Source organism: Xenopus laevis, chromosome 9_10L, assembly GCF_017654675.1.
Source record: "Xenopus laevis strain J_2021 chromosome 9_10L, Xenopus_laevis_v10.1, whole genome shotgun sequence".
Taxonomy (NCBI): Eukaryota; Metazoa; Chordata; class Amphibia; order Anura; family Pipidae; genus Xenopus; species Xenopus laevis.
In genome coordinates this window covers 65,762,300-65,906,478 of record NC_054387.1, presented here as the reverse complement: position 1 = coordinate 65,906,478, position 144,179 = coordinate 65,762,300, and the positions used below count along the sequence as shown (strand labels likewise).

The 144,179-nt window shown below is 38.9% G+C and overlaps 2 protein-coding genes across 3 annotated transcripts in view; both read right to left on the bottom strand.

Moving 5' to 3' along the window:
* Positions 1-27,839, bottom strand: part of LOC108701317 (rho GTPase-activating protein 15-like) — a 309,425-nt gene extending 281,586 nt beyond the window's left edge. Inside the window, exons 1-2 of the mRNA XM_018235752.2 lie at positions 27,182-27,839; positions 25,699-25,851 (exon numbers count right to left, since the gene is read on the bottom strand). Coding sequence (XP_018091241.2) covers positions 25,699-25,851; positions 27,182-27,394 — 366 coding nt within the window. The 5' untranslated portion in view covers positions 27,395-27,839. The remainder of the gene's footprint in view (positions 1-25,698; positions 25,852-27,181) is intronic.
* A 6,825-nt stretch (positions 27,840-34,664) lies between these two features.
* Positions 34,665-117,578, bottom strand: kynu.L (kynureninase L homeolog). Of its 2 annotated transcripts, none has more exons than XM_018235750.2 (14): positions 117,522-117,578; positions 93,466-93,685; positions 92,133-92,253; positions 88,177-88,259; positions 81,331-81,392; positions 76,928-76,999; positions 74,216-74,290; positions 65,035-65,181; positions 50,808-50,906; positions 49,457-49,530; positions 47,261-47,313; positions 42,672-42,757; positions 37,299-37,529; positions 34,665-35,019 (listed from the first exon to the last, which is right to left on the bottom strand). In XM_018235750.2, the coding sequence occupies exons 2-14, from the start codon at positions 93,635-93,637 to the stop codon at positions 34,879-34,881; spliced, it is 1,416 nt and encodes a 471-aa protein (XP_018091239.1). In that variant the 5' UTR covers positions 93,638-93,685; positions 117,522-117,578; the 3' UTR covers positions 34,665-34,878. The 2 variants fall into 2 exon arrangements, with proteins under 2 accessions (XP_018091239.1, XP_018091240.1); XM_018235751.2 differs by lacking the exon at positions 117,522-117,578 and adding an exon at positions 97,157-97,242.
* Between the last annotated feature and the right edge of the window lie 26,601 nt (positions 117,579-144,179).

Sequence of the window (144,179 nt, the reverse complement as noted above, 5' to 3'; positions counted from 1 at the left end):
TAACCTTCTTCACCAAGCAGTACAGTAAGTAGTGATAAACGAATCTGTTTCACTGAAAAATGTACAAAACACCGAACAATGGGACTTTTTTTCATTTTGCCACATCTTTTTCAGCACACAATACATCGGAGTATATGGAGTTTTTTCATGGAGAAAACTGGAGAAAATCACCCATGTGCCTCCCCTTATGCTTCAGGTGCCCATTTTTGTGCTGCTAGAAATATTTTTGCCTCCAGTATCTAATGACGTATGGAATGAAGGATCTTCAAACTGAACTATAACACTAAACACAATCACATTAAGAGACTTGGGTGCCAGTGGTTCTTTACCAGAAACAGTATATTTATCTAACACAAAGTTACTGCCTTTGTACACTAAATATTCAAGGAAATAATGTCACATTAGACACATGTTCATAATTTGTATTTGATCCATGTACCAAATCCTCAAACAGTATCCTAAAGGACTACATTAATATTTTCTACCCAACTGAGTCACTACTTGAGTCGCTGTCACCAAGGAACTTCCCTACTCTATGCCTTGTCTGTGTAGCACAATGCTACTCTTATGTGGCCCTGTCTGCCTAACACTCCTAGAGAATTCTATATCAGAAGCTACCTGCCACTATCTTTACCTCATTCATGGGGTCCCTTATCCCTGACTTCACTAAGGCTATCGCTACCTTAAGGCTTACTGCAGAGGAAAGATGGTGAAATATTTGTTTGTGGAGGCTAAGAATAGAACTCTTTCCATTGCAGAACTATGGTGTATTTATATGAATGAATACTGTATGGAGAAGCTAAGCATCCTTAAATATTCATAATTCTTTGACTATGATTGTATGCCAAAAGCATGGCAAATTGTACCATTTGTTTTGCACTTTTAGTAAGTAAGGGCTAATGGCTAATTGCTCCAGGTGGGGAAATGTTATAGCTTTTAATGTTTTGGGAAGCTGGGGGAGATATGAAAATATTTGCAGAAAGTACAAAAGATGCAGTGTGCTTAGGAAACCAGCAACTTTTCCGCTTTCTGAAAAGTGACTGCTGATGTCCTTCTATTAAACATAATTTGACCAAAATGTTCTATTTTATTGAATTTTTCCATAAAACCTTTTTTAAAATTGTCATATTATCAATGCTGAAAATAACCCAGCCCAATAAATATTTCCTGTTATTCAAATTGCAGCAGTACCAGCTTCTCATAAAATTAACCCAAAAAATATTATGGATTTCAAAATCTTGAAAGAATTTTGTTATTTCTTAATGGGCTTTGCAAAAGCACATGGAATTGATAAGTGTCTTTTAAAGGAAACAAGGTTTGTTTGCTGCACACTTTCATCTCGATGCAGACCTGAAAGGCAATTTAACAGATGGCAACAATAAACACAATCTCAGGATACCAGCGTAGAGAATACCTTTTTGAATAGGTTTTATAGGATTACAGAAGCCAAACACCTTTTCAAACAGCTTGTGTCTGGTAAGCAGTGCGCTTTTCAGTACTCCCTTAAGGAAAATATATTTTTTTTCCCGAAGAGTGAGCGTAAGATGCATTTCTACCTCCAACCTTCCTCAGCTGATTGGTACAAAAACAAATCGAGTCATTGCTGCAAACATGCAAGTCTCTAAGACATGCGACTCCAGAGACACCCATGCTTAGCCTAAGGTGTGTGATTACAAACCAAGGGACTTTCTTTGTATTATCATATTTTCCTTTTTGTGTTGAGCATATTGAGACTATTATGGGGGTTTTATAATCAAAAATGCAAGGGTTTGATACAAGTCTAGTCATCTATAGTAACCAATCAGAAGAAAGCATGTATGTGTTATTGCAACTGGGCTAATTTTGTTTACATATGGGGGGGTTAGAATGATTTACAGATGTTTAATTTTCTCATCTCCCTATGTTTAGGAAAAAACAGACCTGTCTGTTGAGATATAAAAAATAACTGCCCTGTGGGGTCCCACAAAGAAGCAGTTAGAGGAAGGCCTCCAGAGGCCAACTCTTATGAATATTCATAATACACAAGGACTTCTGCTTCATTTTGGAGGTCAAGGACCTGCACCCACAGTCGCTCACAAGAGTTAAGGTTGCAAATTGTTTAATACATGGAGACCTGACTCTTGTACTTTGATCAGTTAAAGACTAAGCTTGGTAGACAACGTTTTGGGTAGCCGAGGATGAGTAGAGTATAACATTGCTTTATTAGCAGAATCTCATGCAGCCATTACACAACAGTAACTTTTACTTTTAAGCTGTCAGGAAGTATGCACAGTATAAGTCTTGGCACAGTGACATCTACAGGCCATTTGTATAAACAAATGTAATAAACAACAACAATGCATCTTAAAGCAATAATATACATTATTTACATCACATAGTCCTGGGTCCATGCAGATTCTCTCAGTACGCCTTATAGGTTCACTTTCTTCAGGCCTATTGCAGTTGACATCAGGAGTAGAAAAATGTGCTTCATCAAATGGAGCTTCTCAAAATTCATATCTAACAGGAGCAAGACGACTTGCATGCCATATGCGTCCATCAGACAGTTCATATGTGTATGGTCCTGGATGGTGTCTCACTTCAAGTGGTGTAGTAAATTTAGATCGTCCTTGTTTCAGTATTCCTGGTTTCTTAATTCTGACTAAAGATCCAGGCTGAAACTGTACTTCTCTGGCACTATAAGCATTGCATTTGGCTTGTAGGCGTTTCACAATTTCAGCAGTAGATGATTTTGTAGGCACAGTATTTTGTGGAATTTTGATGTCTGCAACATGTAACTTAGTGCACATCTGTCTGCCATGTAATAATTCAGCTGGAGATGATTGGGTTGTTGCGTGGTACGTTGCTCTGCAGTTATGTAGGAACTCTGTTGTAAATACTTTCCAAGATTTCCCAGTTAGATTTGCTGTCTGTAGTGTTTCTTTCAAACTTCTGTTAAATCGCTCGATTTCTCCATTTGCTTGTAGGTAATACACTGAAGATTTCCTGTGCACAATATTCCTCTCACTCAGAAAGGATTCAAACTCATATGAGACAAACTGTGGTCTGTTGTAACTCCTTTGGATTACCTTCTCTGCTGAAGACTGTAGACAGAAATGTTATTACTGTAGCTGATGTTATATGAGAAACAAATGCAATTTCATGCCATTTACTGTAATAATCTATCAAGGTTATAGGAAATCTGCAGTCCATAGGAGCATTTGTTAAAGGCCCGACAATATCAATAGCAAGTTTTTCCCATGCTGAATCAGGAAATGGTACTGGTTTTACATCTGGTCTCAACTTAACTTTGTATACAAAGTTCTTTGCACAGCCCAGTGTTGCTTTGTGGTGAAATTTTAGACACTGGCTGTGTGGCAGGCACTGGTGCTGTAGTAACGAGACCATCAACTAATTGTAGGTTTAATGCAGCAAAGAGATCCCTTCCAAGTATAGCAGTACACTTATTCACAATGTAAAAGTCACATTTTGCAGTATTTGATTCAAATTGTACAGTCAATGGCAAGCAACCAAGCACAGGGATTGGATCCTTTAAGGAACTGACCAGTTTCAGGGCAGGTACAACAAGCAGATCTTTTGCAAAGTATTTCAAGAAAATATCCTTTGGTAGTATAGAAACAGCTGAACCTGTATCAAGCATCAGGTTAATGGAGTGTCCCTTGTCATCAGAAGCAGTATTGACACTGACAGTGCATATAAACTTGTCTGGAATAAATGTACCAGCTTTATCCACACTTAATACTGTAACATTTGTAGTAGTGACTTCATGAACATCTTTAACTAAGGCAGATCTTAGCAAAATGTCCTACTTTTGCGCAGTTGCGGCACCGTTTAGCTTTTGCAGGACATGTAACATGATTTGCAGTGTGTTGTGTTGAACCACAGCAAATAGCCTTTGCAAGGGTTAAATCCTGCTCTAGGAGCAGTCTCTTTCTAATGCGAGGTGAGTTTGTTTTTTCCACTGGTTGGTCTCTTAGCATTTCATCTATTGGATTCCCAAACTCACAGGTAACAACCAGCTCTCTCAAAGCTGCTACAGGATGTTCTGTGGATTCGCCATTACGTTGTCCACGTTGGCGGAATTTATATCTTTCAGCAACCACATTTACTCTTGGCACAAAAAAGTTCTTTATAGCAGTAAGTGCAGTTTCATAAGTCTCAGTGAATAAGTAAAGCACACTTTCTAGCAACAGAAATCTCCCTTTGGTCAGCAGCAATAATGTAATTTTCAAACATACGGATCCAAGCAGTAAAAGGTAGGCTCACCAGGGTTTGGCAGAAAAGGTGCAGGCTGCTGCAGAGGTAGAAGTGACATCTCGTCGTCAATCTGTTATGTTTTGGGTAGACGAGGATGAGTAGAGTATAAAAGTGCTTTATTAGCAGAGACTCATGCAGCCATTTCACAACAGTAACTTTCACTTGTAAACTATCAGGAAGTATGCACAGTATAAGTCTGGGCACAGTGACATCTACAGGCCATTTGTATAAACACCACAAGAGACCCACAGAGTTTAAAATTATACTAGGCCCTTCTTACTATAATCTCGCCACCCTTTGTAAAGGCCTTGCATAAGTGGCAACAATTATTACCTGCTCTGAATGATCAATAGGGGAATGAGACTAAAGCGTCACTTTATAAGGTTATCTCACTTAATTAATTCACCAGCTATACATCACACCCCTAAGACTGGAAAAAATACATGAAAATCCAGATGCCCAATTCCCTAGGTGTCAGAGCTTGGATGCTACTTTTCTACACTTCGCTTGGCACTGTCCCCTGTTAAACAATTTTGGTCTAAGGTATTAAAATACATGCATAAAACTATCTTTGGCCAGGGTAGTCCTTTATTAGGCTAGAAAAGCAGTAGTTCTTAACGGGGTGGGAGCAGCTGTACTGACATTGAAACAATGGCTAATATTTGTCAATACAGCTCTTACTTTTATATGAAGCACAGCTGTCCTGCGAAATTTGATAAAATATGGACTCATTTGCTGGACATCAACTTGGTTGACCTGGGTGTTGGTCTATAATACAAATCTGGGCTCTTATCCTATCCTTATCTAGAGGACATTATGGAAGTCTAGTGCACAGAGTATAAGGAAGTAGCACAGGTTGGGGCATGATTGTTATGATCAAACACTGGATGCTGAGGTAATGTTATTGACACCTTTACCCCCCTTTTTAGTTCTTCTTTCCTTCTCCCTTCTGTATGTTAAATAAATAAATAAATCTTTTAAAAAAAAACTTTTTTAATTGATATGTTTTCTAAAGTTTTTATGAAAAACCTTCACAGAAGAATCACACGTTCACCTTCATCTGCCCAACCAAAACACAACCATTTATTTTAATCTTGGAAATCTTCTAGTTTATACAATATTTTCTCATCATAGCTAGTTAGTTAGTTAAATTGGTTTGAAAAAAGACAAAGTCCATCAAGTTCAACCCCTCCAAATGAAAACCCAGCATCCATACATCCACCCCTCCCTACTTTAATTAAATTCTATATACCCATATCTATACTAACTATAGAGCTTAGTATCACAATAGCCTTTGATATTATGTCTGTCCAAAAAATCATCCAAGCCATTCTTAAAGGCATTAACAGAATCAGCCATCACAACATCACCCGGCAGTGCATTCCACAACCTCACTGTCCTGACTGTGAAGAACCCCCTACGTTGCTTCAAATGAAAGTTCTTTTCTTCTAGTCTAAAGGGGTGGCCTCTGGTACGGTGATCCACTTTATGGGTAAAAAGGTCCCCTGCTATTTGACTATAATGTCCTCTAATGTACTTGTAAAGTGTAATCATGTCCCCTCGCAAGTGCCTTTTTTCCAGAGAAAACAACCCCAACCTTGACAATCTACCCTCAGAATTTAAGTCTTCAATCCCTCTAACCAATTTAGTTGCACGTCTCTGCGCTCTCTCCAGCTCATTTATATCCCTCTTAAGGACTGGAGTCCAAAACTGCACTGCATACTCCAGATGAGGCCTCACCAGGGACCTATAAAGAGGCATAATTATGTTTTCATCCCTTGAGTTAATGCCCTTTTTTATGCAAGACAGAACTTTATTTGCTTTAGTAGCCACAGAAAGACACTGCCCAGAATTAGACAACGTGTTATCTACAAAGACCCCTAGATCCTTCTCATTTAAGGAAACTCCCATCGTAGCTAACCTGCTGTAGATATCTGTTTATCCTTCAGAAATAGGGATCTGTACCCAGTGTTTTGATGTACTCTGATTGCTCACAGTAAATGGCAAGTCAGCATAGTCCCAGAGGCAATATGGTTTCTATAGTGACACTGAGGTTCACTGAATATTTTTGCTTTATGACTGTATTGTTTGACAACTGGTTAATAGCTGACACTGGGGAGTTGTTATAAGTTGGATCAGCCTTTCTGATGTACTGATATAAATACACATTTCAGGCAATGAGAATTGACTAATACTGACCACTGGCTATTATGACATTGTCCTGGTAATTAGGGATATCCAGTGTTTACAATTGCATTTACACCTTTTCTGGGCTTGTCTATGGGGAATTAGAGAGTGAAATTCTTTAATAATATAATAATTTATTTGGGAAATTATTACTGAATATGTTCCACTATGTATGAATAGTTTGTTTCCCATATGCATAAATGCCTGCCTGATAACCCCTGACATGTAGGCACACATTTACTAAGGGTTGAAGTGAATTTTTGAATTTTAAAAACTTGGAATTTTGAAGAAATCTTTGGATACTTCGACCATCGAATAGGCCAAATTCGACTTTGATTCAAAGTGAAAACCTTTGACTTTAAAAATCGAAGTACTGTCTCTTTAAAAAAGTTCGACTTCGACATTTCACCATCTTAAATCTGCCGAATTGCTGTTTAGCCTATCTTGATTGTTTGGGCAAGTTTTGAGAAATCAAAGGATTTTTGGTAAAAAAAATCGTACGATTAAATCGTTCGAATCGTTCTATTCGAAAGGATTTCATTGTACGATCATAGAATTTTAAATTGTACTTCGACTTTGAATGTCGAACTACCCTATTCGATGGTCGAATTTCGAAGTTTTTTGCACTTCGAAATTCGACCCTTAGTAAATGTGCCCCATAGTGTGTCACAATGTGGCTACAGCTAGACATTCTTGTAACCACAAACACAAATGTCTCCATGTGACCATAACGCGGCAGTTTCGCAAATTTATTCGCCAATGGCGAATCGCTAGAAGTCGTTGCAAATTTGCGCCTGGTGAATAAATTCGCCCATCATTAGAAATAAATGATGTTTCATGTTGTGTTGAACTATATAAGCAATGCAAGGCTAGGGGACTAGTGTATCATCAAGGCCTCCTTTCTTGAGTTTTGGTCATGCAACATGCAACTATAACTTTATGGCAGGTGTAGAATTCAATTTGGAAAGAGCTCATGGTGATCTGCTGCTACTCAGCATCAACCCTACCAATGCCACAGTCTAATACTATACCAGAGTAGTAGGTGCAAAATGAATTTAGAAACCAATAAGCAGGTTGCATTTAATTTCATATGCATTTATCTAACTAAAAATGTTATAAATTTTTTTTAACAAAACAAAGTCAACAATTTATTTTAAAAATGTTAAACTAATACAAATAATTGTTAAACTTTCTGATCTCATTTACATGGAAATTACATGTATATGTTTCAACTTGCCCAAATCCAAGGCAGAATAGAAAAAGAAATACAAGAGCTTATAGTAGATTTTATTATTATTTTCAGTGATATTTTCCTTTATTCCATAGTACATCCCTGCCCCCTTGTGCCATGAGAAAGGAATTGCTTCTAATCATTAGCTTCATTTGTACTCCACTAAATGAAACACACATGCAGTCACGTTGAACTATGCTGTGAGTTCAAGGTCAATGCCTAACTCTTTTAAGTTCATCTTGTCTTGATCCATGCAGAGAAATGACAAGGTAACATGATTTGGGGTCAGCTGCCTTGCAAAAACTGTTACACAGGGAGAGGAAATGGAGATCAATCGTAGCTGACAGTGTCTTCAGGATAATCAGAGCTCACTACATGCCGCTGTCAGCTCACTTGAATCAAATGCAATGGAAGCCTCTGTCATATCTTTTTAACAAAGACCATATTCTCAGTTTTGGCAAAGTAAATACAGATTTTATTTGGACTTAAGTTAATTTTGTTGTCAAGCGTCTTTGCAAAGTCCTACAAATTGTCATTGACATTGTCTACTATGGAAACTTGTAACATCTACAGATCATTCATCGTGTATTATTGGTGTATAATTTGTAAAATACAAATTTCTTTGTAATAATAATAAAAAAATATTAGACAGATTCATGCAATTTGCATTTCTTTATACAATTGTGTTAGCAAGTAAGAGAACCAATATGTTCTAAATGGTTATCGGTAAATTGTTATTGGAGGTATGGCGGCTAAATATTGCAGAGTAGAGATGTCGCGAACTGTTCGCCGGCGAACTTGTTCGCGCGAACATCGGGTGTTCGCGCTCGCCGGAAGTTCGCGAACGTCGCGCGACGTTCGCCATTTTGGGTTCGCCATTGTTGGCGCTTTTTTTTGCCCTCTCACCCCAGACCAGCAGGTACATGGCAGCCAATCAGGAAGCTCTCCCCTGGACCACTCCCCTTCCCTATAAAAACCGAAGCCCTGCAGCGTTTTTTCACTCTGCCTGTGTGTGCTGAAGAGATAGTGTAGGGAGAGAGCTGCTGCCTGTTAGTGATTTCAGGGACAGTTGAAAGTTTGCTGGCTAGTAATCGTTTTGATACTGCTCTGTTATTGTAGGGACAGAAGTCTGCAGGGGTTTGAGGGACATTTAAGCTTAGGTAGCTTTGCTGGCTAGTAATCTACCTTCTACTGCAGTGCTCTGTATGTAGCTGCAGTGGGCAGCTGTCCTGCTTCAGATCTCATCTGCTGACTGCTGCAATAACAGTAGTCCTTGTAAGGACTGCTTTTATTTATTTTTTTGTTGTTTTACTACTACTACTACTACTACTACTACTACTACTACTACTACTACTATAAGAGCCCAGTGCTATTAGTCTAGCAGTGTTGGGGAGTGGGACTGGTGTCCCTGAAATCACTAACAGCTCTCCCCCTACACTATCTCTTCCAAGCACACACAGGCAGATTTTTCAGATACATTTTTGCCCTTGATCCCCCTCTGGCATGCCACTGTCCAGGTCGTTGCACCCTTTAAACAACTTTAAAATCATTTTTCTGGCCAGAAATGTCTTTTCTAGATGTTAAAGTTCGCCTTCCCATTGAAGTCTATGGGGTTCGCGAACCGTTCGCGAACCGCTCGCATTTTTGCGCAAGTTCGCGAATATGTTCGCGAACTTTTTTTCCGACGTTCGCTACATCCCTATTGCAGAGTATTTTTTTTTACTTATTGATTGATGTTTGGGGTGATTTTTAGGAATTTGTATTTTTCTAAATTAAATAATGCCATTAATATGCAACCAGGAATGATAAAGTGCTTAGTGTTTCATATAGCTGCATAGATTGTCATGATGTTCAGTTTGGAATCGGCAAATGATTCAAATTACCTTTTCTGTTGTACATTGCTGCATAACTAAGTTGTGCTATATAATATATGTATATATATATATATATTTATAACTTAATAAAATTGCACTTACATAGTATCAAAGGTTTGTGAAGTTCATTAGACCGTCCCTTGGTGACAATTGCATAGGTCTCCCAATACACAGGTTATAAGGCATGGGCTATGTGTTGTTCATGTAGATTCTCCAGAACATCTACACTGAAGTATATTTTAGGAATACTAAATACAGTAACTGTATGTATTGTCAATGCTGGAATATTAATGCATTTAATGCTGATGCATTTTGTTCTAAATTTGTGCAATTAATGCATGTAGAAACCAGATTTATGTACTTTAGTGTGAGTGTTGTGCATAGCTGCATATATGATGAACACATAAAAATAATCTACTGCTTGGAAGGGCAGGTACAAAAAACCTGTATATAAGAGCCCTAATACTAGTGTCTTGTTTCACATTTGTAATCGGGGCTGCACACCACGCTGCTGAATACTACAAAGTTAGCAGGGAAGAATTAATCAAATTGTCAACCGCGCTCCCTGGATGGGTTTAAATAAATGAAGTTTAAAAAAAATGTCGGCCACAAACACATTCTTATGCCTCTGATCAATCCTGTATTATTATATTCATTATATTCAAACCCCATCCATGATCTTCCCAAACGTGCCCACTCCCTCATAAGCCTCATCCTCTTTACAGAAGTTATTTCTTGGAACCCACCAACTCATACAAGCTGACCTGAGGATCCCACCATAAAAACTTGTACATTTCACAGACATGTGAATAGCAGGGGGGTCCATGCCATGCCTTCTCTCACCTTTCTTTCACTAAACCAGGGTCTCATCTCTTCAATCATAATTACAGTACCACAAGAAGATATCTACCCCCTACTAACAAAAAAGTTGAAAACCGTACTCTTAGTCCAATGAACCTCAGGCCTGGGATTCTTCAACCTTATTAGGAAAGCTTCTCAAGACTTCAGGATATATTTTTGTTAAGCAGTTAGAAGCAAAAATTATAAAAAAAATATATAACCTAAATATAGACATATTTTCACTAGAAACATGTACCTTGAACCTGATGGGCTTTTCAACTAGAAGACTTAAAGTTGCCACCTCATCCCGAACAGGACACATATAAATCCAATTAGAATGTGTACTGCAAAGGTGTTCAAAGGTCAAGGAAGCATGCAGCCAAGATGGATACAAATACAAGACAGATACTGATTCCATTCATCCAAGATAGATAATGAATATATGCAGCCAAGATGTAGCCAAATCAAGGGCAGTCTGGAGTACAGTATAGCTTCCTATGAAGAATCTATTGTTTTAATGTTGATGGGGTATTGGGAACATTGTTCTATTTCAAAAGAGTATAACGTTGTGGTTAATGGACCTTCTATAAACTACTAAAGTAATTATTAAATCATCAGTCTAAAAGTAAGATGTTGTCAGACTGAAGAATGTGTAATCTGTGAACGAACACTTGGGGGCAGATTTCGAAGTAATGGGAGTTTTTTTTTTAAACTTCCATAACTTCGAAATTTGAATTAAAAAAGAACAATCAAAATGTATCAAGTAATCAAAGTTGGTTTTTTTTGGCCAAATAGGTCCATTTTCGATCGAGTAGGTTAATTTTCGATTGATTTTTCAAAGTCTACCAGTTGACTCTAAATAAGTTCTGGGAGGTCCCCCATAGGCTAAAACAGCAATTTGGCAGGTTTTAGATGGCAAATGATCTGTCAAATTATTAAAGAGACAGTACAAACATGATACATTTCAATATTCAAATTTTAGAATTTTTTTCAAATTTGAATAGAATTTGGAATATTCCCTAGTTGAAGTACATAAAAATTAGCTTGAAATTCAAATTTGTTTTAGCTCAAATTTTCACTTCAATCCTTGATAAATCTGCCCTATACAGTACATCTTTGCTCAATATTAAGTTAGGTTCAGCTATTTGTCAGTAAAAACAGACATTAGTTCTGTCAACCTACTTTAGGGGGCAGATTTATCAAAATGTGAGTTTAGAGCTTAAAGGGGTTGTTCACCTTTCAGATAACTTTTAGTATGATGTAGAGAGTGATATTCTGAGACAATTTGCAATTGGTTTTAGTTTTTTAATATTTGTGGTTTTTGAGTTATTTTGCATTTTAAGCAATCTGGTAGCTAGGGTCCCAATTACCTTAGCAACCATGCACTGATTTGAATAAAATACTGGAATATGAATAGGAGAGGCCTGAATAGAAAGATGAGTAATAAAAAGTAACAATAACAATACATTTGTAGCCTTACAGAGCATTTTTTTTAGGAGGGGTCAGCGATGCCCGTTTGAAAGCTGCAAAGAGTCAGAGGAAAAAGGCAAATGACTATAAAACTATAAAAAATAAATAATTAAAATCAATGGAAATGTTGTGTAGAATTGGCCACTCTATAACATGCTAAAAGTTACCTTAAAGGCGAACCACCTCTTTAATATATAAAAACATTCTATTAATTTCTATGGGATTTTTACAATTATATTTATCAATGGGTGAAAGTTAGAACTCACCATTTGAAAAAATACAGTTCTAAAAATCCCATAGGAATGAATAAAACATTTTATTTATTAAGCTCTAAACTCACATTTTGATAAACCTCCCCCTAGGTCAACACAGGGAGACCTATTCATCAAAATTTAAATTTGTGAGGTTTTACAGGTTGTTGTTTCTACTTTGAATAAACTCACACTGGACTGATTACTCATTTATTAAAAAACTAGAATCTAAAAAACTTACAATCGTGGGAAAAAAACTTGAATAATCAAATTTGACAAGTTCAGTTTTGGACTCCAGTCCTTAAGAGGGATATAAATGAGCTGGAGAGAGTGCAGAGACGTGCAACTAAATTGGTTAGAGGGACGGAAGACTTAAATTATGAGGGTAGACTGTCAAGGTTGGGGTTGTTTTCTCTGGAAAAAAGGCGCTTGCGAGGGGACATGATTACATTTTACAAGTACATTAGAGGACATTATAGACAAATGGCAGGGTACCTTTTTACCCATAAAGTGGATCACTGTACCAGAGGCCACCCCTTCAGACTAGAAGAAAAGAACTTTCATTTGAAGCAACGTAGGGGGTTCTTCACAGTCAGGACAGTGAGGTTGTGGAATGCACTGCCGGGTGATGTTGTGATGGCTGATTCAGTTAATGCCTTTAAGAAAGGCTTGGACAGACAGAATATCAAAGGCCATTGTGATACTAAGCTCTATAGTTAGTATAGGTATGGGTATATAGAATTTAATTAAAAGTAGGGATGGGTGTATGTATGGATGCTAGGTTTTCATTTGGAGGGGTTGAACTTGATGGACTTTGTCTTTTTTCAACCCTATGTAACTATGTAACTATGTAAGTTTATATGCTTAAAAAACCTCTACTTTGTGAGTTTAAAAGCTCAAAAAAAAACTCCCATTGACTTCTACATAAACTAAACAGCTTTTAGATGCTGAAGTTTTACATTTGAGTTTTTGGAGTTTTTTGTGCTTAATAAATACCAAACATTCAAGTTTTTAAAAATATAACTTAAAAAAAAAGTTTTTGTGCAAGAAAAATTGAATCCTGCGAAAATATTTTATCCGAACTTTGATAAATCACCCTCTGAGTGTATAAATCAATTTATTGTGAATAATATTAAGGAGAGATGGGGAAAGCCCAAGGGCTAGAAATACAGAGGGTAACTAGAAGGCACTAATCAATTAAATCAACATTCTAGCTGTCCATTGATGACAGAAGATCAGGGAAACTTGATCTGTTTGTATTTTTCCCCAAGGCTATGAGCACTCATGTGAAATATGTTGGTACTTTATATAATAAAACTATAATAATACCAATGAGACCCTACTATGCCTTATATTCAATATCCCACTTCCATTCCTTGTTTTGGTATACTTTCACAATATGGTTTACTTGTAAGCACATAACATACACATTAAATGAATAATCTATATCAACAATATACAAAAGTAAATTTAAACTAAGAAAATAAAATTTGAGTTCAGTTTGCTATGTTAGCAATAGTTTGTTTGTACTGTAAATGATAGTGAAGCATTGCTGTATAGTCTAGTCTAACGCCACACATCCCTATGGTGCCAAGCCCCAAAAGTAATAACCTGAAAAGGGGTGGGGCATCTGTGCAAAAATGCAGAGCACTGAAAGGATTGGAGATGCTAAGAGATATGAATAACATGATCACATATGGCCTACATGTCTCCAATTGTACAGCTGTAATTTAGCATACAGGGACATGCAATATGGACACTGGAATGACTTCATGGTTTCTAGATTCTATGCAACTGTCATTACTTGGGCCCATTATGCAAGTATATATTATGGAGGCATTTGGAACAAAACATTAATGTCTATCTTTTTTGGCTATTTACGTGTAGCAAGATAGTTATGTCATTTTTATTTGGTAACCTTTTAATGCATCCTATTATAGAACAATATAGTTTTTCATAAAACATACCCACCACTCAAGAAACAATATCATACTTTAGTAGTTTCATTACAAGTTAAGCACCCTTGTACTGTATCTCATGTGGACTTCAGAATCCTCCTTTGCAAGTCCTATGTACTTATTAATACAGTGCCATTATTAAAATATGCCACAGAAAGAGCTGCTTGGTTTTAGTGGTTGCAGATAACTTTTCCATGGTTTGCCACCAAAAAAGTGTTGAGGCAAATCTGGTTCAGCCTTGTGCAAACAGTTGGATCACATAAGGGGTACCTCCCTGCCAAGATATTGGTTGTAGACCTCAATCAAGAACAATGTGGTCTTTATCTGATGGAAGCCCCTTTCAGCTGTTGGGGTCTCATACAATAATTTTGACTCCAGGCCTGATCAAGAGTGGATAACCTGTAAATGTCTACCTGTGAATGGGCCCAGTTAAACTTGAAGTACTTGACTTTTTTTATGCATATCTCTTCCAAAAGTTTGGTTCAAACTTTTGCCCAAATTATCAAGTATACATAGAAACGTCATTTTCTAAATCTGCTGTTAAAACGAAGGAATGCAATAATTTTAAAGAGGTTGTGACACACATTAATGTTTATCATATTTTCATTGTTATTTTTTAAGACCTGCCATGTGGGGCTGACCCATTAAACCCACTCTCTTCCCTCTCAAAGACAAAATATTCCAGCTTATTATGACAGCACACGGCTGTCAATTTAAGGGGAATGCAAAGCTTCAGTCCCGCCCACCTTGTGCTACTGTACAAGTGCCAAACACTCAGTTCGTCATCTAAAAACAATTTACAATAATATTAGTTGTCAGTAAATATTCAAACACACAACTCATAAGGCTATAAAATGGATTAGAAGCAATTTAAAAAAGAATTAACAAACTAGAGGAAGAGTATACTGTCAACAAACAAATGCTTTATCATAGCACTGTAATCCGGAATTTTAATTACCCCTCTGCTTCTGTAACAAAACAATGCCTGAACTGGCAGCCATTTGAATCTCTCACAGGTCATTGAGCATCCCAGTTAATTACTCTATGAATAGCCTGTTTTTCTCCCCTCTGGAAACACGTTTCTAATGGCAGTCAAGGTCTGACAAATGTGTCATCTACATAATTAGCTAGGAAGCAACACAAAACATTAAACATGCTTCGTGCCGACAACTATCAAAACATTTCATTTGTTGTCAATTATTCATCACTTTGTAGGTTTTGAAGGGGTTGTTATTATGGAAATAAGTCCAGATGCTAACAAGGTTAGAGTTTTTGATTTAAATTAGTAATCGGAGGGTAACTTGAACAAATAAAAACAATTCTATTGTATTCAGATTGAACCAGTTTTCAATCAAAAGTAGATTACTAAAGGAATTTGTTCTGCTGAAATCTTTATCGAAAAGTAATTGCAAATTAGTTTCAAATATGAAATGAACAGCAGTTGTGTGTCATTGCAGTTAACTGAGGACGTTCTGAAGGTCTGGAGAACAATTTACACTAAAAATATAAACTTTTACCAACTTCACACAATTTTATTTACATTTTTTTTGTAAGGCAAGTCATTTTATTGGATGGGGAAAATGTTCCTGATATAGAGTTTGTAAACCGATAAATAGTCACATTTATTTTATTACTGATCAGAGAGTGCATAGTTTGATGGTACAATTTGCAAACCTATAATATACAAACCGCAGAATTTGTTGGATCCTACATGTTGCATATGAGTATCTCAAACTTTTTGCAAGTTTTTTTTTGGTCAGTATTTATTCACATGTGTCATCATGTCTCAAAAAAGTCTGTTTTTAAGCGATGCCTACATTTAAGAGACTACTGAGCAATACACAGCACTGTTTGTTATTAACATTCATGCCTGCCGACCAGAGTTTACAAACAAGGTCCTTATCATTGACTACTATTACTGACCCAAGGTTGGTCAGTAAACCAATACATGTGCCAGTTCTGGCAGAAATATAACATTACTAAACTGCATGCATAGATTGATGGGTATCTAATTAGATTTTCTGCTGCTGCTCCTTGCACGGCAATAATCCCCGGTCACCAGACAAAGCTTTATATAATCATGTATGATGTTCCAGAAGGCACAAATGAAAGTGGCATTTATAAACAACTCATTTCTACATGTGAGAGCACGTACAGTATGTAAGTTGTAGGAAGAAGACTAACATTCTCCTGTAGACCCTTGTCAAGTGGCTCAATACAATCAAGCAAGGAAGTAGACTTGGACAAAACATATGGGAAAACTGGTTGACCCAAAAAAATTAAAAAACTCAAAGTCAAACTTGACTTACTCATAAAAATCTTTTAATGATATTCCTCATCTACAAAAGTATTTCTGATATGTTAAGAAAAATGTCTTTTTAATCTCCACTCTATAAGGCTTATATACAAAAGCTAGTGTGAGAGGCAGAATTTAACATGCTAAACTGCTACTCACAAAGATACTGCATTCACACATGCATCTACTGGTCAGTGCCCAGTGCAGCCTGACTGAGTGAACAACACACATTTTTCAGGGGAATACAGGATTCAAATGACTTAGAGAATCAAATTTAGTATTTGGGCATGCGTTATGGTGCATGCTTTTTTGTGGGAATTCACAAACTTCCCCCCAAAATTAAGGAATAACAATGTAATGTACTATTGCTTGTACTGCCAAAAATGGTTTGCTTGAGAAAAATAACTATAGTTTATGTAAAAAAAAGCCACTGTGTAGCTATGGGGGCAGTCATTCAAGCACCGGATACACAATAGATAACAAAAGTTCTGAAGAATCCCATTGTATACAACATGGGCTTATCTGTTATCTGCTGTGTAACCTGTGCCTTTTTCTTTTATAGCTTTGAATGGCTGCCCCCATGGCTACACAGCAGCTTGTTTATATAAACTATGGTTGTGCTTCTGAAGCAAACACATCAGTTTTACCAGTGCAGCACAACTGTGCATTATATTTTCATTACTGTAGGACACTTTAATTTTTTGTGTTACTGTTCCTTTAAGCAACTAGGCTGAATAAACAAGACCTGAGCTTTGATGTACATAGTTGATTGCCCTTTAAAAAAAGAACATTTAGTGCCATGAATCATTTCTTCTCACCAGTTTTCTGCAGATATTCAGAACAGTGTACCCTGGATACTGCGGTCTAGTTGAGAATACAGAGTGGTGAAAATGTTGCTCTGCATTTACTCATTCTCTGCAAATGGGGAGATATGCCACTTTAATTAGGTTATTTATGGAACTCTGCACAGTATGCTGCCTTTGAATTTCCCCTTTGCAATGATTGTTTGCATGACAATAAAGGAAGCAAGGAGAGCTTTTTTCATCATAATCTGTCATCTGAATATATTGAAGCCTGTAGCCCTTTTTATAATTTTACATAAAAGCTCTTTGTGGATTTTATGTTGCCCCTAAAGGTACACTGTATTAGATTATACTTTGTTTTGTGAGAGTTATTACAGGTTACACAAGTTGCTTTCCTCTGTGGCTGACTGTTTGGGGTCATGTATTAATCAATACAGATTATGATAAAAGAAGTATGTTTAAAATGTTAGAATTCCTACAGATACATGAGTGTGTGTGTCTGTGTATTAATGTTTGAGTTTATACTCATGTGATATATTTTAATCCTGAACTTGATGACAAGAATATAATTTTAGATGTGCACAGTCAGAGTGTGGCTTCTATTACAGGCTCAGATAAGGAAAACAACATTGTTTACCTGGTTCCTACAATGTTGTAGCACTTGAGGGGACCAATGAGCACACATTATTCATGTATGTGATCTTCAACCAAGTAGGCTATTAACACAATAACTAAGGACAAAGAGAAATAGTCAATATATAACTGAGTTATGATTGGTTTGGGCCATGGGTTAATAAATTGATGGGCATTTGTGTCATGGGTGTTTCAAGTTTAAATGGGGGATTGATCAAAAAACAGGAAGAAGGAAAGAGATGTGTATAGATATGTGAAGGAGCTGCAGGCAAATATATCAAAGATTCCAATTTGATAGGAGTACCTGTGTCAAAGTATCTAAGTATCTAAGGCAATTATCAAAAGTTTTTGCCTCTATTTATTCAATTAAATAGTGAATCAATATTATTAAATGAAAACTGGGCTGCCTGGTAGACCCTCTGCTATTGCCAAAAATGTTTCACAACAAGCTTAACAAAGTAAAAATAAAACTTGTATTGCTTAGTATTCTAACTCAGCCACATCATTTTTCTGTGTCCTGTTTTGAAAGGACTTCTTCCAGTGATCCATAAAGAAATACCAATAAAGAGTACATTAAGAAATGTATTTAATATTTTTTATTGCAGACAAGGGAAACAAAACATTTAACAAGGAGTATTAAAGATGCATTTGACAAAAATGATTTCAGATAACATCAGCCACGCTAGTCTCTTCCCATTTATCTCCTTTATGTGGGCAGATAGCGTTACTTTTATAATTGCATGGTGTAACTAGATTTTCATATTAAGTGCTTAATTATGCCTTTGTTTAGCATAAAATTACTATTACAGAATTTTTTACCAATTCATCACAGGGAAGCCAAAAAAAAAAAGAATCTAGAGGAGATAATATGATGAGAAGAATACATTCTAGAATCAATGTTGCATTATTTCATAGTTCTTACTAAAGTTAGGACCATTAGAACCCAAAGAAGAATGCACTGTAATTATCTTCTGTGTGTGTGTGTGTGTGTGGGGGGGGGGGCATTTAATGTACCATTTACTGTACATACATAGTTGCACAGATAGATTGGGTTGAAAAAAGACAAAGTCCATCAAGTTCAACCCCTCCAAATGAAACCCAGCATCCATACATTCATAAACTGACCCCTCTATACATCATATAAACTGTATATATTTCTATACTAACTATAGATTTTAATATCACAACAGCCTTGGATATTATGTTTGTTCAAGAAATCATCCAAGCCACTCTTAAAGGCATTAACTGAATCAGCCATCACAACCTCACTGCTGTAAGGCGCACCGGTTCCCGTCTTCTCTATGCACAAGCACACTGACGCGCATGCATGATGACCTTAGCGATGAGTGCAGACGTATGCGCAGTGCATTGTGACATCAGTGGACGCGCTGACATCATGTTTTATCTCCAAATTCAAAAATAAAAGGTGATTGCTGCTATTTTTCTTTGCCCAAGCTGGTCTTCAGTTTTACTGATCCTGCCTAAGCCTTTGTATCCTTGTTCCTTTTGATTGCGACCCTTTGCCTGAACTTGACCACTGAATCCTTGCCACCTGCAATCAACCTTTGCCTGAACTTGATCACTGAATCCTTGCCGCCTGCCATCGACATCTGCATTTGCGACCACAAATCTGCCTGATCCTTTTGTTACCGCACTCTGATCTACCTTGGCCGTGAGTAGGATCCCTACCTCTCTACTGGGGGTAGGTAGGCCTCTACTATTTCTTCCTAGCAGTTCTAAGGGCTTCTAATCCATGGGTTCTTAAAAACTGCCCTCACTGTGAAGAACCACCTACACTGCTTCAAATGAAAGTTATTTTCCTCTATTCTGAAGGGGTGGCCTCTGGTGCTGTAATCATCTTTATGGGTAAAAAAGTTCCCTGCTACTGTATTTGTCTATAAAGTCCTCTAATATACTTGTAAAGTGTTGTCATGTCCCCACTCAAACATCTTTTCTCCAAAGAAAACAACCCCAACCTTAACAGTCTACCCTTATAATTTAAGTCTTCCATCCCTCTAACTAGTTTGGTTGCACGTCTCTGCATTCTCACTATATATATATACCTCTTAAGCACTGGAACCCAAAACTGCACCACAAATTCCAGATGAGGCCTTACCAGGGACCTATAAATGGGCAACATTATAATTCCATCCCTTGTATTTATGCCCTTTCTTATGCAAAGCAGTACTTTATTTGCTTTAGTGGCCACAGAATGACACTGCCCAGAATTAGACAAATTGTTATCCCCAAAAACCCCTAGATCCTTCTCAGTCAAGGAAACTTCCATCATACTGATATTTAGTGCATAACTTGCATTTATATTATTTCTACCAAAGTGCATAACCTTGGATTTATCAATATTGAACCTCATTTTCCAGTTTACTGCCCAGTTTTCCAATTTAGACAAATCACTCTGCAAAGTGGCAGCATCCTGCATGGAACCTATTGTTCTGCACAATTTTGTATTATCAGCAAAAATAGAAACAGTACTTTCAATGCCCTCCTTTCAGGTCATTAATAAACAAGTTGAAAAGCAAAGGACCAAGTAGAGAGCCCTGTGGTACTCCACTAACAACACTGGCCAATTAGAAACTGTTCCATTTACCACCACTCTTTGTAATCTATCTTTTAGCCAGTTCTATATCCAGGTACAAATACCATGGGGCAAATTTACTAACCTCCGAAAATTCGCCAGCGATGGCTTCACTCACATCGCAACACTTCGCCAGGTGTAGATTCGCCAGGACAACGCTAATTCGCTAAAATCCGAAGTAGCATCGAGGGCACCGAATGCTGGCAAAGTTGCGCTAGCTTTACTGCGGCAAGCAAAGCAAAGTTGTGCTAGCATTGCCTCATTTGCATATGGCGGGAAGTTAAAGTTGAATGGACGTATATGTTGCAGCACATTACATTACACAAGCCCAGGAAACCTTAATAAAAGAAAATAGAGTTGTTATATTGCCATACACATGAGCCCAGTGTATAGTTTATGTGCCATATGTTAGGAAATGTAGTGGGGAAGCCGGTTACCCCAAAAAAAAATTGCGCTCTTTTTCAGCCTATAACTTATTGTCTATGTCCTTCGCTAGCGAAGTTATGCCAGCGACCGTTACTAAATTGGCAAAGTACCGAAATGATGTCACGCTGGTGAATCTTCGCCCACGTTAGTCACTTCGCCCTTTAGTAAATTTGCCCCTATATTCTAGGCTAGCATTCCTTAATTTAATAGTAAACTTCTGTGTAGCACTGTATCAAAAGCCTTAGCAAAGTCTAAGTAGATAACATCCACTGGCAGCCCAGAATGGAGGTCCCTGATCATCTTCTCAAGCATCATTTGCATGGATATGGATAACAAAGGATCACACAACATTGTTTTTTAAATAATAATAATAATAATAATAAAAACAATATACCATGTAGAGTTATGCTGAAATGTATGCTGCACGTGCAACCCTGCATTAGGTGTATTTCATAAAGATTAAATGATGAATGTGCTGCATAGAAAAAATCCAATTTAGTAGGTGATAAAGCCATGCAGAATGTTTTATCCTTTTTTTAAAGGGAGCATCTGCCTACTTTAAGTGATGCATACATGTAAGTATTACCCAATTTTAAAAAGGCATTGCACTTGGGTATGTATGGAACCCCAAATTTCATAAGTCTTGCTTATTTTGTTTAATCTTAGAATGTTTTCTAAAGCTCTAGACAGGTCTACAAGTAGGAGTGGTTAAGGGGAAAGGTTATCATTCTCATCAGAAATGTCTTTACTTGGAACTGTTCACATGAAAAGTAATGCTGACATACATATTCCTCGCTTTCAGACAATATTTATGAAAAAATAGATACATTCCAGATTCTAGATACATTCTTAATTACATTCAGATTTCAATTAATGTTGCTGTGCATAGTTTGCTTTATATAAGAGAGGGCAAATTTTGGGGGTTTACTGAAAATTGTTTCCCGATATTCATCATTGGTTTCAGTGTAAGAACATTTATCCATGGCCCCACTCATACATAATTTAATATTACATTGTTGTATATGTAATCCAGCTATAGTTCCAATAACCTCAAGGACAGCAAACAAACTCTACCCCAAATCTTACCCTATTTAAATCTCAGACAGCACCCTTTATAAAAATAGATTTGTAAATTTTGCAAATCATTCTGTATCCTGGGATCCACTACCCCTTCTTTCTTAAGGATTTGTAGAAGTGTAACAAAAATGATTACCCCTCTGTCTTCCTCTACACAGCTGCAGTAGGTTGGTATATGAATGAAGAAAAAAGCTCCCTGATTGAAGGGGATGTGATAGAAACTTGAGACAAAGCTTCATGTAAGTGACTGAGGCCTCACTGAGATAGGAAAGTAAACAAGTTGTTTCTTGATTATCTCAGTCCTTATAATGGGTTCAGGGTTTATTAATAAACTGGAGTGACATGTCTTTATTTTATTTTATTAATTTTCAAGTATTAAAGTGCTCTGCATAAACTGTGCAGAGGGAGGTTATATGACAGTGTGTGTTCAAATAGTGATTACTAAACTGACCAATAAAGGCCCAGATCTGTCTCCAGCTTTCTGACAAAACATTGTAGTAGAAGTTCTGCAGAAACTCCACCTCCTACTTTTTTTTCTAAGATTCTATATTGATATCATTCCTGTAGATGGATGTTTCCAAACTATGTAGGCTTCAATCAGTTTTCTTATTATCTCTCATAACCCCTTTATAAGGGAATAATCCCCTAGAACAGTGTTTGTTAAACGTTTTCAGTTCAAACCCTTTTGAAGGTCCACCCTTTGGTCAAAGCCCTCTTGAAGGTCCAACTCCATCACATTATGGTTAATGTATTTAAATGTTAAAGGCCACATATACAGCACTTTTAGTTGGAGATGCAGTAAAGAATTTTGTTATTTAATGATTTTTTTATGGGTAACAGTGGTCCAAGGTGGTATCAACATGGAGCTCTGTGATAATGACATAATGAAGTTGGGACAATTATGAATGTTGTGTTTACGTTTCTTGGTAGTCACATTCCCAGGTACATAATATAATAGTAATATGTTTTGTTTGGGGTAATTCTTCTTTATAATACCGATAATATTTCCTATAACTCTTCACAATTGAGCTGTTGAATCCCATAAAGATTTTCTAATCCAAGATGTGATTATATTGGTGACAGTTCTGCAAACACCATGGGGTGCTCTTAAAACAAAACCATCTCTTCATCAATCTTTTGTCTATATCAAAACACTGCATGATGCCATATTAATGTTTGTTGCGGCACTTCACCTCAGACTATTTGTATGGAAAAATACATTCTGTATTCGCCAAAAATAATTTAACAGAGCGTACTGTACATCTGGCATCCAATATAGCATTTGCCTGTTAGGCTTTCTTGATAACATAATATCCCGCAATTATCTGTCCCTTTGTAACTGGCAAAAATTCATGAGTTTATCATCTCTACTAATGTAAAAGTATTGTGGGAATTTGGAGAAAAACAATGTTTCTTGTTACTTTACAACAAACTTTTTTTTGGTATTTGTCAAACCCATTGGGCTATAAATGCCCTGTGTATTTTGCCATATTAAGGGGAAACTTATATAACAAGGTAATATCAACAATGAGGAATGGCATGATAAAATCCTACCCAAAAGTGAAAAATGCTAATTTTGTCTCATTTAGCAGCTGGATACAGAAATGCTCATTAGTTTTAGGAGGGTTAATCCTTTTAACTTTTGCATATTGATATGCCAATTATGCCTAATTGTACAAGAGGCATCAGTCAAGGTAATAGTGCATAAACACATGAAAGTTATTAAGTACATCCCAACATGTAATAAAGTAGGTGTTAATTGGTAGCTGAGTTCTGCAGGCTATTGAGGTGGATAATTCATTGCGAGATGGATCACTTGTAATTTCTCGACATAATTCCTTTTGCAGTCTCATGCTGTGATGTTTTCATGCTTGTCAAAAACAAATGCAGCACTGTGCCTTTTGTTAAGCGTACACAATAAAATGCGTTAGGCTTCATTACATAGCCTTAACTTCTAAACTTTTTTAAGGGTACGTTCCATCTTGCTTTAACCACTGTCCGCATTATAGATTCAACCGATCTTATGCAACTGGCCCACTGTTTTGAAATGGTAAAAAAAAACTGTTATGCTATTTAAGGAACCAATTTCAGGCTTGCAATTGTAATCTGATTGCTCGTTTGTTTATAAAAATGTTATTTCCATTAAATTTGGATTAAAGGCAAAACATTCCCGATTTGAAAGTATAGTTCATATTTTATATATTTTACATAACACAGACAGTCATATATCATTGCACATTCTAGTGCAATGTTCCCCTAGCGCTGGGTCGTGGGCAGCCCTAATGCCAGCTAGGGTGAATTCTTATTTACGTCTTGGACATGACTGTAACTATAGGTAAGAAAGTATTACACCCTTGTTTTCTTGGGACTCAACCAAATGGTTAGGCATCAAAAAAGGCAGCAGAACCAAAAATAAAAAAAATGTTAAGCCCTCTAGTCTGTGGAAAGGAACTCTATAAGAAACTGCAATGTCACTTTAAAGATCTATTGACAAAAGTGTGTTACGAATGGTAGTTTTCGGTATTTGTGAAACGTGGATTTCTTTGCATGTCCCCATCTAGTAGCCATACTAATAAGTAACTACTTCTTTATTATATAATTTGTAGGGATGCACCGAATCCACTATTTTGGATTCAGCCGAATCCCTGAATCCTTTGTGAAAGATTCGGCCAAATACCAAACCAAATCGGAACCCTAATTTGCATATGCAAATTAGGGGTGGGAAGGGGAAAACATTTTTTACTTCCTTGTTTTCTGACAAAAAGTCACGTGATTTCCCTCCTACCCCTAATTTGCATATGCATATGAATCCGAATCCTGCTGAAAAAGGCCCAATCCTGGCCGAATCCCGAACCGAATCCTGGATTCGGTGCATCCCTAATAATTTGTAGCACTCCTTACAAACAGACTCATCCTAACCTTAAACACTTATGCGACTGTGAGGCATTTAAAAGACATTCATAAACCAGGGGAAATCTTGTTGGGTTTTAGGTCAAATTTCTAATGTCAACGGCAAAATCCAGGAAGTAAGCAATACACATTTATCAATTATAGGTATAACCAAGAAATGCAGGTAAACTTTTAAAAAGTTAAAACTTTTTAACTTTAGCCAAAGTGTTTAGCTATGGATACTAAAAAAAATGTACAAGTAAATGAAACAAAAACTCTGTAGGGAAGATTAACTTAACTAAATTAACTTTTAGTTTGAAGTAGAGAGATGATATTCTTAGACAATTTGCAATTTTTTATTACTTGTGTTTTTTGAGTTATTTGGCTTTTTATTCAGCAGCTCTCACATTTGCAATTTCAGCAGTCTGGTTGCTAAGATCCAAATTACCCTAGCAACCCTGCATTGATTTGAATAAGAGACTGGAATATGAATAGGGGAGAGCCTGAATAGAAAGATGAGTAATAAAAAGTAGCAATAACAATACATTTGTAGCCTTACAGAGCATTTGTTTTTTAGATGGGGTCGTTGACCCACATTTGAAAGCTGGAAAGAGTCAGAAAAAAAGGCAAATAACAAAAACTATAACAAAAGAAATAATGAAGGCCATTTGCAAAGTTGCTTAGAAACGGTCATTCTATAACATCTTAAAAGTTAATTTAAAGGTAAACCACCCCTTTAACATGCCACTATGAAGAATCCATCATTGCCTATGCAGGTTGAACATTCTCTGTGATTGGCTAGTGACTAAGCGTTAAACATAGAGTTATTAATGAATTATCTGTATTATATAAGAAATACATTGTTTCATTTACAAATGATCAATGTCAGTGATGTATTGAAACTTCTACTTACTGGTTTAGTAGCTCCATCAGCCTCTCCAAGGACCAATGACTTTGCTTGACAACCTCTTTCCAATTTCAGATTAGCATTCCTGATCCTCATTTGAACAGGCCCGGTAGTTTTGGTGTCTGAACCTAATGTTTCATTACAGGTCTCTGAAAGTGCCTAGTCAAAAATAATATAGACTAAATATGCGGTACATACAAGTCATTCTTTATACAATTTTATGTGGAAAGTATGCTGGTATAAATATGCAAAATATTTAAATCAGCAATCAAAGAAAATTAGAATGAGAACAGGGAACATACTACTTTTTTGCTGTATAGGATAGGTCTAATATGGGTTATTTGTTTAAAGGGGAACTTAAATGGCAACTAATAAGTGGGAATACTAAGTGGGGCAAAATACATCTAAGTTCTTTTATTTATTAATGGAACATTGTGTTCTCCATATAATGTACATTTTAATATTCCTTTCAGTTTTAGGAGGCATAAACAGAAGATAAAACTTGTAGCATTATTAGTCACTCAGAGACACAGCTTCACAGAAACCACACACTGTTTAACAGTATTACCACAAGCAGCAGCATCACAGCAGTTAAAAATGAAAGGACTACATCCATGTAATTGTACCTTACCTTGTGTGCTTGAGAAACTGATCATTTTAAATAAATAATGTAGCCATGTAGGCTGGCAATAATGTTTCTGTGTGGCTGTAGGGCCCATATTTGCAAAGCTGGTCACAGAATACAGTGTTTGTAAGGGGGCCTAAATTGTAGGTCCATGTGCATCCAAGTGCACAAGGGAGAACACCATTTCAGAACAGGTATTTAATTCGCATTGTCACCATTGCTGGTTACTTTGTTTATAGATCACCTTGCCTGTTCATGAGTGTTGCTTACACTTCTGTTCCTTGTACTGTCTGCCCTGACCATTTCCTGAACCTTGACCACAAGCTTTTTTTTTTTTTGTTTAAAAATACAACTTTTAATTATACTTTACAGTAGGGGATAGGGGATACATTAGGGGATACACTATTCCTTATAATACATGAAGAATGTAGGTTACTGACCTGTATAAATATAGGTCTTGTGTCTTTATATGGTCACAAAACTCTGCATTGACTTCTAATATTCTTATAATTTACAGTAGGGGGTACATTATCCCTTATAATACATGAATAATTCTCAGTGTTTCCTGTATAACTCAGCCTGCAGCCTTGTGCCTTTATATGCTCACAGAACTCCTCAATAACTTCTAAAATCCTTATAATTTACAGTAGGGGGTACATTATCCTTAACAATACATAAGTGACACTCAGAGTTTCCTGTATAATTCAGCCTGCAGCCTCGTGCCTTTATATAGTCACAGAATGTCTCTAATATCTTTATAATGCACACTTGGGGGACAAAAAACATCCCTTATAGTACAAGTGTACCCACAGTTGTTAATAGTTACAATAATAATCAGTGATAACAATATTTCCATATTTGTACCTTTATATTATTTTTTGGTGGAACCGGTGGAACTGATCTTGGTGGCTTCCATTTTCTCTCTTTGCTAATGGAATGGACATAAAATCTCCTTCCTGTAAAACTGTCTTCATAGACCTCCCACAAGTCCAGTATCTGGACCGGGGTACCCACTGGATATGGGGGCTCCAGAATTAAGCAGTAACTGAAATGGAAAGCTAAATGAATAAAAAACATTCCGTAAATACATTGTCATTTTTATCTACCTACTGATTTTGTGACTTTAAAATACTATATATCATTTTCAGTTATGTCCCCCTGAAGATATTAAAGTTGAGGATATAATTACTGCAGTGGAGAATTTTTTTTTATGGCAGACAGGTCTACTATTACTTTCACCAAATTAGGGGCTACAGATTTTTTGCTATCCCATTATATATATATTAACACCAATAAAAATAATATTGCCTTGGGATCAAGCTCTTTTCAGGATAGCTTGGCTAGTGTCCGCCCCAATCATATTGTATCTCCGGTTGCAAAATATAAGGATATCATGAGTCACAGAGTTCTATGACTGTATAAATGCACATGGTCGAATGGCGATTCCTTTTATACAAGTCATGCACCTCCTCTGTGACTTTAATAATTATAATAAATAATTTTATAAAACATTTTACATGGGGGTTTACCTTATTTGTTAATACACAAGTTTCAGTGGGTCATATGACAAAAATTACATCACTAAGCATTGAGTGTAACTGATAGCATAACTAAGCACCATTTTAAAGATATTCAGGTTTCTTGTGTATTTTTTTCAATATTTTTATATGTTATGTGTGTATGTCTGTACTATGCACAGTTATTTACACACCATGATTTTCTGCCCCAGAAAGCTTACAATCTAAGTGAGTTTGCTAAGTACATAAGAACTAGTGGGCCTAATTTACAAATCAGATGAAGTGAACATTTTGGAGGCAGATTGCCATGTTTTTAAACCAAATTCTTCCAGAATTTTACCTACAATCCCAGCTGCATTGCAGGTATCCCCACTAACAATCACATGATGCAAAAATACAGAGGCAAAGTAGCTCTCCAACTGCGGAGCAAAGTGTTTTTCCTGTACTTGAGTTGGAATGCCACCACTGTGTGACATGTGTGGTTAATAAGGGCATTAGCTTTCAAATCAATTGGCCCAAGTCAGTTGTATCTAAGGGAACTATTGAATTACCTCTATGTTTAGGCTGGTGAGGATTCTAGGAATTCCTAATGTCTATCTATTCACTTACATTCTGTTGATCATAACAGGCTCTGCACAAAATGCATAAGCCAAACGTTATTGTCTTTAGCTAGAATACCAATAAAACTAGACTAAAGAAGATTCAGTTAATGCAAAAACAACAAAAGATTCCTCTAAGGGGCCTGCTACTTTTTATACAGAGTTCATTGTGTTTTGCTCTTAGCACAAAATAAGACAAAAGTAAATATATGATCATTTATATTCCATATTTATCTTACCGTGACAAAGTTGTGTCGTCTTATGCTCAGACAGTCTTCAAGTTGGTAACTGTGGGCTTTCACTCGCAGGGTGGAGAACGAGCCAGAGTGTCAAACAGCAACTGATAATAATTTGTGTACCACAGCCCCGTGCCCAGATGCAAATGAAACCACTTCCTGTTGTCTAATTGTGCCTGCGTATTTCACTTCCACATACTGTATCGGCTCACTGAAAATGTTCATATTATTTGATTGTTTCAAAAAAAAAGTTTGACAAGGGCAAGCCTTAATCACTATCAGTGGAGCCTGCAGCAGGGAGGTAACACCATATGTGGCATACGTGAAAAAAACATGATGCTTTGATGTCAGATACTTCCTGTTACATTTTCCGTTTCAGCCTCTCTGTAACAGAGTTTTCCTTTAGTACAGTGATTGTGTCTGCTACTGGACAGGTTCATATCAAATTAAAGCTCATACATGCCCTTAAAAGAGCAAGTCACAGCAAAAAAAATCGTGTCATCTGGTTTTTAATATAATTTACTAATATATAAACAAAACAAGAGAAATATCTTGCACTGCAGCCAAATAGTCCCAGGTGGTGTGAAGCATGATTCCACATTAGAATCAGCAGGTAAGTGTTTGTAGGGCAAAGAGAAGCCCCATCACAGAGGTATAGAGAAAATAATATTAGGATCAGATGATCCTTGATGGTTGGGGAGTAAAATGATGGGAGCCCTTTGTGCATTAATTTAGTGCATGCCTTCCAGTAGATTTCCAATGAAGCACATTGAGTTTTTTTGTAAGTGTAAGTTTGAAGAAATCTCTGCTACTTCTACAATAGGACAATAGTAAGTACAGCATGAGCCTACTCAGGATGCCAGCAATTACCCACAAAATTGGCACGCCTACTGCACACAAAATGCTATGCTGCTGAATGTAACCAGCTTGTTACTGTATGTCAGACAGGGCCATAGTGGGCAAGTTAGTAAACCCTGTGGCTTTTTGGTCTAAAAAACAGACGTATTATATATGCATAATGCTAAAATCAATTTATAGCAATAGGTTAGGGAAGGCCTCTGTGCAGGCACCAGATGAATTATTTTGACAATTAAGAAGGGAAAAAAGAATTTCGGCTCTAAAAAAGAAATTTTATGTAGTGATAAGTAAATTAAAATGAAACATGTTAACTTTGCATTTTTAGAAGTGCTTTAATTTGAAACTTACAAATCATGTATCGATAAAAGGAAGAGACTTGTAGTTGAACCTTGTTGAAAGCAGCTAGCAGGCATGCTCCTTATCTATCACCTGGCCTTTGCAGTGTATTTCCAGTAGCAGCCTAATTGGTGGATTGGGGTCAGCCAATCAGGACTGACCCGCCCTATATAAGGCCAGCCTTCCTCACTACCAGTGCCTGAGCTTTGGTCTTTCTGAGCACTGTGGCATTGCCCAGAGCTCTGGTTCCCCTTTTCTTGCCTTGTCTGAACCTTGCCTTGTCTGAACTGTGAACCTTGATCTAGCTCTGCTCTGCTTTCCATTCCTGGTCTCTCTGCCTGCACCTTACTGTTTCAGTCCTTTTCCAGTCTCTTGACTCTTCACCCTCCTCTCCCTTATACTGTCCTTTGCTCTCTGTGTCCATGTGCACTAACAGCCCCTGCCTGAAGAACTCACCCTTCCCATCTCTGCCTCCACAGTGTCCCCTACCTATTCCTGACACTTGTCTTCCAACTGGCCTGTTTCTTTGACTTCTCTTTTTTTCTACTGTTGTGCTTCTTTGCCCATTCCATCTCACTGTAGTCTGTTCTGATTCTGCACCTGCTCCATCCTGTCCTTTTCTAGATCTTCACTCTTTCCTTTCCCTAAACTCTTTATTATATCACCTTGGGCCCCTTGCCTCTTGCCTGAAAGACTCATTACTTCCCATTTAGATTTCCGTTACAGGAATCGGTTGCTATGAGTTACTAGACCCAAAGAAAATGTAGTATTTTTTACTTCATTCCCCATTAATGTAATGTTATAGTGTTATCATGGCTTTTTATAAAAGCAATAGCTGATGTCGCTGACATCTTTATAACCTTTATAACCTTTCCATACCAGTTGAAATGTTAAATAGCCCCCTGACCTTTTAACATTTAAACATTTCAGAAATCAATATACAGCATGTTACACAAGTAAGTATTAAGTATTTCAAGCTAAAAACTGTTACCATAGAAACAGTTGTTATGCAATTATTTCAGTTACCACCAAGCTGATACAGTGGAGAGCCACCAGTTATTGCTAAAGGAACAACAAGAGGAAGTGAAAATAAATACTATCAAGCAGCATAACAAATTAAGTAATTTGGTAGGGAATGTGCAACTTATAACTCAATAGAGCAATTGTCAAATACAAGAAATATATGTTTTATATATATGGACTGCTTTGTAAGAATAGAGTCTAGTAGTTGCCCGAGAAGTTAAGTGGCCAGTGAGGTTCAATGGAAGAGGTAACCCTGTGTGGTAGAGTGACTAGGAAAAGGAGGAAAAAGGTCACTCTAGCCTTTAATTTCGCCCCAGGTACTGAGATAGGCTCCAGGAAGGGAGTTATGAAACCGCGAATCAGTGCTCTGTTTAAAGACTTTAGTAGCCAGGGACTCCATTCCGCAGATCCAGTCCAGAGATTGGAGTTCACCTTCCAGAGGAAAGCTGTCCTGTGGAAAGACTATTTAAAGTTAATTAGAATGGTAGAGTGTGTCTCTCAACAGGGCACAGCAGGTAGGAGACCTGGCTGTGTGAGGAACTCCCAGAGGAGCTGGGAGTGCTGCCTGTTCCTGCAAGAAGCAGAGGGAGCCCGTGACTCTCACAGAGAGTACTGTGAAGAGAGTGAGGAAGCAAGGAGGCTGAATAACCACTACAGGAAGGAGTCCTGTGAGTACAGGGGTGAGCCAAACTATTTATTGTGCTGGTTGTCCACAAGGGGCCCAGTCTAGTCAGGGACTGCTTCAAAGTGTGAAGGTAGTGCCCAGTGGGCTAGGTTTTATTTTTATTATTTGTTTGTATGATACAATGGTCACCCCTGTGTCTGTGCATTATTGACGGTGTGAGTTGAAAAGTAGGAAAATAAACCTGTGTTTTCCTTGAAGAAGCTGTGTGTCACTGTCTTTATGGTCCTTTTTCCTATGCTGCCTGCTCACCATTGACTAATCCCCCCTAAAAGTTACGTGTACAAGCCGCCAGCTTGCCACACCTGTAATAGGGAAAAACACAGGTCAGTGGTAAATAGGTAGATTATATTGATAATGCAGAGTTTTCAAGACTTTGTTCTCGAATATTTGGTCACACCTTAATTTATACTAACAAATACAACAAAATATGCTTATAATGGGCACACAGCTCTAATGGCATCTAAGTAGGTATACTGGTTATCCCCCCATAAACATATTCCCATAGAATCCTGTAGGGCAGTGCCATACAACTGGCAGCCTGTGGACTGACCACCCCTGGTGTAGCTCCCCAAATTAAAGTCTGCCTGCTGTGGCTGCTTACCTTGTGTAAGTTTTAAAAGGTATCAGAAGTGAGAGTAACTGATTCCTGCATTGTTTACACTTCAAATTCAGACAGCAAGATCCTGCATTTTTCACACCTCAGACCCACACTGAAAGTGCCCACATTTTTCACCTATTTACACCTCAGACATATTGTAGGAGCAGCACTGACATTGTGTCACTGTATGCAGCACGGTATAAACTGTTCATCTTAGAGTCCTGATAAGTTTCCCTGTCTCCTGCTGTATTCTGCCTGCCCTATGCTCCACATGTTTCACATACTCTGCCTGCCCTATGTTCCCTGTGCTCTGCCTATCACCATTAATGTGGACATGGTCTTAAAAGTTCTTGTGGTAACATGGCTGTGGTTTAAAGTCTGTGTGGTTTAAAACAGTAAGTGATCAACAATGGCTTCCATTATTGGCCCTCCACCATGTAGGCCAGAAAAATTCCAACACAGTAAAAAGAAGTTGGACAGCACTGCTGTAGGGAAGTGTTTCTCCCTAGATGACAGGTATATGGGATACATACTTTAAATTGGACACAGACAGAGGTTTTCCCTCCAGTGAAGTTGCAGCTAAATCTGGTAGAGGAGCTAAAGCAGATGTAATTCCCTCCTGCAATCACTGCATGTGCAGTAAGTTGATTGGTGGTCAGAGGTCCAGTGTTTTCAGTACTGGACCCAAACAGAGCACTGAAGAGGATGCTTCATTAAGAACTCTATCAACCTTACTGCATGGGAATTCCATTGTTACACATGCCCTTGAGAATTGGTGGTCCCATCCCATAAAAAGGCATTTGGTGCTTCACAAAGTTTCCTTTGCTTCTTCAGTGTTTGTGTTGTGATGCTGCATTAATATCTCTAAGGCAAAAATATGTACATCAACCAATAGGAGCCCAGAGTATCAACATGTATTTACATTTATGTATTTATTTATTTATTTATTTTTGAAGTTTGTCTATATTTTGCTATGAATAATAAATATAAAAGGGCCCAAAAGTTTCTATGTTGCAATAATGGTTATCTTGTGTGAACCTGAACCAAACATCTCTTGAGGGAAGTTCTTCACATGCCATTAGGCCCCAATACCCTCCAGTTTATTGAGAGGTTCATCATAGCAAAGTTTCTGAGCACATAGGGGGAAAATTAAGTTTTCATACACTTGAAAAAGAGCTATTAAGCTCGAAACATGTTGTGTGATGGTGAATAAAGGCACCTTTTTGCGCCTAATGGTATTCTTGTCCTACACTTTTGAATTATTAAATTTACTAAAGGGCGAAGTGGGTTTAGTAATTCGCCAGCGTGATGTCATTTTGCTACTTCGCCAATTTACTAAGGGGCACATTTACTAAGCTCGAGTGAAGGATTTGAAGTAAAAAAACTTCGAATTACGACTTTTCTTTTGGGGTACTTTGACCATCGAATAGGCTACTTTGACCTGCGACTACGACTTTGATTCGAACTAAAAATCGTTTGACTGTTCGACCATTCGATAGTCGAAGTACTATCTCTTTAAAAAAAAAACTTTGACTACCTACTTCGCCACTTTAAACCTACCGAGCTTCAATGTTAGCCTATGGGGACCTTCCCCATAAGGTTTCTAAGCTTTTTTTGATTGAAGGAAAATCCTTTGATCGTTCGATCAAACGATTTTTCCTTCGATCAAAGTATTTGCGGTAAATCCTTCGACTTCGATATTGGAAGTCAAAGGATTTTACTTTGTGGGTCTAATATTGAGGATTAATTAACCCTCGATATTCGACCCCTGGCGAAAATTCACTGGTGAAGTAGATAGACTGTAGCTCTACTTTGCTCCCTAACGCCAGACGAAGTTGCATTCTGGCGAAGGGACGTAACTATGTAAATTTACATTTTTTTTTTCTGAACGTTACCTCTTTCAGCAGAGTTTACTTTGCCAGGTCAGACCAGCCGAAGTACAATAGAGTAGATAGGAGTTTGACAAAAAAAGTTGAAGTCCCTAAAAACGCTGGCGTTTTTTACTGGATGATAGGCTGAAAAAGATCAAATTTTTTTTGGGGGTACCCTCCTTCCCCCTTACATTTGGCACCTAAACTTTACAGTGGGCACATGTGTAGGGCAATATAAGACCTCTATTTAATTTTATTAAGTTTCCCTGGCCCTGTGTAGTGTAATGTAGTTGCTGCAGCATACACGTCCATTGTACTTTAATTGCATGCCGTATGCTAATTAGGCATCACTAGCGTAACTTCGGACTGCTTGTCGCATTATCGCCAGCGCAACTTCGGATCTATGTGAATTTGCGATGTCCTGCCAAATCTATGCCTGGCGTAGTGTTGCAGATGTGAGCGAAGCCAGTGCTGGCGGATCTTCGGAGGTAAGTAAATTTCCCCCATAGACTGAGATATGATTGTGTATTGTAACATTTCCCATGAAGCAATGACTGGAGGGGTTGCTGTTGTACTGGTTACTAGAGCAGAGGAAGAGTAAAATCATATACTGTACATCACCTATGAATTAATGAGTTTCATTTTACTTTATATATACTTAATTACTTACAATATCTCTGTTGCATTGGGCTTTGCTTATAAATTGTTAACCACACAGAACCTTTTAAATTAACAGAAATCAAGAAATGATCAATAAATGAGTTAAAATCATGTCAATACGACAGGTCCTACATAAAATGCCCAACTCTTTCTGAGCATAGTTTGTTTCAACAGGATTTCATTGGCACAAATTTATGGATCTTTTCTCGACAGCTGCAATTGCTTCTCCCAGAGTTTTTATAAATCGGTACACATCATGGAATGTGTTGTAGAGGGGTACTGGAGCGATTCGTAATCCATTTGGCTCCCGCATGTCACACTGAAAAGGCAGAAATATGTATATATTTAGTTGATTTTTCCTACAGAAACCAAAAAGACTTTGAATAAGACAGAAATTAAAAACAAGCAGTACCCTCTCTATAGTTCAGAATCTAATAGAATTAGGGATGCACAGAATCCAGGATTTGGTTTGGGATTCGGCCAGGATTCGGGATTTCATCAGGATTTGGATTTGGCCAAATCCTTCTTCCTGGCCGAACCAAAGTTGAATTTGCATATGCAAATTAGGGTTGTGAGGGAAATCGCATGACTTTTTGTCATAAAACAAGGAAGTAAAAAATGTTTTCCCCTTCCCACCCCTAATTTGCATATGCAAATTAGGATTCTGCTTCGGTTCGGTATTCGGCCGTATCTTTCGCAAAGGATTCGGGGGTTCAGGCAAATCCAAAATAGTGGATTTGGTGCATCACTGAATAGAATGTTCAAAAATACCTCTAATCACAAGAAAACCTGGAATTTTCTAGAGTTTGATTGAAATCGAAATTAAACAAATCAGTTATTTTATTTGCACAATACAAATCATTGTGTGCACTGAGATGTAAGGGAGATCATTCATGAAAACAAAAATGTAATATCAATTTTTAATTATAATGATGTAGAAGGGTAAAGGTTTTGCTCACCGTTACTTTAGTCACTCCCTGTAAGGGTTAACCCAGTCAAAAGCTAGACCTGTTTCACATTTAAGTGTTGGGGGTGCTTCCTTTTTGAGGTTAAAGTGTTCCCTGGTAGTTCTATAGTTGGCCAGGAGTATCAGGTTTCTATAAAACCTTTGGAGTTTTACTGCAGGAGGTAGTGAATGCTGCTGGAGAGCCTGAGGCAGGAGGTCTCACCAAGGGCCTGAGGTGGAGTTAACCCTAAGATAAACAAAGCCGAAGAGAAGTTGTGGCTGCAAGAACCAAAAACCCTATCAATGAGGTATAGACAGAGAAAAGCAGATGCTGTTATTAAACTCTTTACGAGTGTTATATAGATGGGGTAGCTAAAAAAAAAAATCAGCATATGCTAAACCAATGAGATATAATGTGGGGTAGTTCCCCAGGTGACACTGACCAAGTGTAAGGAATTCTGTGTGTAATCTCTTGGAGTACCTTTGAGACATCTTGAAACATTGTGAGACAAGTCTGATCAGTGTATCTTGCACCACTGTATCTGTGTTTTACTGTATCTATTAGTGATGGGCGAATTTGCGCCGTTTCGCTTCGCCGGAAAATTCACGAATTTCAGACAGTGAGGGCTCATCTCAGAGAGAGGGTAGAAAATGTAACAACTGGTAAAGGCCAATACAACCAGGGAAGGGTTACAATGAGTTCACAATTGTGCACAGTTTCTGAAAATATTAAATTACCCTTCACTAAATAGCTGTCATCCCACAAGACACTTCATGTTGTTTAGACAATCGCTTCCTCTTTTCTTTCATATGAGAAACACATACTGTATGCACATGCAATGAGTGGAATAACTGTATTGCAATTTTGGAAAATACCACAGAGAATGTGGCACTTAATCGTTTTGTTTTCACAATCAATTCGTATAAATGCTTCAACCCGAACTTAAGCCTCTGTGCTTCAATTCCAGAAACAATATTCAGTCTCATTCTCTTACTCATAGAGAAACTGCTATTATTTAATTCTGCTGAAGGTTATTGTGCTTACAAACTTCCATTGTGTTTGGCTGTTGAGAAAATATAGCTCTACGGAAGTAGAAACAGTGTTTTTATTCCATGCTGGCTGTGCTGTTAACAGGATTTGTGAGAGCTATTTCTGCTAGTTCATTCAAAGTGATTTATTAGCCCTTCCAGGAATGTATGTTATGCACCTTCTTTAATAAATAGATTTACAAATAGAAATTCTTGTGCCTGGCAAGTGCTCTCCATTAAGTACAGTAGCTGAGCACTAACATAGAAAACACTCAAGCAAAATGGCCACAGACTCTAATGCCCCCTCTGAAATTGATATTTTTCACACTACAGCTGCATAAAGAGCCAGAATTTGCTCTGTGTAAATTTGATATGAACAATGTGCTACAATAATGATAACAGTAAGGATTATCTGAAGAAACATAATACAGCTACTACTGTAACTGTTGCCTCACTTACTAGGGTTTGTACAACGCCATATATAGATTTACTGGAGCTAATTTATAAGCACTTATAAGCAACCTTAGCCAAGTACAGTAAGCTATAGCCACATCCTATGTATATTTGCTCTTTAATTAAATGTATCTCCTTAATAAAATCTAATTTGTTGTAAATTAACTCACCACAACTCCTCTTTTTTCCAGTTCTTCGAAAACAGCTTTTATGGGCAGGGAGAATGTGAGAGAAAGTTGGCAGCCTCTTTCCTTGATATTAGAAGGTGTTAGAATGTCTGCATAAGGCTTATGGGGTTCTTCTGTTGATTTACTGAAATAATATTTTATTAAATGTTCTAAATAACCAGTGAGCAATATAGATTTCTTTCTTAAAGCCTCCATACTAGTTTGATTGAAGATCTGTATTAAAACAAAACAAAAACAAATATTTTAAAATATTTTTTTGCCAACTTATTTTTTTCATGACCCAATTTTTTTTTTGTAACATGTTTTATTTGTAATTTTTCAGTAAATAAAGCACTTTGTGGTACATATGGCATATGTCACAGGTTAGTGCAGAACAACATAAAAAGAAAAAGAAAATAAAAAGGGCTCCAATAGGAGCAAAAGACATTGTAGTGCAACAGGCATTTGCATCGGTTGTATGGAAGGCAGGCATAATCTTGGGCTATGGTAAACTACATACATATTGGGCGACAGAATGAGCAATGAGGAGGTGGGCTCAGGCGTGGAGATAGAGCCAGTTATATGACCAAAGGGACATGGGCATCATGGCATAATATGGGGAGTACTGCACAAGGTTCTCAATGATTGCTATGAGGACAAACCCCTAAATTCCCACAACGACCAGACCTTGAGGTAATAATCCATCCTGTTTTGCATATAGGCAATGTTTGACTCAAATATTCTGTTGCTATTAACTCTCCGGATGATTTCAGGCTTAGTTGGCGGAGTTGGGTCCTTCCATCTGGAGGCAATTGCTAGGCGTGTAGCCGTTAAGATCTGATTCACTAAAGCCTGACCACATCTACGTAATTTGGGGATGGGTTTACCAAGTAGGAGTCATGACCCAATTTTTATACCAGAATCACTTTATGTATTGTTATTGACCATGTTTTTCTAAAGAAAATTATCAAATCCAAAAAAAATGCAAATTATGCCAACTAAAACCTGCATTTTATAAATCGGGGGAAAAACGCAATTGATAAAAAAATGAAAACTTGAATTAAAAAAACATGATTAAAGGAGAAGGAAAGGCATGTTATACTTGAGAGTACCAAAAGTTAGGCACCCCAAGTGATTCTGTTTACTTACCTGAAACCCCGGCCTGATACTCCTATCAGCAGAAAATTGAACCAGCCTGGAGTTATTCCAGAGAGCATGACAGAGCAATCATCTTCCTGCTTCTTCTTTCTTTTCACGGCAGTACATGAACAGTAGAGCGAAAAAGCAAACTTTTACGTATAAGCCTGATATTTCCTACTGTGCAAGCTAAATATTTCTACTGTGCATGCATCTCTCCCAAAAGTAGGAAGACTATCACTCTGTGGTGCTCACTGGAATAGCCTCGGACTGTTGCAGTTTTCTCTTGAAAGGTGCACTGGCCTGGGGTGTCAGGTAGTATATACAATCACTTGAGCATGCCTAACTTTTGGCACCCCCAAGTATAAATGCCTTTACTTCACCTATAAGACTTTTAAACATTTTGTTAATTTTTTCACCAGGAATTTTTTTTTCCTACAATTTACTTTCATTGGAAGTATTTCCTCCCCTGTGCAAAACATAAGCAAACGCTCAAGAAAATATTGTGGACTAGAGTTTCCTATAGATGTTCATTATATAGTGAATAAAGCACCCGCTATTGTAAAATATAAGGATATTATAAGTTACAGAGGAGTTCCATGGTAACTTCTAATTTCCTCATATTTTGCAACAGGAGGTACTTTATTTATTATAATACACAAGTTTCAGTGAGTCATGTGACAGAAATTACATCACCAAGCTCAAATTATAACCAATGACATCACTAAGCACCATTTATAAGAATATAATTTACAGGATATTCATGGCTCTTGTATATTATAAGAATATATTATCATTATACGTTTTTTTGGCAATTTTTTTTATCCCAATTTTAACTAATTTATCAATAATTGTTCTGGGAAAAGTCATTGTGAAAAAATTTAATTTGTGCGTCTATTCGAATAGTACTACTTTTTTTAATTGATGCTCAAAGCTCAACTTTATCGTATTGTTGCCATGACAACTCAAATTTATCAGATTATTGGATGGAAAACTATCATAGATCACAATATTATGAAACATCTTCTGGGAAATCTGCCATTGCCATGGTAATCCAGTCAAGGCCTGGCCTTGTTTAACAATTAGGAGGGGGAGATGTTTTTCTTTCTAGGTTAAAGTATTCCCTGGCAATGCTGTAGTTGGCTTGGGATGCCAGGAGTCCCTATCTTTAAAAGAGTTGTCAACATGTGGTTCTGTCTCTTTGTGGTTCTGTCTCTTTGGATCCCACTTGCTAGAGGGGATGATTTTTGCAGAGAGCATGAAGTAGCTAGTGTCAGGGAAGATCTAAATTGTGAGTGAGAGGCAGAATCAGGGTAGTTAGTAGAGCAGGGACTTTAATGAGAAGATCAGCTTAGGGATTCAAAAGGCTCAGTGATAGAGATATTCTTGGAGTAAGCACCACTGTGAGTATCCTTTTAGCTCTGGGGACTAGCTCACTAAAAATTGAGTGCCTCTAATTTTAAATAATAATTTGCCTATGGCCAATAGCATGAAGTAAATTAACTATCTGAAACATCTATAGTAATTCTATATTGTACCATCTGTGTAGTAACTCCAAACAAAAGGACTGTATGTGATCCGATGAATAAAGACTTAATTTTTGTTTTAGAAACCACTTGTACCCAAGTTATTTGTGTAATCTGTTTTGTGTGTATGAATTGTGTGGTTAACCCTTTCTCCATCCTACTCGTTTACCTTACAGCATCATTATCTTATATTCACATAAAAATCTTTAAAAATGTAAAATCTGATATGATAATAACAATAATAATGCTGGTGTGAATGAATATGAGTTGACACTTGCTGGAGAAAGTCATGTATACGTCGCTCAAGCAGAAAAATAAATACTGCAAAGTTCCTAATTTTACTTTCAATCTAAAAACTTGGATGTTTTCCCTTTCAGCCGCAGAGTAGGACGCATTGTCTTGATTGCATCGGGAGCTGGGATTTAGATGCCAACGGTAACTTCCATTTTCCTCTGCTTCTACAGCAGCAATTAGCATTTGGAAAGCCTAACTCCTTGTGCCAAAAGGGTAAAATCAGACATAAAACTGAGAATCGCTGAGCTCCTAACTCTCATTGCCGGAGACTCCCCGCCGTGGGTTTAATGACAGAGACACATAGTAGCTACACAGTGACATAAGTTCATAAATGAAAAACCCCGTAGCCTCACCATGATGAACTAAAGCGAAAAAATATGATTTTTATGGAGCCTATACAGTGAGGTACTTTGTATAAATGAGCCCCCCGGGTGGCGTATTCTATCTGTACTTGGATTCCCAGGTCATATTTGCTTAATTTAGCAGCTAAAATTCATGCAAAAAGCTTTCAGGATTTGGCTTAACAGCTCCTATTGTTACAGATGAAGCATTAAGTTGCAATGTAGAAAATTATACAAACAATCACCGTTCAGGAACGTTATAAACGACTGTACTCCAAATGCATTTTTAAATTGTGCTGCTTCTGCGACTGAGTTTGCTCATTTGTTTTATGTCATGTCCTTGATATTTGTTTTGTACCTCAGTGAAAGTTCTCCGTGGGGGGCGCCCGGCTCCGAATAAAAGGGACATTAAAATGTTTGTCAGGCAACTATAAAGCAAAGAAACTTGAGGCCACTTAGACTAAAGCACACAATTTGTCAAAGACATGGGGGGCACAAGTTTTTTTTTTCTTTTATTTTAAAGCATTACCCAGAAGGAAGGTTAAATTGAGTTGTTTTTTTTTTTTAAGGGGGCATCAAACGCCTCTTTAATGAAAAAACGTGCATAATGTCACTTTTTTGCTGCCTTAAAGAGAGATTATGACACAAAAAAGTAATATCTCCATTTGAGCCTGAAACACAAGATATGTCTAGTTCATTTTTGGGGGGAATGTATTAACTTAACTCGTGGACTAACAGCTTTTTAAACTAGTTTTTAAGGGCACTTCCAGGCAACACACTTCTTTAGTAGTTTAACCATAAACTAGAAAGTGTAAATTATATGTTGTTAGCTTTTTCTCAACAATGTAGAATATGTCTGTCAGGGAAAGGGTGTGAAGGGAATGTACATCCAGGGCTGGAACTAGGGGTAGACAGAAGAGGCTCCTGCCTAGGGCACAACAATAAAGGGGGTGCTTGGTGCTTCTGTGTACCCCTAGTCTGTGTTCACTGCCCTCTCTAGTGCTCCCATCCCATTTCCTCCCCCCCCACCGCCATTCTGTTACTGTGCATGTGCACAGTCTTGGTCAGGCATGCACAAAGTGGGTAGCTGGCTGGACGGCCATTTTGCCTTGGGCACCCGGTCAGCTTGGCCCGGCTGGCTTGGCCCGACCCTGTAAACATCCAAAAAATACGATGCCTAATGAAAGAAAATGTAGGTCTAAGAACCTCCCCATAATATATTCAGTCCACATATTCATTGATTATTGAAGTTATTTGTTCATATAATGGGAACGGAAATGTTATCTGCTGGTCCTGTCTTTACTCTTGGTTTTAATTCTTGAACCAATGCAGTAGAATCCAACTCTCCTCTAACCAAGCCACTGTTATTACCTAGATACTGTTACATTATTTCAAAAGTTAAAATTGTAGTCAGGCATCAATGGGCAGGGGTCTACTGACTTAAATATAAAATATCACAGGGTAGATTTTTAAAAGACATTGAGTTTGCACCTATAAAATGTAGGCAAGTTGTGTCGCCCTAGCACATGAAAATCTAAGACATTGTTGGCATCAAGAATTATAAAAATACAGCCTATTTAATAAACTCTTACCAGCATATGCAATAAAAGGTACTAAGTTTGCCTAGGTGCAGTAACCCATAGCAACTAAAAAGATAGTTTATTTTAAAAAGGTGACAAGTAGATACTACTTGATGGTCACTATGGGTTACTGCACCTGGGCAAATTTTTAGGCAGTACCATATTATGTATCTTATACCTTCTCTGTATATCTACATAAATGGTAAGGTTGATATATACTATGTTAATTTACTGCATATAACCAACAGTAAACCCAAGGTGGTGTATAGACTTAAATGATAAATCATAAGGCAAACCTGGACTGCAGAATCAATGGCATGTGCAAAATGGTATTTGCTTTAACAATAATCTGTCCTTTAACTTTAAATACATGTTTAGACTGAACAATTTGCAATATGTTGTATGTATTTTAACCTTGGTTAAACCTGCTTAGCTTCCTTTTGCAATGCTTGACAACAAACTGAAATGTATATATACAAGGATCTATCAGTTTATTACCTCTAAACTTGCATGCAGAGAACAGACCAACAGTATAGGGGGGTTCGATATTCGAAAACCATTAATTCCTGGGGTTAATTCCAAGTCTGCATAGAAAAAAAGTCAAAGAAATATATTTTATTTTTTGCTCCACAAAAAACAAATATCTAGCAACTGGAAATAGTGCTATGGATAGGTTTTAAATAAAGGAAGCTTTGGGTACTCTCATGTGTATGTAGAAAGGTGTCTGTACATTACCAGATTTCCACTTGGAAACATGACTATATAAAGACAGTGCCAAATGATACAGTTATGGAATCCATTATCCTGTAACCCTTTATCCAGAAAACTGTGAATTATAGGTCATATCCCATAGACTCTATTTACAGTAAATCAATTAATTCCAGTTATTAAAAATATTTCTTTTGTCTCTTTTATTATAAAACTGTACCTTGTACTGGATCCTAGATAAAATATACAGTAATTAATCCCTACTGAAGGTAAAACAATCCTATTGGCTTATTTAATGATTACATTATTTTATAAATTTAAAGTATAAATTACGGAAATTATCCAGAAAACCCCAGGTCCTGAGCATTCTGGATAACAGGTTCCATACCCGTATAGAGGTTATACAGTATTTGTTAATGATAAGAAAGGACTAATGGGCATTTTCAAAGACTGGGGCCAACTAGGGTCTAAGTCCTTTCAGAGATCCTCTGGTAATCTGGTAGGCCAGTCCTACCATAAGCAGAGGTGAGAAGAGAAGTAAAGATAAAAGGAAAACAGAAGCATAGACAATCAGAATAGCGAAAAGATGAAAGAAGGAAAAGATAGAAAGTAAAAGAACATGGCATTAAAGAAAGAATACAAATGTAAAACAGATACCAATACATTAATGGTCAGGTCAAATAAAAGACAGAGATTAAGGGAACCCAGAGGATGAGATAACATTATTGATAAAATAGAAAATGGGTCTCTTCAGACGTTATTTCAATTGTAGATCCAGAAAGCAGTTTAACCCCAAATTCATATCAAGATGTACAAAAGGCCATGAAAAAGGTGACAGCTTGTCCCAAGGAAATGGCTAGTTTGCCAATAAAGCATTGGGAATGTTTTGAATGTTTTGGTTCATGTTGAGCCATGAGCATCCCAGTGTAGCATACCTTTTTAAATAATAGGGACACGGAGGAATGTTTTTATTCTAATTCCTACTTTTAGATCATTACCACAAAAACAGGTGGAAAAGTAATAGGGGAGTATTCAGAAAAAAAATATGGCAGAAGATAAATAAGGAGAAAAGAGACCTAGGGCCATGCAGTACTTTTAACTTGTACCTCCTACTACTTTACATTGACATGCATGAGTAATTCCTGTGACTGCAGCAGAACTACTGTTATTCTGAAAATACTTGGTACCGAATTTTACGGGTGAATAGCAGCAGTGTAACGTTTTCATTGGACGGTGATGGGTACACTCTCATGCACAGGGATTTCCTGTGGATTCCGGTGTTCACCGATGCCCTTTTGGGGCCCGGGCTTTCTGCTGCAGAAACCAACAAGAAAGCGCATAACAAAATGAGGTACCAGCAGGATAAGACAAGACATGGTCGAGAATCAGGCAATGGGTCAAGGCAGGCAGCAAGAATCGGAGTCAGAATTCAGATAGGCGTAAAAAACCAAGGCACAATAGCAAAGCTTCGTCAGGGACAGAAACTGAAACCAGGTTAGGCAGTTTCAAAATGGTGGAGTAGGCCTTTAAAGATAATTTGGAGCAAAAGTTTGTATCAGGCGCCTCTTCGTGACATCACGTTGCCCTGCGTCATGGTGCCAGCGTCACGCAGGCCGAAAACCCAGAAGTGCACAAGGACTCTTCGAGAGACGCAGGAGGTAAGAGAGGTCGGCAATCTCCCGGCACGTCTTACAGTACCCCCCCTTCAGGAGTACCCTCCGAGGACTCCCAAACCTTGTCTGGAAATTTCCTGTGAAAGGCCTTGATCAAACAAGGAGTATGAGTGTCAGCAGCCTTTACCCAAGATCTCTTCTCAGGTCCAAAACCCCTCCAAAGGATCAAATATTGAACCTTGCCTCTCACCTTCCTAGAATCTAGAATCTCTTGAACCTCATTCATGAAGAATAATGGGAGCAGGAGGAGGTTGATCAACTGAAAAAAATTTCTTGAAAAAAGGTTTGACCAAAGAAATGTGAAACTAATTTGAGATGATCATGGACGAAGGCAGATCCAAACGGATAGACACAGGGTTGATTATCTCCTTAATCTTGAAGGGACCCCCATAATGAGGACCAAACTTGGGAGAAGGCAAGCAAAGTTTGATGTGCTTCATGGAAAGCCAAACTAAATCCCCGATTTGATAGGGAGGATTAGAACGACGGTGTTTGTCAGCAGCGGTTTTCTGAGAAGAAGAGGCTTTGAGAAGGGATTGATGGACTTGGGACCAAATGGACTTGAAATCATGAACATGATCTGCTGCTGGTATCTCAGTCTAGAAAATATCAGACAGGGGGGCAGATGGATTATAACCAAATACGGAGAAAAACGAAGAGCACCCCAGGGAATCATGTTGAGGGTTATTATGAGCAAACTCAGCCCAAGGAAGAAGTTCAACCCAATTGTCTTGATTTTGGTAAATGAAACAAAGCAGGAACTGATTGGACCATTGATTTGAGGATGATAAGCCAAAGAAAATTTTAACTTGATCCCCAGATGTTTAGAAAAAGCTCGTCAAAATCTGTAGACAAACTGCACCCCCCCGATCAGACACGATGGATTGAGGAACTCTGTGAAAATGAAAAATCTCTTTAATGAAGGCTGGGCTAAGAGGGAAGTTTCTTCAGAGGAATAAAATGGGCCATCTTGGAAAACTTGTCTACTACCACTAAAATAGTAGTCATATCCTGAGATTTGGGCAAGTCCACAATGAAGTCCATAGCCACCTCTGACCAGGGCCAAACAGGAACAGGTAAGGGTTGGAGAAGACCACATGGCAAGGAATGAGGAGTCTTCTGTTGTGCACACACAGTGCAGGCTGAAACAAAAAAGTTTAACATCTTTAAGCATAGAAGGCCACCAACAATATCTAGAAATGAAATTGTGAGTCTTCTTAATCCCGGGATTAAAAGGTGAGCCCATTCAAGGACTTGGTCAACCCTTTGCTGGGGTACAAAAATCATGCCAGGAGGACATTCAGGAGGATGTTCCACATTAGACAGATCTGACCATAAAAGAGAAGTAGGTGCCACCACTAAGTCATGGGGGATAATAGGAATGGGTGGGGTTGGATTCACCTCTCTCTGAACCAGGCATCTAGATAAAGCATCCACCTTCGTGTTTTTCGAACCAGGACGATGGGAAATGAAAAAGTTGAATCTGGAGAAAAACAAAGGCCTGACGAGGATTGGGTCTTCTGGTGGAGGAAATATATTCAAGATTCTTATGGTCAGTTAAGATGGTAATAGGCTCTTTAGCCCCTTCAAGTTCGCGGCTACCCACATCATAATTCCTCTCTGCAGGAGACAGTCTGTTAGAGAAATAAGCACAGGGATGAAGAGTCCCTTCGGAACTCTGCATGCTGAGACAAAATGGCCCCAACTTCCACCTCAGAAGCATTGACTTGCAGAATAAAGGGCCGGGCAGGATCGGGATGAAGAAGAATTGGAGCAGAACTAAATAATCTTTTAAGAGTTTAAAATGCCTCTTGTGCTTGTGGGGTCCAAGAAGTTTTAAAAGGTTTCTTCGTGAGAGCCGTAATAGGTGCCACTGTCTGGGAAAAATTCTTGATGGATTTGCGGTAAAAGTTGGCAAATCCCAAAAAACGTTGTATGGCTTTCAGACCCATAGGAACAGGTCAATCCAGAACAGCTGAAACTTTAGCAGGGTCCATCTCAAATCCGGAGGGAGAAATCACGTATCCCAAAAAGGAGATTGTGGACTTGTGAAACTCACACTTTTCAAGCTTGGCGTAAATGGCATTCTCAATTTTGGGGCCCGTGCTTTCTGCTGCAGAAACCAACAAGGAAGTGTGTAACAAAATGTCCATAAACGAGGTACCGGCAGGATAAGATAAGACGTGGTCGAGAATCAGGCAATGGGTCAAAGCAGGCGGCAAGAATCGGATTCAGAAGTCAGGCAGGAGTCAAAAACCAGGAATATGAGGCACAATAGCAACGATTCTGCAGGAACAGAAAACTGAAACCAGCTTCGGCAGTTTCAAAATGGTGGAGTAGGCCTTTAAACATGATTTGGTGCCAAAGCATGAATCCGCACCTCTTTGTGACGTCACGAAGCCGGGCGTCATGACGCCAGCGTCACACAGACCGAAAACCTGGGAGTGCGCGTCTGCGCACAAGGACTCTTTGAGACCCGCCGGGAGGTAAGTGAAGTCAGCAATCTCCCGGTGCTTGGTACAACCAGTACTGGAAGTGTCACAGGTTTCCCATTCAAGTCAAAAGAAGGAGTTTTTTCACCTGACTGCATAATATCAGTGGAAAGGGGACAATAAGCTGGGCAAAAACATTTGTGTGAAGCATCAGCATTCTTCAGTTACAATGCTGCTAGTAAACTGCACATTAATACAAGGAATTCAAACTTACGGTTCTCCATCTTGAATCTGGTTTTTAAATCATGACCCCACCATCCTATTAACCTGGAAAAATAAGAATCAAAATCGGTGTGGACTCATCACAGGCTGTTTATAATGGGATCAGACATTACTAGCCTTCACATACACTACACATACACATACACTAGAATTATCTCAAAATAGAAACTATTGTAATTTTTTGGCTCCATTCATTTATGTACCCTGGCTATGATTCTGCCATTGCATAATATGCCCTGAGGTTTTAGTCAGGTACAGGATAGTTTTCTTTTATAGCACTTTCTAGGAAAGTAAGACAGATAGATCTAACTAGCAAGATGGGCTGTGTTCCAACCAGGAGAAATACTGTATAAGGGAGGCTCTGCTTGCATAAGTGAAGAGACCTTAGTACTAAAGAGGTTGAGTACAAACTCTTTAGTACTGAGGTCTCTTCACTTATGCCAGTGGTCCCCAACCAGAAGCTTGTGAGCAACATGTTGCTCTCCAACCCCTTGAATGTTGCTCTCAGTGTACTCAAAGCAGGTACTTATTTTTGAATTACAGGCTTGGAGCAGTGGCGGAACTACCGGGGGAGCAGGGGGTGCAAGCGGGCCAGGGCCTGCACCCCCTCACACACCACTGAAATGCGGGCCGAAAATAGCGTACGGAGGGGGGCCCGGCTGTGCATCCTGCACCAGGGCGCGCCCCCCTCTAGTTACGTTACTGGCTTGGAGGCAAGTTTTAACTGCATAAAAACTAAGTATACTGCCAAGTAGAGCCTCCAGTCCACATAGGGGCTACCAAATAGCCAATCACAGCCCTTATCATGCTTGTGTTGCTCCCCAACTCTTTTTACATTTGAATGTGGCTCACGGGTAAAAAAGGTTGGGGATCCCTGACTTATGCAACTACATATGTACAACTACATCTCCCCTTCATTCCTTTCATTTAGCAAAGGCCCATCCTGGGTGTTAAGAGTCCAATGTAACAAATGTTTTATGCTTCCCTAGTCAGTCATAGACTAACTGAGACCGGGCCTAAGAGAATCCTAACATAGGGAGATGTTCAATGTCCCTTTCCTATCACATAATAATCAAACATAAGAAAGGCAGGAACAGTCTGTAGCAGATACCTACAGTAATAGCTCTATTTTGGGTAACTCTTATAGTTTTTGAGATAAAAATATATTTTAGCATGTTCCTGCAACTGGTCTGTATCAGATAACTTTAACAAATCATTAAAGGTGTCCTCCAACCAAAAATGTTTTCATTGCATAATGAAAGAAAATTTAATTTTGCAATACACCTTTCCCATACAGGTATGGGATCTGTTATCCGGCAAGCCATTATCTAGAAAGTTCTGAATTAAGAGAAGGTTGTCTCCCATAGACTCATTTTTAATCAAATAATTAACGTTTTAAAACATTATTTCATTTTTTCCTGTAATACAGTAAAACAGTACAAGGAATAATAATTTTAATTATTCCTTAGGAGATTTAAAGTATGGAGATCCTTATTACAGAAAGATCTCTAATCTGGAAAACCCCAAGTCCAAAACATTCTGGATAACTGGTCCCATACCTGTATAGATTAAAAAGAATTAACAATAGATAATAGATTGCTTAATTTGTCACATAGGAAGTTATACAAGTACAACCTCTAGTAAAATCTATACTGATCATTCCAAGACTGAGTAATTTTAAAATAACAATATACCAATGCATAATAATAGTAATAATGCAGTAGTGCTTACAAATCACTAAAAAGGTACAATCCATGTTTACTGCAAAGTTGTTAAGAATTTCTTTTTTTCATGCAAAGCAATTTCTAGGTGGAGATCCCAATTTAGGTTAGTGATGTAATTAAATTCACAAAATTTGCACCAAGTCAAGAAAACCATATCAACCAATTGGTTGCTACGAGTTACTAGAGCTTGTGAAAGTAGATGATCAGGTATTCACAGGAATCTCCGTGGAAAATCTACTTGCAATAAGGTCTCTGACCCTGGAGAGTGGTGGAACGAATTTGCTTTGCATCCATCCTTGGTCCATCAATGTTTCTGGACCATAGCTCCCAGCATTTTGTATTCATTGGTAAACATGTAATCATTGGTTGGTTTTGGAAGGTGTATAAAATCCTGGTGATTTTGAGCTGATTAATATTCTTCATACTGAACTGTGCATAAGGTTTTAAAAGATGGGGAAACTTACGAAGGTTTGATAGTACTGGAATGTTTTTCATGTAGAAAGGCACCAGCCAGACCACCGGCTCCTGAATTCAAGTACTACATGACATAAGATAAAATGATAGGTTAATTCATAAAACCAGGGCAAAATATCCAGTTAGAATAAGAGCAGGGGGATATCTGGCAGCCTGAGACAGGATGGCAATCCCATACGGTAAATATAAAATTGTTGGTTTATATCATTGGAGTATTCAGAGCCCTGATGATCATTAATTAGCATAGGTACTAAGGCAAGAATTTTTTTGTTTCAAAGTGTAAAATTCTGCTAAGATAATTATAAAATTCCTTTAATGCGCAACTAAAGCCAACGCTGCAAGTAGTTTAAAAATGAATGAACTTTGGTCATCTGCTTGCCTTGAGTTACAACATAACTGGGGCAGTGAAATCATTCCATCACAATTTAAGACAATAGATGCATTAAAAGATTTGTGTGCACACCCACTTTACATCTAAATGTTGCTCACAGATAAAACAGTTTGAAGGTGCCCGGTACAGACAATAATAACATATAACCATACAGGTACATAATACCAAACACAGAGTTCTGCAGATCTGTGCATAATAACATACAAAACGAAAAAAATTTGATCAAGGCACATTCCCTGGTCCCCTGTTTCACAAATTAATTTAGTATCTAAGCTAATGCATGTATTTTGCAAAATATGGGTTTTTATTTACAAAATTATGATCATAAAATTGATAAGCCACCATACCACAACAAGGTAAACCCCATATGGTGGTCCTAACTGTTTACCTCTGGTCAGGTTGTTTTCTGGGTTGGATGAAGGAACAAGCCTATGTAAATATTCAATGCTTTGGTATTGGCAAACTTCTCCCCTTGTAAAATGCTACTGGCATGGGGGAGGATCAAGCCCATTTAATCTGATGGCTTGGTCTGGAGACATTGACCCTGAGACATGCAGTTATGCAGGGAGATGTCAACCCAGAAAAAACTTGACCAGTGGTAAACAGTTAGAACCAAAATTTGGTTTCACCATGTCATGGTATGATGGCTTATCAATTTTATGATCATAATTTTGTAACTAAAAACCCTTGTTTTGCAAAATACATGCAGTAACTTAGATACTCAATTCATTTGTGAAACAGGGGACCAGGGAATGTGTGTTGGTCAAATCTTTTCTTTTTTGTATGATTGTAACTATCTTGGCCAGATCAGCTGCACTTCCATTGTATTTTTTTTATTTGGCCTTGGAGTGCTCCCACATATGCCCATTATATTTATAATATGATACATATAAATATAATATTAAATATAATATAATTAGCAAGATAAAATAGGTTAATGGAGGGGGCACCTTATAAGAACACCAACAGGCAAAGTCCACTCCCCAGTCGTGTAAGTGCAGCTCCACGTTTCCAACAGCATGGGCCAAATCAAATCCAACAAAACAGCCCTAGGGGAAACAAACAGCTCTTAGTTACTTTGCCATTAGAAACTCTGTAATATGAACCACACAACTACAGTGATATTTCTTCTCATGCAATTCAAAGAAAGGACACTAGAGGGTGGTGCAGATTTGCATATCACACTGCCAATTCAATTAAAAAGTGTTCGTAATAACAGCCAAAATTACATTTTACAGGATGTAAACTTTTAAAAAAGTAAAAAACAAAGAATTAACCATTGATTTTTTTTTTTTTTATATTGGATAATATAACCTCAATTGTAAATGTTAAGGATATTTCTATTTCCTTAAGCTTCCAGTGAACATATAAATCCACAAATAAGTAGTACTCGGAGTTCCCTGTATAACTCAGCCTGGAACCTTATGCCTTTATATGGTCACATAACTCCTCAGTGACTTCTAATATCCTTATAATTTATAATAGGGTGTACTTTATGCCTTATAATACATGAGTGATACTCAGAGTTCCTTGTATAACTCAGTCTGCAGTCTTGTGCCTTTATATGGACACAGACCAGCTCAGTGACTACTAATATCCATATAATTTACAGAAGGGGGGGGGGCATTATCCCTTATAATATATGAGTGATACTCAGAGTTCCCTATAAAACTCAGCCTGTAGCCTTGTGACTTTATATGGTCACAGAACTCCTCAGTGACTTCTAATATCCTTATAATTTACAGTAGAGAGTACATTATCTCTATGGTCACAGAACCCCTCAGTGACATCTAATATCTTTTTAATTTACAGGGGGCATTCTGTATATTAATACATTAATGTATATATTGACTAATGAAACAGAATATTCACAAATGACAAGTAAATGATTCAAATGAATAGCTTGTTAGTCTGTGTTCTATTCCGGAGCCACTCAGACACGTGCCAGAAAGCAGCAGGCAAATTCTCTTTAAAATTGTAGATCTACAGTCAGGCCCAGATTTGTGGTGAGACCACAAAGGCCGGGCCTAGGGTGTACCTCCCAGCTGCAGTCCAAGGGAGCACTGGGGACACGTACTTCTGTACGCATCATCCCCAGTGCTCAGACGTATGCGCACACTCAGGAGCAGGGGCGGTGCGAGCACGGATGCCGTCACTAGGACCCAGTGGCCTCGGTGCACCACAGCCCGAAATCCAGGCCTGTCTACAGTGTCTTGTTCTCTTTACATCTAATTCTAGTCATTAGCGTGTTGCTCAATAACAGAAACTATTTTTGCAGAAGTGATGAAACACATTGTATGAGTTCAAAATAAGAGCGTTAAAATATCTCAAGGAAGAAAAGTCTGGGTAAAGTTCAATATATGTTTATTTGATTTAATAGTTCTTGCAATGTTAAACATTTACAAACACTCTCAGAATAATACCAGATATTTCCTGAATAGCCACAAGATGGCAACATTTCCCAAACAATGCTTATCAAATAACTGTTAGAAAGAATTGCTGGCTCATTTCTAAAGGACCAAACTTGCAGCACTTTACCAGGACATGACATACACCAGTAAAATAATATATCAGACAAAATACAATCTTTAGAAAATTATGACTTTTAGACGAGTGATTACATAGTGAATAAATTACCCTCTCTTGTAAAATATAAGGATAGTATAAGTTACCAAGGAGTTCCATGACCATATAAAAGCACAAGGCTGAAGGCTGAGTATTTTCATACAGGTCATGGAACTAGGGTTGCCACCTGTCCGGTTTTGACCCGGACAGCTCGGTATTTTGAGGGGCTGCCCGGTTCTATACTTCCTGCCTGGTTTTCCAAATAAGGAAAACTGGGCAGGATTCCCTTGATTGACACGGCGATCGGCCAATCGCGGATCTCTGCATCATAGCCCCACCCACTGACATCACAGGTCCGCCCACTGACATCAGGGGTCTGCCAACTGACGTCATGGGTCCGCCCACTGACATCACAGACAAGCCCACTGACGTCACGTTACTTCCTAATGATCTCTGGCTTTGCTCATGTACTAGCCAATTACATTTTTTAGTTATTCTTTTGTCTCCCTTGCTGATTTCAGTTTTGTCCTTGTGTTTCCTGTTGTTCCATCTTTGGGGCTATGTATCTGTATTTGAATTTCTTCTGCCTGCCATTTGTGATATCATCAGTTGCTACTTAAAGAAAGCAGAGAAGAGTGAAATACAGGGAAGAAGGGAGATGAGCAAAAACTTGAGAGAGGTACACTATAAAGGGAAAAGACCGGAGAGACATCATGCGAGGGGAGAGTTAAACAACACAGACACGCAGGTGCAGTGAGGGATATCAGAGAAAGAAGTAAAGAGGGGCAAAGCTGAGAGGGAGCGGGATAGGAGAAGCGCACTATACTATGTATAGAGAATGCAGAGAGTTGGGAGGGGTAGAAGAGTAGAGGGAGCGCAGTTGGGAGAGACCAACAGTGGTGGCAAATGTCTCTCTTATAAACAGCATGTAGTGGTGTAGGTACACGCCATTTATAACAATATAATAGCAAAATAATATTTTTTTTGCTAAAACTGCTAATCCCAGTGATACAATTTAAATGGCTAAAACAGATTCAACAATAAAAAATTGTCTTTCAGGTTACAAAGGAAGCAAATACAATTTAGGGACTTGTTAATACATCACAGCATTAGAGAGAGTGCCATGGTGAGAGTAAAACTATGGTGCAGTTAAAAAAATATTTTTGGGCGTTTTTTTATGTTTCAAAAAATTCAATGTACTCAGATGTTTGTAAAATTATGCTTGAAATCAACCGAATTGCATACATAAGAAATACTGAAAATACCAGGAAACCATTATCCAGAAAACTCTGAATTACAGGAAGACATCTCCCATAGACTATTCTATTCAAACAATTCAAAATGTTATTTTTAACATTTTGAATTATTTGATTCCCTTTTTCTCTGTAATAATAAAACAGTACCTTCTACTTTATTCAAACTAAGATGTAATTATCCTTATTGGAGGCAAAACCAGCCTATCGGGTTTATTTAATGTTTAAATGATTTTTTTAGCAGACTGTGGAGATCCAAATTATGGAAAGATCCCTTATCCGGAAAAGCCAAGGTCCCAACCATTCTTGATAATAGATCCTATACCCTTACATGTGTGTCCGGTGTAACTCTTCCTTGACTATGTCTGGACTACTATACCATTTACCTGTGACTTTCTATAGTATAACAGGAAATGGAACCTGACCAGCGGCAACAAATCTACAAATTCTGGTAACATTTCAGCAAAACATCATCATGTTATAACACCATACTTTCAGAATTGTTTACTGTTGCCAAATCATGAGAATTTTAAAAATTGCCAGACTGTTTTGTTTATCTCTATGGGCAGTGGTGCAAACTGTATTTGAGGTGCTTTTTTGAGTAGGCTCTCCATTGATGGGTGACAAACAGTAGTCAAGGCTACACTATAGATAAAATGTATTCATTTTTTTTAATGAGGCCCCCATTCTACTTATTTAGTAGGGCCCACTGGGTGGTCAGTGGGCTTATTGTCTGGGGAACCTGAAGTCTTAGGCCATGCTAACATGCTAACAAATCTCCTACATTGTTGTGAACCTTTTTTTGCCCTTATCTTTTACTCCATAACCTCTCTGTCTCTCTGCTATTGTTATGCTTTAAGTAAATACAGTTCTCCACTGATATTGAATGATTTATTCAAGTTTGATATGTTCCCTCTGGTTCTGGTCAGATGCAGTTTACCTCTCCCATGCAGGTCCCAGATTTCCACTTACACAGAGGAAACTACAAAGGGCAGATATAATGTGAGTATCAGAGTCACGCTTCCCCATCTGTATTTGTTTCCGAAATGAAACTGCAATACACGTACACAAGAAGCCAAATAATATTCCGGTAAATGTCTGCCATTTATGATAATGTGTGTTTCTTTTAACTTTGCAATTGTAAAATGTCACCGGAGCCACATTTAAAATGTGATCCCTTTAGGTATTTGAATTTGAAATGAAAAGTATTTTCTAGTTTTCAATTGTCAGAAGCTGTAAGGGGTCACATCAGACTTGTTCAAAGAAATATCCGGGCTTGATGGATCAACGGCAGATTAAACAATTAAAAAATTGCTTTAAATTACGAGATTAAGAATGTTTTCTCCATTTATTATTACATGCATTTTTTTCAGTTACTGCTCATGTAAATCCAAAATGACTTTATGTATTTCATGGCCTTAAAGGGGTGGTTCACCTTTAAGGTAACTTTTGTTATGTTATAGAACGGCCAGTTCTAAGCAACTTTTCAATTGGTTTTCATTATTTATTTTTCTAGCAAAATAATGATTTTCTAAGAGCAACCATGAAACTCTTCATTGGGATTAATCCTAGACTTAGCAGTTAGATGTTTACTTTGTTGAAAGGCATGGGAATTCTAATCTCACTGATGCTCATTACTGAGGTTTAGGGCATCCTAGCTAACTACCCCTTACTATACCAAGAATCTTTAAGAACTTCGCACTGGTTTGTAACATGTTAGTACCATGCTCAGCTCTTCTGGGGCCTACTCCACAACAAGTTCTGTAAAACTGTCATTGTCCTTGCTAAAGAGAGAGAATATAGCTCCACTTCAGTCTTTATATATAAATACCTGGATGAGTCTGACACTGCCTGTACTAGTGGGACCCTATCAAACTTACTAGGATCTTACTTGGTGGAGCTAACTTAGCTTTCTTATTGGAAGCTTTAGCTGCATATATTTCAAGCCTTCTACCCGCTAGGGGCATATTGTTTTGTATTATATATTTAGTATATTTGCTGAATATGTTAAATATATTCATCTCTTAGACTGGCAAGTCATCACTTTAAAGAGGTTGTTCACCTTTAAATTAACTTTTAATATGATGTAGAGAGTGATATTTTGAGAACATTTGCAGTTCGTTTTCATTTTTTATTATATGAGCAAAGCTCACCAGTACAAACATAGGGTCATGGTGCATGTGCCCTAGACCTATAGCATGCCAAAAGATTGCAGCAGACACCCACAGATCCACTTATAATTAAATAGTATTACTTATCACAAAAGACATACAAAGAGCCTTATGCATTTCGTGCACAGATGAACCTAATCATAGGTATTCAAATAGACTTTACAGAGAGATTCCATAAACCTATGCCAGCATAGGTATCCCCTGTACTAAGCACTACTTAGCAGCAGTATCATGGACCTCTAGAATCTAACTGTGGGAAATTTATATATAATTGATGAAGATCAGACATCTCAAGTCAAGGCTATGTTTGTTGTAAACAGAGCCAGGCCAACCCGGCCAGGCTCCCTAGGCAGCCTGACGGGCCAAGGCGCCGGCTCTGTGCGCGCTCGACTGCGCATGCGCAAAAGTGCGCTCCAGTGCGCATGCGCGAAAGAGCGCTCCAGTGCGCATGCGTGAGATGTGCGCGCGCATGCGCAGAAGCGCATTTACGCCAGTGCCAGACGAGGAGAGACGGGACCGGACACGGGGTAGGCGACAGAGCAGGTACGTGCCTGGCGCCCTAGGCACGTGCCTACTCTGCCTACCCCTAGTTCCGGCCCTGGTTGTAAAACAAATATTTTAATTGAACATGTTGATGATAAGATAATCTTGTCTATTGGAATGGGGTATTTAAAACAAATTTGCAATTAACCTTGGTAAATCCTACATTTTCATCCATCAATCTCTTAGATCATGTATAGCGCTTGCTACTATATACCGTGCATTTAATTGCCTAATATAGTTGAGCTGTTGCCTAATCCACTAGAACAATAAACTCCCTTTCTTAATAATGCATTTTTTAGAAGAGAAAAGCTTCATCTCTTGGATTAAAAAGAGCAAGAAACAATGAAAACATTGGGGAATTAAATATTATGGGAGACAAACACAATCTACTGCACAAAGATGAATTCCTTTAGCCGTACAACACAATATACTCTTCCTGTGTAACCCTTTTTTAACCAGAGAAATGCTTTATTGAATATCACAGACAGCGATAAAAAGAAAAGCTGCATAACTGCTACACAATTCTCTGAGCTCAATAAAGTATAAAAGTACAAATTGCAACAGAGTCACGTATCATTATTCTGGTTATAGTGAGATCACAGTAAGAAATAAGCATATAAACACATAAAAGAAAATAAAGGAATACATAAAAAAAAAGAAAAAAGTTAACTGTTATGCTCTTTAATGATCCGATAGGTAATGTATGCAGATCAAAGGGGTGTTACCCCATTTATTGTGATATATCTGTTGCACCAGATTGAGATTGGGATATAGAATGGGTCAGATTTAAGATGTGCTGTGCGGCTTGGAAGTTTGACATAAATTGCTGCCAAGGTGACCAAATGTCATCATGGGCCTCTCTCTTATTTTCATTGGTGGATGCCATCTCCTCCATTTGTTCATGAGTGGAAATTAGAGTAAATAGCTCCTGAAGAGAATAGGTAGTGTTCAATTTCCATTTTCTCGACATAATTGTGGCAGCAGCAATAAATATTTGGAACAGTAATTTCCGTTGTGGCGGTCTCACAGAAGAAGGGAAAGCATTAAGCAAGACTATTTGAGGCTCAAAGGTTGAAGTCCAGTTTAGCTCAGCGTGTAGGAATGTAATAATACTTGAGGGCACTCCCACCACATATGGTATAAAGTGCCAAGAGTATTGCATCCTCTCCAACATTTGTTGTCATAGTTAGGGTTAATAGTATGTATCTTCACAGGTGTAAGGTGCCATCTGAACAACACTTTTTTATTTATCTCTATGTGATTAGTGCATCTTGTGGCTCCTTGGGATGCCAAAAATACTCTGTCCCATTGTTGAGGGGTGAGTCGGATATTTAAGTCCTGTTCCCATCTCATTTGGTAAAGGAGTTTAAGCTCTGGATCCTTCTGCAGAAGTAACTTATAGCAGTCGGATAACACTCATTTTCCATGCACACTTTCTCAATAGAGAAGTTCCATGTGTGTAGATCTTCTGATGGTTTTAGGGCTCTGGAGATGGGACTGCAGTAGATGATTGATTTGCATCAGTGGGAATTTCGCATTGTCCGATAGTTGATATTTTCTTTGGAGATCATCAAAATGTCTCTGTGTGTTAGCAAAATAGAGGTATCCTAATGAAGTAATGCCTTTAGTAATGAGCTCGTTCAGGTGTATATTTGGGATCAATAATTTAATTGCAGATATTGGTGTAAGAGTAGATGGAAACTCCCCAAAGCTGTAACGTTTATGGAGTCTATCCCAACATTTCAGAAGAAGGTCTGTAGTCTGAAGTTTGCCAGTGAGAGGCGGCCTAGCCTTGAGTGGTATCCATAACAGTTCTGCCATTCTATATCCCGCCAAATAAAATATCTCAATATCTAGCTATTTTTTATGTCCAAAAGCACTGTGCAATCTAATTATGTTTTCAAGAAGAGACACCTTGTGGTATGAGGAGATATTGGGGATTCCCAAGCCTCCTGAGAATCTGGGGAGTTGGAGTGTTCGTAAAGCAATTCTAGGCTTCTTGCCATTCCAGATGAAGTTTTGGATTGTTTTCTGGAGATCTGCAATAAAAGTCTGGGGTACCTGTACTTGTAAGGTCCTAAATAAGTAGAGAATGTGTGGTAGTATAGTCATTTTAGTAGTAACAACTCTACCTAACCAGGAAATTTCCAATTTTTGCCATTTATTGCAGTCTGCCTTGATTGACTGTAGTAAAGGTAAGTAGTTTATTTTAAATACTTGGCTCAGGGTTTTGGGAATCTTAACACCTAGGTAGGTAAGATATGTGGTTTTCCAGTCAAACCTGTATAGTAGTTTTACTTGAGTAATTTCTGATTGGGGCAGACCTATTGAGAGGGCTTGTGTTTTGTCCTGATTGATCTTATAATGAGAAATGTGTTGGAAAATCTGAAGCTCATTCATGAGATAGGGCAATGACAATTTTGGGTTAGTGATGGTCTTGATAATATCGTCAGCGAATAATCCTATCTTGTGGTGATCGGCTGCAACCTTTAGTCCCTCTATTCCCGGGTGCAGTCGTATTTTCGCTGCTAAAGGCTCTACTAGTAAGGCAAATATGAGGGGCGACAGGGGGCACCCCTGTCTTGTTCCGTTGGTTATGTCGAAGGCACTCGACAGGGCACCTGGAATCCTTACTTTAGCAGATGGCTTAGTATAAAGAAGCAGTATTGCTTTTAAAAAGTTACCTTGAAGTCCAGTTTTTTCTAGGACCTTATGCATATAAGACCAATTTACCCTGTCAAATGCCTTCTCCGCATCCAATGATAGGGCCAGGAAAGGAGTGGACTCTTTTTCAGCAATGTGGATTAAATTTAATAATTTCCTAGTGTTATCGGGGGCTTGTCTACCAAATATAAATCCCACTTGATCATTGTCAATCAAGGTTGGTAGTGGGGCAAGTCTTGATGCTAAAATTTTGGCGTAGATCTTAATGTCTGTGTTTAAGAGTGCAATTGGTCTGTAATTAGTACAGTTATCTGGGGCTTTACCCGGTTTCGGGATGGTGACTATATGAGCTGCAAGAGATTCCTGGCTTATGGTTTTGGTTTCAACCCAGTAGTTAAAAAGTTTAGTGAGTTTAGGTACCAAAATATGTGCGAATGTTTTATAGTAATCATTTGAGTATCCATCTGCACCTGGGGACTTGCCATTTTTTAAGGTTTTAATAGTAGCTGAAACTTCCTCTTCTGTAAAGTGATCATTAAGAGTCTTGTGTTCTTGGGAATTTTGGGTCCGATTATAGAGCCCTTTATAATATTCTACAAAGGATTCTGTTATTTCTTTCAGGCTAGTAAGAAGGTTACCATTATGATTAATAGATTTAATTCGTGTTTGAGCTTGCGTGTCAATAATTTATTTGCTCTGTTTCCCTTGGTGTAATATTTTAGTTTTAGTAGTTTAAGTCTATATTCCGTTCAAGCTAGCTGTACTTTGTTGAGTTGTATCCTGATATCATCTACCTGTTTTTGCAGATTTTTTTGCCGGGGGAGGAAGCAGAGAGTTGGGAGTTTTCTATTTGTTTTAGTTGTTTTTCTAGCAGTTCCGGTTGACCTTCTCTAGATCGTTTCGCTTGTTTGCTGAGGTTAATTAATTCAGCTCTGAGTACTGCTTTGTGAGCCAGCCACACTGTTTGTGGAGTTACATAGTTACATAGTTACATAGTTACATAGTTAAATTGGGTTAAAAAAAGACAAAGTCCATCAAGTTCAACCCCTCCAAATGAAAACCCAGCATCCATACACACACCCCTCCCTACTTTTAATTAAATTCTTTATACCCATACCTATACTAACTATAGAGCTTAGTATCACAATAGCCTTTGATATTATGTCTGTCCAAAAAATCATCCAAGCCATTCTTAAAGGCATTAACTGAATCAGCCATCACAACATCACTGTCCTGACTGTGAAGAACCCCCTACGTTGCTTCAAATGAAAGTTCTTTTCTTCTAGTCTAAAGGGGTGGCCTCTGGTACGGTGATCCACTTTATGGGTAAAAAGGTCCCCTGCTATTTGTCTATAATGTCCTCTAATGTACTTGTAAAGTATAATCATGTCCCCCCGCAAGCGCCTTTTTTCCAGAGAAAACAATCCCAACCTTGACAGTCTACCCTCATAATTTAAGTCTTCCATCCCTCTAACCAATTTAGTTGTATGTCTCTGCACTCTCTCCAGCTCATTTATATCCCTCTTAAGGACTGGAGTCCAAAACTGCACTGCATACTCCAGATGAGGCCTTACCAGGGACCTATAAAGAGGCATAATTATGTTTTCATCCCTTGAGTTAATGCCCTTTTTTATGCAAGACAGAACTTTATTTGCTTTAGTAGCCACAGAATGACACTGCCAGAGTTAGTTCTGGGGCTTCATTAATTCTAAAGTAGTCAATCAGATGATCTGTTATCTTTTGTTTGTGATCTAGGTTGGCTAATAGAGAGTCATTGATTCTCCAGACTCCGGATCGAACCTGATGTTGTTGTACTTTAAAATCTGCAATGACAGGTGCATGGTCTGACCATGAGCATGTTGTAATGAATGCATTCGTTAATGCGTTAGTGGTTTGGGAATCGGCTAAAATCAGGTCAATCCGAGAGTAGGAGTCATGCCTCGGGGAGTAATATGTATATTCCCTAGCATTATGATTGTATGCCCTCCACACATCAATTAGGGCATTTTCCGAGATATACTTCCCCATTTTATGAGCTGTACGTAAAGTGAGTGGAGGGGAGGATTTCCTCAATGGTCTTTGGGTATCAAGTGATTGGTTTAAAGCCATGTTAAAATCTCCCGCTACCACAAGGCATCCTCTCTTCATGTCGTGAACCATATTCAACATTTTATACACAAACTTGTCCTGATGTTCATTAGGGGCATATAGGTTTAGTAAGGTATACAACTGACCATTAAGCGAGCAGATCACTACCTGATATCTGCCACCAGTGTCTGATAGATGTTTATGCACATCTAATGTGACATGTTTGGAAAAAAACATAGAAACTCCTTTAGATTTGGTATTGGCACATGAATGGAAAACATGTGGATAGTTTCTAGAATAGAATTTGGGAGAATTGCGTTTAGTAAAGTGGGTTTCTTGAATGAACAGTATATCAGCCTGTAATCTGCTCGCCTCTTTCAGCATTAGATTACGTTTCTGGGGGGTGTTAAGACCCCTTACATTATGTTTGAGAAAATGTACCATTATCATACATAGTAAAACAAGCATTACTATTTACCCATAATAGAACTGCAGTATAGGGGAAAGGTAAAGCTGGTGCAACAGATTTGATTACCCAAGCCTGGGTTGCAATGTCACAACGAGGATATAGAGCATAACAGTATAATAAAAACATAACCAAAAAATAACCTGAAATGGCAAATAGTGTCCAGTAACGGCAGCGGTTGCAGTGTTGTCATCGCTGCTGAGGGTCCTGTATATCAACAGGGATAGTGGGGGGTTGAAGAGAGCAGGTGGTGGTGTTCCTCCCCAGCCCGAACTCGGGGTAATTTGTGTCCCGTAGGCTTCTCAGCCATCAAAAAAGGAGTGATTTTATTAAGGATAAGGAACATCAGGGTCTAAGCAGTATCCCAGTCTGTGTCCAGACGCGTCGGAGGAGAAGGGGATCCGGCCTGATTGGAAGCTGCAGACTTGTCTCCTATGGCTGACTCTCTGTGGTTCCATTTATACGTAGTTTTCTTAGCCTCATCAGGTGAAGCGAATGTATAGGAGGCTCCATTTCGTAGCAGGATAAGTTTCGTAGGGTAGGCCCACCTATAGGGAATTTTATGTTCCCTTAGTGTTCTCGTGGTGTCAAGAAAAGTTCTCCGTTTAGCGAGGGTAGCCATAGAGAGATCTGTAAATAGTTCCAGTGTTTTATATTTATCCGGCCAAGTGTCCCGTTTTCTGGCCAACATCAGGACTCGTTCTTTCGTTTTAAAGAAATGCAGCTTAGTAAGGACGTCTCTGAGAGCTGCTTCAGGCGCCGTACTGGGCTTAGGGACCCGATGAATGCGATCAATGGTCAGGTCAAACGGGGGTGCCTCCGGTAATAGAGCCTGGAGGAGATCCATAAAATAGGCCTCAAGCGCCTCCGGTTTGACATCCTCTGGGATGCCTCTTATGCGGATGTTATCTTCAAGGTCTGCAACCTTATCGGTAAGGCGTGCCCCTTCTTTCTCCATAATTTGTTGCGTGTCGGCAACTGCATTGTGTGCTGTTGTGAACTCAGCCATTTTGCGCTCCAAGTGGTCGGTGCATTCCGCGAGGTCTCTTACCTCTCGTTTAATTTCAGCGGAAAAAAGCTTAAAGTCATGCTGGAGTGTAGTTCTGAGTTCCGTAAGCATACTTTTAATCTCAGCTGCTGTGACCGGGGAAGCTGTCAGTCCTGAGTCCACATTCACATTTGCGTGGTGATCCAAGATGGCGCCAGACTGCCTGGTGTTACGTTCTGCAAAGAACTCCGATACATTTTTGGAGTCTTTTTTCGCCGGGTTTTTGGGACCCATCTGCCTCTTGGGATAATAGGCTGTAGTAAATGTGCTGAGTTGCGTCGGGGTTTGCTTTATTTGTGCACCTTTGTGGGCTAGGGAATGGAGAGCTCCGGAGCAAAAGTACCGCTCACATGGAAGGTTTGGCTCCGCCCCCCCTGTGTAACCCTTTGATTACCTTCAGAATCTCAATCATATGCAGTTAACTAACTCTCCCACTTTCATGTGCCTAGCAACAGGCAGAATAGTTGCAGTTCCAAACTGGAGAGTTTCAGTTGGCTATTATACAGGTATGGGACCTGTTATCCAGAATGCTCGGGACCTGGGGGTTTTCCGGATAACGGATCTTTCCGTAATTTGGGTCATCATTCCTTAAGTCTACAAGAAATTCATTTAAATGCAAGAGGTCATTTGCACTCAACCCATTATCAATATATTTAAGACAGAGACATTTTGTGCATACTGCTACTGAAAAATGCCTTACCCTTTAAACAAAAAAGGGATTGTTTGTCCATATATTGCAATATATTTAAGCTGGCCAACTACGTCAAAGTCATCCCATATCTGGCCAGTCCTATGCTTAATTTTCATCTGATTCATTAAGAATTCTATTGCTTCATTATACATTTTACAAAGGGACTTGGTTTTACCTGCAACTTAACTTGCTGCTTTCAAAGTAAACCTCCATACTTGGCTGCCCTTTTATTAGACACCAGTGGGATCACCTGACTATAGCTGGGAAGGGTGGGAGCTACAACATGGAGCTGGTCACTGCTCCTGTATAAACTATAACAAACAAGGGAAAGTTGTGCTCACCACTATTTTTTAAAACCATTAGGCGGGGGTGCAATGAGGCTGTGACCACAAAATACATATAGTCAAATACAAGTGTCCTCTGCACTCAACCCATTATCAATATATTTAAGACAGCGACATTTTGTGCATACTGCTACTAAAAAATGCCTTACCCTTTAAACAAAACAGGGATTGTTTGTCCATATATTGCAATATATTTAAACTGGCCAACTACGTCAAAGTAATCCCATATCTGGCCAGTCCTACTCTTAATTTTCATCTGATTCATTAAGAATTCTATTGCTTCATTATACATTTTATAAAGGGACTAAGTTTTACCTTCAACTTACTAGCTGCTTTCAAAGTAAAACTCCCAAACTTGGCTGCCCTTTTATTAGACACCAGTGGGATCACCTGACTATAGCTGGGAAGGGTGGGAGCTACAACAAGGAGCTGGTCACTGCTCCTGTATAACTATTACAAACAAAGAACTTTGAAAGCAGCTAATAAGTTGCAGGTAAAACTTAGTCCCTTTGTAAAATGTATAATTATGCAATAGAATTCTTAATGAATCAGATGAAAATTGAGCATAGGACTGGCCAGATATGGGATGACTTTGACGTAGTTGGCCAGCTTGAATATATTGCAATATATGGACAAACAATCCCTGTGTTGTTTAAAGGGTAAGGCATTTTTCAGTAGCAGTATGCACAAAATGTCTCTGTCTTAAATATATTGATAATGGGTTGAGTACAGAGGACCTCTTGCATTTGCCTATATGTATTTTGTGGTCACAGCCTCATTGCACAATTTTTCCTTGTTTGTTCTACCTATATATATATGTATATGGTTCATCAGTCACATGGCCAACATACTGTAGTAACCACGCAACATGATGTAGCATTCACTCAGCTTAGCCTATAAAATAATAAAGCTCCTCCGCAATGCACTTAACCAGTTCACCAGATGCTGAGCATGATAGGTCAAGCCGAACAAACTGGGCTTAAACCAATAATACATTTTATAGAAAATATTGGATAGGCGGCGTGACTCAAAGTATCGTTAGGTATTGCCACAGCCCTTCCCTTATTGGCGTTCCACATACATATGACCATTAAGGGGGACATTTATTGGTGCACCCTGCTGTTGCTGTGTCCTACACGAAATGCCAATTCAAGACTTTTTATATGAAGGGGTAAAGCATCACTTTAAAAATAGAAATTATATTTGTTGACATGGCATCACATAAAAGCTGATAAAATGAGTAAGAACATGATCAGCAGCACAGGATTCTACTTTCATCCTTGAAGGGAAAACATTCACACACAACAAAATATCGGAAGGGAAGTGTGTAAACGGCAAATGTACCTTTTTATGTCCAGCTTCTGTGATCTTCTCCATGTCGAACAACTGGCCAGTATAATATTGCACTCCACTGAACAAAATCACCGCTATTGAATCTCCTTCTTTTTCAATAACAGAAAGAATATCTTCTGTCCGTAGGTTGTCTTCTCCCTATAAAAATGCAATATAGTGAAGTCTCTTTTAAAATGTAAGGATGTTATGAGTTACTGAGGAGTTTCATGACCATATATTGTAAAAGCACGAGGCAGAAGGTCTTATAATACACAAGTTTCAGTGAGTCATGTGACAGAAATGACATCACTAAGCTCTGATTATAACCAATGGCATCATTAAGCACCATTTATAAAGATATAATTTACAGAATATTCATGGCTCTTGTGTATTAGTTGCATATAAAGATGATAATTAATCATACTAAAGGAGTTGTCTAGATGGAGCAGTCTATGCTAAAGCATGCTGCCAACTACATATACAGTTTTACTTCTAGTGTATTTACATCGAGTGTATTTACTTTTAGGGGCATATTTATCAAGGGTCGAATTTCGAATTGAAAAAACTTCGAAATTCGGATTCAAAAAGACCAACCGAAATTAAGTTCAAGTTTTTTTTGGTCGAATAGGTCTGTATTCACCCGAATTCGAATCGTAAGAATCGAAGGAATATCGCATTTGATCGAATTCGATTCAAAGTTTTTCCACCAAAAAACTCTGCGTTTTCAAAGTCCACCAATTTACTCCAAATAGGTTCTAGGAGGTCCCCCATAGGTTAAAACAGCAATTCGGCAGGTTTTAGATGGCGAATAGTCAACATCAAATTTTTAAAGAGACAGTACATGATAAATTGCGATATTCAAATTTTTGCATTTTTTTCAAATTCAAATCGAATTCGGACTATTCCCTAGTCGAAGTACACAAAAAATAGCTCGAAATTTGAATTTATTTCATTCGAAAATTCACCTCGACCTTTGATAAATCTGCCCCATAGTGTATTAAACATTTTTGTCTTGTAATCAGAAATTAAGAAACATTAATGGTATTTCAGATATTATGGGATGGGGACTTTATTTTCTTTTATGCAAGGATTCACCAAAATATCTACACAGTATTCCCTACACTGCTGGTCACACAATTCCTGGTGTCTTTCAGGTACAGACAGTCTTTTCACCTTGATGCTTGAATTCACTTTGATCCCACCGTAAAGACCATTTTGACTTGAATCCATTACAGATGTGAGTGAAGCATATAATTGCACAAGACAAAATTCTTCAATTTATTTGTTACAACATATTTCAAGTCACATGGGACCCTTTATCACATATATAACATACATCACAAATCTCCTTAAGCAGGGCACTAACAGGAAAATGGTAAATATTGATTTTCTATGGTGCCCACAGGGGATGATGGGAGTTGTGGGTGGGGTTTGTGCACCACTTCCTGTTCCTACTTTCCTGTTAGTACCCTATTAAAAGAGATACATGTTACATACTTAAAAAAGGGTCTCATGTAACTGATGCCACTCAAAAAAAAATCTATGGAGAGCCCTGTTGTAAGTCATGAAAAGCTGAGGCTTCAGTTTTACAGTGCTATTTTGTATAGGGCATTTTATTGTTATTGTGATAGGGGAAACACTTAAAAATACACCACATTAACAAAGCCTTTGCTGGTAGGCATATGCCATTCTTGTGAATAAATTGCACAGCAAGCTTGAAAATCCACTTGTTATTTAGAATATTTCCTAATGGCTTTTACCTTAGATAAACTATTACTGTATAGTTAATAAGAAGAAGCTCAGTCAAACTACTGTATAAATAGCAGTACAAACAATGCATGTGCACCTGGTGTTTATTCAACAGGTCTTTATATTATATTTCTGCTGCCTAAGGAGAAATGTCTATTCATGTAACCATTTAGTCCCATGCTCTAGTTCAAAAGTGAAAGCAAACTTTGCAGATTTTTTACATGTAACCCTCAGTTGTGATTTTCCACTCCATTTGGATTGTCTTCTAACCCACCAAGTACCCATTCTCTGCCATTGAGTAATGTCATTACATTCTTCTTCTTCTAGTTTGGCTTTCAGTAGAGATGGCACCATCACAGTAATGTATTATAATATGATTGAAGTGAACACAACCTTGTGTTTGGTTGTATGCCCTATGTCACATACGTTATTTACTGTACATTCTGAGTTCCAAGACTGTTGCCCTTATTTCCCATGTCCATGATTTAGCACATAAATACTACAATGTGTGGAGGAACAAGCAACCTGATGTGCATTACACAACTGTCAAGACCGCCGGGAGCGCGAGGAGTCGCGTCCGCTCCCGGCGGCGAAGAATTCAAGATGGCGGCGCCCAGTCAACCCACGCGGGTTCCGACGCCGGCGCCGTGACGTCAACGCGGTGCGACGGTCGCAGGCGCGCTGACGCTGGCGCAAGGGCGCCAAATTCAAACATAAAAGGACGCCTGAGACGCCAAGATGGCGCCCGAAAATAGGATTCTGTTCCCTGAGAGTTTCCTGGGTTCCCTTGCTGTTTTCCCTACTTATATCTGCCTGATTCCTTGTTGTGACCCTTTGCCTGGACCTGGACTTCGCTGATTCTCTGCCTGCTATTGACCCCCTGCCTGGACTTTGGACTTTGATTATATTCTGCCTGCCTTGTGACCTGTAGCCTGAACCCGATTACCCTTTCTGCTTAATCCCTGGATACCACGATCCTGATCCCTCCTGAGGGGCTTCCTCCTAGATCCGGACTACTCCCCAGAGGGGGCTCCCGGCTCCCTGACATTATTTTCGGGCCATGGATCCTTCTGAGGAAGCCACACCTCATGTCGGACGAGCGCTCCGCGGACTGGCATCCCGCATGGAGGACTACGAAAACCAGCAGGTTCGCATTGGGCAAGCACTCGATGTCCTGCTAGCTCAAGTGCCTTCTGAGCCTTCCACTGCTCCACCTACTGGAGATCCCCCCATGGCGGCAGCCCCTACGAACGCAAGCTACCCGACAGGTGAGCCTCGCATTCCACCTCCCCCTCGCTTCAGTGGGGACCCACAAGCCTGCAGGGGGTTTGCCACGCAATGCCAAATTCAATTTGAGTTCCAACCCACACAGTTTCCTAGTGAGCGTTCCAGGGTGGGGTATGTGATGTCTCGATTGGAAGGCAAGCCACTGGAGTGGGCAACGTCTCTTTGGGAGAAGAATTCCCCGCTGACTTTTGATGTTAAAGACTTTCTCCAAGCTTTTCGTTTAATCTTTGATGCTCCAGGTCGGGTTACGAACGCCCCTGCCCGTCTCTTGCAGCTCCGGCAGGGAAGCCGCAGTGTCAATGACTATGCTATAGACTTCCGAACACTGATGGCGGAGACTTCCTGGTGTGATGACGCTTACAAGGCTGTATACTACCAAGGCCTATCCATCCGCATCAAAGATGATCTCGTCTCCAGAGAGACTCCTGACACCCTGGAAGGGCTGATCGCTCTATCCATTAAAGTGGACACTCGTCTCAGAGAGCACCAGGTGGAGAGAGAGCGCAGCAGACGATTTTCTCCCTTGTTGGCCCCTCGCTTTCAAAGGCCGATTCTGCAAACACCCGCTGTTCCTGTGACTCATGTGTCGACGTCCCCCTTGGAGGAACCTATGCAAGTAGGAAAGACTCGCCTCTCCGAGCAGGAAAGACTCCGAAGACGTATGGCAGGTCTCTGTTTATACTGTGGTGGGCATTCCCATTTTGCCAACGCCTGTCCTGCCAAAGCCAAGAGTTTTGTACCCCGAGGTATGTCTCAGGTTTCTCATGTAGGGGGCATCACTCGAGGTCCTCAGGAGAAGTATCAAGAAAGTTCACGCAGACTTCTTCTTCCTTTGCATATTCACCTGGCAAGTAAGTCTATCTTCGAAAGGGCCTTCCTCGACTCCGGAGCGGATGGCAATTTCATGGATGCCTTTTTTGCCGAACGCATGAAGATTCCCCTGCTTCCATTATCTTCACCCCTGCGAATTACCGCCATAGATGACAAACCCCTGGAGTTTGAATTCGTCACAAAGTTCACGGCGGAACTATCTGTACAAGTTGGGGCGCTGCATCAAGAAAAACTTTCATTCTTCATCATCCCCTGTCCTTCTACTCCAGTAATATTGGGTCTTCCGTGGTTACGTCTGCATAACCCCACCATAGACTGGTCCACTGGGCAGATCTCTCGTTGGAGTTTATTTTGCCTGCAACATTGCCTTCCGTCAAAACCCCTCGAGAAGGTGAATGTCTCCTCTGTGGAATTAAAGACTTTGCCCTCCACTTACAAGGGATTTTCCGATGTGTTTTGTAAAAAGTCGGCAGAGTTCCTTCCCCCACATCGCTCCTACGATTGTCCGGTTGAACTCCTGCCAGGAGCTATGCCCCCCCAGAGGGCGCACCTACCCTCTCTCTCCTGCAGAGACTACCGCTATGAAGGAGTACATCCAAGAAAATCTCCAGCGGGGGTTTATCCGCCCTTCTACCTCTCCTGCAGGGGCTGGGTTCTTCTTTGTGGAGAAGAAGGACGGAGGCCTTCAGCCTTGTATAGACTATCGGGGTCTGAATAAGATCACCGTGAAGAACAGGTACCCCCTGCCCCTGATTGCCGAGCTCTTTGACCAGCTGAAAGGGGCAAAGATTTTCTCCAAGTTGGATCTCCGGGGGGCCTACAACCTCATTCGCATCCGGGAGGGTGACGAATGGAAGACGGCATTCAACACTCGGGATGGGCACTATGAATATCTCGTTATGCCCTTCGGCCTATGCAATGCCCCTGCCGTCTTCCAGGAGTTTGTTAATGATGTGTTCCGAGATCTCCTAGGAAGGTTCGTAGTCGTATACTTGGACGACATCCTGATCTTTTCCAAGGACCTTGAAAGTCATCGCTCCCAGGTGAAGGAGGTACTCTCTCGTCTGAGGAAGAACTCTCTCTTCGCCAAGTTGGAGAAGTGTGTCTTCGAGGTATCCAAGATCCCCTTCCTAGGATACATTATCTCTCCAGAGGGATTTGAGATGGACCCCGTGAAGGTGTCGGCCATCCAGGAGTGGCCTCTCCCACTGAGTACCAAGGCAATCCAGAGGTTCATCGGATTTGCTAATTATTATCGACAGTTCATCCGGGGGTTCTCTTCCCGCATTGCACCTATCCTGGCCCTCATCCGGAAAGGGGGTAAACCCAGCCTGTGGCCTCAATCCGCCATAGAAGCCTTTCAGTCCTTGAAAGAGGCCTTCACGTCCGCTCCTGTTCTCCGACATCCCAATCCTGCACTACCCTTCTGCATCGAAGTCGATGCTTCTGAAGTCGGAGCCGGAGCTATCCTGTCTCAGAGACACTCCACTGATGGAAAATTGCACCCCTGTGCGTTTTTCTCCAAGAAGTTCTCATCCGCAGAGCAGAACTATGATGTCGGAAATCGAGAACTCTTAGCAGTCAAGCTTGCCCTTGAAGAATGGCGTCACCTCCTGGAGGGCTCTGAAATTCCTGTCCAGATTTTCACAGATCACAAGAATCTGGAGTTTATACAGTCCCTCAAGAGGCTAAATCCCAGACAAGCCAGGTGGGCCCTTTTCTTTTCCCGTTTTAACTTTGTTTTGACTTATCGCCCAGGTTCCAAGAATCTGAAAGCCGATGCCTTGTCTCGTAGCTTCACTCCGGTGGATCGTGACCCTGAGAGGCAGGAGCCAATCATTCCACCAGTCAAGATCATTGCCTCTCTGTATCCCCAATTTGCCGACCAGATTCTGGCTGGGCAGTCCTCGGCTCCTCAAGATACTCCGATTGGCATGGCCTTCGTCCCTCCAGAACTTCGCCTGGCCATCCTGCAACAAACCCACTGCTCCAGACAAGCTGGACATCCTGGTCCGGCCAAGACCCTTGAACTCTTGAGGCGCCTAGTCTGGTGGCCTGATATCCGCAAGGATGTAAAGGACTTTGTGGCTGCTTGTAATGTCTGTGCCACTTCTAAGCCTAGCCATTCCCGCCCCAGCGGGTTGTTACAGCCTTTGCCGGTTCCCTCTCGTCCGTGGACGCACCTCTCTATGGACTTTATTGTCGAACTTCCTCCCTCCGGTGGGAATACTGTGATCTGGGTTGTCATTGACCGCTTCAGCAAAATGGCCCATTTCATCCCTTTGAAGAAGTTACCCTCTGCGGTGGAATTATCCCAACTCTTTATTAAGTACATCTTCCGTCTGCATGGTTTCCCGGTGGAGATCGTCTCCGACAGAGGCACCCAGTTTACCGCCAAGTTCTGGCGTTCTCTATGTAAAGACTTGGGAATAACACTTAAATTTTCATCTGCCTACCACCCGCAGACGAATGGGGCAGCTGAACGTGTGAACCAAGCCTTAGAACAGTTCCTGAGGAACCACGTGTCTCTTTGCCAGGACGATTGGTCTGACCTCCTCCCGTGGGCAGAGTTTGCTCATAATAATGCATGTCATTCCTCCACAGGAAGGTCTCCATTTATGGTGGTGTATGGACAGCACCCTCAAGCCTTTCCTCAGGACTTCGTGTTGTCGGATGTCCCGGCTGCAGATGATCTGACAGCCCATATGCTTGCTATTTGGGCTGCAACCAAGTCTAATCTGGAGAAGTGTGCTCTAGTCCACAAGACTTTCGCGGATCGCCGTAGAAGGCCCTCTCCTCCCTACAAGGTGGGTGATAATGTCTGGCTCTCTTCCAGGAATATTCGCTTGAAGGTGCCATCTCCCAAGTTGGGTCCGAAGTTCCTGGGTCCGTTCCCCATCTTGGAGATAATTAACCCCGTAGCCATCAGACTTCAACTCCCACCAGAGATGAGAATCCCCAACGTGTTCCACGTCTCCCTGGTGAAGCCCACCGTCTCCAACCGTTTCTCTGGTGTCCAATCTCCTCCTCCTGCTGTCTCTGTGGAGGGTCAACAAGAATTCGAGGTGGAGAGAATCCTTGATTCCAGAATCTCCAGAGGGTCCCTTCAGTACCTCATCCATTGGAAGGGCTTTGGCCCCGAAGAATGCTCTTGGGAGGGACATCGTGATGTGCATGCTCCTCGTTTGGTAAGAGACTTCCACTCCAAGTTTCCCCAGAAACCAAGTCCCGGTGGTCCTGAGGCCCCCCGTGAGGGGGGGGGGTACTGTCAAGACCGCCGGGAGCGCGAGGAGTCGCGTCCGCTCCCGGCGGCGAAGAATTCAAGATGGCGGCGCCCAGTCAACCCACGTGGGTTCCGACGCCGGCGCCGTGACGTCAGCGCGGTGCGACGGTCGCAGGCGCGCTGACGCTGGCGCAAGGGCGCCAAATTCAAACATAAAAGGACGCCTGAGACGCCAAGATGGCGCCCGAAAATAGGATTCTGTTCCCTGAGAGTTTCCTGGGTTCCCTTGCTGTTTTCCCTACTTATATCTGCCTGATTCCTTGTTGTGACCCTTTGCCTGGACCTGGACTTCGCTGATTCTCTGCCTGCTATTGACCCCCTGCCTGGACTTTGGACTTTGATTATATTCTGCCTGCCTTGTGACCTGTAGCCTGAACCCGATTACCCTTTCTGCTTAATCCCTGGATACCACGATCCTGATCCCTCCTGAGGGGCTTCCTCCTAGATCCGGACTACTCCCCAGAGGGGGCTCCCGGCTCCCTGACAACAACACAGGTGAGATGCTTGGAAAGGAGGTCACAATTATGGAACCTGAACTGTAAGTGGAGCTTCTGGGGTGTTCTAAACTTATGTAGAATTAGACTGATAACCATGATTTACACAGGAGTTCCATGGTATAAGAATATTTGAAATAAACCTTAGTTGTACTTTAAGATACAAAAATGCCACATGTTTACAGATTATGGTTTATCTCTTTACTTTTTAGCATTAGTGTGGACTTTGAGGAATAAGAGTTTCCCATCACTATACCATCAGAACTAATTTATAAAATAATTGAGGTATTACATTATGGGGCAGATTTATAATGGGTCGAAGTGAATTTGAGGGAATTTTCAAAGTAAAAAAATTCGAAATTCAAAATAATTTTTTGGATACTTCGACTATCGAATAGGATACTACGACTTCGAATTTACTTTGACGTCAATTCAAAGTAAAAAGGGTTTGAATATTCGAACATTCGATAATCTAAGTACTGTCTCTTTAAAAAACTTTGACTTCAATACTTCACCAAATTAAACCTGCCGAAGTGCTATGTTAGCTTATGGGGATCTTCTAGAGCATTTTTCTAAGTCTTCACACATCAAAGTAAAATCGTTTGATCATACGATAAAATCGTTCGAATCATTCTATTCGAACAATTTAATCGTTTGATCGAACGATTTTACTTTGATTGTTCGATGGCCAAAGTCAGTGAAAAATACTTCGACTTCGATATTCGAAGTATTTTAATTTGAGGGTCGAATTTCGAAGTATTTATCACTTCGAAATTCTACCCTTGATAAATCTGCCCCTATATGTGTGTTTGGCAGTTATGGCAATAGATGGCTCTTTCTCAGGCTTTATTGGTCAATTAATAATTTTCTTCCTCATCATCTAGTTTAGTTGGACAGTATTACCTGAACAGTGTCTAGGTGTAACCATACACCTTCCAGTTTTATAATGTCTATCTTGCCCTATAGTATATATATACACATTTGGACCTTGAAAAAGGTCCAAATGTGGACCAAAACGTTGGTATGAACAGTGGAATAAATAATTGTTGATCAGTAATATTGGAGTGCTTATCTTCTTCACCACTATATATATATATATATATATATATATATATATATATATATATATATATATATATATATATATATATGGGTTTTAAATGCACATATATCCATTTTATCTGATCTGTCCATTTGTCATTGGTGCCTAGATTCATGAGATTATATTACTAAAGAAGGGCTATAGGTGATGACATGGAAGTTTATAGACAGCGGCTTAGACAAGATTTAATTTACAAGAAATTTTATAGAAGGAAGGGAAAACAGAGCACACAACATAGTCCAGTGGCTTTGTCCCTGAGTACTGTAAAGCCCATTCTTTAAATACTTCATTTAACTGCCCTCAGTATGTACTGTAAGTGGTCCTGTAAACCTAAGACATACAAGCATACATGCATGACATGTTTCATAGGGAGAATAACATTCAGCACATATATAGAGAAGAACATCAACAAATGAACATAAATGAAAGCCAACTGCTGTTACAAACCTTTCGGGGAGATAGCACCATCATGCTCTTTCCTACATCCAGCCCATTTAATCGTATTTGAGACTCAACAGCATACTGAAAAATAGCGTGTTGTTTAAAAGCACTTGAATTCAACATTTCCACTTATAATACTCTATTCATACTAAAACATATTCAGCCATCTCCACCCTCAAAAAATGTGTAGCTTAATTTGCAATAAGTGACTTCTATCTCTGCCGAGACAATAAAATCAAACATGTGGTTTTTGCTGAACTCGGAGGAAGTACCGAGTCTCTGGCACGAAATGCATTAGTTTGCACCCCACTGCTGTAATTTAATTATGTGTGCATAATAAAGAAGCATAATAAATCAGTATTGATATTACATACATCTCTCCTGCATTGGATCAGTGCATACAAGCGAAGTCATTCATGAGTTATGAGGTTTTTGCTAAAAAGTAAATTTAAAACTTAGGACTAAAAGGCCAGCAGCTTTAGTTAGTCAACAACATTATTTATTCAAAGGCATGCAAGTAGGATGAGTGCAAGAATTAGGATTATGGAAGGGGAATCACTGATTAAGATGAAAGTGAGGACAGTTTAAGGGTGGGGTATATTTATAAGTATTTCTCCTTAGAAAATAGTGAAAAGGCCCAGAACATTCATTTTCTGCAACATGTAGAAGTGTATCCCAAAGCCCTCTTTAAACCTTTGCAGTGAATACAATATCTAAGCATAGTCATTAAGAGAGTTGCTTCTTCAGGGGAAATATCAAGACATACTAATAAAATAGGTTTATTTTTTCAGTAACATTAGTAGTGAATATTACTAACAAAACATGTTCACTGTTATAGAATGGATCGCACATTGTTATGTATTTTATAGGGATGCACTGAATCCAGGATTCGGTTCGGGATTCGGCCAGGATTCGGCCTTTTTCAGCAGGATTCGGCCGAATCCGTCTGCCCGGCCGAACCGAATCCGAACCCTAATTTGCATATGCAAATTAAGGATGGGGAGGGGAATCGCAAAAACAAGGAAGTAACAAAACAAGGAAGTAAAATATGCTTTCCCCTTCCCACGCCTAATTTGCATATGCAAATTAGGATTCGGTTCGGTAATCAGCCGAATCTTTAGAGAAGGATTCGGGGGTTCGGCCGAATCCAAAATAGTGGATTCGGTGCATCCCTAGTATTTTAATATGTTCGTTATAGTGTTCTTAAACTGCATCCTAATTCCTCAATGCATTCCTGCATGCCTAACATGAGATATCTAGTTGTCATGCCAATATGCACTCCTACACAGTCATTTCTAGCTGTTTTTTTTTCGTCTTTAATTGTCCAATTTATTTCATCCTTCCCATGCTGATATACATTTCATTTCATTTCACATAGGTAGGTTTGAATCCATATTATTAGAGTCTGCAGCAGAATATACATATCTTTCATATTGTAACTGTTGTGTATGGTTTGGGCCGATGCATCGTGTTACAGTCTTGGTTTGTAACTGGGCAGTGGAAAATGATGACATTAATGCATGATAAACTGGGTACATTTTGTCATATGTAACAGGCCTAATAAAAGCCTCTTTATCTACGACAGCTTCTTTATCTAAAAGCCTCTTTATCCAACAGCTAGCCTAGGGTATATCATTGCCTTAAAGGAGTGGTTCACCTTTAAGTATGTTATGGAATGGCCAATTCTAAGCAATTTTTCAATTGCTCTGCATTATTGATTTATTACAGTTTTTAAATGATTTTCTTTCTTCTTCTGATTCTTTCCAGCTTTCAAATGGGGGTCACTGACCCCATCTAAAAACAAATGCTCTGAAGGGCTCTAAACATATATTGTTATTGCTACTTTTTATTACTCATCCTTCTATTCAGGCCCTCTCCTATTCTAGTCTCAAATCAAGGCATGGTTGCTAGGGTAATTTGGACTCTAGCAATTAGACTGTTGAAACTGCAAACTGTAGGGCTCCATGATATAAAGCTAAATAAACAAATTATAAAAAATGAAGTCCAATTGCAAATTGTTTTAGAATATTACTGTCGTCATCATACTAAAAGTTAACTCAAAGGCAAACAATCCCTTTAAATTTCCAATCATCCAAGTATATGGCCAATCAAGGAATCAAAATAAGTGTTAGACGCCAATGGAGCCCTGAGAATAAATATGTATATACACTGTTTTGCACCATCTGTAATTAAAGACAACATCCTTTAACCCTTTTTTATGTTGCACATCACAGAACCTATACTAATGAATTGGAAGTACTAGAGTTGCATTATTACTCAACATGGTGCAATATTCTGTACAATAACTCCATTCACTGCAATAGAATGTGTTTCACTACGCTGAGACAAATACACTTTGCACCAAATACACCACTGAGATGGAGAGAAGGAAACAGAGAGTTCTGCTTTAACTCTAGTAATATAGAAAAAAGAAATCCCCTGCATAAAATGCACAGATTTTTATTCTTCTTAAAAAATATTGCAAATGTATGAATTGCCATCAGTTGAAACCACAAGCTTGCAAGGCTTTTGAAACGAACAGTAAATCAATATTAAGATACAATCCTCTCCTGTAACATCAATTTTTCTTTTGTACAGAAATAACGGTAGCTATAGGTTGTGAGTTTTGTAATTTGATTTCCTTTGATTTGTGCTGGGAGATATTTACTTGGCAATGCTGATTAGAATCACACTGTAAATATGAACAAAATTTCTTACGTGGTCAGATGGAAAGGCTTTGGCTTCAAGAAGAATTTTGTAGCGTTCTTTTGTAGGCTTGTAGAAGGAGAGCTGGAAAGGAAAGAAAATGACAAACGGTTATCAGTATGAAATGCTTTTATCCAAGGCACAATCACACAACACACAGTTTGACAACATGGCAGTGAATAGTTAATGCTTTGAACTGTTTTAAAAAACATGATTTTTGCATCTTCCCCTTTCCTTCACTAATGTGGGAGCCTTCGGTGCATAGCGCCATTTTATTAATGTTAATTTTTGCAATTTAAGTTTGTTTATATAAACAAAAAAAATTGTATTCCTAATCGCAAATGACATGCTGGAAAGTCAACAGAGGTGTGCAAACAGTGGCCTTTATAGAAGCTGTAAAACACATATACTTGCCTTTTAAACTAATGGAAAAATAAGTTGTCCCCTTTTATTCCTATGAAGGTGTTACTGACTAATAGTGATGAGCAAAATCTGTCCCAAAAATGTCAAACGTCGAAAAAATCTGCAATAAATTGAAGTCAATGGGCGTCCGAATCATTTTGACAAGCAACAATTATGATTCAAATTTTTTTTTGATGCAGCCATTCTTTTAACTGCCAATTTTCGCTGAAGTTTCGAGACAACATTCAGTCAGGGTCAGACTGGGCCACGTTGGTCAAGACCCGCTCAGGTGACCACATAAAAAACGAAATTTGACCCGACTTTGCGCATTCATGCCACAGGAGCCCCAAAAGTTCCAGTCCAACCCTGTGCCAGACTTCCTGCAAAGTGCAGAAATTCGCCACAAATCCATGCCTGCAAATAAATTTGCCCATCACGACTGACCAACTAAGCCTTAACTAAGAAGCCTTTGTTTCTATAACTGGTCCCAACTTATCTACCTATTAAATTTACTTCTGTGTTATAATCACCAATAAAGACTGGTGATCTGATTCTATGCCCTCGTCACCCTGGTCATGCTCTTCCCTTGTCATGTTCCCTTAGGCATATACAGCTTCTACCTCAAGGACTCACCCTTCCCCCACCTGCCTCCACAGCGCCTACCTAACACTTGACAATCATGAAACCAACTTGAGCCTTGAACATGTAAAGGAAAACAAAGGTCCATGACCAGAGGGTATTCATGCCAGGGTACAACATTTGTTTAGATCTGTGATTGCCAAACCTATTTGCATAATTTTGCAGGATTCGTTGAGGTCTAAAATGGTTTTACCAGAACGGCCTAGTGGGATCTATCGGCTACCGGATGCCATATTCTGCAAATGGCGGTTTCCCTATTTTCTTCAGGTCTAACATGGTGCCAAGAGAATAGAAAATAGCAAATGCATAGAAAATGTAATTTATTCATACATCAGGTTATATTAGGGGTTTCTGTGTTATGTGGGCCTCCTCCTCAAATTTTGGTTTGGTTAAATTAAGGAATATTGGCCTGGAACATATTTGTACTTGGATAGAGAACTGGCTGATGGGTAGGTTACAAAGAGTGGTGGTAAATGGAACATTTTCAAATTGATCTAGTGTTGTTAGTAGAGTACTTCAGGGGTCTGTGCTTGGTTCTGTGATCTTTAATTTGTTTATTTATAACCTGGAGGAGGACATTCAAAGAATCATTTCTATTTTTGCAGATTATACTAAATTGTGCAAAACTATATGTTCCATGCAGGATGTTGCCACTTTGCAGTGTGATTTGGCTAAATAAGAAACCTGGGCAACAAACTGGAAAATGAGGTTCAGTGTTTATAACTGCAAAGTTATGCACGTAGCAAGTAGAAATAACATAAATGTCATTCAATGACCACTAAAGCAAATAAAGTACTTTTTTTTACAAAATAGAGCATTAACTCATGGGATGAAAACCTAATTTGACCTCTTTATAGGTCTCTAGTAAGGCCTCACCTTAAGTGCAGTTGTGTGCTCCAGTACTTAAGAACCATATAAATGAGCTGTGGAGAGTGCAGAGATGTGCAACTAAACTGGATAGAGGGATGGAGAATTTAAACTATGATGGTACACTGTCAAGGTTGGGGTTGTTTTCCCTGGAAAAAAAGATGCTTGTGAGGGGGACATGATTACTCATTTGAGGGTATTATAGACTGAGAGCGGGGGATCTTTTTTCCCATAAAAAAATGCACCAGAGGCCACCCACCACTGTATGTGGTTTTGAAACGGTAAGCTTGAATGCCCATCAAAACCTATCAAGCTACTTCTGGGGCATACCAAATCCTAAAATCAAAAACATACAGCTCCAAGTTCCGAGAACTCCATTCCGCATGCAGTTCCCCTTGAGCAATCTATGCCTATTGGATTGATGACAACAGTACACACAAAAGTTCACATGTTTATTAGGCTGAATGATCAGCTAAAGGCAGATTTGAGGCTGTGGAATTTAATATTAAAGGCTTTCTGCTTTTCATGTGCCCTAGCCCATTCCAAAGTCCCCAGCCAGCTCTATTCATCAATGATGAACAATGAATATCATTATATTACACAATAACCATTGCATTGCTTGTTTCATAACTTTAAACATCACTACATCTATTTACGTATGTGCAACAAAATAATTTGATATACCAACAACTTGATACAATTTGAGTTGTGATGATATACATATATATTGTCCAACAAATGAAAGTTAAGACAGAAGAATGATGGATTATTTCAAATACACTAAAAGCTTTAGAATAAAAAAATGTCAGAAACAATTTGCTTGACATAGTCCTGGTTTTGAGTTTCTGTGGAAGAGAGGAGCTTGTGAATCTAATTAACATTCAAAAAACTTGGAATCAAGTGATTTATATGTAGCAAATTCTGCTGAGACAGTAACACATTTAGTCAGCCCTTGGTATCATATTGTGTTGACTTTAAAATGCACTTAGCGACACTGCAGCTGTATGTCAGCCAATAGAAAGGGATAGGGGAAAGAAAGGCTAACATTTAAGATGGGCTAAACCAGTCAGAGGGAGCCATTAATTCTTTCGACACAGTCATTGAAATCTCACAGCTCTTTTGTACAACAACATTAAAGGACAAAAGAAAAGCTGGTAGAACCAATATTTGGTTTTGTCTACCCTGCAATTTTCAGTGGTGGTGGTGATCCAATGAGTATATCTCTTTAATAACAATGGCAATGAAAAAGATAATTATTGTTAATAAATTGTATCAGTGTTCTGACCATGTGCATGAACAAACTAGGCCCATCAGATGAGTTATTAATTATCCATTTTTGTATGTAGAAGATTCATACAGCATGAGTCATAAAAATACCTGGTAAATGGATATTTATGGATTATATGTAAAATATTCAGTGTTATAATAATGCAGAAAATTCACATACTTGGTGTGAACGAGTGTGAATACAGTAAAAGTGTATGGTGGGTGGTATGTGTGGGTGGTGAGATAAAAGGAATCTATTGTTTGGGGGGGGTCATGACATATAAAAATATATGTTTGCATGGCAATAGACACATATAAGGCTGAATAATGAATATTTGTTTGGAAACTTGTATAAGTCAAAAAATCTATTTAGGCAGCCACGGATTCCCAGAAAATTCCAAATTTCGCCATGTGCAAATTTTTTCGCCAAAAATTTGCTGCAGAAAATTCGCCCCGAAAAAATGCCCATAAGTAAAAACGCCCATTGACTTTTAATCATTTGGAGAAAAAAGTCTCCATAACAGAAAAAAAACACTCTGACATTGGACAAAAAAAGTCACCATAAGAAAAAACGCTGGGATTTTTCTGGATAGACAATACCATGCCTGTATGCACTAGCATATTTATCAGATAATCTATTTATGACATGGACATATTGTATATGGGGTAGCCTTTTACCAAAAATCATCACCTTTCATGTTTTGTGCTTGTTTAATGGCTACATGGCTATATGGCTACAAATGACTGTTCAAGGTTTGTTCTAATACCCTCGAAAAATAGGGGGTTGTCAGAAACATTATATTATATATTGTTGCTATTGAACTACTGCCTGGAGCTCTCTTCTGACCTCTTTAACCTAGTGAATAGTCAGTGAATGCCTCCTCTTTGATTATGTAGGAGGGACTTGTAAACTGGAAATTTATAGGGGAGCAGCTTTATCTGTATTCAGTTCTGCTCATTAAATTCAAATGAGAAGATCATTGCTATTTGGCCAAAAACTGCCCTCCAAAGAAAAAAAATGAACCACTGAAGCTAACCCCCCCCATTACATATGAGTGTATACAAATAATTATTGCATATCATTATAAAACTCCTAATCAAAATATTTTACACAGTAATCGCCTTATCTGAGGCTTTAAGTTTTAAGTCTTAAAAAACGTATTTCATTAGTTATTCTGTCACTTTTCAAGCTAATCTACAGCTAAACACAGACAATGGATTGCTGGGGACAGGAAACTTACCATTTGAAGATGCAAATTAACACTCAGACCATTCATTAATGCTACCTCTTCCTTCCTAGCACCTGCAGAATGATAGAATATTGGACACTCAGCATTTTCCTTTTTTAGCCAATAATTTCTGTTAATAGGAAAACTACTGAATAGAAAAGAGAAAAAAAAAGTAAACATATTTTTTAATATTTCACAGGAATAAAGGTTGGAAGCAATTTATTCCCCTCATTTGGTGTAAGAAATAAAAAGATAATGAAGTAGCTGCATTTTGCTGGGAACGGGTGGATGATTTATAGCTATCATTATCTTTCAGCTGAATTCGTAAAAATTCTACTTTAGTTCTAAACACATCTGAAAGAGGGTGTTTGAAACAAAGCTGGAACCGTAATGAAATCTAAAATATAAAATGGATGAATCAGAATGTTAGCTCCAAATGAATAATTTTGCTTTTAGAATGTAACACAATGGGCATTTGTCCTGTGTAGGAATGTTAAGATATGCATGTGTGAATGGAGGGTATTTAAATATATTAATGTGCCTATGGTTCTACTCAGAGGTGTCTTTTGCATCTGTTTGTGGTTTTTCAACACAATAAATTATAATAAATATTGCAGCTGTTGTAGGAAATCTCTAGGAACTATTTATTACTGATTCTTAAAGCAGCATCTCTTAAAGGGGTATTATACCCTTGACCCTAAATAATTGTACTTAGTACAGGGAAATACTGTATGTTTGTATACTAGGGGATCCCAAAATAATTTTTCATGGTAAGGGCAGTGAGGTTACGATGGCAGGTTTCATTAATACCTATAAGAATGGATTAAATGACTTCTCAGACAAGCATAAAATCCAAGGCTACTATAATCTCAATAAAGTATGTTAAATCTGTTCCCAACATGTTTTGTCATGTCCTGACTTTCTCAAGGGTGATGGAGTGCTGTCTCCATGAATGAACAATCATTTTCTGCTAAATTATAAGTGCAATATATGTTTCTTTGATGGAAGGTGCTGATACATATTTACACAATAGGAGTGCACCCCTTCTTTTATGTTTATTTGTAAATTTGGGACCAGCAGATTAGGAAGGCAGAAACCCATGTGGTACATTTGTTGGAGTTTTTGGATAATTTGCATTCAACCCTTGGAGCATCGAACATTTGTATTTGACCTTCGGAGTATTTGGACTTTATTATTGATGTCCAATATTTGTTTGTTCACATAACTGCCTTAATCCCTGAGAGAGTGGATTCCTTCTTTGCTGTGTATATATATATATATATATATATATATATATATATATATATATATATATATACACAAGCCGGAGGGGATATATTGAGGTTGCCAGATAAATTCGGAGCCATCTTTACGGTCTTAAAAACACCAGAGGGTTAACCAGCCCAGTGGACACTTGGGGCCAGAGAAGACAGAAGCGTGAATCACAGACCTGTTTTACTGGCCAGGTTTAAAGTCCGATGTAAAAACCTGTCCTACCTGGTACCATTCAAACGTATAGCCATGGACTTGGTAGGTTCACTGGTAAAATCTGCCTGAAGGCATCAGTATGTCGTCTGATTCTGGATTATGTTACCTGATACCCGGAAGCTGTTCCCTTAAGGAATGCCTCATCTAAAGCCATTGCCCGTGAGTTGTTCCTGATGTTTTCAAGAATGGGTTTCCCCATGGGATTGTTTATTACCTGCTCTGTTATTCGCCATTCACAAGGTGCCTCAGGCGTCCACAGGGTGTTCCCATGGGTTACAGGCACAGGCCCCGGTGATTGCTTGATATTGTAAAGGAGGCTTGGGAAAAAGTGTTTTGGGGTATGTCTCTCAAATGAGGGAAAGGATTGCCGCTGGTTAAGGAGCACTTGCAAAGTGCCCAAGAGGCTCAGCGCCGGGTATACAATCGGTCCGCTAAGGTGAGGCAATTCCAGGTGGGTGTGTGGGTGGGAGTGTTGATCCCCAAGGTAGAGAGCAAATTCTTGGCCAGATAGCAGGGCCCATTTGAAATTGCAGAAAAAGTGGGCGAGGTGAACTGTAAGGGTCACCAACCTGGTAAGAGAAAGCCTTACCAAATAAATTTGTTAAAACCTTGGAGGGATAGAAAACCAGTTTTGGCACTGGCTAGTGGGAAATTTAAGTCTCAGGTTGGTGCTGACAGTGTCCTCGTGGCAACAGCATTTTCAAAAGCCCAGACCCAGCAAGTAAGTTAGTTTCTGCAGAGAAACAAAGATATTTTTTCTGATTTGCCTGGGATCACTAATGTCATAGAGCATGACATAATTTCAGAGCCAGGAGAAAAGGTGTGTCTCAAGCCTTACCGCATTCCAGAGGTTTGCAGGAAGGCTGTCTCAGAGGAGGTAAAAAAAATGCTGGAGTTAGGAGTCATTGAAGAGTCGCAGAGTGAATGGTCAAGCCCCATCGTGTTGGTACTTAAGCCCAATGGTACTCTGCGATTCTGCAATGATTTCAGAAAACAGTTATATTACCACTTTGGACTTCAGAAAGGGGTATTGGCAAATACCCCTAACCCAAGTAACAAAAGAGAAAACAGCCTTCTCCACTCCAGATGGCCATTTTCAATTTAGGATAATGCTCTTTGGTTTACAAACAGCTCCAGCTATGTTCCAAAGGCAATGCACAAGCTTGTGAGGTCTCATCAGAGGTACACATCTGTTTACCTGGATGGCATTGTCATCATTAGTAGTGACTGGGAGTCCCATTTGCCTAAAGTCCAGGCAGTTTTGACTCCTTGATAGAAGGAAGATTCATGGTGAACCCAGGGAAGTGTGCCATAGGTATGGAAGAAGCAAGGTACCTTGGGTACAATGTGGGAAGAGGGCTAGGTAAACACCAGTTAAATAAGATAGATGCTGTCCAGAATTGCCCCCCCCCCCTAAAAAGCAGGTATGAGCATTCCTGGGAATGGTTGGTTTTGGCACCACAGCAGTTACATTGATTGACCTGATGAAAAGACTAAAGTCAGTCATGGTTAAGTGGAATGCAGACGCTGAGAAAGCTTTTCAACCCAAATTAAATATGTAACTATATTCAGGCAGATTTAAAAGCTGTTCCAGTATGGGAAAGGGCACACAATAATTCTGACAAAAATACAATATTGCTCAATACAAACTACAGATGGGATGGAGTCATTTAGATGTCCATAAAGGCAAGGGAATTTTTCAAAATTTTATGGAGATCCTAAAAATCCAGACATTTATATAAACCTGAAAACAATTAAACAAAATTGTACTCTAGATGTAAGTGTATCATTCTAGCTCAAACTGAAAAGAATGCTAGAGACACACAAAGAGCCTATTTATAAAGATTTCTAAAACATTCTTTCTCTGAATCACACTTTTTAGTGGAAATTAATTAATTTTTCGTATAGTTACTTAATGCATGATTTGTTCATAATTTATCAAGTGTAAAAACCATAAACTCTAGAAATACAAAAGAACAGCAAATAAAAGCTGTCAGGGTCATGTAGAAGTCAGTGGAAGTTACATTTCTTTTCTTGCAAAGATCAGCCATTCATTCGTGGTTTTAGAGGTTTTCATACATTTTTTTGTTTGTTCATGAAATATGTGGGGTTTGTACTTTTTTCAGATCTTTTAATAACTTTCATGACATTTGTGATTTTAGAGACGAGAGTTTAATCATGGTTTAAAAAAGCTATAATAACACTAAAATTCAACCTTAAGTAAATGAGCCTCCCAATATACTGGGGAAATAATTTTTGTATAAATAATGTTGAGTAGAATTAACTATGATTTAGGATGATTTACTAACAACCCAAATAATGTGTAGACACAAGTTTCAATTGAATATTATTTTTTTTTCAGTTTATAAATAGTCAAGCTCTGGACTAAATGACTTCTCTTGCATTTTTCCAGCATATCTTTCTCTACCTTCCTACCATATTCTCCCTTATGAAATTATTCTTATTTTAACTTTTCTTTGCATTTCTCTCTCTCTCTCTCTCTCTCTCTCTCTCATCTTTGTACTTCCCTTTTTATTAATTATACATTTACATTACCTTAAATAAACATTTACATTTGGGTAAAGTCAGTGGCATAACAAGAGGAGGTCATAGCTTTTCCCTTGTGCCAATATAGGCATAGGGCAGTGAGTGGATTGGGGATATCATGTTACCAGAATAAACAGTATATGGTCTTATACTGTACATAACAAGCAAATGTTTTGTACTATGGCTTGGGTTTGTAGAATTGAACCCAACCCACCATCAAGTTCAGTTCATCTCCAAATTCAAAATGCGAGGGACCCACCATGCTGTTACATCAAGTTAAGTTTAACACAGTAATATTTATCACACTTTTCAGTTATTCTTTAAGTTTATTTGAAAACTTAGTTTAAGTTTGTATCTATAGAATTTATGTCATTTAAAGTTAGGAGCATTTCAGCGCTAGGAATGATTAATAGCTGAATGATGGAACAGAACTAATAATGGCTGGATTTTGATTCAGGCTTTGCATAGTGCCTTATAAATCACAAAATAGTATTTTAATGAATAGTAATCCAATCATTCTAATTTAAATGCTCTTTGCCTTTTGCATACACACTTCATCATTACACTTCTGTGTCAGCTCTGAGCTCTGCTGAATCAGCTTTTTGGCAACCCTGAACCAATATTCCATTTTGCCCATTCTATTCCTCATACTGGGAGTCAGCACTTAAAAGTCTCTTCCCACGTTCATCTTCAGTTTTAGTGACAATGGGAATTACAGTGATCCATTTGCTTTGGAAACTTTTTATTTCACGCAAACGACCTTAGAAATATCCTTTTCAGCTAACTCAAAGTATAAAGTAACTGGTGGAAAATATATTCAAGGGCCTAAGACAAAAACAGTATAAAAAAAAAAAAAAATTCTGTAAATTTACTTTTTAAAATGGTTGTTTTGCAGTGTGAGGCAATTAAGGCTGGCTTTAAGTAGACTGGCCTTACATTAATCTGTCTAATCTACCTGTAGTTTGAATAGAGAGATATTGGGCCAGATTTGATTATTAATGAAATACCTCCTAATACAATTCTAAATTTCCCCATAGGCTTCTATTATGTTTTCATGAGATAAGTTTTCTCATTAAATTGAATCTGGCCCATTATGTAAATTAACATAATTAGCCATTGACATTGATAATCAGACATAACTCTTGTTTTTTTTTCAGGTCAAAGGCTGATCTACTAATCTCCAGAACTCAATCTCCAGATTGGGTTAGGCTATTTGCAATAATATAGGATAGCATGAATGCTTCTCACCATTTCCTCCAACCCCCCCCCCCCAAAAAAAAAAGAATTAGCGAAATTCCCTGACCAAATCTGGTATGTGTCACCCAGGTATGTCTCATTCAAGATGGTGGTGGCCGATCACTTATGTCATTGCGGCATGACATCATCACACTGATGTTTCGGAGATTGCTTTGACTCTGAATTTTTTACTATGCCCTGATCTTTTGCCTGTAAATCAACTATGAACACTCTTGATTCCTCGGACACTGTGAATCGGACATTTCTACTGGTCCCTACTCTACGCATCCTTTGTGCTGTTTGGCTGGATAATATGAACATCTTAAGACACTACTTGTTTGCACATTAAATTCTCACAAAGACACAAAGACCTGGGGGGTTGGATATGAGAAAGGATGGAAAGAATTTTGAGGGAGCTCCAAATTATTAACATCCTGTTATTTCTGGTAGAAGTGGAATAAGAAGAAGTTATGGGGGGGACATCTCAAAATCACCTATTTTGTTAACATTTTTAGAAATCACATTTCAGAAAGAGCCCCACTTGCCACTTAAGCAAAATACGACTGGTGACAAAATACCTAGCAGCATATTTATATTGCATATACCCTCTTTTTGTTCATCTATTGATATTTCTCTCATGTGAGAAGATCACTACAATAAAAATAGTCAAATTGCCTGATATGGCGTTACATCTCATTTGAAAACAATAGGTAATATACACTCTAGAGAGGAATAAATGTTATTGTTGTGCTTACCTGGTAGCATTTAAATTATATTAACATGGCTGCTCAACTAGATAAAATTATAGGCTGATTGTTTTGCTTTCTAAATCTCTGTTTCTGTTTTACTTTGTCTTCTTGAAAGCTATATAATGTTTTATTAAGAATATACTTGCCTTGCTTCAATTTTGTTTCCACTGTACCAGAAACATCAACCCGCCACAATATTGTTCAGGTACATTTAGCGAAAAACCATTACATTCATAAAATAACTATATATAATAAAAGAAAACATAATTCCAAGCAACTTTCCAATATACATTTATTGAACATTTCAGCACTTTTACATTTATTTGTAAAAGCAATTGCCATTGAAAGTGCATTTGCTTTACTCCTGGTTGTTACTTTATTAACTTTTTTTAACTTTTTTAACAATGTTCCTCAACAAAGACAGGTCTGTTAAACAGTAACCTTGTCTTACATTGTATCAACAGTCTGAGCTGAAGGACAAACGTTGCTTTCAATAGAAATACATATACAAATAACTTAAACACCATAGACAACTTGAATGTATATCACAATGTTGCTTGGAATTATGTTTTCTTTTATCAGGAAAATAAAATATTTTTGGGGTTGACATTCCATTTAAGGGCAGAGAAATTGGCAGAAAGTCAGATGGAACATGAGAAAGAATTCCAGAGATGGGGTGTATCCCCTAACAAAATCTTAAAGCCACATATGTATAGAATTGATGAATGAGGTGTTGGGAAGATCAATAGAAGACTGTAACAAGCAATTTGATAAAAACAATTGTGTGACCTAACAGCAAATGCTTCATCTCGAGATAAATAAGAGCATTCAAACATACCTACAATTGTAGCCATAAGGTCCACAATACACTCATCACATAAAGCCCACGGACGTTTTCCAGTAAAATGACCATGAACTCCCCTATAAATACAAAAAGTTATAGTTCTATGCACAAACATAATAAATCTTTTTTGGAAGCATATATTTTAAAAGTTCTAATTGCTCAATAATAAAATAATTTTAAATATTGTAATATACAGTGACTATGTTTTCAATAAATAGAAGCTATGGAAGCAAGGAGAAAGTTATATGAGTTTACCCTGAATACATTGAGTTTGATTATTCTCATCTGAAGGTAGCTTTGTCCGATCATTGCTCATGTCTGCTTACAAAAAAGCTTTTACATTTCTAAACTTGCACAGGGCTTCCTGAATTTTTTCTTTTTATGACATCTCTATTACAAATAACCACTAATGGCATATAGAAAAACGATTTTTATTATACAGTATGTAAGGTTGGTATTTGTAATCCAGCTCCTACAAAAAAAAACCATTTATCCATGACATAGCCCTATTTTAAAGACATAATCCAAAATTTTCTATCCTATTGGTCTCTACAGGTTCATTCAATACTATAAATCTACAGTCCCAAACTATCCCTTCTTTAAATTAGGATATGTTATTTAGGTTTGTTTCAGAAGACTCCAAAATGGATTCCACTAGGTTGATTGAACTAAAAGCAAAAGTAAGGGCTTTGTCCGGATTGACTTACATATGATATATTATACATGCTTTCATTTAAAAAAAAATCCAAAATATCCTGTCTCTTAGTTAGTCAAAATACCACAGAATAGCTCACAGACTACTGTGGAAACTTATCTTGCACTGGGAAGTTAAACATTGACTGACAACTATGGGTTACTTCTCTGATACCCCAAAAACACTGACGAACAGGTGGTCACAATAAAAGGAGTAAACTTTGTCTCTGCAGAAAATATGGTGTCTGTGCGTTATTTGTCTAAACTTCTTTGGTACAGCATTAGTGAATGTTTTTCATTCATGTGATATTAATTGTAATTTCCATTTTTAAAAGATCTGTTTCACAGGCAGCATTGCATTGCTATTTGCCTTTGAGAAATATCGTGAACTTTACTTTTTCTTATTATTTTATGAAAAATATGCTAAAGGATACAAAGATCTTTAGGTTATTATCAAACTTCACAATAAGCCCTGGCTGCTAAAAAAATAATTATCAATCCACAGCATGGTTTGTGCAACCCAATTTGCAATATTCTAGTGTAAATATTGTACATATTAGATGACTGTTACAAACTGCTGTTAGAATCTAGTTTTAAAACCAGGCAGCGTAGTTTAGTATAATCAATTGAGATAATGATATTTTTGCTGCTGGCATTAAGCACCATGTGTCCTATCTCATTTGCAGTCTTTTTAAAAATACTATGTAGATATTTTATATTCTTGTCATCTTTCTGATTTTAGGTACTGTTGTAATTAGCTTTGTCAATGTGAAGGACATTTTAAGGGCTAAAGTCGTTCATGGGCTATATTTTTAAAATGACAATAATAAGGGGCACATTTACTAAGGGTCGAATATCGAGGGTTAATTAACCCTCGATATTCGACTATCGAAGTAAAATCCTTAGATTCGAATATCGTAGTCAAAGAATTTACCGCAAATACTTTGATCAAACGATCGAAGGAAAAATCGTTCGAATCGAACGATTCGAATGATTTTAATCCATCGATCGAAGGATTTTCCTTCAATCAAAAAAAGCTTAGAAAGCCTATGGGGGAGGTCCCCATAGGCTAACATTGATGCTCGATAGGTTTAAAATGGCGAAGTAGGAAGTCGAAGTTTTTTCTAAAGAGACAATACTTCGACTATCGAATGGTCGAATAGTTGAACGATTTTTAGTTTGAATCGTTCGATTCGAGGTCGAAGTCGTAGTCGAAGGTCGAAGTAGCCTATTCGATGGTCGAAGTACCCCAAAAAAAACTTCGAAATTCTAAGTTTTTTTACTTTGAATCCTTCACTCGAGCTTAGTAAATGTGCCCCTAAGTGTCAGCAATGGTTTGGTTCAGCAATGGTAGGGGTTAACTTACCTGTTGTCTCTATCAGGTTTTGTTGTTAAAACTTTTTGTCTAGTAATGATTCTATTGAGGTAGCTAGAGAGTTTGTGTAGCTCTAGAAAGTGTGTTAGATTTGCCCTGACCGACTGCATCAATAGGTGCAACTGCACAAATTTTTAATAGGAGGCAGGCATGAACTGACAAAAGTGTGGTAGTTTGTTTAATGCACTTTAGAGATGCTGTTTTCTAATTTTCCTTGGTAAACTAAAAGTCCTCCTAGGAAATGTGCCTAAAATAATAGAGCACACCATTTTCAAAAACTGGTATTAAAAGTACCAAAATCTACCATATCTTCTGTTAGTAAAAGGGTTAATGAAGGGTATTTTTCATGCAACTTACTGCAGGCAACATAGTATGACCACAACTTTGCTTGTGGTCCTAAATGACCCCTGTTGAAACAATGTGTTTAACAAGTCCCAAGAGTACCTTTGCATAATATATATATATATATATATATATATATATATATATATATATATATATATATATATATATATATATATATATATATATATATATATATAATTTTAATGAGTATTATTATTAATTATGATTAAAATTGTAATTTATTATTGTTGAAATAGAATAAATGCAACAGTGCTCAGTTGCAGTCAGGAAAGTTTTAAAAAGAGGAGAAGTTATCAACCTACTAACAATGTCCCTTGTTCAATCTAAATAAATTGATAAATCAGCACCAAGCTGTAGGCATGATAAGATAATGATGTTTTACTGATCTGGATGAATCACTGATTTAAATCACAAATGAAAACTACCCACAGTGCAAAGTCTCGTCCCTGAGTGATGTTTTATAAATGTAGATATATATATACATACATACATACATATATATATATATATATATATATATATATATATATATATATATATATATATATATAAATATATATATATATATATATATAAATATATAAATATATATTTGTGTCTTCTCCAGAGTTACAAACTATGAATATGTCTAATAGCAGAAAAGCAGCATCCCCTATGCTGTACTTTATAATCATAAGTCACAAAACCACAGCCAAAACTGTGATTATAAATTAAAGGGAAATGAAAGTTGGACCATTACATGTACTGTAGTTAGTAAAGTCCCACATTCCAGAAGAAGGATAGGTTTTTCTTATTAATATTCCCTTTTGTTCCTGAAAAAAATGTCATCACAATTATTGATCCATGTGACTGAACCCACATAATACATACAACTTTGTTACAAATGATGAAATGTCCAAAGCTGCTAATGAGTTCTAACGCCTTTCACCTCTGCTTTCCTTGTTAGCACTTACTAGATCTCGAATCACAAGGGAATGCAGAGAAAGCAGCTGTTGGTTTTGCATTAAGTGCTGCTAATGGGCTTACTTATTTAAAGATTGTAATGAGTTGGACCCTGCGCTCTCTCATGTCTGGCACCCATTTGTTCATAAATTTCCTTCTCCCTTCCTGGAATCAGCTTGACCACTGATGTTGATGTGTCATTACAAAGGGTTTTTAGATGTCATTACAGTACAAATTATTGTGATCCTAGTTCTGGACAAAAGCCGGTTTTAACTGGTGATAAATTTGGTTAGACGATAAGGCTATTAAAGGTCTCTTGAGTCTCTTTTTCATAGACCATCATGCAGTGGACCTTGTGGTATTAAAACAAACAGGAAACATAAATTGATAGTCAAGAGTTGCAGAAAAAAATATATTTCATGGTATGCAGATTCTAGTTAGTCTAGGTAGGCAATTTAAACAAAACGTATGTAGATAATCAACTTGCAGGGAGCAAACATTCATAACAAGTGAGCACATGAACATTCTTTACATTCTTAGTTTAGTGAGAATATTTATACTGTTAATTTCTTACATTTTTGCCCACTTGTCAAGTTCTTCATCAATGTAGGTTTTAACAGTCTTAGGGAGAAGACCAAGGGAGTTGCCACAAAAGTATACACATTCATCTTCTTCATTAACCAAAGACTGGTCAGCTAGAATGAATTAAACATATTGTGTAAAATATTTTTTACAGCAGAATTTTAGTTAAGATAATATAACAGTAACAACAGAGGTAAAATACACCTTATAGATGCTTTCTTTACTTGGGCATGATTACTAATCATAATTCGAATCTCCATATCTTAAATTTGCTAAACATCATTTAAACATTAATTATACTGAATAGGATTGTTTTGCCACCAATATTGATTCATGCAGCTTAGTTACCATCAAGTATATGGCACTGTTTTATTATTACAGAAAAAAATAAAATTATTTTTTAGGAGTATTTGCTTAAAGTGGACTCTGTGGGAGATGGCCTTCCAGTAATTCTGAGATTTCTGGATGACAGGCTTTGGAATAATATCATTCTAAAATATTGCATCGGGTTTTATTAAGGTTACTTTTCAAACGAATCACCATACTCCTTATTTTCAAAATATGTATGGTTCAGGGTCTGTTTCATAAATACTTTGGAATAATATCATTCTAAAATATTGCATCGGGTTTTATTAATGTTACTTTTCAAACTAATCACCATACTCCTTATTTTCAAAATATGTATGGTTCAGGGTCTGTTTCATAAATATTGTTTCCAGTGACTAGGAACATATTCCATTATCTGTAAACAACATGAGTCTATTTATGATACCTAAACAAAAAGAAAAATACAATAGTAGACTCTGTGATAAGAGCATTCTTTTGTTTGATGTGTCTACATTATATATTTGAGTGATAGCTGCCAAATGGTTTTATCTTATGAGAAGAATTTTCACTAGACTGCATTAATAGGTCGGACATATTTGTATTTGTTGGTGTTTTCTTTGGAGGAAATATCAGAAAAAAATCAAAGGAAGGATATCACAATTTCAAAGGAAAGCAAACAACCAGCCTTTTAACTTGTGTTATTTTGTGACAAAAATCTATTAGGTACCTTAAATAATATGAATCATGGCTGAACATTTTGGAAAACCAAACTTGTTACTGGGAAACTAGTAAACCATGAACAATCCACTCCAGTATACCAAAGCTCAACAGTCTACTTATTTTATAAGAAGTACTGTAGGAGGAGCAACTGCCCATCAGGCTCAAGGTAGCTGGTACTGGTAATAAGTGTGGGGAGTCCCTAATTGCGATACTGTGCACTGTGATAATAACCTACAACCACACACAAAAAAAAAATCTATATAAAAGTAAAGTCTTACTTGTTGGGATATCCTTTATTTTTGGAACATGAAAGCACTGTCTAAGATGCTTTAATTCATCCTGATCATCTAAGTGAAATGCCAACTTCTCATCCTGAAGACAGTACCCAAGCTGGGAGGCAATGCCCCCTAAATATTCTAGAGGTGATGTGTGAGTTGTATCCATGCTCATGCAAAGGAGTGGGCTGGAGGCGGTCAAGCTAGAGTGTTCAAATTTGACCTAAGAATGAAAGACAAACAATATAACTTCATATGTACTTTTCAACACCATTTCTTGTTGCCTGTATCATTAAAAAACAATATTGGCAATGTTAAAGAGAAGGAAAGTGGTTTGCCACTTGGGGGTGTAAACGTTAGACACCCCAAGTGAATGTATTTACTTACCTGACCCCGGGCCGATGGTCCTATCAGCAGAAAATTGTATCATCCTAGGGTTATTCCAGTGAGCACCACAGAGCTATCCTCTTCCGGCTTCTTCTTGCTTCTCACTGCTGCGCATGCACATTAGAGTGAAAAGCCAAACTTTAACTAAAAAATTGTCTTTTTCATTGTACTACGCATGCGTCTGCCCCGGGAAGTTTGAAGAAAGAAGAAGCCAGAAGAGGAGCATTCTGTGGTGCTCGCTGGAATAACCCTGGGACGGCGCAGTTTTCTGCAGATAGGACCACTGGACTGGGGTTTCAGGTAAATAAATACATTCACTTGGGGTGCCTAACATTTACACCCCCAAGTGGCAAACCACTTTCCTTCTCTTTATCATTGCCAAAATTGTTTTTAAATGATACAGGCAACATGAAATGGTGTTTCAGATAAGTAAATACATTCACTTGGGGGTGCCTAACATTTGGCACCCCCAAGTGGTAAATTACTTTCCTTCTCCTTTAATGCTTGAAGATGATAATAATAATAAGAATAAATACAAATACGTTTTTAATGTGTCTTTATGGTGTCAGCCATTGACCATGAGTCCTAAAGGCATATTGAGGCTTATTTATTTCAGAAGTAAAGCTAGCAATGTCCCTTTACAATTTTTGCTCTCTTTTTGTTAAATTTTTTGGAGGCAAAAATCAAGTGCTGTGTCCAGATTTATACATGTAGTAGTGCTTTATAAAGTTGATGTCTGTATTTGCGATGGATTTCCACATTTCACCGCTTGCGAATGTTTTTGCGAAACAATGGTAAAATTGTCACGCGCATAACAAGTGTTAGGACATCCATTTTTTCGGACACCCATTGACCATTGACTTTGATGCATTTGGACAAAAGAGCTGTGCGTAACAAAATTGACGCTCGTGTCACAATTGTTGTCAAAATTATTTTCCAGAGTTTTGCAAATTTTTCAGTGAAGTGAAACGGAACAAATTTGCCCATCACTATTGATGTCCTATAGCTTACCAGCTTATTGGTCATGTATGGGACCCACCAATAACTGCCGAAACTCAGCCAGAAACTCAGGTTTGATTTTCCTGACTGATTAGGACTGCATTGGCATATGGATCTCATACAATGCCTTGTAGGCCTCTATGATTTGATCTCTGGGCCCCATGCTAATTATTAGATCAGCCCGATTAGACCCAACTTTACATACCTGACTCTAAAATAAGTCTTTCATGCATCTGCATGCAATAGGGTGTCACACACTGCATTTGTATATGAGTTCTAAGATGCAAAAAAAGTGCATGAGGTGTTATACAATTTACACAAAACAAATTAATTTGGTAGGTCAGGGAAATAATATATTGCCAGTTGCACATGGGCTGATGTATGATCCGTAACTCTATCTATAGGATTAATTACTTACAGGGGTCACTATGTCACTGGGTCAGCCATACCAGCTAGCAGATAGTACTAATAATAGTACTAATAATATATAAATAATAGTAATATTTCTGGCCTCTATTTTACCGTATAACGGTACATAGGCCTCCACCTCCCTAGAGCTACAGATTGCCTTGAGTGTGTATGGCCACTGACTACATGCTATGTGAAGTGACCCACAAGGATTCCATAGGTTTTATTGCAGTGCCCTGTGTGCACTAATGCATTACCTTCACTAATTATAAATGCAAATAAACTAATCTGCTTCCAAACTGCCAACCCAAGACAGTAGGGTTTATTTATGACCCCAAATTCAGGACGCAAAGTACAATTTTGGATGCAAGCAGCGTAATTTTCACCCACAATGCAGTGTTTTCCCCAGAATGATGTCTGCACATGAGTCTTATGTGCAGACCACTGTGGGAACCCTGGAGCTACTACAATCTTAGAAGGTAGATACCCAGCATCATTAGGTGCACTGCAAAAAATGTATCCAAATAAACTGGTATGGTGTATATTGGTACTTTATGCAAAAATGTGCAAGTGCATTTAGGGACTTTAGAAGCAAGTATCATCCCATATCTTCATTATACATTTTACACAGGGACTAAGTTTTACCTGCAACATATTTGCTGCTTTCAAGGTTTATTCTCCCAAACATGGTTGCCCATTTATTGGCCACCAGTGGGATCACCTGACTATAACTGGACAGGGTGGGAGCTACAACATGGAGTTACCTTCAACTAGTAAGTTGCAGGTAACACTTGGGGGCAGATTCACTAAGGGTCGAATTTCGAAGTTAAAAATACTTCGAAATTCGACCCTCGAATTGAAATCCTTCGACTTAGAATATCGAAGTCGAAGGATTTAGCGCTAATCCTGCGATCGATCGATCGAAGGATTTTTCGTTCGATCGAACGATTAAATCCTTCGAATCGAACGATTCGAAGGATTTTAATCCAACGATCGAAGGAAAATCCTTCGATCAAAAAAAGGTTAGCAAACCTATGGGGACCTTCCCCATAGGCTAACATTGACTTCGGTAGGTTTTATCTGCCGAAGTAGGGGGTCGAAGTTTTTTTTAAAGGGGAAGTACTTCGACTATCGAATGGTCGAATAGTCGAACGATTTTTACTTCGATTCGTTCGATTTCGTTCGAATTCGAACGAATTTAACCAATTTCGATGGTCGAAGTACCCAAAAAATACTTCGAAATTCAAATTTTTTTCATTCGAATCCTTCACTCGAAGTTAGTGAATCTGCCCCATAGTGCCTGTGTAAAATGTATAATGAAGCAATAGAATTCTTAATGAATCAGATGAAAATTGAGCATAGGACTGGCCAGATATGGGATGACTTTGACATAGTTGGCCAGCTTAAATATATTGCAATATATGGACAAACAATCCCTGTTTTGTTTAAAGGGTAAGGCTTTTTTTAGTAGCAGTATGCACAAAATGTCTCAATGTCTTAAATATATTCAAAATGGGTTGAGTGCAGAGGACCTCTTGTATTTGAGTATACTGGATAAACCACTTAACTAATACAGATAATCCAGAGAAAAAGACTTTGCAAGGCACACATGAATCAAACTACACAAACATTATTGGAGCAGTCCTCCAGCTGCTGGTTCATTCAAAATCTGAATACAAAAGCTGTTAGGGCTGCTATTTTTAACTTGAGGTGCATTCAGCAGTTTTGTAATCTTCAATAAAACACACACAGGCCCATACCAGTTCTCTAGTGACAAAACAAAAGTCTACAGTGAAAGCAGCAGAATGTCTGGTGCAGGACAAACCACACATTCTTTAAATTGGTAGCACACCCACGTCAACTTTTGAAATATTATGAATGAAATGAACACAACACAAACCTTTTGCTGAAAAGCTGTGTTCAGTTCCTGCAGTCATGGATTTGCAAAGTACATTAACAGAACATAGCAGAACACAGCACTTTAGTACTGACCATTGTCCCTAATATGCATAAATCCCTCCTCTCTGTCAGTAAACATCTAAATGGTAGCAAAGGTTACTTTCTCTGTAAATAAAGTTAAGTGAACTGAAATGACATGGAGTCAAAACAGTGAACTGACAAATGCTGCCAGACTTGACTTCTGTTACAAAAATACTTCTGTACTATTCTACAATAAAATACTGTAAAACCAGTGCCAAACGCAAGTAATTCTAATAACAGAAAAGTTCATAAAGTACAGATGTGAAAAGTATTATTGCGAGTAGCAGTCCCAGCATAAAACATAGAATCCACTCGTCTTCTACTTTGTAAGTTACAATGTGTCAGTAACAGTGTATTTTTATGTCCCTCGCTACAGTTTGTGATATCAAGTTCAGCAACACTAAGAGCTTGTTTTCCCTGTCTGAAAAGAGTATCAATTCCTCATTTAATAAACAAGTCTGAGGGTGTCTTAGTTGGTTAGCCCATACTTGTTGATCAGCAGGATCATACCCAAAATCTATTTTTATTTCCACACACTTTCGAGGAGGGAGATTGTGAGGTCAAGTTCAGCAACACCATTAAGCAATCATTTCACAGTCTAAATATAGTATCAATGCCTCCTTCCATCAGTTGTAGTGGTCCTGCAAAGGTAAATCACCAGTCATGTAAAACCCTTATATAGCGAACATTTGTGATTTAAAAGTTATATTTGCAGTTATATGTGATGTGATTTAGTTTTCTCCGGATCAGCGGGACTGCATTCCAACATAGTTTTTGTACACACTTTCAAGGACTCCAAGTTGAGATTAAAATATTTTTTATTTCAATTAAATATTTAACATCAGAACAGTTAGGCAGTCAACATGTTTCGTGCCCCCTCCTCAAGATTTGATTGATCAACAGAAAAACATGCGGGTAAGCATCTGTGTAGGAAGATAAAAGGTTTTGCTCACCTTATCTTAATTCAGTCCCTATAAGGGATAATCCAATTAATGGCTGGACTTGAGCAGAGTTCGGAGGGGGAGATGTTTCTTTGGCAGTGCTGTAATTGACTAGGGGTGTCAGGTTTTCATAGTCTTTAACAGGACAGTCACATGTGGTTCTGCCTCTTTGGACTCATTCTGGAGAGCCAGCAGTAGGAGTAGCTTGTGGCAGATCATAGTATGACTGGGCCAGTGAGCCCCCCCCTGCTTACCAGCATCTGTGGACCCCCACACCCAGCACCATCTGGTTCTGCTGCTGCCCTCCCACTTTTCTGCTCCATCCTTCAAACCTTGGCGACAGAGTAGGTCAAAGGGATGGGCCACATTGTTAATGCAGAGAGTTATTGCACTCGCTCCACTAGCAAAGCTGAATTTCCATTTAAAAAAAACAGAAAATGGTCTCTAAACATTACAGGGTCTTACAGAAAAACAAGTACAGAGGTCTGCAAGGATTGGCACGTAGGCATGTCAACCCTTCAGTAGTTTTTTTACCCCCCTGGTAACTAGTTGCTCACTACTGCCTGAGGCAAAGTTCTCACCTTGTCTCATGGCAGGATCATTGCAGGAGCAGCCCTTCCCATACCCCCTGCCTTCCCTTCTGGCCATTATCTGTGAACCTAATGCAACCCCACCTGCTGAATCTGCAGGACCAGAACTAGGGGTTGGCAAAATAGGCACCTGCCTAGGGCACACATATGTGGGGCCGCTGGGCAGGTACCTGTTCAAAAGTCTTCTGCCTACCCCTTGTCCAGGTGGTTCGCTCCCCTGCTGCTCTCACATCCCTCCTCTCTCCTCCCCTCTGTTACTCTCCCCTCCATCCATCACCCCCCCATAAATCCCCTGCCCTTCCCCTTTGTTTTTTTCCCTCCCCACACTTATGCATGTGCGCACGGGGGGTAGCCGACCAGATGCCTAGGGCACCCTGTAGGCTTAGCCAGGCCCTGTCAAGTGGAGTGAGAAGGTATGAGAAGGGGAATTGGAGGTGGAGTTTGTAAAGGAGGTGAAGGTGGAGGGCCTTTAAGGTTCAGGGCCTGATGAGCCCCAAACAACCCAGTCTAACAGTCCAGAAGAGTTAGACCAGTGGCATCTCTAGATATTACTGGAAAATATTTTTCAGGCCCCCAAAATGTCTAGAGGTTGACTTGTTTTATCAATATTTAATTATGTTGTTTATGAATACAATATATATAGGCCTTCATGGGGCCTCTATTTTTCCTGGGCTCCCCTGCAGCTGCAGGGTCTGCTTCCTCTGTAGTTACACCTCTGAGTTAGACCACTTGACACCATATGAACTCAATTAGGCTCAGGGATAGAGAGATTCCTACAGTAAAGCACCACTGAGAGCAACCTAGGGCTGTGGATTAGTTTACCTATAAGTAAGTACTACCTATTGCTACACCTGTTCCCCATATCACTAAGGTATCTATGAAGTAATAGTGAAGTAACATCAAAGACACTGCGTGTGATCCAGCAAATAAAGATTTAACCATTATTTTTTCACTATGCACAATTACAGTTTGCAATGTAATTAATTATTTCTGCAAATTGTTATTCCATTTATGACTTTTATTACATTCCAGCCAACATTTGTTTCATCAATATGCATTCAGCTAGGATATATTTAACCCCCTTTTGACCCACTAAGTAGGGGGTAAAGTGATTTACCTGGGCCCCCAGCAAAAATATTAAGCTTGTGTAACACCCTCTTGGCGAACCCCCTGGTGCCAAGGTTGTACCAGCTTACCAACTCGGGTCCTGAGTTCCCTTTGCAAGTTGAAAGGTACTGGGAAAACTCTTCTCTGGCAGTGCCTCCACCTAATGGGGTCCTGGAATACTCCTGAGGATATTCCCATTAGGAAACAAATCACCCACACACTTTATTATATAACAATATAACTTTATATAAAACAAGTGTACTATTAAAGGGGAAGTAAAACACATTCACATCATATAAAATGACCCACTCAAATGGGAACCTGTGCAAGTCCAATCCTGACACCTCCTTGCCAGGCAAAGTCCCGCACTACTCCTTTTGGCAGCCCAAGAATTCCATCCCTTGTCCCCAAAAGAGTACACTTGGTCCCAGGTAGTGCTACAGCCCAAAATACCTTTCCCTCCGGTTAGGTACTGGCTCCCTTGTGGCAGGCATCAACAACAGCCTGTGTCATAAACAGAAACCATCCTGGATCCTCACTTTTTCTACCCTCCCCATGGCAAACCTTACCCTGGGGATTCACACAGATGGGTAGGCTCATCCAGAGCTGGAGCAGGCATCCACAGCGATGAATCCATTCCATGAAACACATGCAGCTTGTTTTGATCCTCCATTCATAGCTCCCAGCACTGTCTATAGCGTGAGCACAAAACGACATCCATGCTGAAACTGCATCTCTCACCCATCTCCAAAAGGTGAATACAGAAATCCGGCATCCAAACTCCAAACCATCTTAGTTGAGTTATCCAGGCACTGGAGGATCCTGCCCAGCCTTTGGCAGGCCTATCGTACTCCATTAAAGGACTACATTTTGCCGGTGTTGTCACTCTATCCCAAGTGAAACAAATATCTGCAGCAGTCACTGTAACCTGAACTGTACTGGCTGACAGAGCACATGGCATCATCTTTTATAGGATTGCACAGCACCACCTTGTGGTTCCTTTTGGGATCAGCCATGTGCACTAATCCAAAGGCTCTGCCCCTGGAAAATTCAGGCAGAAAACCCATATCTCAAGCGATGAGGCTATGGGGAGGGGCCCTTAACCCTTTAAACCGTGGATTAACTCTACAGGTCCCTACACTTGTGCAAATACATCAGAAGGTACTGTATTAGAGTAGGCAAATGGGAGATAGGGAGCAGAGAGGAATGTGAGTCTAAACTAAATTCTAAAAATGAATGGGGCTACAAATTTAATATTTTATACACTGGACTTAAATGTTCAGCATTTCTATAACATTAATTATCAAGGCCTTTAAAGTTGTCAAAGGAGCGCCTTATCTTGATTTTTTTTAGGGGTGTCAGTGACATTGCACATGCTCAGTGTGTCCAAATATAGATTGATTGGTAGGGGTATAACACATCATGGTGTGCACTAGGCAGCAGGTGAGAAGCTAAGCTAAGGGGTCATTGCAAATAATCAGAAAATGAGGGTTCCTTTTCATATAAGCTGATGCTACAGAGTTGATTATTGCATTCTAATGCTAATTGCACAGGTTTCTGAGCTGCCATGTAATAAATATCTTAATTAATTATTAAGCAGCCGTGTATCGTGACATATATATATATATATATATATATATATATATATATATATATATATATATATATATATATATATATATATATATATATATATATATATATACACACAGTATATTGTGAGCCAGTCAGCTTTAGTTCTCCTTTATGATGCCATTTAGGCCTCTTCTGAGTACATCTGTAGCAGCACATATAATTATCCAGTGCTCTTTTACTTTAATTTGCTGTCGCTATTAACGAGCAAATCATTAAAAGCCTGAGCAACTACATTATATTACAATTTTCTGCAACATTTATCATTAAGAAAAAATGAGCATCTGTACAACACTGTCCCTTTGCAGCAGAATGCAGAGAATATATAAAATATGTAACCCCCCCCCTCAAGCAATAAACAAAGCAATGAATGTCAGAGGACCCGGTCTTGCTACTTCCAATTTGTAGAGAGGCATAATCTACAAAATTTTATTTTAATAGGGCCTATTTTCCTATTCCCTGAAGCTGTTAAACTAGTAATGTCATCATAACACATTATGCATCGCTCTTTCTAAAGTGCCCACCTTTCTTGAGTGATGGAAAAGGTTTAAACGGGAAGTGATAAAAGTCTGAGATAAGTTTTAGGAAAATTATTAGGTGCTGAACCATCAACACACTGGACTAAAGAGTTTTAGGATTATTTTATTTAAATGTAGGAACACAGTGGATAGTCACTCATCCCTATACAGTATATATATATATATATATATATATATATATATATATATATATATATATATATATATATATATATATATATATATATATATATATATATATATATCACCAATAAGTAACCGCACCACCAGGACTTGGTGAAAAAAAGTGAAAGGATTTATTCAACGTTTCGGCTCCTTACATGAACCGTTTTTCCGTCCTGAAGACGGCTCAATTAAAAAGCCAAAACGAATAAATCCTTTCACTTTTTTTCACCAAGTCCTAGTGGTGCGGTTTCTTATTAGCGATAAGTATGATTATTTTTTAACCAGCACACAGGCATTGCAGATGTAGTCAACCGAGTGCACCATACCAGATTTTGTGAATATATATATATATATATATATATATATATATATATATATATATATATAGAACGTACTCCCTTACACTATATGGCTAAACAAAAATGTTTTGACATAAAATCTTATACACGTGAAGGCAAACCCTAGCCCTATATCCTATACACTGGTCTAGTTTTATTTGGGCTTGCATAGCCCTGCCTCTCTCCTTACCAAGACATAAGTCCTACAGGCTGATCTTCCCCAGCTCTCTCTCTCTCTCTTTTTTTTTTTTTTAATAAGTAGGATGTTCAAGCACAATGCATATTTTTATACCCCAGTATGGAAAAATAAAATGTAGATAAAATGTTATAACTAAGGTATACTTTATCCTATAGAATGATTCCTAGTTAATCCTGGGAAAGAGACCTAGAAAACCAGCACCTGTAATATGTTACCTTATATTCTATCTAATCATATCCCCAAGGAAAGCAATCATGAAACATTCTTGCGGGTTTGGGCTGATTACCTGTGTGGCTCATTACAGCGAATCTCATTTTTCACGTAATTAACATTACCTCATAATAAGCTTTTGTGAAATAATTATACCTGTGTTAAAATTCACTTTTCTCATTTGCAACACATTTAATTGTCTAATTAGCAGAGTATTGATGGAATCGTTATATAATACAGAGCAGATTCTGTTCATTTATTATAGAATTTGTGATAAAAAAATGTAAATGTCCCATAGTTTCAAGAGTATGAATTGATACTAAGTTGATAGATATCTCGATTCTAAGCAGCAGCTTCTTCTTTCTTCAAATTTCCCATGGCAGACGCATGTGCAGTAGAACGAAATAGCTGACTTTTTAGTTAATATACAGCGCTTGAGCAGCCTCAGGAAGAAAGAGGAAGACGGAAGAGGATCGCTGTGTGGTGCTCACTGGTATAACCCCGGGCCGGTGCAGTTTTCTGCTGATAGGAGCCCCGGCTCAGGGTTTCAGGTAAGTGAATTCAATCACTTTTCTTCTCCTTTAAATTTGATCCACAGTGACCACTTATGAATTAATACTGATATATATATATATATATATATATATATATATATATATATATATATATATAATATATATATATTATATATATATATATATATATACATATATATACTGGTATAAGGTGCCTGGGTGCAGAGCTATGTATTAGTATTTACAATGGCTCAAAAGAAGCTAGTACACACAGGATTTATGGAGAAAAAAAGGTTTTATTTTAACAGAAAATAAACTAACGTTTTGGCTAGGTCCCTAGCCTTTCTCAAAGTCTGTAGATAAGAAGGGTTTGGCCTGTTATTAGGGAGAAGTTGTAGGTAAAAAGGGGTTGGGCTGTAAGTGATTGGGATGATTTGTTATTATGAAGTCTCTAGATGGGCTGGAAGAGAGATATACCTGCCAGTATCTACTTAGCAATTGGTGTGAGCCTCTGTAAAGGTGCCTTAATACAAAAGTTGTTTTTAGTCTTAATTGTCCATGATTTAGCAGCAGGATGATCCCCCACACAGATACTTGCTTGAGATAATGCATTTTCTTCAGTCTGGACATGCAATGCAAAACATTGATATAAAACATTCAATAAAGGAATTAAATGCCTAATTTTCATGAGAAAAAGTAGCTTTTAAGAGTTCTGTTATCAGGCTTCAGATGTGGGTCCTCCGAATAATAGCCCTATCACTGGGAACTCAGTGCTTGAGTTGGAACAAGCCAATAGGAACAAGCCAATAATCAGAACCAGGAATCCGATTGCAATCAGTGTCAATCAGAAGACATTCACCTCGCACTGGATTTGAGGCCTTGGCGTCTATTTATGCTCTGTGTGGGTTATTTATAAAAACTGGCCAAATCGCACCTGGGCAGTAACCCATGACAACCAATCAGATGATTGCTTTCAGTGTTCAACCTGCAGCTGGCTGAAAAAAGCTAATCACTAATTGGTTGCTATGAGTTACTGCCCAGGGGCAAATTTGCCCAGTGTTTATAAATGAGCCCCTGTGAGTATGTGTCCGGATGTGTGTAGATGTCAGGGCATCTAAGTGAGCACCAAGATGCAAGTAAGAGAGTGACAACCCGAACCAGCGTGAATAATACAAGATGACTGGCACCTGTACACAAATAGTTTTAGGGAACATTTTCAAATATTACCCAAAGTTCCTACTGATTTCAGCTTGGTTTGTTAAGGACTATGCTTTTGGATAGTAAAACCAGGTGAATGCACTATATGTTATCTGCTCCTGTCTTATGTAAATAATTTGTTTTCATACCTTTGGAATGGCATCTACTTCGGATGTGTTTTAAGCAACTAGGTTTTGTTTTTTTAAATGTTAAACAAAAACCTTTCTGACGCCAAAACTGCAATCAAACTAGTCTCAGATGAAAGTATACAAACATTAGGGTTTACTTTCAGCTACCTTGTTTAAAAGATAGTAAGGCTGTTGCTCCTAAAGGTGAACATGAATAACTGATTGCAGAGGTACGAGGTAAGGATACAAATAGCATAACAGCAGTGTTTTTAACTGCAAAAGGTAATTTAAGCAGTAAAGGCACACACTACATGTTTCAGGTCTTATACAAAGGGCTAGGCCCAAAACATGTACGGGGGAATGTAATAAAAATCGCTAACGGAAAAACTATTCGCAATGCGAAAAGTTATGCCTTTGCGCGAACAAATTTTGCTTTGTGCGAATTTAATATAGCTTTTGCGAGCCCGGAAACTGTTTAGCGACCACTTCCGACAGTGAAAGACCGTTTGCGAATTTTATAGTTTGCGCCAATGCGCAGTCAATGTAATAAAACTTCTTACTGAAAAAGTCGTTATGTTTGCTCCAAAAGATTACGACACCTTCAAGCACTTCTTATGAGTGCGCAATTAAAATTCGCAATGCACAATTAAAATTCGCAATGCAATAACAGTTTAAGGAACAATATTACATTGCGAGATGTGGATTTTTAGTCTTATTGGTGCGAATTGTTTTGCTCTTTGCGACTTTTATTACATTCCCCTCGTAGTGTGTTTCTTAACTGCTTTTGCCTTTTACCTTTTACAGTTAAAAAACACTACTGTCGTGCTGTTTGGATCTTTACGTAGTACTGTACCTCTACAATTGATTAGTCCCAGATCAACATTTTATAGGAATCTTTTTTTATACACCTGTGCAGCTAAGGCACCCATTTTGATCAAATACTATTATGCCTTATCCAACCGAATCAAAACCCATATGGCTGCTTTATTCAGAGGTGATAATTTAAAAGGGCCTTGGGGAAGGGGCCCAAAGACTAACTCAGCTCAAGGGTCCTTATGCGGGCACAGAGTGTATTTACTGTAAAAACTCCTTTTGCACCATTGAGGGCTAATGATAGAATCTTGATATTCCTGCAGTGCCAACCCAACAACTTGAAGGAACCTGACTTCTTGTGCAGCAGGACTGTAACCTAGATGTTCAGCCCCAAAATTAGTACTCTGCATGAAAAAAAAAAAGTTGAAACTCCAAGGTATCAACAGCAGAAATATGGAAAAGCTATCACTTTCCTTTAAATAATGTATACTTTAATTATCAGCTATAATATTTTATAAATTAAGTAGAAAAAGGATTTTAGCTTGCTTCCCTTTAAAGAGATACTGTCATGGCAAAAAAACATTTTTTCAAAATGAATCAGTTAATAGTGCTGCTCCAGCAGAATTCTGCACTGAAATCCATTTCTCAAAAAAGCAAACAGATTTTTTTATATTCAATTTTGAAATCTGACATGGGGCTAGACATATTGTCAATTTCCCAGCTGCCCCAAGTCATGTGACTTGTGCTCTGATAAAATTCAATCACTCTTTACTGCTGTACTGCAAGTTGGAGTGTTATCTGCCCCTTCCTTTTCCCCCCCAGCAGCCAAACAACAGAATAATGGAAGGTAACCAGATAACAGCTCCCTAACACAAGATAACAGCTGCCTGGTACATCTAAGAACAACACTCAATAGTAAAAACCCATGTCTCACTGAGACACATTGAGTTACATTGATAAGGAAAAACAGCAGCCTGCCAGAAAGCATTTCTCTCCTAAAGTGCAGGCACAAGTCACATGACCAGGGGAACCTGGGAAATTGACAAAATGTCTAGCCCCATGTCAGATTTCAAAATTGAATATAAAAAAATCTGTTTGCTCTTTTGAGAAATGGATTTCAGTGCAGAATTCTGCTGGAGTAGCACTATTAACTAATGCGTTTTGAAAAAAAACATGTTTTCCGATGACAGGACCCTTTAAGTAAAACATCACTAAAGTTAGATTATTAGTAATTACTGAAGATGAAATAAAATGTCTATGTACATTCAATTAATCTGATTTACCTTTATTACTACTTGTCATATTCCAGATGGAGAAGTCATTATGCTTTCATCGGATAACATATGTTTTCTTTAGTTGCTTTAGCTATGTGTTTCCAAGACTTTCAATTGCCTTTTTTGCTTTCAAGACACTAAGACAATTACACATGTATCAATGTATGTATCCCTCCAAGTGCATGTTAATGCCTATAGGGGCAGCATTATCCATATGACCTTGATACAGATTCTCAACCTCGAGACATGCAGGTTCAGAATTAGCAGGCAGTAAAAATGTTCATCCGACTATACAATAATTAGCGAGGCATTTAACAAGTATCCTTGAAGTGCTGAAGTACAGCTAATGCTCAATATAGATGGTACATGTAGGCACAGAATAGAATGGCAAATTATCTTCTATGTAGGGCAGAGAGGAGCTAAGTAAGGAAAGATTAATACAGGTCACCTCACCTCTTGCCTGAAGAAATGCTGATTAGTGGGAACACCATTCATTGCCACTTATGTAGAGTGATGATACTGTAACTGAAAGCTTTGCAGATGTTGGCAATTTCTTGCTAATAGTGCATTTTAAAATATATACTTTGATATGTTTAGGTAAACCTTAATATAACCTCTATTATATTTACAATACCTGAATGTATGCTGCTCTATAAAGCCTGAAACACTCCCAAGTGTCTTACTTTACCCACTTATCGAAGATAATTACACATATTTCATTCACAGCATTTTACCTGCTTTTGGGTATAAACTGGAAAAGGTACTTCTGCAAACCGATATCTTTACTTGTACTGTAAATACAATTATGATCATCTGCCCAATAGTGATGGGTGAATTTATTCGCGAAACGGCCGCAAAAATTTGCCGGCATCATAAACGAGACGCCGGTGCCGTTTCGCAAATTCCAGCCTCAGATTTTTTTCCTTTTAAATAGATATCAACAATAATCCTTTGCAAACGACTGCAGCTGCTTCTCATTTAACTGAATAAACAGCAGAAGATGCTACACATTTTAAGCTTATTAAATGTAATATATTTTTGGGGATAAACGCCCTTCTTTTACTCAAAACCCTAATGGCTTACTTGGCAAACCTAGAAGTCAAGACACCAAGGCAACAATTCTAGTGCTGAGAATTTATAAATTAACTTCTAATGCTAATTTATAACTTGGCTCAAGGTTAAGCATACAGATTGGAGATAAAACTCTATTTGCTTTTGGAATTGGTGATTAGGGTTAGGATCTAATATAATTTCTACTTTTTGAATGTTGTCTACATTTACTTGCCATTTTTTAAATATAGATATCATAAGAACACCAACATTATTAACTAACACCTGGGGGTTCATACACTGACTAATTTGAGATCTCTGGAATCTGTAAGATTGGAGTCATTTATTTATTTGTTATTAGTTTGAAATTATTTGCATTTCTGTTTTGTCTCTTCCCAACTCTCTTCCCCAGGGATTTAGAAATAAAAAAAACAGATTTAATCCATAACATTAATAATAGGAAGTGTAGGAGGAAACCACAAATATTGCAATGTTCAGACTCAAACCCATGACCCCAGACCTGTGGTCCATCAAACGTCCATTATTATTATTTTGTAGTGCTGACATATTCTGCAAGCTTTATAGAGATTATGGGGCACATCTACTAATAAAGGGTGAAAGCGAAAATGTGTACCAAAAATTAAGATTTCACTCTCTTTGCATTGGCGTAAGTTAGAGGAAGAGAAAATTCACACATTTATAAATGTGCGCCTATGAATCTTTTACATCTGTCCCTGCCTCAGAGGAGTTTACAATCTTATTCACACACACTATGGTAAATTTTATCAGGAGCCAATCAACCTGACTGTATGATTATGGAATATAGGAGAAAACTGAAGTAGCCAGATGAAACCTACACATATACAGGGAGAACATACAAACTTGGTGACCACCAAGGCGACCACTTATGGCAATCTGCCACTGGTCAACATGATGCATCAGCAGGTTAAACTTTTAGATCTGAACAAATAATAAACCAATAAATATCCATGGCCCCAAGATATTGGTTGGGACCATGTGCCCAACTTTTGTATGATTTTGTTGGTACGTGTATGGCTGCTTTAGTAAGAGCATTAATGTCATCGCTTTTGTTTATCCACTCATTGGGTTATCATTCATTCTGTAATTATAACATGGCGTTTGCCTGTGGAGACAATGGGGCATAATAATGATTAGGGATGTCGCGGACTGTTCGCCGGCGAACTTGTTCGCGCGAACATCGGCTGTTCGCGTCCGCCGCAAGTTCGCGAACGTCGCGCGACGTTCGCCAATAGGCGTTCGCGTCAAAATCGTTCGACCATTCGACCATTCGAGCGCTAAAATCGAAGGATTTTCGTTCGAATCGAACGATCGAAGCATTGGATCGAATGAAATCATTCGATCCAATGGCTTCGATCGTTCGACTCGAACGAAAATCGTTCGATCGAACGATTACAATCCTTCGATCGTTCGAATCGAACGATTTTCGGATGATCGAAGTTCGCGAACAGTTCGCGAACTGTTCGCAAATTTTGCCGGTGTTCGCGAACGGCGTTCGCGAACACATCGGCGGCGGTTCGCTACATCCCTAATAATGATAACTAAATAATTACCAACATTCAGCTACTGGAATGTATAACAACAAATGCCAACATTTTCACTTAAGGAATGAATAATGACTCTAAACTCCATTATGCTACAATGATTAACAGAGGGATTAAATAAGGTCATTATATTTAATCTGGATTGCTGGGATCTAATAATGAAACAGTCTTGTGATTGCTAAAACTTCTCGTCTCTTTAAGCTGACGTTATCCAGAACAATGAATGGTCTTCTCTCACTACAGACTGAATGAATGGAGAGTTTGAGAAAAGTTGTCTCAGTGTGTAATAAAAGAGAAATTGTGATATTTGATTTCAAGTAATAGGCTAATGAATTTGGGCTGCTTAAAAATGCAGACAAGAAACAGCCCATATACAGCAATCACATTGCACCCGGAACCATAGCGTCAGGCTCATGCGGTGGATTTTGGTGCTGAAACGCGAGTTTATACCCGGGCCGACACAATGGTTACAGGTGAAGGCTTGCTACCTTTTCTCACAGCTAACTTCGGGTAGGGGGCAGGTGGTGATATCAGTGGGCAGGACCACAACAACACAGGGCAGGTTGGATACATCACAGGGCTGGCTATGACGTGACATAGTGATCATAGATTGGTCACCCACAGTGTCATTCTCAGAGAGTCCTGCCCAGTTTTCCTAATAGGTGAAAACAGTTCAAAACTTGAGACTTAAGATCACTTAATAGTGATCATTTTGCCATCAATCAGAGTGAAAAGCATCATGTAAAGCAGGATGAACACACACAAGTTCCCCAGGATGTTTATACACCTGTAGAAAATAAAGACCTTCACTACTTTAACGGGACTACATTTACCTAAACTATTTAAATTATGCCAGTCAGTACTTGTATACCCAGCAGTCAGAACTTCTCCAGCCTGACTTTTTTAACATTACAATGTGACAAGAGACAGTCAAGCAAGCAGATGCTGTGGGGCCAGGTGTATGGAAAGTGTCAGAAGCAGATCATCTTCCCCAAGATTTGGAGGGACCCTGTAGAAATCAGCTGTGGGCTTTGGCATTAAGAGACAGTGGAGCTACTGCAACCTCCAAATGAGCTACAGGATACCCACAGCAAGGAATGCAATGCAGATTCACCCTAAGGAATCACATCAGAAATTACATCTACTTAATCATAAGACGGGGGGGGGGAGTCTTGGGGTGGCCAGTTGCTGCACTGAATTTTCCATGTTTTGCTGGATTTTAATCTGGTGCATGGTACAGTAAGTAACAAATTCAATGAGTACAAGAGCTATGGGCATGGGTGTGAGGTGCTTTTTTGCCCCTGGGATCAAATTTGAGGTAAAGTTAATATAGGTTGGACATGTAGGAGTCTATTGCTTCCACAGCCTCCTTTGACAATTCAGTATAAAAATAAAAATTGTGTAAATAGATAGGCTGTGCAAAATAAGGCTGGGGTGAGCAGATGTCTAACATAACAGAACTTTTGCACTACTAAACACTGCATTTCAGCTCTCTAACTCTGAGTTAGTCAGCGACTTTAAGGGGGGCCACAACTGTTCAGTGAGTTTGCAATTGATCCTCAGCATTCAGCTCAGATTCAAAAGCAAACAAAAGCATGACCCATATGCCCCCCCTCAAGTCACTGATTATTGTCTGGTAACCAGACAACCAGTGGAAACCAAGAGAGCTAAAAAGCAGGAAGTAGTGTTCTGGCTATTATGTTAGATATCCAGTCACTCCAGCCTTCATACATTACATTTTTGCCTAATTAACTATATTAGAAACATTGTTTATTTTGCACAGCCTATCTATTTACCCAGTTTTTATTTTTATACTGAACAATTCATTTAAGGGGTCATTCACCTTTAAGTTAAACTGATCCCATCTAAAAAACACATGCTCTGTAAGGCTACAAATATATTGCTAATACTACTACTCATCTTTCTATTTATGCCCTCTCCTAATCATAAGTCTCTTATTCAAATCAATGCATGGCTGCTAGGGTAAATTGGACCCTAGCAATCAGATTGCTGAAATTGCAAACAGGAGAGTGGCTGAATAAAAAGCTAAATAACTCGAAAACCATAAATAATACAAAATGAAAATCAGTTGCTTGTTGTTTCAAATATCATGCTCTACATTAGTGCCAGCCCACGACCCCCCCCCCCCCTTGTGTGGCCCTTCACATGAAAGTCTGTGACGGTTTACCTTATGTAAATTTTAAAAGGTATCAGTACTGAGATTAATTGGCCCTTGCATTGTTTACACCTGTAACACCTCTTCAAACCCATAAATCCCTGTACTGTTCAAAAGTCCCCCTTAAAGCTTATGACACTCCTATGGGGTGCCGTTTGTCCCAAATACATTCTGTATACAAAACTATCCCTAATACACAGAATGAATGTCTCTCATAGTGTATAAGTATTTGTGACCATAAACAGATAAAAACATATACAAAAGACTTATTTATATTTAAGAATGAGAACAACATCTGGTTAGTGCACAAAAGGATGTCATTCTATCACAAAATCCATTCTCTACAGTTTAACAAGCAATCTGCCTCACAAATGTATAACCTCCATGTAATGGATACACTTATATGGTGCCGTTTGTCCCAAATACATTCTGTATACAAAACTATCCCTAATACACATAATTAATGTCTCTCATGGTATATAAGTATTTGTGACCATACACAGATAAAAAAATATACAAAAGACTTATTTCTATTAAAGAATGAGAACAAAATCTGGTTAGTGCACAAAAGGATGTCATTATATCACAAACTCCATTCTGTACATTTTAACAAACAATCTGTCTCACAAATGTATAACCTCCATGTAACGGACGCACTTATGTGCAAAGTTACTTACAGAATGTATTATAATGGACATAATACATAAAAGTGCAACTAACTAGTGCATAACAAGCTAGATTTGAATAACAAAATAGATATTTGTGACAGAAAGCAAGATTTTATAGTACAGGATTCATTCTTTCCACAAAATGAAAGTTTTGTTTCACAAAACAGATAAATTAACCATTCTGTGAAGCAATACTGTTAGTCACATTCCTGAACCAATAAGAACAAAGCTTATTGCCATATAACAAACAAGATGAGAAGTTGCCAGCTCTGCTTCACATGGCTGCATCATCCCTAAAGGTGACCATACACGGGCAGATAAAGCTGCCGATATCGGTCGTTTGGACCGATTTGACAGCTTATCTGCCCGTGTATGGGGGCTTCCGACTGGTCTTTCCGATCGATATCTGGCCACGATATCGATCGGGAAGGTTTGATTTTTAACCGACCGACCCGTTGGAGCCCCTTGGCGCATCGTAATTCGATCATTCGGCGAACGTTCGAATTACCCCCGATATAGCCATGCCGTTAGTGGCATATCGGGGAAAGATCCGCTCGTTTGTCGATGTCGCCAAACGACCGGATCTTTGAGTCTATGGCCAGCTTAAGGCGTAGTATCTGGCCTGCTATAGAGGGAGCCCTCTAATGTCCCCTCTGCTGCATAGTAATAAACATGAACAAACATTTCCTAAAAGGGCTGCTGTTAAACACTACAGGTTCATAATTGGAAGTTCTTACAAATGGCTGAGAAATATAATGCTGCACTTATAATGATTGTAGAGAAAGAAAAGTATGTAAAATATAAATATGATCATTTTATGTGATATAGCTATTCTTATTGTAGTAACCTGCTTGTGTGGCCATTTTGGTTAAGGGCATTCCTGCTGTTTTGCCATTGTCTTATGATTCATTCCTGTTCCTGTTTCAGTCTTGTCTAAGCTGAGAGCAATAATGGGACAGGCCACAAATACCTGCCATGTTGTAATAATTGTACCAGAAGCAGGGGGGTAACTACAGAGGAAGCAGGTCCTGCTGGTGCAGTAGGCCAGGGGGTATAGGGGCCCTAATTTATATACAATATCAATAAATATTGGTAAAACAAGTCAACCACAAGACATTTTAGGAGCCTGAAAGACATCTCTGTCTGTGTCAGACATCTCATCTGCATTGTGGTAAAAAACATGGCAACTGTAGTCATAAATGACCCCTAAAGTCTATGTAGTACAATGTGTAGCCTTGGTGATTAGGGTTAGTGATGGGCCAATAAATTTGCCAGACACAAATTCGCTGAGAATTACCACATTTCAGCGCAAGCAAATTAATTTGCCTGCAAAAAATCTGCCGGCAAAAATTCTGCTGCATCAAAATGAAAAATTGTCGCTAGTAAAATTGACACACACATTAAAATTATTCAGACGCCCATTGACTTTAATGCATTTGGACCAAATAGTTTCACGTAGTAGCTCGCGTCAAAATTGAATTAAATTTTTGCTGTTTTGAGAATTTCAAGGCACAGATTTGTCCATCACTAATTAGGGACATTGTATAATTAATACTGTCAAATCTGAACTGTGGAGTTCCTTGCCCAGCAGCAATCCAGGTGCATGTCATACAATAATATAATTAGAAAAACAGTATTTTACTTAGAGTCAGTTCAGAATTTTTCAACAAGACGGGGACCCCATGGCCCGAATAGGGGCAACAAGGTCTTGACGGGGCCTTAGGAGTGCAGCTATCCCCGCCCCTCCCCCTTTTTTCTATTGCAGGGCGCTGATTGGCTGGTGAGTCCCGGGCGAAGGAGCAGAGGAAGGAACATCGGTAATACTTACCATTCGGCGCCGGGACGTGGAGGAAGAAGGACGCAACATCCCACCCTCCCTCCCTGTATTATGTGTGTTAGTCGCAGTTGCGGAGGGTATCTTTGCAAGGACCCCCAGGGGAAGTTAAAAGGGGGTATTTCATAGTCAGTGGAAGTAGCCTGATAGGCCTGGGTCCTCATAGTATGGTATGCAGCCCGGTTTAGGGTTAGGAGAATGGAACAGGAACCTATCTTGGCAGTTTGGGTACAGACACCCCACCCCCATTCCCTACTCCCCGGGTGGGGGAATAATATGTTAAAGGTTTAAAAAGTTTGTTATACAAACGGTTGTTAAATGGTTAAAAATGTTATACATGAATATTACTTTATTATTGTGTTTAAATAAACAACTGCGGCCATCTCTTTCCAAACCAGTGGTGTGTATGTATTAATTGGGGTAGGAGGATTGTGGTGTGGGGGGAGGTAGAGGGATAGGTGCGGAATCGACGCTGCACCTGTCATGTGCTGCTGAACTCCATCCGCCAGTCGGTGATTCAGCTGTTTTACCAGATTAATCCATATGGGAAAACTTCATCCATGAGTAGTCTCTGCTCACTCACAAACTGTTACACTGCTTTTGACAAAGCTGCCATAGTGATGAAATGGAAACTGCCAAGAAATTGCTTATAATCCTACTCATACTATACAGACTGTGTGTCCCCATTGTCTGGAGTGGAGAGGTTGCCAAATGAGCAGATCTTGCCCGAGTATGGCCACTCTGTGATGTTCGTCCTATCCGTTTGTGGGCCCTAGGGACCACTTGGTCTTTTGGCAGATTTTATTGGCCAGTGTATGTCCACCTTTAGTTAGCCACTCCAGACACTGGGGATACAAACACAGTCTGTATAGTATTATGTGTGGGCCTTATAAGCAGTTTCTTAGTCACATAGTTAGCTGTAGTTTAACTTCCATTTCATCACTATGGCAGCTTTGTCAAAAGCAGTTTGTGAGTGAGCAGAGACTACCCATGTGTGAATGTTTCCCATTGGATTAATATGGTATCAGTAAAGCAGCTGAGTGACCCACTGGCGGATGGAGTTCAGCAGCACAGTCTTGTTGCAAAAATGTGAACTCACACTAAGGAAAATATTATATATGTATTATGAGTGGCTGCTCATAAGACCTACACATCATACTATATAGATTATGTGTGCACATGATCAGTCGCACATCTGTGTCTAAAACTATTATGTAGTAGTTGAACTACAGCAACTCTCATAAGACCTCATAACACTATACAGAATATGTGTTCATATTTCCAGTCTACGGTTGCCACCTTTTTTTTCAGCAAAAATGGACATGCTGTGGGCTAGTGATGTAGGGGGCAGTGCAGGAGACATCAGGGACGGGACTGATTATGTAGCAATCAGCTATTGTCATTATACTTCAGTGTCCTGTTTGGATTTCCTAATTTGGAAATCCAGACTTTTCACCCAGGCAGCCCTTCCAAAAACCGGGATGTCCGGGTGAAATCTGGCAGGTGGCAACCCTAGATCAGTCCCATGTCTCTGGCTAAACCTATCATGTAGTAGTTGTACTATAGCTAAGCACATTATAAAGAGACTGCTATAACCTAACAGGTGCAAGATTACAGGGGCAGATTTATCAAGGGTCGAGGTGAATTTTTGAATGAAAAAAGTTCGACTTTCGAGCTATTTTTGTGTACTTCGGCTAGGGAATAGTCCAAATTCGATTTGAAAAAAATTTGAAAATTCAATTATCACAATGTATGTACTGTCTCTTTAAAAATTCGACGTCGACCATTCGCCATCTAAAATCTGCAGAATTGCTGTTTTAGCCTATGGGGGACCTCCTAGAACCCATCTGGAGTCAATTGGTGGACTTTGAAAAATCAAAGTTTTTTTTTAGGAAAAACTTTGAATCGAATTCGATCAAATGCCTTATTCATTTGATTCATGCGATTCGAATTCACTCAAATATGGACTTATTCGATTGAAAATGGACCTATTCAGCTATTAATTTTGGTTGGTCTTTTTGAATTTGCATGTCGAAGTTTTTCAAATTCAAAATTTGACCTTGATAAATATGCCCCTGAGAGTTTGTCAGATGATATTGAAGGGATATTAGGCCTTTGATGGGTTAGACTGCAAGATATAATTGTGATAAACTGGCTGGTAGTGGATGAAATGATTCGGCGGTGTTAGTGCAAAACAGCCAGACAAGCACAGTAACTTCTGGTACATTTATTACATCAAGGCAGGTAGGTGTGGCCTGTCCCATTATTGCTCTCAGCTTAGACAGGAAGAGGAACAGGAGTGAATCATAAGACAATGGCAAAACAGCAGGAATGCCCTTAACCAAAATGGCCACACAAGCAGGTTACTACAATAAGAATAGCTTTATCACCTCAAGTGATCATATTTATGTTTTGCATACTTTTCTTTCTCTACAATCATTATAAGTGCAGCATTATATTTCTCAGCCATTTGTAAGAACTTCCAATTATGAACCTGTAGTGTTTAACAGCAGCCATTTTAGGAAATGTTTGTTCATGTTTATTACTATGCAGCAGAGGGGACATTACACGGCACTCTCTACAGCAGACCAGATACTATGCTTAAGGGATGATGCAGCCATGTGGAGCAGAGCTGGCAACTTCTCATCTTGTTTGTTATATGGCAATAAACTTTGTTCTTATTGGTTCAGGAATGTGACTGACAGTGTTGCTTCACAGAATGGTTATTTTATCTGTTTTGTGAAACAAAACTTTCATTTTGTGGAAAGAATGAATCCTAAACTATAAAATCTTACTTATCTATTTTGTCATTCAAATCTAGCTTGACATGCACTAGTTAGTTACACTATTATATTTTATGTCCAAGTTTTTTTTACATAATTCATTCTGTAAGTAACTTTGCACATAAGTGTGTCCGTTACATGGAGGTTATACATTTGTGAGACAGATTGCTTGTTAAACTGTACAGAATGGAGTTTGTGATATAATGACATCCTTTTGTGCACTAACCAGATTTTGTTCTCATTCTTTAATTGAAATAAGTCTTTTGTATATTTTCTCTGTGTATGGTCACAAATACTTATATACCATGAGAGACATTAATTATGTGTATTAGGGATAGTTTTGTATACATAATGTATTTGGGACAAACGGCACCACATACGTTACACACATGTCCCAACATGGAAAGCAGAAACTTTTTTTTTTTAAAAAAAAAGGAAAGCACCAGTACAACAAGTACAAACTTCAGAAGGTTATATGGCACAGGAGACTCCTACCTAATTACACATACAGCTGATAAAGTGTTTGTCATACAGATTTCCTACCTTCCTGCTCTCGTCCCGTTTGTGCAGATTTCAGGAAATGCAGAGCGTGATTTCATAATTTATAAAAAAAAAAAAAAAAAAGTGGTTAGAAGACACATTTAAAGGGAAATGCAACCTATGCAATAGTTGTTCTGTTATTCTCTCCTAAAACCAACAACAATATGTGCTGATAAAGGTTGCTGTGTACAGAGAACCTTTTTGCTGTATTTATACATATGTACATATGCACGGGTGCTGCCATATTGTTTCCTTTAAACAGTGCAATAATGTATGAGAGTATATAATATTGCTTTGTATTGCACTTAGAGTGACATTTATAGTACATTGTGGCTGAGTCAGCACTCCCCCTTGACCCAAATAAAAGCACAGGTCTACTGGAATTGTTCTGTTATCTCTGTGTTATACACCCCTGCTCTGCAGAAACAAGCAGTATGGCAGGACCCATTTATCAGCAATGTTAAAGGAGAACTAAAGCTTAACTAAAGAAGCAGACTAGAAATGTTGTACATAATGTTTTGGGCTTCTGTACCTGCCCAAAGCAACCACAGCCCTTTAACAGTAAAGATCTGTGCCTCCAAAGATGCCCCAGTAGCTCCCCATGTTCTTTTCTGCTGATTCACTGCACATGCTCTGGGCTGCTGTCACTTACTGGGCTTAGGAACCCACTCACAATATACAGTACACATAGAAAATAAATGTCATAATATAAGGCTGATTAGTGATTAATACAGATAATTACTACATGGCAGAAACCAGTGCAACTTGCATCAGAATGTAATAATCAGCCCTGTAGCATCAGCTTATATTACAGGCAAACTTCATTTTCTGCTGGATAATTTGCGACGACCCCTAAGCTTAGCTTCTCAACAGCTGCTCAGAGCCCACTGAGCATGTGACAAGTCCTGGATCATTGCTGCTATTGAGAAGCTGAAACTTTATTCTGTTGCAGTAAGTTCAATATATAAAATAAGGCATTTTTAGCCATATTTAATTTTAAAGTTTAGTTCTTTTAAAAAGAGTACAAATACCATTCAGGGGGCACTAATACCATGTAGCTGAATCTTTCTACCTCTCCTCTTGTTAAAATTACATCTCAGCCACAAAAAATTTATATTTGAGCGGATATTTTATTCCATCACTAACAAAAGGTATTTTTTTTTATATAGCAATTTCCACACTTGACCACTTGGGGGCAGCCAGACACTGCAGCATTTACTTAGTGAGCATTTCATTTATAAAACCCATAACATTTTTCCTTTGTCCTCCTGTGGGTCACATGGAAATGGATCATTAGCATTGGTTTTGTGATGTTCAACTCTGGCTATATCCATATGTATTCCCTTTAGATTTTTTTGTGGGGGTGAGGCTACATAGTTACAAAGTTAATTATCTGAATTGTCAATATAATTTACCTTAATTATGGTAAGTAGTAGTATTTTCTGAACTGCAAACTGGTGTGTCCAGCACAATACGGGAGGACCTAAAACATGTTATCCTTTCATTACTGTTAATATACAGGTGAACACTATGGAGAATTATGGGATATATCTGGCATGGTGACTACTAGAGAAAACATCTTCCATCATCTCTTTATCGAGTGAAACGTTTATAGAAAACTATTTACTATGCTTAGTAAGTACCTACTATACATACATGTACCCTATACAACTAGACTCAGGATTCTGTTAGAGTGATTCTCTCTACACAGTTATTTATTTGTTATTTAGATTTAACTTGCCAGTGAGAATAGGAGAATAAGTAATAAAGCAATACATTTCAGAGGGGATTTCAGGCAATATTTTAATTAGAACAACATTTGTTAAATGCTATGGGTAATGTTAAATCCGTGACAAAAAATGTGAATTAAAGATGATGACTTGTGGGATTTAGTGAGCAGTTTTAAGCATATTTATTGTTTTACATTTTTATTAAGAGTCAGACATATGTAAACACTAGTGAGCGCCAAGTAACTCAGTCCCAGCGGCCTCTGTGTGTTGATAAGGGAAAGGAATGGGAAAGTATTTCGCTATCTTTAACTGTCACTCAATCTATCCCATTCAGTTCCCCCTCCCTCCCTCACTCCCCTACTCTCAGTCTAACTCACATTCCCTCACTCCCCTACTCTCACTCTAACTCATACCCCCTCATATTCACTCCCCTACTCTCAGTCTAACTCTAACTCACACTTTGTAACTCCCATTCCATTACACCTCTACACTTACTCTAACTCCCACTCCCTCACCTTCACTCCCCTACTCTAATGCCCATTCCCTTACTCCCCACCTCTCACTCAGTCCCACTCCCTTACACCCCTACTCTTACTCTAACTCCCACTCCCTGACCCTAACTTTCTTACTCTCACTCTAACTCCCAATACCTCACTCCCCTACTCTTACTCTAACTCCCACTCTCCCACTACTACTCTCACTCTAACCACTAATCCCTCACTCCCCTACTCTAACCCCCACTCCCTCACTCCCCTACCCTCACACTATCTCTCACTCCCCTACTCTCACTCTAACTCTGACTCCCTCAATGCCATACTTTAACTCTAACTCCCATCCCTTACATCCCCACTCTCACTCTAACTACCACTCCCTCACCCTCACTCCCCTACCCTCACACTAACTCCCACTCCCCTGCTCTCACTGTAACCCACAATCCATCACTCCTCTACTCTCACTCTAACTCCCACTCACTCTCACTCCCCTAGACACACTCAAACTCCCACACCTTCACCCCCTATTCCCACTCCCTTAATGCCCCTCTCTCATGCCCCTGCTCTCACTCTATCTCTCATTTTTGCTCCCCTCAATCTCCTTCATTCCCCACTCTCACTCCCTTACTAAGGAAATACAAGGCTTGTATCACAGATAGTGATGGGTAATCCAGATCTGGTGTACTTGCCTGCCAATTTCTCAGCCCAGCTGCACTAATCACATGCCCTATGGTGTCTGAATGAAAACAATTCACTATCCCCCTGTGCACTAACTATGGTGGTGGTCTCTATATGGTTAAATGTACTACGGGGAACCCCTAGCTCCTTACTTGTACAGATCATTAGGAACCCTCCCAGGGGAGAAGGAGGAAACTTATGCAGGATTCCAGTCCTAAGGTGCCTCACTCTATCCTGCAACTAGATCTGTCTCAGTAACATATTTGGGCACCAACGTCTCTTTACAAAAAGGTGACACGATGAGCAGGAAAACCAGCTTGGACTGATTAGACAAGGCTGTGGGTCAGTAATGTCTCAGTGAAGTAAACCAGTTGCCATGCTTTGGTGCTTACAGGTTTAAAACAACAAAACTATGTACTAGTAACACTTTCTACAGCCACTTTTTAAGACCTACAATTATAATCTATTGAGGACCGAGTCCATGTAACATCAGACAAAAGGATCTCCAGTAAAAAACTGGAGCCCCGAGCTGCCACTTTTGTATTCTCCAGGAAGAGAGAAGCAACATAGCTGAGTACCATAAAGAATAAATTATACACCAGTTAAAAGGCTGTTGTTGATGCCTGCCACGAGGGATCCAGTGCCTAACCGAAGGGAAAGGTATTTTGGGCTGCTATTGCTACTTGGGACCTATTGTGCTCTTTGGGGAAAAGGGACTGAGACTCTTTGTCTGCCAAAAGAGTTGCAGGACTTTGCCTGGCATGGAGGGCCAGGAAATGGACTGCCATAGGTTCCCATGGGAGTGGGTTATATTTGATATGATGTAAATGTGTTTACTTCCCCTTTAAATTACACTTTCCTTATATAAAGTTATGTTTTTTTTTATAATAAAGTGTGTGTTTCATGTTATTCCTAATGGGATTGGTGTATTCCGGGATCCCATTAGGTGGAGACACTGCCAGAGAAGAAGAATTCCCAGCATCCTTTCACCTAGCAAAGGGTTGGGCTATTTAGACTAACGGGATTAACAATCAGATAGTATTTTAGAGCATGGGTTATATTTGACTCTAACACTTAAGGCTGGGCCTTCACAAAGTGGAAGAAACAAAAAATGTGGTGTAGTTCAACTACAACTCCCACATTCTATTGTGCACACACAAGACAGAATATTTTATTTGTTGGAGACAAATGATCCACAGGGTTACTTACAGTGCATGCAGACAGTGCAGAATAGATATGGATAAGGCTAGGACAGTCACCAGAGATAACAGCATGCCGAGGATGTAGTCAAGGTAGTACAGCATACTTTCAGGCAGAAATACCTCACATGTAGTCTGGATCTCACCCAGTGGAGTGGTCAGGGAGGAGAACCTAAAGCCTGACACCCTATCCACTGTGGTCCCTTCACTGTAGGCAAACCTTACAGCCTGGGAAACCAATCCCTGCTACACCTCCTTGATAGAGCACAAAACTGCCTTTTCTCTCTTTCTTCACTATCTTACTCTCCTTGAGATTCTATAACAGATAGTAACTGTGTCACTAACTAGCCTCGTTCATGCGGTCCCTGCTTCCCGACTTATATCTCTCTAGAAGTACTGGTCTCTCTAGGGCAACTTATAACAAGGTTACAGATATATAGAAACTTTGGAGTAAAAGTCAGCGTGTTGTAGTTCCAGGGCACAAATAAGCACTCTCCCCAAATCTCACCATAACTGGCCTTCAGGCTGGGCCTTCCTAGCTTATAACAAGGTTACAAATAAATAGAAAGATTGGTGTAATAGTCACCTGGCTACAGTTCCGGGGTCTCCATGATACAAGTAAGAACACACCCCAAATCTCACATTATGTGATCATCAGGCTGGGCACCCTTAGCTCATATCAAGGTTACAGAAATGTATAAACATAAATCACCATGCTATAGTTCCTGGGGTACTCACAGTTTAAAGGGATACTGTCATGGGAAAAAAAGAAAATCAAAATCAATTAGTTAATAGTGCTGCTCCAGTAGAATTCTGCACTGAAATCCATTTCTTAAAAGAGCAAACAGATTTTTTTATATTGAATTTTGAAATATGACATGGGGCTAGACATATTGTCAATTTCCCAGCTGCCCCAAGTCATGTGACTTGTGCTCTGATAAACTTCAATCACTCTTTACTGCTGTACTGCAAGTTTGAGTGATATCACCCCTCCCTTCCCCCCCAGCAGCCAAACAAAAGAACAATGGGAAGGTAACCAGATAAAGCTCCCCAACACAAAATAACAGCTGCCTGGTAGATCTAAGAACAGCACTCAATAGTAAAAACCCAAGTCCCACTGAGACACATTCAGTTACATTGAGAAGAAAAAACAGCAGCCTGCCAGAAAGCATTTCTCTCCTAAAGTGCAGGCACAAGTCACATGACTGGGGGCAGCTGGGAAATTGACAAAATGTCTAGCCCCATGTCAGATTTCAAAATTGAATATAAAAAAATCTGTTTGCTCTTTTGAGAAATGGATTTCAGTGCAGAATTCTGCTGGAGTAGCACTATTAACTGATGCGTTTTGAAAAAAACATGTTTTCCGATGACAGGATCCCTTTAAATAAACACTCACCCCAAATCTCCAAGCTAAAACTGAATTTAGGATGCTCCAACTTCAAAACTTAAAGAATGTAGGTGGTTCAGTAAATATTCTAGCATTTCTAAATTAGACCAGAAAAATTATACTAGTGCATAGAAACAAGCCTATTGCATTTATTCTTTGGCAATTAATGCAAAAAAGTCACTTAATTGAGGTGCATTATTCAGTCAGTGAATGTCTCATTGGTTTTCCCCTTTTCAGACCCAATTAATTCAAACTATGCAAATCAGTCACCTTCTTCAGAAGAAATATATTTACATTTTCAGAACTGACCTTAGCAGAATAAATATTTTTTTCCCCCAGGAACCCTAGATGGAAGTCACTGTCCACTCACAGGCGCGTTCAACAAGTTTAATTAACTGCAATGAATTGACTGATCTTTTATCATGCTGCCAAACAAGAAAGGTTTCTACAGTAACAAATGTGTGCTATGTAGGACATCTTTCTAGTTGTCAGAAGAGAGTAAGTCAGTATCGTTATCCCAATGAAGCATAAAATAGCAGGGAAGGGTTAGATGACCCACTGACATTTAAAGGGCCCCCATTTAGAATATGTGTCCTGTCAGGAGCTAGAATCTAGGGGTCAGGCAATTAAATAAGAACGGAATAGGGCAAGCATGTAGCTGAAAACACTGTTGTAAAATAACAGCACAGAATAACCTTTGCCACTTATATATTATGAGCCGCACTACAGGTCAGAGTTGCAGTTTTAATACATTACTGTTTATACTAAAGTCTGAGCTGGAATCACTATACAGACTCACAACTCTATGAACATAAAAATAGTTTTAAAGCAAATCTATTGCTTTGCATTAATTACAGCTTTTGTATATTTTAAAGAGAAGTGATGCAGAAACCTGGTTTGGTAAATAATATGCAGGGATGGGCGAATTTGACCCGTTTCGCTTCGCCAAAAATTCGCCGCCGGCGAAATGTCGCAGACGCCCATTAAAGTCTATGGGCGTCAAAAAATTTTGTCGCGCGGCGAAACTGACTTGACGCGCATCTTTTTTTTTTGGCGCACGCTGCCATACGAGTCTATGGGCGTCATTTTTTCGGCGAAACGAGGCGAAAAAATTCGCCCATCCCTATGGTCTTAATAGTTAATTATGCCTAGGCTCGGAACATGCACAAGTACAGGTATCCAGAATGCTCGGGACCTAGGGCTTTCTGGATAATAAGTCTTTCCGTAATTTGGATCTTCACACCTTAAGACTACTAGAAAATCATGCAAACATCAAATAAACCCAATTGGCTCATTCTACTTCCAATAAGGATTAAATATATCTAAGTTTGGATCAAGTACAAGCTACTGGTTTATTATTATAAATAAAAAGAAAATCATTTTAAAAAATTTGGATTTGATCATAATGGAGTCTATGGGAGACGGCCTTTCCATAATTCAGAACTTTCTGGATAACAGGTTTCCGGATACGGATCCCTTACCTGTATAAGGCATTAATTATATAATCAAAGACGGATAGATTGTCTAAGCTTGATAATATCACCTACGTATTTCTTCACCCTCACCAAATTATCAAATGTCAGATTCAGCGGAAATGTTTCATATCTTTAAACCTTGTAAATAGCGTCGACTTTAAACTTTGACATCCTCTTTGACCGAAATAACAGTGAAATTGCTTTTGCCAGCTCAGGCCTGGTGAAATTCTATTACTTCCTCCTGAGGGAGGATGAAGAACATTTGTTTGGTAAAATGAGAAAAGATGTCATTGATTTTGCTTTAACTCCCTGGGGATGTTCAGTTTGAGGTAACAGAAATGCCCTTGAGATAATATGTTTCTCTACAGCTTTGAACAAAGGGAGGTAAGAGGGTACGTGAGATGATACATGCTTGGACTTAGCATTGTAAATTGCAAGGCAATTCTGTGCTGTTTTTTGAAATTCGCAAATCGGCGAAAGAATTTGCGAAAGTCAATGGGCGTCAAAATAATTTTAACGTGCGTCAATTTTCACACGAGCGATGATTTTTTTACGCACAACTATTTCGTCCAACTGCATTAAAGTCAATGGGCGTCCGAATAACTTTGACGCGCATCAATTTTTTTCATTGTGGCAGATTTTTTGCTGGCCGCAGTTTTGTGAATGAATTCACTTGTGGCGAAACATAGAAATTCAATGTGAATTAGTGTCTGGCAAATTTATTCGCCTATCACTATAAGGCAATAATAAAAAAATTTATGAAAATGGTTATCAATTTCCAGGTATAAGATCCATTATTCGGAAACCATTTATCCAGAAAGCTCCAAATAACAGAAAGGTTGTCTCCCATAGACTCCATTTTATTCAAATAACTCAATTTTTTAAAAAAAAATTATTTCCTTTTTCTCTGTAATAATAAGACAGTATCTTGTACTTGATTCCAACTAAGATATAATTTATCCTTATTGGCAGCAAAACCAGCCTATTGGGTTTATTTAATGTTTACATGATTTTCTAGTGGACTTAAGGTAAAAAGATCCATTATCCTGAAAACCCCAGGTCCCAAGCATTCTGGATAACAGGTCCCACACCTGTAACTCCAGGAAGTGGTTGGGACATTGTGAAATAATTGAATTAACACTGAAAGCCAAATGTCACAGTGAAAGACTGACTTATCTCTCTTATAAACACAGTAAGTATATATATATATATATATATTCCCAAATCCAAGATGAACACCGTTGACTAGGTTTTTGCCTAGGTGCCAGCATAAAGGATATATAGAACAGTGGCATTCACAGGGACTTGATGAAAAACAAAATATCTTTATTGGACTCAACGTTTCCATCCCCCACAAGGATCTTCATCAGGAGAAAACAGCAAAGAACTGCTGTTTTTCTCCTGATGAAGATCCCCTGTGGGGGATCAAAATGTTGAAATGCATAGTTTGTCAATGATACTTCTGTAAAAGATGTTTGTGTTTCATGGGATCATATCAATACCTTAAATGGGTATAAATTAATCTGTTCTATAAACGTGACTGTCCCCTGTCAGTCTGACAAGCAACCAAATCAATCTGAGTTTAGAGAGAAATAATTTCACGCAGACAAGGGTCTTCCATAGAATTTATGTCCATTACAGTAGCAAAGGGTCAGGATTTCTTATAATGGGGTCATTGCCATTGACCCTGGATTTGGGGATATGGCTGGATGCTGATTCAGACCTTGCTCCCAATATCATTGTACCACTGACTGATGTGAATTGCTGTGCACAGGTGCTCCATAGCAACATTGTGGGTGTGTTGCCATTCTGCTTAAAGGAGAAAGAAAGGCTTGGTGCACTTGGAGGTGCCAAATGTTAGGCACCCCCCAAATGATTGTATTGACTTACCTGAAATTCTGGGCTGGTGCTCCTATCAGCAGAAAACTGCACTGACTGGGGTTATAGGAGTGAGCACCACAGAGTGATATTCTTTTGTCTTCTTCTTGCTTCAAACACATGCGCAAAGATCGCTTTGTGGTGCTCACTCATACAACCCCAGGGCCAGAGCAGTTTTCTGCTGATAGGAGCACCAGCCCGGGTTTGGCCAAACATTTGGCACTCCCAAGTGCACCAAGCCTTTCCTTTTCCTTTAAGAGATGGGATAACAAGTAGCTCAGTCTCACGTGGGCTTGCAACTTTCTTTAGACAGAGGAGAAACTGCACACAGACACTATGCTTCTTACTTCAAGAAGACATAACTTTATTACCACTTCTGCATTAGCAGACAAAGATCATGTCATATGACACTGTGTCAGTATCAGATTATTATGGGATCTGTATGAGAGCACACCCTTTAATGCATATCTTAACAGGGTGCCACATCAATATGTTGAGTAAGTTGTCTCCCTACTGAAGACAAGTGAACAAGGTATTATATTAATCTCTATGCCAACCATTTTATATGGCTTTACTCAGCATTCAAGAGGGATAAAAGGGGATTTACTTTATTGAATGGCATAAAATGCAGCTGTAAAATAAGCTCTTATATCTCTTTTCACTCTTCTACTCAGTTGGAAGTTGGTAACAGTTTCAGTAATTCAAATAGAGTCCAACTAGCCCAGAGAACAGCATCCACATTCTTCACTATACAAGGATGTGCCACTGCACTGTCCCAATGCTATTAATATCAGTTTAGTTCATTCTATATTAGTTGTATACTATAATGTGCACATAGCTGAGTGTAAGCCTCCCAGATTTATAGCCTGCTTCAGAGCATTACTTTTTTATATCACTGTTTGTATCACTTTATAATGCTTAAAATGTCATGTATGATCTCCTAATAGCTCTTGAACAGACTGTAGTGATAAAAATGGCCTTCATCTAGTGGATTCTTTGCTGACAGCTAAAGCTGAACGCTGCAGTTTTGCACCCTTAAGGGTAGGACTCCACGAACGAATTAGGCGCGATCCGGCGCGCTGCGACAAAACGCATGCGACTTGTTGCATGCAACAAATAAATAAGGTAAGAGATAGAATTGTCGCACGGTGTCGCAGCTGCGTCTGCATCCGACATTCGTGTCGCGTCGGATCAACCCTGCGACACCTTGCAACTATTCTATCTCTTACCTATTTTTGTCGCAGTACGTCGGATCACGCCTAAATCGTTCGTGGAGTCCTACCCTAAGATAAGACACGTGTTCAGACGCAATAGCTCCTTTTGCAGTTTTAGGAGGTAGTAATCAATCAGCTAATGACAATTCTAATTAGCAGCTTTTCTAAGTGCAATATTATAGCTTTTAACAGCAACTTTTGTGTTGCTTGTTAATTTTTTTCTGCCAGACCATATGAACTAGAGATCTTTTCTGATTAACTTTCATCTGCTATTTTCAGTGCTTAAGGATAAAAATAATCTGTTATTTGGCTTTATCAACAGAATGATAAGGAAGCTGATATATTAATCTAAGCATCGTATGTAGGTACAACTAGCTCGGCACTATCACTGTACTAAGAGCTTTTGTGAAGTAAAAAGAAAATATTCACTTACTTCTTAAGGTGGCCATACACGGGCGACATCGCCAAACGAGCGGATCTCTCCGTGTATAGCCACCTTTTTAGTCTTTTAAATAGTTATAAACCTTTTCAGGCATATATTGTCAGAAAACCCCTCAGTAACTTTTAATATCCTTATAATTTTTAGTAGGGGATACTTTATCCCTTATAATACATGAGTGATACTCAGAATCCCTGTATAACTCAGCCTGCAGCCTTGTGCCTTCATATGGTCATAGGACCCCTTAGTGAGTTCTCATATCCTTATAATTTACAGTAGGGGGTACATTATCCCAAATAATACACAAAGGATACTTAGAGTTCCCTGTATAACTCAGCCTGCAGACTTGTGCTTTTATATTGGTCACCTTCTAGCAATGGGCAAAAAATTTGCAAAAAGCATTGAAGTCAATGGGCGTCCGAATAATTTTGACGTGCAACATTTTATGCACGTGGCAATTTTGACGCGTGACAATTTTTCTTGATGTGTGGATTTTTCTCTGGCGAATTGTCGCCGCAGTTTCATTCACTTGCGTCGAAACGTGGAAATTCGGCGCAAATTTGTGTCTGTTGAATTTATTCGCCCATCACTAGCACTTTCGATTCAAATTCAAAGTACATGGCTTTCTTTCACCAGTGCCCACTCAAACTTGTACTTTATGCATGAAATCAGACACTACTCACACATTGTTTATAGAAAAGTGCATATAGATGCAAGCATATTAGTGGATGGCTTAGTTTGATTAATGTAATTGTGCACTAATTTTAGCACCTAGAGCTGCATCTAGTGACCATAAAATTGCCCTATTATCTCTTATAATATGTGAGTGATATTCGGTGTGCCCTGTGCCCATAGTTTTCATGTAAATCAGATAATTCAAAATTGTAACCATTATTTTCTTTTTCTCTGTAGAAATAAAACAGGACCTTCTACTTTATTCCATCTGAGATATAATTAATCCTTATTGATGGCATTAATTCTGTTGGAATTATTTACTGTTTAAATTATTTTTTAATAGGGATAAAGTTTGGAGATCCAAATTACGGATCCCTTATCTGGTAAACTCCAGGCCCTGAGCATTAGGGATAACAGCTCCATACCTGTAGTAATAATATCTGTGTGTAGTAATAGTAGTGGAAAACTCTGCACCTATAAAATGACACACACCTACAAACATTGTGATTCTCATTCATGCTATTGAATACCAATCTGATTGACATTGTGGGCACTGTCATTACGAAGTCAGTCTGACAGTAACACCCCTTTCCAACTTTTGTAAATTTATGTTCTTGACCCATGTGATACTGTGTAGCCACCTTAGTTTATATCAAAATCTATTTTTTTCCCATCAGTCTTGCCTAATACCAAGGCATTTGCTTATAAGTGTTATTTGGTCAATGTATTTGAGCTGTAACTTTTATGACATATCTACTGTTATGGTATGGGATCTATTATCCAAAATGTTTCTTTTCTGCGGAGGACCTCTTGTAGTTGACTATATGTATTTTGGAGGACCTCTTGTAGTTGACTATATGCATTTTGTGGTCACACCCTCATTGCACACCCGCCTAATGGTTTTAAAAAATAGTGGTGAGCACAACTTTCCCTTGTTTGTTATAGTTATACAGGAGCAGTGACCAGCTCCATGTTGTAGCTCCCACCCCTCCCAGCTATAGTCAGGTGATCCCACTGGTGTCTAATAAAAGGGCAGCCAAGTTTGGGAGTTTTACTTTGAAAGCAGCTAGTAAGTTGCAGGTAAAACTTAGTCCCTTTGTAAAATGTATAATTAAGCAATTGAATTCTTAATGAATCAGATGAAAATTAAGCGTAAGACTGGCCAGATATGGGATGACTTTGACGTAGTTGGCCAGCTTAAATATATTGCAATATATGGACAAACAATCCCTGTGTTGTTTAAAGGGTAAGGCATTTTTTAGTAGCAGTATGCACAAAATGTCTCTGTCTTAAATATATTGATAATGGGTTGAGTGCAGAGGACCTCTTGTAGTCTTTTCTGTGGATCAGCATACCTTAAGTGCACTAAAAGAAATGTAAACATAAAATAAACCCAATAGGATGGTCCTAGAGCAACGCTGTTTCGTTTCACTGTGTACTGTACAAACGTGTATGGATGAAAAGGGAGAATTGTTTTCATACTTTCCGTAATTCTCCTTTCCTGGTCACTCTCCATATCAGCATTACTCCCGGGTACTCTCCATATCAGCATTACTCCTGGGTAGGCCCCTCCCATCCCTGCCCCTAGACCAGAAAGTCCCTCCCTCTCCAAAACACTTAAAGGTACCCTCCAGACTCACCTCCATTGTGTAATACCACAATAGTCTTTAGGGGTGGGGAATGCTGATATGGAGAGTGACCAGGAAAGGAGAATTACGGTAAGTATGAAAACAATTCTCCCTTTTCCTGGTAACTCCATATCAGCATTACTCCTGGATTTACCAAGCCATCAAATAATAAGTGGGGCAAATTCACTATGCGCCAAAGCGCCTAACGCTTGCATTGGTCATTTTCGTTACTTCGCAAATTCACTAACGAATGCTGGCGTTAATTCGCTAGTGTTACTTCGCACCCTTACGCCTGGCAAATTTGCGCGTATTAGCTGAAGACCAGGAAGCTACTTTGCAAATCTGTGAAGTTGGAACCTCCGCCAATGCTGCCCAGGATGCAGCAATTGCCCTAGATGAGTGAGCCCTCAAGCCTTCTGGAGCTAGCTTGCTCTGAGACTGGTATGCTTTGGAAATACATAGACAAATCCATCTACTGATGGTCGAAGATGAAGCCGCCTGTCCCTTGTGACATCCTGCCAGGACTATGAAGAGTCTTTCTGATTTCCTGAAGGAACTTGTAACTTCCAAATAACGGACTAGACAATGTACTGGATCCATTTTGTGCATCTCTTCTCCTTCTGCGTTATCTGGATTGAATATTGGGAGTGTGACTTCCTTTTTGTCAGGATTACCTGCAGCGCCGACAGGCGCGTCCCTCTCCTCTGGCGGCGCATCCAAGATGGCGGCGCCCAGGATCCACACGTGGGCGCAGGGACGTCACTGGCACCAAATTCAAAATAAAGGATTGCCAGAGCCCCCGGTTCAATGCCGGATGATAGGTCTTATTTTCTGTGAGTACCTGGGTGTTATTAATTACTGTTTATTCTTGAATTGACCCTGCCTGGACTTTTGACATTGTTGTATGCTGCCTGCCTTTTTTACCTCTGCCTGCACTTCCGATTCTGTGCCTTTCTGCCTGCCATTCAACCTTTGCTTGGACTTTGACCTTGTACCTGCTTTAACCCTTGCCTGTACTTTGTGCCTGAACTTTCACCGTAAGGGCTTCCTCCCTGGTCCTGACTTCCCCGCTGGGAGCCGATAGGCCCCTGAAACTTTTTAAGATGAAAAGAGGACACCACCTTGGGTAGAAAAGATTTATCTGGTCTTAACACAAATTTATGACCGGGCCACATGAAAGCGCCTGTAATTTCCCTACTCTTGAGGCGGAAGGTATAGCCACCAGGAAAAGAGACTTTTGAGTTAAAAACCATAAGGAAATAGCCTCCAATGGTTCAAACGGATCCAAGGTCAAGGCTTTCAGCACTAAAGGAAGACTCCAAACCACTGATGCCCTTTTTTCTGGCGGACGTTATTTAAGAGCAGCTTTGAAAAATCTTTTAATCATCGCATCCTTGGCCCAAGATCTATTTGACAATGCAGAGATGGCAGAAACATGTACCTTTAGAGTCCTGTACTAAAGACCTTTCTCCAAACCCTCCTGCAGGAAGCCCAAAATCTGAAAATCTCCTCAGACTCCTCTTATTGTTGCCTCCATCCCAGAAATCTCTCCCAAATTCTGTAAGTAGAAGAAGTAGAAGGCTTCCTGGACCTTAAGAAACTACTGCTTCTGAAAAACCTAAAGCCTCCAATCTCTTGCACTCAGTCTCCCTCCTGAAGCGACAAGGCCCCTGGGTTTGGACGGCCCCTGTTTTAAAAGATCCTTCCTCCTGGGAAGAGGCCATGGTGGCGCAATTGCCAGCTTTAGCAGGAGTGGATACCATGGTCTGCGCGGCCACTTTGGGGCAATCAAGATCAACTCGGCCTTTTCCTGAATCACTTTCTGAAAAGTATCTGAAAAATGAGTGGAAACTGAGGAAATGCATACATCAGATGAAAAGTCCAATCCTGCAGAAGTGCATTCACTGCCCGCACTATGGGACAGAACCTCCTGGAAAAGAAGATCGGAAACTGTGTGTTGCTGCTTGAGGCCATGAGATCAATCTCTGGTAGTCCCCATCTCTCCACCAGCATCTGAAACACCTCCTGATGCAAAGACCACTGGTGAATCAAAAGTATGTACTCCGACTGAGGAAATCCGCCATCTGGTTCTCTATTCCCGGAAGATAGGCTGCCGTCAGAATAACTAAAGTTTTCTCTGCCCAAAAACAAGAGGTGTTGTCTATTAGCATTCTGACCAAGGAGCCCTGAAGAACTTGGGCAAACAAAAACAGGGCATTCTTTGCTGCCCTGATCTCCATTATGTTGGAAGGAACACACCTGCTGTAAAGTTCACTGTCCCTGGACCCATTCTGAGTCCAGATACGCTCCCCAAACCCACGTGGAAGCGTCCAAGACTAATGTCCTCCATTGAGGCTGAGCCAAAGGGAAACCTCTGCTGAGATTCTCTTCTGATAGCCACCATCTGAAAGATCGCTTGACTGTTTGGCATACTTGGATCTGCTGATTCCTATCTCTTTTCACTCTGTCCCACTGATCCAAAAAGAGCCATTGGGCTGGCCTCATGTGCCACCTGGCCCACTTCGTGACTGGAATGGTTTCTGCCATGGAACCTAAAAGACACATAAGCTCCTGAGCCGAGACTTGAGACTTCTCCAATATGGATGTTGTCTGGGAAATTAAGGCTTGAGTCTTCTGATGCGAAAGCAACACTGTCCCCCCTATGGTGTTGAACATCACTCCCAGGTACTGTAGCGACTGAGCCGTGAGCCGTGTATCAACCAGCCGTGAGCCTGTAAACACTCCAATACTCACTCCCAATGAATTAAGATAGTCTCCCTGCTTCTTGCGGACAACAAGATGTAGCCCAGGTAATGCCATATGGATTTCCCCTCCAATCTTAGAGCTGCTACCAAGGTTACCAGTACCGTGGAAAACACCCTTGGGGAAGTTGACAGACTAAATGGCAGGCAACAGAACTGCAAATGTCTTCCTGCCAGAGAAAAGCAAAAGAATTGCTGATGAGCCTCTATGACTGGAATGTGGAGGTATGCATCCAGGAGGTCTATCAAGAGGAGCCAATCTTCTGGCAGTCTCCAACCTCCTGAGGTCTTTTCTACTAGAAACAAGACTGAATAAATTCCTCTCTTTACCTCTCTCGGTGAAACTGGTACCACTGCTCTTACATCTACCAGCCACTGTACATATTGATCCAAGACCCTTCTCTTCTCTCTTGAAGCCGGGTACGGTGACACTACAAACTTGTCTTCTACTGGAACTGAAGCAAACTCCAGACGATAACCTCTTGTCTGAATGTCCAAAACCCATTGGTCTGAAATGGTACTTTGCCAAACATGATAGAACTCCCCCAGTCTGGCCCCCACACTTCCTTCTGCCGACGGATAGTCAGGAAGATTTCTTACGCTGTTGGGTCGGCCTGGTCTTGTCATTCCTTGAAAAGGCATAATGACCCCTCTTCCAGGCAAAGGGCTTGAAGTTCTCCCTAGCTCCCCTAGAAGGATGTTGGGAGGACCCTGCCACCGCCCCTCTTCGGGACCCGAATGACCTAAAAGGTTGATATCTTGGGCTCTTTTTCTCTTGAGGTAAGAACTGGCTCTTACCCCCTGAGGCTTTGGCTATAACTACATATAGTTTGGTTAATGACAGCAGGATCAACCAAGGATGTACAGTCCAGTCTTTTACCTCCGTCTCCTTAAAAGGATATAGCTTGGTAAACCTAGTGCCTGGAGAAACAAAGGAGACCTTCTTAGCTGCCTTCTGCCACTCAGCTTTAATTAGATCTGCAACCTCCCTGAACAAAGGAAAGGTCTGACGAGGAACTGGGAATAAGTAAGTGTAGTGTAGTCACGGAACAGGTCGGGCTCAAAACCAGTCGATCATCACAGTACAGAATTTGAGTCCTAAAGGGTAGTTAGTAAACTACCCTCTTGGAAGGAGCAGGCAAAACCTTCATTTTAGTTATTTGGACATTCCACTTCCTCCTCTACTGCTAGAGTAAGTTTCAATGCTTTAATCAGGAGAGAAACTAATAAAAAATCAAAAGACTCATTTAAGGCCTCAGAGCCCTCATAATAAATATGTATACATCAAAATTCTAAATATTTATTGTAAAAAAAGCAATTCACTCAAAAATACATGTATACTGTATATAGTCCTATCAAAGGAAAGAAATCAAATGTTGTATAACAGTTACTTTTGAAAGAAGGTTAATTTATAAGTATCTACTACAACTTTCTCATCTGACAATTTTGTATGATCTCATTTGTAACATAACTCATCTGTCTTCGATAGCGAGCCACAAAAAACTTCAGCCAAAAATCTCAAATGTCAGAAACGCTTCCTAAATCTTTTATTTTTCTTTAAGAACTTTTCGATTTTTAGATGTGTTATAAGTGTTGCCGCTGGTTCTCTTTGAAAACACGGCTTTCATATCATATGCAGAGTGATGAACGATCAATTACTGCAAGGAAACATTAGCTTTTCTTGTCATTTAGGCAGATTGTAACTGAGTATGTAATTCCCTAGCGTTCTGAAAGTATTTGCTATTTTTTTTTTTATTAGAAAAGGATTTATACCTTTCATTGCAGTTTTAAAGCTTTCAGCTCAAATTTCTTTTAAATTAGCACATCACTGATATAAAAAAAGCTGTATTTAACAAAATCAGCTGTCCTGTAGAAGAAAAGACTCCATGGCACACACACACAATATCATTCTGTAGGCCTTTCAGAAACTGCCTTTGACTAAAAAAATAGCAGTTCAATAATAATTATAATATGAATTCTTCTTGTAAATTATTATACATAAACATGAAAATGAAAGTGTATTTTCTTTACCTTTTAAAAACCATATAAAGTGCATATTAGTAACTAGGGGGTAGGAATACTTGGGGAAGTAGCTGCATATTTAAAGAAATACATGAGATTAAGTTAATAAAGTTAAGAAAAGAATCCATATACTACATTTGTTAAATTTCGCTATCATAGCATTGGATACTGTTCGGGCCAGTGTGGCCTTTTTAAGATTACAAACTGTGAATGAGGTGAAGTGAGGGAATGCAGAGTTATGAGAGATAACTCATAGTACAAGTTAATCCAGAGACTGGTGTAATTGCCTTCTTGGAGTCATGAAGGATTCCCCCCCGCCTCTGATGGCAAATTGAAGAGGCTTCAGATGGGGTTTTTGACTTCCTCTGGATCATCTAGCAGTTGGGTGGGTTGTACAATACTAAACTTACTATGTAGTCAAATAACATGGACGTGGTATACTTATAGCTTGTATTCTTTAAGTTTGGTCTCCAGAGCAGGGGGCCCCTTTTGTAATGTAAACATATTCTACCTGCTCTGTGTAAATCAGCCTTTGTTAATGTGCCCCAAAGTAAGAGAACCAAGGTGAGGGTTCTGTCAGGCTAGGGAACCAGAACGAGTGGCAGGAGGAACTGGGAACAAGTAAGTGTAGTGTAGTCACGGAACAGGTCGGGCTCAAAACCAGTCGATCATCACAGTACAGAATTTGAGTCCTAAAGGGTAGTTAGTAAACAAGCAATGGTCAGGAGTAATCAAGGTCAGGCAAAGGTCATGGAACAGTAAATCACACCCAGGAGCTATCTAGAATAGACCTACATTGGGCAAGGTAAAAACGAATGAGGGGCTATTAAATATTTGAATTTACGCCAAGTGTGATGATGTCAGTTTCAGAACGGCGAATAAAAGGGACACGTGCATTAAAGCAAAGATAACTCGAGTGACTAGGAAGACAAAGGCAGGCATCCCCGCGAGGAGAACCATGTGTGTCCCCACTGCCCCACTAGACCACCAGGTATCGTTACAGAAAACTGTTAATTAAGTGTTAGAAATACATTTTTTCCTGGCCTTAAAACTGCATATTCAATGGATATCAGCATTATACATATCCTTAGGTTTTATCATCAATGAGGAAAGGATTTCCTTTCTTTTGAATCTCCTCATTATCACACATGGATGATGGGACATGTAAGGTTAAGTACTCCAGAAGTCCAAACTGCATATATATATCTGCATATATATATTTTTTTCACAATGCAGCATCATTACCATACAATAAAAGGTAATGATGCTTCATAAATTTGTCACTAAAAATTATGCTATGCAAATTATGTGAATGATGTTACTAAAATTCTTAGGGTGCATGGGGGCGGGTTCGTGCAACCTCAACAGCACAATTTCCTGTTATAATTTTAATATGGAATTTGCATTACTACTGTGTTCATCATCCTATGTATGAACTGTACAAACTGACCCCTTACATGTATGGTTAAATTGCAGTGCAGCTAAAGAAAGGTCAATGACCTGGAAACACAGGTTAAAGTGGATTTAGTTTGATTTAGATAGAATTGTTAGAATAATGTGTTTGACAATAGCTAACTGAAGTTATTTGCAGGGACATCCACACCAGTTCTGAGAAGGCACTTACTGCTCTTGTACTATACAGCTAGCCCCCAATCATTAAGTTATTAATACAAAGTGAAGGACATGCATTTTATGGTCACCGGTGACATTGAATTATAAATGCTGGCCTGTGGTTGATAATTCTTCTTCCTTACTATCCAATCATTTTATACTTGCCAAAATCAATGGCTGGCATTGAATGTCTATCTGAGTGGAGCTGATTCTGACCATCGCTTTCTCATCCTTTAATGGATTGTGTCTTAAGACACTTTCTTTGTATTCATGTGAATTAAAACACAATCCCTGCCAATTTCTGGTAAATGACTCAGCAACAAACAGACCCCATATCCAATTTGTTTTAATAAACATGGCTAAAACAACCTTAGTAGGTGGTTATGTAATAAAAGACACTAAGTTTGCCCAGGTGCAATAACCCATAGCAACCAATCAGCAGGTAGCATTTTCTGATCACCTGTTTAGATGCATACATCTTATTAATTGCTATGGGTTACTGCTCCTGGGCAAACTTAGTGTCTTTTCTTATATATGGCAGATACTATCTGTTAAAGTGCACAATAAAAGCACAGCTCAGACATATTTGGCTTTTAGACTCATGTTGAATGCTTTGACATAATGTAACCCATATTTGGTCTAAATCTAAAAATATAAGGAGATAAAGGGCCATTATCTACTTCAGGTATAAAGGGTAAAGGGGACTAGCACACATTAACAATATGCAGTTCTTTACTTATTTCTTATTTTTCCTTTGGTATTCCTAATTAATACCTAATGAACATTTCCTGGATGGAAAAGTAAAGAATCTACCACCCCAACCTTTATCCCATTCTAATAAAAATGTTGGTGGGTTTATACTCCACAGTTATATTACGGTATTGGTATTAACATGTATTGTATAATATGAGAGTTCCAGTAATAAACTAAAATAAGCCACACCACGATCAAATAAGGTCTGAGGACTAAAGTAGCTTTAGGAACAGTTAAGGTAGGCATTATACCAACAATCTGTAAGGCCAAATAGCACCAACCTTTTTTTATTTTTTATATTTTTGCGTTAAGAATATTTCCATAATACTTGGTATGACTAATAGGTGTTGGCATAACACATTTATTTGGAAAGGGAAAAGTGGCAGCTTACATAGTCTCTTTTATTCGTCTGGCACCAGAATAGGACACATAACCGTGCAAGCAGCCCTTTCAGAATCAGCACATGGTTTCAGGCATGGCAGATTGACATAAAAATACCCTGTAGGCATTAAGAGTTGCAGTTCAACATAAGGTGATTGAATCATTCAGTGCTAAGAACAGTTAAAAGACATCTTAAGGGCAGTAAAGAATTCAAGTTAATATTGAAGAAATGATACGTGCATATCTCCCCAATTCTTCCCAAAATATCTAGTCCATAGGTGACTTCCCCATCTGTATGAGCAACTCTAAGGGAACAAGCACACCCCTGTACATATTTTGGTATAACATATTTTATAGTCAGGTAGATGATACCTAAAAGAACTTTGCTGTTCCCACTAGTCAGAGAAATGTAGTGTGCCCCAGGCAGTTTCTCATTTAGAAAAATGTAGCTAGGATATGATTCTTTCCTTTAGTATAACAGCAGTGTTTTAGAAATCCATCTAAAAATGTGTGTGTTATGGACATCACTGTTTTAAGGAAATAGCAGTGCTCACAGATTGCTCTCATGTAATACTAGAATACACAATCTTCCGTAAGCTTATAATACAGTAATAAAAGCTTATAAAACAGTAATAATAATAATATCAATCCCTACTTCATGCAAGCTGCTCTTTGTATTTGTATTCCCATTTTTTAAGGAAAGTCCTGTTTTTATCAGCTCAGCCCGCATTCCTGAAATTTAGTCAAATGAACAAGGCATTTAGGCGGTGTGGGCAAAAAATGGGTCTGGCCAAAAATGTTGCCTCTCTACGAGTAGCAGATATTTTTGTCCCTCTTTTGCTTACCTTTTGTTAAAGGGGTTGTTCACCTTTTAGCATGATATAGAGAATTTGCAATTGGTTTTCATTTTTTATTATTTGTAGTTTTAGAGACTGGAATATGAATAGGAGAAGACCTAAATGGAAAGACAAGTAATAAAAAGTATATTATAGTAATAAAAATAGCAATACATATGTAGCCCTACGGAGCATTTGTTTTTTAGATGGGGTCAGTGACCCCCATTTGAAAGCTGGAAAGAGTCAGAAGGTGAACCACCCTTTAAGTTTCAGTCGATCTACTGTTTTGCATCAATTGGCACCTCTGGATAACCCAAGGATTCCCATGTACCAACCACCAGAAGAGGTTTCTGTCAGAAAGCAGGGTGCAGGTCAAAGAACATAATTTCCCATTTATCTTTATAGAAGCATAATTTTTTTAGTATTTGTTTTTCTATTTTTTTCTATTTCAATGATTTTTGGAAATTCTAAAAAAAAACTTCAGTGTTTTTTTTTTTTTGAAATTGCAGAAAATAAGATTTGCAGCATCACAAAGCTATGACACTTACTGATTGCTGTCTTCATTTGGAAACTAGTGTATAAAATATAAAAATACAAGTAGCTTTAACATTGATTACAACTTGGGCTCCATCAGATACCATCCTAGTTTTGAGCTTCCTTTCAACATACACTCGTCTGGAAGTAGTGTGCGGCTATGATAGGTTGCAGATACTGTTAACATTTGTAGTACAGCCTACTGGAGCCTCACATTTTCCCTAGCCTGTTGTGAAAGGGAAACATACAGGGCAGCTATGAAATTCAGAAGACAGATGAAACATGGTACCATTGAGATAAGCCTGTGCTGCAGGGAGAATAAAGATGCTGATTTATGAAGCATACTCATCTGATTTCTTTATTACCTAGGAATTTAAGGGAATTTCTTTATTGGATGAGTGGTCTGGGAGTAAGGTTCATATTATTCCTAATACACCTGTAATTTGAATAACATTCTGATGCATGATTAATAGCAAAAAACATTAGCCTGCCCATTCAGCAGAAACAATGCACTTACTCCACACATTTTAATGCTGTCCTCCTAAACTACCAGCCTTGTAGATCAGTAATTGAGATGCAATATAAAGTACATACACTAGCTGCAATAATATACACCTTGAACATTTTTTATACTTTTTTTTATACTTTCCACATTGCCATACCACCCATTGCGGAAGCATTGGAGAAGCTTTTTTCAATAAAGCATTTCTACCAGCCAAAGAGTTAATTCCTCAGAACATAAGGGTTCATTTACAGCAATTTTAGGAGCTGGTGGTTATGTTTTCTACCTACAATGCAGCATTTGTTCACTATTCCAATGTAATTGCAGCCTAGAGATGGTGATATAATGGCACAACTGCAACCAATGAGCTAAATCATTGCATCTAGTTGCTTGTGTTCTCCGATATCAAAATGGCATCTGCACCCGATTCATTAGATACAAGTTTGCTGCATCAATTATGCAAGCAGCTGTGAAAACCCTGGAGCCACCACCACCTTCAAAGTAGTGGTCATTCCATTTTTTCTATTGTCAAGGAGAGTTGTGGATGCAAGTTGAATGATTTTAACTGCACTTGCAACTTGTAAAGGAGACCTATTATGTCTTGGAATATTGCAACCAGACATACACCTAATTCCCCAAACAACCACTCACTTTGGGGTAACCCCCATGCCTTATTTGGTACTTGAAATTGGAAAATTATAAATAGAGATAACTGAAAATGAGAAAGAGAGTGTAAGTACTCTATCCTTATTAGTTATCAATTAAGCCCACTATTGTATCCCACATTAATGTAATAAAAACTTACCCTGGGGGCCTAATGGTTCGACGGGTACGCCCGCCTCGCCGCTCCTCTTCTCCCGAACTTCCGGGTTCCTAGGGTGCGCGGCACTCCTCTGCTTTATTTAAAGGCACAGTCACACTGGCGAAATGACGCCAGCACGCAATCGCATGACATTTTAAAGTATAAATAGCTAGTTAAAGCTACAGGACTTTGCCTGTGATAGGTGTATCCTGTGGTGCTTTTGAGCTTTGAGGTATCTGTTCTGTTCTGATCCTGGATTGATTCTGATTAATTCCTGTTGTGACCCCTGCCTGGCTATTCCACTATCCTGACTTCTGAAACCTCACCCTTGCCTGATATCTGACTTCGATTCTGCTTAACCCCTCTGATTGACTTCCTGGTTTGACCCTTGCCTGCCTGATTACGTTTACTCTCTGCCTGCCTCGACCCGGCCTGATCTGACTATGATTCTTTCTAACGCCTTGTACCAAAACCTTCTGCCCAAAAACTTTTGCTTACAGGTCTAGTGATGGGCGAATTTATTTGCCAGGTGCAAATTTGCTGTGAATTCCTGCGATTCTCCGCCGGCGAATAAATTCACGAAACTGCTGACGTAAAAAAAAAAAATGGACGCCGGTGTTGGATCTGCTCTATTTTGGGGAGCCAGGCTAATGACTTGAGACAAAGGAACTAAAAGGTATAACATAAAAAGGGAACTAACTAAGATGGAGGGAGGTAGAAAGGGATAGGGAAAAATGCAATGGAAGGGAGTGGAAAGTGACCAATTAACAAAGTATTTACAATGCTCTTTATATGTACATGAGGAAGACCATTCAAGCAAGCATACTACCCTATTTCTAGAACAGCCACTCCCAAAAAGACAATCCCAGCCAATCAGGTCGATGTTTGATGTTTTGGGGATAATTCATCTATTCTTAGATAGACAAGGGAGTGAAATCAAGTTAGGATGCACTGTGAAAGAAATCCCATAATCCAATGCTCCAGGTGTCCCTTTGTTGATCCAGCAGAGTCTCCTTTCCTTGGGAACTCTTGCTATCCCTGCACCCACACAGTGTGTCCAGTTATTTGCATCTCTTTGATATGGACATTACTGTAGCTGCAAGGATTGTTTTATGGCAGGATGGCTGTTGTCCAGGCTTGCACCTTCACAGTTGCCATTGATGGAAAGGCAGATATCTGTTAACTCAATGCGTCTATGGGCTTATTGTTGAATATCCAAAATTCAGTACTACAGCCGGTGTCCGTTTTTTTTGGACGCCGGCGCATTTTCGCCAGTGAATTTGCACCGGCGTCAAAAAATGGACGCCGTGTCAAAAACAGAGACGCTTGCACCGTGTTGTTAATTTTTCGCCGGTTCGCGAATTTCGCAGGAAATTCTCAAATTTTTTGGCGAAGCTAAACACCCCAAATTCACCCCTCACTAGTCAGGTCTGGTGACCAAGAAAACTGTGGTCTTATCCATGTGTTCGAACAACCTGCAAAGTGAGAAGTTAATCTTTTATATTATTGAGGGTGCTTCTTCTCCTATAATATTGGCTCCAAACTCATAACCCACATATTGACTGGATAACTGGGGAGATTCTTCAATGAGGTTTAAAATGTGAGGGTTCTTTTATTCCTCAGGTGATGGCAGTTACCTCACTAGAGGGTTTACCTGTGGCATATGTAGAATATGCAGATGTTTTTTCTAAAAAAAAAGCCGCATAGACCTTACCCTCACATAGGCAGTATGACTGTCCAATCGACCTCATCCCTGGGTCTACTCCCCCTCGTGGAAGAAATTACCCTCTCTCCTTGCCTGAAGCCCAGGAAATGAGAGACTATATCAAGGAAAACCTTGGGAGAGGTTTCAGCAGACCCTCTAGTTCCCCTGCAGGTGCGGGTTTCTTTTTTGTTGGTAAAAAGGATGGTGGTCTTCTTACTTGTATAGACTATAGGGGTCTTAATAAGATCACCATAAAGAACCGTTACTCCCTTCCTCTGATTTCTGAATTATATGATCAGGTTAAAAATGCCAGTATTTATTCCAAGCTTGATCTTAGAGGAGCATATAAACTCATACGTATCAGGGAAGGGGATGAGTGGAAAACGGCCTTTAACACCAGGGACGGCCACTACGAATATCTGGTATTGCCATTTGGTCTTTGTAACGCCCCCGCAGTGTTCCAGGAATTTGTCAATGAAATCTTCCAGGACCTGCTGGGGTTATTCATAGTGCTCTACCTAAATGATATTCTGATTTTTTCTTCCAACTTGAGTGATCATTAAAAACACTCAGGCTGAGAAAAAATAACCTCTACGCTAAACTTGAGAAGTGCCCTTTGAGGTTTCTTCCATTCAATTTTTGGGGTTAAATATCTCTAGTAAGGGTCTGGAAATGGATCCTGGGAAAGTTAAAGCGGTATTGGACTGGGCCCAGCCTCTTTCTTTGCGTGCAACCCAAAGGTTCCTAGGGTTCGCCAACTATTACCGCCAATTTATAAAAACTTTTCCCTGATTGTTGCCCCTATTACCGATCTAACGAAAAAAGGTGCAGATCCTTTCCCAAAGGCATCCAACAACCAACAAAGAACACCCTTGTACTTTCTTCTCAAAAATTTTTTATTATGACATTGAGAATAGAGAATTGTTAGCTGTCAAATGGGCCTTTGAGGAATGGCAACATCTGTTGGAGGGGGCTAAGCATATGATAACAGTCTTTACTGACCACAATAATTTAATGTATATTGAGTCTGCTAGACCATTGAATCCTAGACAGGCCAGATGGGCTTTGTTTTTTACCCAATTTAGTTTTTCCTCTTACTTTTAGGCCTGGTTCTAAAAACACGAAGGCAGATGCACTCTCTAGAAGTTTCAATTCCAATTCTTTTAAATCTAGTGAGTGCATTCCCATCCTTCCTGGTGAATTAATTGTGGCAGCTCTGGGATCAGACCTTGCCACACTATTATCCTCAGTTCAGTTTTCTGCCCCTGCAGAAACTCCCCCCGGGAGGTTATTTGTTCCTGAAGATTTGAGGGAACAGGTTTTGGGCGAAGCCCACAATTCCAAGATGGCAGGACATCCTGGCATCTCTAAAACGGTGTCCCTTTTGTCTCGCAATGTATGGTGGCCTTCCTTTAAGCAGGATGTCAAAAAAATTGTTGATTCCTGCCCTGTTTGTCAAAGGTCAAAATCCTCTAGGAATTTGTCACAGGGATTGAAGACCACTACCAATTCCCGACAAACAATGGTCCCATCTTTCGATGGATTTTATTGTTGATTTTCCCCCTTCTCATGGGAAGACTGTGATTTGGGTGGTGGTGGATAGGTTTAGCATGGATTTTATTGTTGATTTTCCCCCTTCTCATGGGAAGACTGTGATTTGGGTGGTGATGGATCTCCATTTTTTATTGTTAAATGTTTACATCCCAAAGATTTTTCTTTTTCTGGTTCTTTGTCCCCTGTACCCTCTGTCAATTCTTCTGTCAAACTGTTTGCAAAAATTTGGTCTGAGGTGCACGACTCTCTTTCTGAAGGTACAGCCGCTCAGAAAAAAGCAGCCGATAGGTCTCGTAGAGAGGCACCCAAATATCAGTTAGGAGACTCTGTATGGTTATCTACAAGAAACATCAAACTTAAGTTTCCCTCACTCAAATTGGGTCCCAGGTTTATTGGTCCATACCC

Bases quoted from the DNA above. Each gene is read 5' to 3' on its own strand.
- kynu.L (XM_018235750.2), bottom strand. From the start codon at position 93,637: ATGAGCATGGATACAACTCACACATCACCTCTAGAATATTTAGGGGGC. The intron at 81,393-88,176 runs GTATGTTTGAAT...ATCATTCTGCAG, and splicing joins CCTTATGGCTACAATTGTAG to GTGCTAGGAAGGAAGAGGTA. The intron at 50,907-65,034 runs GTACATTTGCCG...TGTTTCCCCTAG, and splicing joins CAGAAGCTGGACATAAAAAG to GGCTGTTTTGTTGGATTTGA.